Source organism: Callorhinchus milii, unplaced genomic scaffold (assembly GCF_018977255.1).
Source record: "Callorhinchus milii isolate IMCB2004 unplaced genomic scaffold, IMCB_Cmil_1.0 Scaffold2, whole genome shotgun sequence".
In the NCBI taxonomy this organism is placed as follows: Eukaryota; Metazoa; Chordata; class Chondrichthyes; order Chimaeriformes; family Callorhinchidae; genus Callorhinchus; species Callorhinchus milii.
The window spans coordinates 29,839,690-29,981,775 of NW_024704743.1; the positions used below are offsets into that span (position 1 = coordinate 29,839,690).

The following is a 142,086-nucleotide window of genomic DNA, read 5'->3' on the forward strand; positions in this document are numbered from 1 at the left end:
TCACAGGATTTGCTGTAGTGACTATGCATTCTGTAGGTGACTACAGCAGCCAAATTGCACAAGTAATGCTCCCTGTACATGAGTGCTGCTTGTACCTTGTACAGTGGATCAACAATTTTCTGTCACATAAGGAATCTCATGATGGATAATCAAAAGTCCTTTGTATGCCGATGATAGCTGGGTGATGAATAGTGGAAGTGTTTGGGAGGTGAATACATTGCATTCTTGATTGACTGATTTTTCAGAAAAGTGTATGCCAGAGTGTCGATAATTTGATGGTCTGTTGTAGATGTATTCAAGTCACCATGAGTGTTAATGCCCAGGATTTTGTGTTTTGTTTCACACTAATTTCTAATTCATAAAACGGATGAGCATGATTGATCATAATACAGACAGATTAATTTATATTTAATAATTCATCTCCCTCCCACCCCCACAAATGTGAAAAAAACCAGAAAATTATTTTGTAAAAACTGCATAGATAACACTCAAATATTTGTGCTGGAGTTTCTTCAAACAGTTAATGAATTTTAATGATTCCTATTTTTTTGCAGATACAGATTTTAGGAAGCAACCCACTTTGGATAAACTTCTGTTTTTAGTCCAAACAAATTGTTGTTAATATTTGATGACCATCTTGAAATGTACAGTCTTAATTGTGAATATGCCAGGGCTGCAGATACATAAAAGAAATGTCTGCTTATAGATTCTTTTGATATTCTTTAAAAAACAGATAATGCAGTGTATGAGAATAATTGTCTCTGCAGAATCACCTTGAAACTAAAAATGAGGAACTTATTGCAGGGGAATAAGTGTTTTAGTATTTTCCAATAACACACCATCATCACGTATACCAATGAAAAAGCTGTTGATTTATTGGAACTGCCTTGGGAGTTTTTACAATTTGTACCACTTTAGCAGATTTAAATACTGTACTCATGATGTCAGTCATGATTATTAAAATAGGAAACTTGGAAAAACTTGCAGGAGAATGTTTCTATCTAGTTGTATTAATATGCTCAGCAAAGAATTGCTCACTATGCTTTGTTTATGTGCCTTCAATCTAGTGCCTTATCGTGTCTCCGAGACATCTCAAAATACTTCACGGGATATACTGTAAAGTGGAGTGACTGTATTTTGTGAGCGAAATACTCATGCTTATTGCTGCCTTGTACTTTTTGACAAACGGGTGCCACTCTATTACCAAACCACTTTAGTTCAGATTTTCAGAATTTGTGCCCAAGTTATATAGTGCTGTGGTCAGGATGTGCCTGGACTACTACGCATAGTTATTGTCATCCCAACATAAGGAGGTGGCTCTGGCTCAAGAAGCAGTGTAGAGCAGATAATATGGATGCTTTCCAGTATTAGAGAAATTAATTATGAAAATTACTAAATAAGATCAGATTCTATAGCCTAACAAAGTGAGCGTGTGTCTGCGTGTGTGGGGGTGGTAGTAATAGTGCAGTTAACGTGTGGAATGGATTACCAAGAAGGATGGTGGGTGGGAAATTGCTTGATGCTGTAATACGAGGACAATAGGGTGGGCTTTCTTGAAGGAAAAGATCAAGTAGGTCATTGATAAGTCTTTGTGAGTCACTGAGCTGATGTCAGAAATAAGAGTGCATAAAGCAACTGCATTAAGTGGCATAAATTAGAGGTTAACCAATGTGATCTCCGGTAAACAGATCATCTCCACAGATCAGGATAGTTTATGGTCATAGATCCTTATTGGTAGGCAACAGAACTAAGAGACTGGAGAACTTAACTTTCATCTTTGAGTGGAGACTCGATGGTGTTTTTTCTGGGATGACAATGTAAAGTGAAATCTCAAATGTATATTTAGGTAGCATTTAATACAGTGACAGAAAAGAGGAACTATTTTTCTTCCATTACCCCCTATTTAAGGAAACTGCACTGCATCTTCTGGTGTCATATAAAAGCCCTAGTACTATAGAAGTCAGTGATCTGTTTTACTCTCTGTTTTAGTTCTTGCACATTATTATTTGTATTATTTGATTCTATTGCAGGATTCCCAGGTAAAGATGATAATAATCCTTGCATTTGATATAGCACCTTAGCACGCGTTTGAGACATCTCAAAGTGCTTTACAGAATATGCTGTAAAGAGAATTTAACTGTATTTTGTGGACAAATCAGATAATCCAAAATAAAACTTCTCTACATCATTTATGCAGACTTTAATTATCCTATTTGATAACATCTGCAAATGAACCTAAATGCCATTATTTTGAAAAGACAGAGACTTGGAGCTGTTTGTCGGACATTGCTGTGCGCAAATTCCAAGTTTGCCTACAAAATAGTCATTGCACTATGCAGTAAATCGCTTGAGGGGCTTTGAGACATCACCAGACATGAACACACTGTTATCAAATGTGAAGATTATTGTTGAGATTCTGCTGGCCTGGGGTTTATGTCCAGATGTAAAACACAAAAACATATCTCAAATGTTTCACGCCTTAGCAACATACGAGTTGATCTTGTCTACTTTTCTCCTAACAAATTCTTGATTAGATTTGAATTTTTTTTAAAGCACTTTTAAATGCAAGCTGTTGTTTTCATTTTGCCCATTAACTGAAATTTGGTTCATTGAAGTTAAATTATACTTTTCTCAATTTAATATTTTGTGGCGAATATGTTCTGCTTCCGATCTTTATTCCTTTTGGAAATAATTTGACTGGAAACTCTCTCTGTCCATTCAGTTCTCTGTCATGCATTTATCATTCGAATGGCTTAATTGAATAACTTAATTGTTTCATTAGATTTTAACATCGACTCCATTAAACCAACATGCCCTAAAGATTTTGTTAGTAATATAAGATCGCATTGAACTGTTAGCCTCAAATTATGTGCTAAACATTTAATTCAGGCCCAGTGCTCAGCAAAAGTGGAAGTTTCTTGTATAGAGAATGCTTTCTTTGCTCTGACTGTCTCCAAATTAATATTAAAAAACTGCAGCTCTATTGGATTAATCATTGAATTGAAAAATTAATAAAGTGTTGAAATTTTGTTGTGGGCTTGAAATATCAACTGAGGTGTTTCCCATATGTTTGTAATATTCAATGCTATAGATTTGTGGAGACAAAATATTTCTTTAATATGGAAAGTTATTCAGTCCTATGGCTTCCAAGAATGCAGTATTGCCTTTTTTGATGCACTTTTCCTTTTTTTAAAAGAAGAAAAAGTCGGCACTATTTGAAGTGGCTGAAGTGGTACCGGTTATGACGAATAACTATGAAGAAAATATTCTCAAAGGAGTACGGGAGTCAAGCTACTCCTTGGAAAGTTCCATAGAGCTGCTGCAAAAGGATGTTGTGCAGCTTCATGCACCTCGCTATCAGTCCATGCGCAGGGTAAGTAGGATGGGGCTTTCTGTTTCACTAGCACAACAAACCCACAAGTGAGCAGCAATTCACCTTCATTTTAAATTGTCGCTTGAATAGCCATTTTTTGTAGCATGCAAGAAGTTAATACTAGTTTTCTAACATTTTTTTTCATTGTTTGTGAAACTGCTGGAAGGTTCAGGGAAATGACGGCCTCCATGTGCACTAAAACAAATGGTAATATTACAGATTAAGCAAAATGTGAACGGTGTATTTACTGTAATTAATAGAGTATAAAAATCAACCCTTAATATTTAAAATGTTAACCAATCTTCAAATTTAAAATGGGCCATGAATTACTACCTTCCACCACCTCCGCGACTTCGTTTTGCTCTGCCACTACCACTCCCCTCAGTTTACCAGGAAGTCGAGGCTTATCCAAAATCTTAAAATATTCTGAACTGCAGATAAATTTTGTTTTGACAAAGCTAAATAACTTACTAATTCTCTCTTTAATGCCTTGTGAGAATGTTTGAAAATATTTTCCATTTCTCTTAGGATGTAATTGGCTGTACACAGGAGATGGACTTTATCCTTTGGCCACGAAATGATATAGAGAAGATGGTCTGTCTCCTGTTCTCCAGGTGGAAGGGAACAGATGATGAGCCTTTCAGGCCTGTTCAGGTACTGTTTTTAACAATAGGCTGAAATAAATTTAAAATGGTTTTTTTATTAATATTTTACAAGGTCCTCTGCTTACTTAGGTGAACTTTAAGTATGCTGTGGCACTACTCAAAAAGAGAAGGGAGCTTCTCCCAGTGTCCTGTCCAATAATTCCCAAAATAAAATTCCATAGATGTTTGTGCGACATTGGCTGCTACAAATACAGTCACTCCACTTCATAGTAAATTCTGTGAAGCACTTTGAGGTGGCCTCCCAATGTGAAAGGTGACATACCAAATGCAAAGAATAATATTTATTTTGAATTCTTAATTTAATAAGTTTTGTATGAATTTGTTTATATTGATCCAAGACAGCTTAAGGTATATTTTCAGAATCAGTAACAAAAAAGTTTATACAGCAACAAAACAACAGCAACAAAATGACACTTGTATAGTGCCTTTCAAGTCAGGAGGACGCCTCAAGGCGCTGGACAGACAGTTACGGATCCGAGCTGAGGGTCGGGGTGGGGGAGGGGATAGGGCAGGGAGAGAAGCAGGGAGATCGAAAGCTCGGTCGAAGAGGAGGATCTTGAGGTCGCGAGGGAGGGGGTGAGGCGGAGGGACTGCGGGATGCAGTTCCAGAGGGTGGGTGCAGGGTGACGGAAGGCCCGCCCGTCAATAGTGGGACGAGCAAGACTGGGGACGTGAAGCAGGTCAGAGCCCGCAGAGCAGAGGGAGCGAACAGCGTGGTAGGGGTTTAAGGAGGTCGGAGAGGTAGGGGGGAGCAAGACCGTGGAGGGCTTTGAAGGTGAGGACCAGGATCTTGAACTGTATCCTCTGTGTGATGGGAAGCCAGTGGAGTTGGGCAAGGATAGGGGTGATAGGGTCGCGGAGCCTAGTCCGGGAGAGGACATGGGCTGCAGAGTTCTGAATGATCTGCAGCCTGTGGAGGGAGGAGTTGGGGAGGCCGACAAGCAGTGAGTTTGCATAGTCGAGCCTCGACATAATGAAAGCATGTATGAGGGCTTCAGCAGCCTGCGGTGTGAGACAGTGTCGGAGCCAGGTGACATTGCGGAAGTGGGGGAAGGTAGAGCGGGTCATGGCCAGATGTGGGGTAGAAAGGATGGTTGAGGATCAAACAAGACCCCAAGGCTCTGAACTGGCTTAGCAAGGTGGAGTGTGCAACCATGGATGGTGATGTTAGTGCCTGAGGTGAGGAGGTGCTGATGGGAGCCAATCAGGAGAGCCTCAGTCTTGTTGATGTACAACTGAAGAAAGTTGGCTCTCATCCAGGACTTGATTCTGACAGACATTCTGTCAGGACAGCGGTGGTCCTGGAGTCAAGGGTGGAGGCAGAGAGTTAGAGTTGGATGTCATCCGCACAGATGTGGAAGTTGATCCCATGTCTGCGGATGATGTCACCAAGAGGGGGTATATAGATATTGAAGAGGAGGGAACTAAGGACAGAGCCCTGAGGAACGCCGCACACGACGGTCCGGGGCCTAAAGGAGGAGCCGTTTGAGGAGATATAGAAGATTAAGCTGATGAAATGTTTTTTGGTTGCTGGGTATCATTTTTTTTTGGTAGCTTGAGTTATATGGGTTGACTCTCAATTAGAACCTGTGTTTGAACTAAGTGGGTAACTGTTTTCAGGTCCTTATTAATTCATGTTTTTTTCAAAGTAGTTTTTTTTGTTCTTGTGCACAGGCCAAGTTTGAGTTTCATCATGGTGATTATGAAAAACAGTTTCTGCAGTTACTGAGCCGGAAGGATAAGGCAGGACTCATCATAAACAACCCGAGCCAGTCCATGTTTCTGTTCATTGATCGTCAGCACTTGCAGGTGAGTGCAGAAGAGATAAATATTACTGCTTCCTGTCTCACTCCCTCCCTATGATCATGCTGTGTAGCCTCCCAGAGCTTTTAAGATCCTGCTGTCTCCGCTGCTTTAAAGGTTCTTGCTGCCAAACACACAAGCCTTAAATCTAGCCATGATTCATACTAAAGCTTTTCGCTTGACCCCATTCCCATCTCTATCTGACCACCCAGCTTCAGCTTCTTGCCCCCTTACTAGCAGACTTTGTACACCTTTCCTTCTTCGATTGTGCAGTTCTCATCTGCAAAACTGTTATCACCTTCCTCAGGAAACCCTCTCTTCACCCTGCCATAGCTCTGCAATTGCTGACCTGGCTGTAATCTGTTTTTCCTTTCTAGTGTTCCGGAACGAGTCATTGCTTCCCAGCTTTGCTCTTTCCTAGCACTCCATGCATGAACCCCTCCAATCTATCTTTCACCCAGTTCATTGTACCAAGACTGCCCTTGGGTCAAAATCGTAAATGATAGTCTCTTGATCTGTGACCAGGGCTCTCTGCATCCTTGTTCTCCTTAATGACTCTGCTGCCTTCCATTCTGTTCTTCCCATTGCCTAGTTTCACCTATCCCAGCATCTTCACTTTCTCTTCAAATGGCTTCTCTAATTTTAAATCTATAATTTTACTAGAAACTATTGCAGTACATATTCCCCCATTAATTAAGCTCAACTATTAAATTCAGAGAAAAAAACAATTACAACATTTCAGCATCCATATGCACCCCTAAACGGGCTGTTGGAATATAGTAGTATTTGGAGCAACAGCCCTGAAATGGTACTGAACTTTGTTGGCTCAGTTATTTGACAATCCCAATCTGTGTTGAGTTGTATGCAACCAGCTTGCTGACTGCACCTGTAGTTAATATAAATTGAGCTTTCTGATAGGCAGACACAAAATGGCAGTTCTCCATGGGATTGCAAAATAAGCAGCCAGATTTTTCTTACAAATTAGAAGGCGTAAGCTGTTTTTTTGATAATTAGATTAACAAAGGAGATAAAAGTATGTTGAAAGTATGCCTCCTTACACTTCCTTTGACCATCTATTGATCAGTGTATCAGGTGAGTGCTCATTATAAGACTCATCACAGTTATTGCATTTGAACTTCTAACTTTTGCTGGTATGGTTCGGGAGTGCCATAATCTCTGCCTTAATTTGAATCTAAGTATCCTAAAAAAAGTAAAGTACTTTTTTTTTTCCTTTCTCAGACTCCAAAAACGAAGGCGGTAATTTTCAAATTGTGCAGTGTCTGCCTTTACCTGCCACAGGATCAGCTCACCCGGTGGGGAGTTGGAACCATTGAGGATCACCTCCATCCCTACATGCCAGATTAGAGCAGTAGCCAGCAGAATAGGGAAGACAATAGGATCAACAACAGTGAATTCACATTTCATCTTTATTTCTGGGTTGAAGACTATTATCCACTCATTGAAAGAACAGTCTGTTACCAATATATTCATCTTGAAGCTTAGGTTTTTCTTAAGTCTTGCATCTCTCAGAACTTTATTTTTAAATGTTATTGCCTGGCGCGGTCACTATGTTCAATAGGCTGCCTTGTGGTTAACCTGCATTGTATCAGTTCATTTGGAAAATAAGGTGAAATTTGAAAGGAATTTTTACACACTGATGCAAATATACCTGAAATGTACATAGAAGTCTTCACATTTGTGCTGGTTATGTGCCCTGACAATTAAGTTAGATGTTGAGGTGTAATGCACATTAGGGTGAGAAGTGCATGCAACTGGGATTTCAGCATCAAAAGATACAACGTATGGATGGATGTGTTGTGCAGATGAAGGGTTTTAAAACTGAATAGTACGAACATTATGTTCCTGTCAGATAAATTTGTATTGGGCACATTCTGGTCATCATTTTGTAATAGTGACAATGAGCAGCTGAAATGAGGGAAATTAATCTTGAAGTACTCATTTAAAAAATCTCTTAAATAATGTAGGCCCTGTAACCTTGTTTGGGCTACATTTGAGTTTGCTGGCATGTTCTTTTTGGATGTCGTTCCCCGAGTTGCTACATAAATGTACTAAGGAGTTTTCCTTCTATTCTAGAGGAAATTGAGCAGGTTAATAATAGGCAGACTCTGCAAATAGCAGAACTGGAGTCTCAAGTAGCTAAAGGAGCTACAAAATTAAAATCCAATGTTACTGGAATCTTAAGAAAATCAACCTTCCTATAGCAGCTTATTTAACTAAGAAAGTGAGCTTGGTACTATAGGATGAAAGTAGAAAGTGTAACCGTTATCAATGGCGCAAAATATGCTGGTTTGTGATAACGCAACTGTTTAAAGTTAATAAAACGACTAATGGAAAGTTACCAGTACTTTGTGTACAAGAAAGGAATATGTACCTAATATTACTTTAAAAAAAATCTTTGGAGTGTTTCGATTGGGTTATTAGGGGGATTGTTTGTAAGACTTGATTTTGAGCTCGTGCAATTAATGTGAGGCAGGCTGCAAAAATTAATCATTCAAGAGGAAAAAGTTTTTCTGTGAAGTTGGAACAGAGCTTTTTGGGGTTATTTATGCATGCCTGCCACTTCAGATAAGAACAGCGCAAATCAGTAGCAAATTTGTATTCGCCTTCTGTTGGAATTGGAAAAATGTCTGAAAATTAAATAAATCTTTAATCCGTATTTAAAATTGTCTATGAACTGTTCTTCAAAAAAAATGTCTGTCAGCATGTGTTATTGTGTAGCTGTTAAGTGAAAGCACCATGAAAAAGAAAATCTTAACAGCACTAATGAGGATAACGGATGAAACACTTGGTACAAAATTGCAGTATTCCTATATCCATCCAAGATCAAGGCTCAGCATTTTCAACTGACTTTGAGGGCTGCCTTTTCTTTGGACGTTGGGTGGGGGGAGAGGTGGGGGTTAAAAATCCATTTTAATGAGCCTGACACAAGGAACCAACGTGTTTAAAGCAAACTTGTTTTTTGCTGCTTAAAAAAAAAGTTATAGAGCAACTTATTACTTTTCACTTTCAAAATTCAACTTCTGTTTCCTCTTTGCAATCCATTATTCAAAGTCGGTCACAGTCGCTTTTATTATGAGCTCATTGCAATTCAGAGGAACAGGTTCAGACTCTTTAGGCAAGACTTGCTGATGATTTTAGTCATAGTAACTAAAACATTCCCCAATCCTGACGATACTGAACATTTTCATCTAGTTTTCAAGTATTGTGGTAGCTGAAACCCTGTAAAGTAATGCTGATGTACATCTTTTAATTTCCAGTGTGAAGTTACTACCTGTTACAAAAAAAATCAAGTATCTAAGTTGATTCTTTAAGCAGACTTCCTCTCTGGAAAGATGGATATTAATGGACTGACCATTTGCTTTACTTACAGCCTTCTAATACTGAGGTTAAACTGCCTGAAAACAGAAGATGACTAATATTTGTCAGAAGAGATCCTCCTAGCGATCTTAATTTTTTTATATAAAGCCTTTCATAGCGGAAGGCTGCCTCAAAGGGCTTCACAGGATTTATTGTAAGGTAGAGTGACTCTTTAATTTGTAGGAGAACGCCTATAAAATTATTTTGTAATGCATCTGCGTTGCATGTTATTTTTTCTCAAACAAGCCATGTTGGCTTAGGTTATTTTTTGCTGCAGGCCCTTCCCCAGAAGGAAATGAGGTTGAGGGCCCACTCAGCTCCGTGCAAGCCAAAGCAGTGTGGTCAAGCTGGACAAGCAGCGGGAAGCTTGCCAAACGGTCCTCATTAGAGAGCTACCGAAATCCTGGATTAACATTAAGCCAAAATGCAACAAATTGCTAAATTATGGATGTTCTAAAATGCTACACAAGTAATAATAATCCTTGCATTTGATTTAGCGCCTTTCACATCATGATGTCTCAAAGCGTTTCATGGGATATACAATAAAGTGCATTGACTGTATTTTGTGAGCGAAATGCAGCAGCCAGTTGCAGGGAGCATTGTCCCACCAACAGCATTCGAAAGAGTGACCATTTTTATTGAGGAATTGTTGGCCAGGACACCGGGAGTAACTCCATTCTCTGCCAGTAGTGCCTTGGGATCTTTAACGTCCACCTGAACAGGCAGATGGGATTTGGGTTTTAACATCACACTCCCAGTGGTGCATTGGAATGTCATCTTAGACTATATGAGTTCCAATTCCTGACATGGGGTTTGAACCCCCAACCTTCTGACTCAGAGCTGCGAGTGCTACCACTATGCCAGGGCTGGTGTAAATCTAGAGCTGGGTGGAATCACTGATCAGAAAGGCACAGGTTTGACTCCCAACTTCTTGTGTTAGTTGATCTCACCTGGAATAGTAGTTGGGGCACTAATGGTGGCTGGGACCTCCTTACGAGGAAAATCAGTTAATTCTACTCCTGATTACTATATGGTGACCCCTGCAAATTGTGTGTATGGATGTTGACGAGAATATCAGTTTAGCTGTGGTGTTTTATACAATTCAATAGCCTGAATTATCGATTTCAAGACACTCATTTTCAAATTCCTTCAATACCCTGGCACCTCTCTACCTCTCCGACCTGCTTACTCCCCAACCCACTACCAATTACTTCTGCTCGAATGCCTCCAGCCTCCTGCTTGTCCCTCATGCCATCTGTTCCACCATTAGTGTCTGCGCTTTCAGCCACTGTGCCCTGAAACTCTGGAGCATTCTCCCTCAATCCCTCCACCTTGCCCCCTCCTTCCTCCTTTTTTTGCCACAAATGGTACCTTATTAAAATACACTTTGGGGCTTGTACTCTGATTGCATTTATCCAAAAAGCAACTGGATAAGTATCTGCTTATAATCGGGATTAGCAGACATGCAGAGGGTCATCAGAATATGAATGCTTTGCACAAGTAGCTGTTGAAACCAACTTGATCAAACCAATATTTAAAAGGGAATTGGATATGACAAAAACAATTTGCATTTACAAAGCGTGCTTCGCGTAGGAAAACATCTCGGAACACTTAATGATGGGGTTGAACATCGAGCAAAGGGAAAGAGGGAAATGACCAGGTGCACAAGTTTTTAAGTAGATGGACAGAGGCAAGAGGCTAGAGGCAGGTGTTCCAGATTATATGTGTTGCAACTGGATAAACAACAACTTACATTTATATAGCGCCCTTCACACAGGGTAGAGTTCTCGGATCGCTTAACAGTGGTGGAGCCTGATGCCAAGCCACTGGAAGGGAGGAGGTGAAAAATACTTGAAGAGGAAGATTATTTAGGAAAGTCAGCAGGGAACTGGGATTAGAATGATAGGCTCTAGTGGTTGAGCTGGCTGCTGGGCTTCCCATTATTTCTATCCGGTCTGCGAAATGGGAATCAATTGTATTTAAAGTACAATCAATGTAAACTTTAAAATGAAACCTTGAAGTACATTTTTAATAAGGCATGTTGAATGCATTCAAAACATGACAGTAAAGGTTTTCTGTTGTTCACAAGTTTTTCAGCTGCCCAAAAACTTTGTGTGACGACCCTGAGCAATGAGCTTTCCTGTTGTTTTGCTTGTCAAATCGACAGTTGCAAAGCCAAGAGTCCGACCTTGCTTCAGCACCTCAGCAGATATGATAAGATCCTCTCCCACTTTAGCTGCATTCATGTACCTGAAAAGAGAGGAAAAATGGCAGGTTACACAATGGGAGCTGAAACATTTATATTTGAACTCACATATATTGACTCCAACAAAAACAGAAGTTGCTGGAAACACTTGGCAGGTCAGGCAGCATCTATGGAGAAAGGAAAGTTAGTCAACGTTTCTGGTCCACAAAACTTCGGCAGAACTAGGGAATGTTGGGAGGGAGAGGCTTTTAAGGGCTAACAGAGAGGGGAGAGGGAGGGCAAGGAAGACAAAAGAGAAAATGGGGTAAAGGACAAGGGATGATGAGTTAAAGCGATGTTAATGATGCAAAACAAAGTGGGGGATTGCAACAAAATAGGGCAAAAGAGGCATATATCAACTCCTGCCGGGTAACTGAATGTTTCTTTTTGATAGCCGGATGCCTAAGGGAATGCAAACCAAAATGAAAGTTCCATGCATAACTACGTATACATGAAAATTCCCGAGATATATATTGGAACGGCATTCGAACTTTCTCCCAGTTAGGAATTTAGCTTGTCGAGTTAACAGGAACTGAATGGGAAGAGTCCAGGCCCCAGTGACTGGTCTGCCCTTCCAAGTCCTGCCAATGAGCCAGGCTGGCTGGGCTGTCAGCATTAGTGCCCTGGAATACTGCAGACCTGCCTGGCTCAAGAACAGGACTGCTGAACCGCCACAGAGTATTGCTTTGATTTTAACATTCTGTGGCCAAACATGTCACCTTGCAGCCAGTTCAGCTCCAGGGAGACTCTGCTTATCTTCCCCCCAAATAGAACAATCACTATTTGGTCAGTTGATATCTGACATGCGCAGGTTTGAGCTCTCAGTAGGTGGATGGACGATACCCGGAATTTCCTGCGAGCTGTAAGGATAACTGAATGGTATCAGGTGAATGGCACTATACAAATATATTTTTTATCTTTCTCCCCCAAAAAGCTAGCAAATAAACTGGCCATCACCAGATTTTTTAAAAAGACAGTTTTGTTGTGAGAGAAAGGGTAAAACTAAATTTTATTCCACATTTGTTTTCCTCTTCACAAAACATCTTTCTGAGATGGAAACCTTGCAGCTCACAGACAGCATCACAACATGCACTAGTTGTAATCAGTAGTGTGTAAATAGTTGGGATTATAGTAGAATCATTGGTATTGATCATGTAGTGAATAGATGAATTAAGTAGAATGAATTAAAGAAATAAAAACTGCCATGTGGCACACACGTACACACTCACACCCACACACACACACACAGCCCTAGTAAAGAGGCGCCGAGGTAGGAGGAGTACACTGGAATGTGACCCATGGCCAGGGAAGATAAGGATAGCAGATCTAGAGAATGGATGGTAGGCCATCTGCGCTTACAAGGGCATGTGACCTACGGGCAGGAGAGATAGGAACCTGGGATAATTGGACCAGGAGAATAGATGGGATACAAACTAGCAATTAAAATTGAGAAAATGCTTAAAGTGAGCAGGTCACATGGACGGAGTTAGAAAGAAGGACTGAAACTTCAGAGATATGGAGTCACGTGGTTTGGTCAGGCTAGATAAGATGGAATAGGAGGAGTATTGTTCTCTTGCAAAAGAAACACTAGCTGGTACAAGGAGAAATGACTTGAAGATAGGGAAGAATGCCTGGGAAAAGTGCAGAGAGTGGGAAAGAAGTCATGGGAAGAAAAGTTAGAACACAGATGGCTGACGAAAAAGAGTATAAAAATCGATAGCCAAAACCTAAAGAGTTTTTTTTGGAGCCTCTGAGGAGAGGAAGGGGACAAACCTCTATGGAGAGGAAGAAGAGCGCCTTTGAGGGAAAGAGGACAAGTCTAGCTCTCGCCGGAGTGGACCGCAAAGAGGACCAGTTCAGTCTTTGCCTGAGTGGACCACCAAGAGACGTTTGCAGCTCGAAGCAAGCCAGAGACGGTGTTTAACTTTTGTGCCAGCCTTAGAACTTCGTCACAACTTTTCCTGCCTGCTTGGTAGTATCTCTCCTATTTACTAAAACACGCACCCAACATACATACAAAACAGTTAGAGATTATTTAGATACATTTCATATGTCACATAATTTTTTTATATATGTTTAGAATTTTAGTATTGAGTGTATCTTGTAAAAATAGTGCTTCAGTAGTCATTTAAGCGCGACGAGTAATGATAATGCGTTGGGTATAATGTGATGTTTATGCTTGTGTGGTTTTATAATTGCTAATAAAGCATTTTAATAATATCCTTGGTGTGGTTTCTGACAAATACTTGAACCCAATTTCACAAGTGTCATCACATTGGATACAAGCACGATTTTGCTCCGCTCTGATTGTAACTCTCCCTCTCCCTTTGTAATTCTCTTTGTAATATAACCCAGTAACATTCAGTATGATATATACTATAAAATGTCAATGTATGATATTACCTAATGGATTATTATGTGTTGCATATTATTAGATGATATTATATATAATATAACCTAATAACACTGCCCAGCCAAATAGCTATTTAATTGCAGTAATGGAGGTCAGCTGAAGCCCATGTCACATTCCTCTGGTAATTAAATCATTCTAAATGCTACAAACATCATTTCTGGATACAAAACCAATCCTACAAGCTATAATTTATGATTAGTGTGCAGAAAAACGTAGCTGATAGGAGGATAAATAAATCTGCCTGTTTTCCTGTTCTCAATCATGTCCAGTGTCTGACTATACATATATTTTCACTAGTCAAGGAAAACAGGCCATAGTCCCTACCCCCCACTCCTAATATCACGTGACCTGGTAACAAAATAATCAGCCAAATGACCATTTATTTGTAGCCCTGAAGGTCAACTGCTGTCAGTGGAGCCAATGGCTTGGGGGAAAGAGTCAGGGGGAAGGAGTGGTGGGGGAAGAAAGAGAGAGAAAGGGAGGGGGAAAAAAAACTTGCAACACTGGATCACCAACCGTTTGGCTAACAATAATAATCATTGCATTTTGATATAGCACCTTATCACGTCATAGAGAAGTATCAAAGCGTTTCACAGGATACACTATAAAGTGGATCGAATGACTGTATATCTTGTGGGCGAAACAACCAGGTTGCCCAAGTTAGACTTACGTTATATTCATGTCTACACTGACTCCTGGTGTTGCTCTTTCCGTATTCAGTAAGGCTGTTGTTGACACCACGTCGACAATAGTAGCAATCAACCCTCCATGCAGAGCACTTGATCGGTTTACATGCTCTTCCTCCACTTTCAACTCGCAAACAACTTTCCCAGGACTTGCTGAAACAACATTCATCTACAAAGTAGACAGTGAAGGAGTATCACAGTTCTTTCTGAAATTAATATACATTTTTAAAGATGTGCTCTATGTTACTACCAAATGCAAACACTATCCTTTAGAATAGTAGTGTTTGGTGTACTGTATTCCTAAATTGTATACTTACACTCCGTGTCCTAGCAGAACTCTTAAGACTTGAGGTCCAATTTGTGGTTTGGACAATAAAGCCATAAGTCGGGCCGGCTCAGTTGGTAGCACTCTCACCTCTGAGTCAGAAGGTTGGGGATTCCAGCCCCATATTGGGACTTGAACTCATATTGTCTAAGATGACATTCCAGTGCAGTGCTGGGGGTCCACTGCATTGTTAGAGATGTAGTCCTTTGGATTAGACGTTAATCCAATATCCCATCAGCCTGCTAAAGCTCTCAAATAAAATTAGTCCCCCAAATAAAATTGGTCATTTACTTCATGGCTGTTTGTGGGATACTGCTATACACAATTGGCTGCTGTGTTTGTCCTCACAGTCACTGTATTGTGAAACGCTTGAGGACGTCCCCTGATGTGAAAGGCACTATACCAAATGTAAGGATTATTATCATAAACTTGCAGGTTCTGATAAGAGATATGAGACCGACACAGAGGATTGATATGATTCCAACATTCTGTTGCCAAGCACCTCACCCTGGAGCCAATCTTCCTCTTACCCCAGGAGGATAGTCATTAGCTGACAACACAGTTTTGAGCCTCATTAGGAGGATGGCAGATACCAGGAATTCCCCTTGAGCTTCCTGGTGGGTAACACAGGTCAACATGAAATGCGTGAGAGTATTGTTTCCACCCTCTCTCTGCCAACAGCTCAGTCACACATCCCTTCCTATTGAGTAGTGGTTCCATCTGTTCCATCTGGAGGTGTAAAGTTTGAGCAGCAGCTGCTTACCTCTCTGAAAACCAATCAAGATGGATATCAAGCCCTGGATATATGAACGTGTGCTCATAAACCCAGACTCCAGGTAATCCTTCCAGCTTCAGGCCTCAGACTTTCCTCAGCTACTTGACAAATGTCTTTCTTCAGTGTGATGGGAGGACCTTTATAGAACATCTTAAGATGTGCCAGCCACCCAAGTCCAATGCTTAATCCAAGTCACTTTGACAACTAGGTGTGCCCGCCTCAAAGCTGACTGCCTCCAGGGTGCTCAGAACAGTATTCCAGAACTTGACTTAGTTGCCATTCTTCATCCGCAACCCTCGACTGCAAGTCTCTTCAGGCTATTTGACAGTGAGAAGCCTCACAGCTGAGTCTAATGCTGTTCTCGCCAAACATCCACCCATATGCACTTTCCAGCAAAGGTGACTGGGTGGCGATCAGGAGCCAGAGACCGTTTTTCCCCGGGACACATTGTAGCCCTCCTGATTCAGCATTTTATTTGGATTCAGTATTGGACTCCCAACACCTTGTTTTTAAGGCTGACAACAATCATCAGAATTCTCTCCAATGTGTTGATGCCTTACATTTGATATAGTGCCTTTCACATCAGGATGTTTCAAAGCACTTCACAGGATTTTCTATGAACTGGAGTGACTATTTGTCGGTGAATGCAGCAGCCCAATTATACATAGCCATGTCCCACAGACGACTGTTGAAGAAATGACCAATTTCTTTCACAGTTTCCTTTTTCTTTTTGAATAGTGCTGTGGGATCTTTAACATCCATTTGAATGGGCAGACAGAACCTCTGTTTAATCTGTCATGCAAAGGACGGCACCTCCAACAATGAAGCCCCCACCTCCACTCCCCCCAGCGCTGCATTGGGGTATCAGCAGGGATTACACAAGTTCCATTCCTGACTTGGGGTTTGAACCCACAATCTTCAACGGTGCCTTTGGTCACCTCCCCCCACCCCCACTGACCACCCCTTCCAATTTGGTGTCAAAACACTCCACTGTTAAGCGCTCCAAGACGCTGCCCTGCATAAAGGATGTTATATAATAATAATCCTTGCATTTGATATAGTGCCTTATCACGTGTTCTCGACATCTCAAGCAATACACAGAATATACTGTAAAGTGAATTGACTCTACGTTTTATGTATGAAACGCGACAGTCAATTGCGCATGGCAGTGTCCCACAAACAGTCATGGACTGAGTGACCACATTATTATTATTTATTTTTTATTATTTTTTGAAGGCATTATCCCCGGAAAAGCGATCCACCAATCGACTAACAACCAGGTTTCTATTTACTGCTAGGTAAAGCTAGGTAGCTCTGAGATGCTACCCTGCGTGGAGTGCAAGTTGTTGTTATTGTTACAGGTAAACAGAGGCGTGTGGAGTAAGGAAACATGCACAACGTTTAACCCTGGGAATCAAACCCAGGTCTGCTCGCTTGCGAGGCGAGCGCTCTGACCACTTCGCTACAGGACTCCACTCCATATAAATGCAAGTTGCTGTTGTTGTACACTGCATTACACAAAGTGTCAAGTAGAAACTTGTGACTATCCGGGAAGGTGAGGTGTTGTAAGTGGGGTCTCCTTAGAGGTGAGTTGACTCTACTGTGAAGTGCTTGGCAATGGAATGTCAGAATTGTCAACCCTCTGTGGCGGTCTCTGTAGTCCAGTTTCTGAGCCAAACCTGTCCACAATACTCCCGGGTACCACTGATGACAAACCAGCTAGCTTGGCACATCAGCAGGATTTGGAGGCAGACACGGGGGCAGTGTTCGGAGATTAATTAACAATTAGGGTTCTCCAAGATGGACAAGCAGCGAGAAACTTGCTAGACAATGCTCTCAATGGCAAGCTATGTGGTTAAGCTGGTTAAACTTCACAAGTACTCCTATACACAATCTAGGGTCCCCAACGCTTGGACCTCCCCAGCCTGATGAAAATGGGTAAATCTGGGCATTTTTCTCCAACATAAAAGAAATTACATATATAGTGTAATATCCTGTTAAGCCCTGACACATCCTGCTATCCCTTGTCCATGAAACATCCGCTATAGGAAATGAGTTCTTTGATTGGAGTTACATTACATGAATGATTCATGGGATCCATCAGAAAAATATTCAAGCGGAAAAGTTTGTTCAACTTGTCAGGCAAAATATAGCACCGCACTATACAGTAGTTATAATAATAATAATCCTTGCATTTGATATAGCGCTTTTTACGTCTTCTTGACGTCTCAAAGCGCTTCACGGAATATGCTGTAAAGTGAATTGACCGTATATTTGTGGGCGAAATGCGGCAGCCAATTGCGCACAGCAGTGTCCCATCGCTTAAAACTGGTGCAACTGGTGAAACTGGTGCAGAATTCACCTGCTCAGCTATTTATATTCACAGCTTTATTGGATGTCATAAATAGACAATCTGGATTTTTTGGGAGGAGTAAGTGAAATGGTGACGATTTAGACACTGAGTTCAACCACTTAACAATAACAACTTGTATTTGCATAGCGCCTTTCACAACGAGAGGACGTCCCAAGGCCCTAGACAGTCATAGGATTTTGACCTGAGCAGGGGTTGGGATCAAGTGGGTTGGACTTTGTTTCAATGCACAACAATAATAATAATAATCCTTGCATTTGATATAGCACCTTGTAATAATAATAATAATCCTTGCATTTGATATAGCGCTTTTCATGTCGGGAGGATGTCCCAAAGCGCTTCACAGAACACACTGTAAAGTGAATTGACTGTATATTTGTGGGCAAACGCTGCAGCCAATTATCATGTTATTGAGACGCCTCAAAGTACTTCACAGAATATAAAGTGGCTTGACTTTAAAAAAAAGGCTTTGTTTTTAAACAAAAACCTTGCATTACAATCCAGCGCAATTTACATTTAGGATCGGAGGTACTATGTTTCCACAAAGCTTTTCTAACGCTTTACCTTTCTTAAAACCTGATCGAAACCGCGTCCTCCTGTTATGCTTCTGATGATCTCCCTGAGAGCATTCACGGATGAAGCCATTATTTTCAACCTGATCTAGGGTGAAACACAAGAGACAAGGTGAAATATCACGCTAAGTGTATAGGAGCAGAGTTTGGGCTATTTTGTTGCGCTTGCGGAATAAGCACTGTACTTCTCATAGAGCCCGGACTTTGCCCTGCCTCTGACACACTGCTCTCTCTGTCACTCACCTTGCTTTGCCTCTAACACTCTGCTCCTCTGTCACTCAAACCGCTCTCCTTCCTGGATCTGCAGATCGATGCCGCTTTCCCCGCGACACACCCACAACCAGCATTTGGTTCCTATACCTGTGCAATACTGCACTTCAACTGGATCTGCTCGTACTTACAGAGGCTCCTCACCTTTGTGAAAAAAAGTGAATCACCTGTTCCTCCCAACTGATTCCGAGATAAAGACTAGATCATTGCTGATGAACTGCAAGACCCGCATCTAAAGCTCAGAAATCTGGAAGAAGGGGTAGGACTTTTCTTTTTTTAATCTTGCTTTCTGCAACTTCACATTTCTTTCTCCCCAGTAATAAGTTCACATGTCAATGAAAACATAATTACTGTAAATCCTGTAATCATGTTTCTTTAATTGACAAGTAATGCAATGATCAATAATCTTTGCATTTCATACAACGCCCATAAATGTGGCAGCCTTGCACAGTGGTAGCATTCTTGCCTCTGAGTCAGAAGATTGTGGGTTCAAGTTCCATGTCAGGACTTGGAATCACATAAGTCTAACTCTAAGGTGACACTCTAATACAGTGCTGGTGGTGGGAGGTGGGCTGTTACATTGGGAGGTGCTGGCCTTTGGATGAGACATTAAACCGAGATCCTGTCTGCCTATTCAGGTGGTAACTGATAGCATGGTCGAAAAGGAGGGTTCTGAGGTGGGACTTGAAAGAGGCTAAGGAGGGTGCGAGACGGAGTGAATTCCAGAGGTTGAGGGCAGAGTGGCTGAAGGCTCTCCCACCAATAGTGGGGCGGGTGGGTCGGGGGACATGGAGTAGCCCGGAGCCGGCTGAGCGGAGGGAGCGGGCGGGTTGGTACATGGTTAGGAGGTCGCAGAGGTAGGGTGGGGTGAGGCCACGGAGGGCTTTGTAGGTGAGGACCAGGCTCTTGAACTGGATCCTCTGAAGGATAGGGAGCCAATGGAGTCGGGCGAGAATGGGGAAGATGGGGTCATGGAGTTTGGTGCGGGAGAGGACAATGGCAAACTATTCAGCTTTAGCTGGTTAAACTTCAGCAATATCCCCAATGCACACTCGAGGGTCCCCAAGCCTTGGCGCTAGACACCTTGTGCCTAATATTCTCCAGGGAGGGAATGTGCATCCCATTTCAGACAATGGGAAATAATCACGTGTAGGTGGCATTCAAATATGTTGCTATTAACTGATACCTGGCTGACCTAAAAAAACAAGGAACTCTACCAAACTGGTTAGAGCACAAATTTTATTTCGTTGTCATAGGTGATCAGATTATTCGTAGGTGATCAGATTATTAATCCTATATTGAAATAGTGCCATTAGCAATTTTGACTATATAGCATTTAATCTTATCCGAGAATTTTAAAAAATCGATAGTGAATGTGTATACTATACAGGTGTGCACGATCGGGTGAACCCCAATGATTTTGGCAGGAACGCACTGTCAAATCTGCATTCTCCTTGTGCCTCTCTATGGAGAGCACAGGGACAGGGGAGACAATATAATAATAATAATAACAATCCTTACATTTTATTTAGCGCCTTATCATGACGTCTCAAAGCATTTCATAGGATTATACTGTAACGTGGAGTGACTGTTGTTTTGTGGGCGAAACCTAAGCACGAGACAAGAGCAGGCGAGTTGCCTGGTTCGACGAGTTTGCAATGTGTACATAATAAAAAGTTATTTTTGGTCAACCGGGGGTCTGACAATGCGGAAGCCCATCACCGTGCATAAGAGTCTCCAAATCAAACCGAGATTTCCACGCATCCCACCTACACGTGGAAATCCCAGACAGGGATTGTTGGAATGGAATGGGCACTCTCCCCCCGGAGGGACGCTTCCTGCTTCCCTAATTCCGGAAAGTAACGGGGTGCAGGTTGGCAAGAGCCAAGGCTGTGGGGGGGATCCCAGAGTGTGTGTCGGGTGGGGGGGGGGTAACTGCTGGAGTCTAACCCGCTAATACCGCGCGGCTTGTCATCCATTTGTGGAGTCCTGTAGCTCAGTGGTTAGAGCACTCGCTTCGCAAGCGAGAGACCTGAGTTCAATTCCAGGCAGAGGGCGAAACCTTGGGCAAGTTTCCTTACTCCACACAGAGCCTAATAATAATCCCTCCAAAAAACAAAAACAATAATAAATTGGTCATTTTCAATCTACGACTGTTTGTGGGACATTGCTGTGCACAATTGGCTGCCGCGTTCGCCCACAAATATACAGTCAATTCACTTTACAGTGTGTTCTGTGAAGCGCTTTGGGACGTCCTCTCGATGTGAAAAGCGCTATATCAAATGCAAGGATTATTATTATTATTATTATCGATGCCGCTGTTCCGGTGAGCTTTCCCACTGCTTGTCCGGCTTAAGACCGCCCGACATGTTCGGGCTTGGGCTTGCAAGGTTAGCAGGAGCTGAGGGGGATGATTCCCTGCCCTTCCAGGTCCTGCCAGTGAGCCAGGCAGGGCAGAGCAGGGCCAGGCAGAGCAGAGCAGAGCCAGGCAAGGTAGTGCCAGGCAGGGCAGGGCAGAGCCAGGCAGGGCAGAGCAGAGCCAGGCAGGGCAGAGCAGAGCAGAGCCAGGCAAGGTAGTGCCAGGCAGGGCAGGGCAGAGCCAGGCAGGGCAGAGCAGAGCCAGGCAAGGTAGTGCCAGGCAGGGCAGAGCAGAGCCAGGCAGGGCAGGGCAGAGCCGGGCAGGGCAGAGCAGAGCAGAGCCAGGCAGGGCAGTGCCAGGCAGGGCAGAGCAGAGCCAGGCAGAGCAGAGCCAGGCAGGGCAGAGCAGGGCAGGGCAGAGCCAGGCAGAGCCGGGCAAGGCAGAGCCGGGCAGAGCAGAGCCAGGCAGGGCAGTGCCAGGCAGGGCAGAGCAGAGCCAGGCAGAGCAGAGCCAGGCAGAGCAGAGCAGGGCAGGGCAGAGCCAGGCAGGGCAGAGCAGGGCAGGGCAGAGCCAGGCAGAGCCGGGCAGGGCAGAGCAGAGCCAGGCAGAGCAGAGCAGAGCCAGGCAACGCAGTGCCAGGCAGGGCAGGGCAGAGCCAGGCAGAGCAGAGCCAGGCAGGGCAGAGCCAGGCAGGGCAGGGCAGAGCTGTGATGAGCGATGCTCTGGATACTGAACCTGGTTAATCCGCAGCCAATTGGTTTGGGGGAAGAACAGGTCCCTGTGAGGAGCAGCAGCAGCAGCGGGAGGGGGAGGAGGCGGAGAGGAGGAGTTTGTGGCCATGAGTGACCTGGAGCCTGAGTGTAAGAGGCCGAGAATCACAGAGCCCGAGCTCGACCCCGGGGAGAGGCTCGAGCCGCCTCCTGCAGCCGCCCGGGGCCCGGCCCAGGAGCAGCCCGAGGCCCAGCCCCAGCCCGAGGCCCGGCCCGAGGCCCAGCCCCAGCCCCGGCCCGAGGATGAGGAGGAAGCGGAGAGGCGCCGCCGCGGCCTCTGCACTGAGTTCTCCGCGGTGTCGGGCACTGAGGAGGCCGCGGCTCAGTGCTACTTGGCGGCCAGTGGCTGGGAACTGGGGGTGGGTACAGCGCGGCTCCTTACTGATCACTCACTCTCTCACACACTCACACACTGACACACTCACTCACACACTCACTCACTCACTCACACACACACTGACACACTCACACACTCACTCACTCACACACTGACACACTCTCTTACACACTCTCTTACACTCACACACTCACACACACACTCACACTCACTCACTCACACACTCACACACTCACTCACTCACACACTGACACACTCACACACTCACTCACACACTGACACACTCACTCACTGACACACTCACTCACTCACACACTCACACTGACACACTCACACACTGACACACTCTCTTACACACTCTCTTACACACTCACTCTCTTACACACTCACTCACACACTGACACACTCTCTTACACACTCACTCTCTTACACACTCACTCACACACTGACACACTCACACACTCTTACACGCTCACACACTCACTCACACACTCACTGACACTCACTCACACACTCACCGACACACTCATTTACACACTCACTCTCTTACACACTCATTTAAACACTCACTGACACACTCACCGACATACTCATTTACACACTCACTCTCTTACACACTCATTTAAACACTCACTCTCTTACACACTCATTTACACACTCACTCTCTTACACTCATGTATACTCATTTACACAAACGCTCACTTACACATTTACACACCTGCTCACTTACACACTCATTTACACACTCACTCTTACACACATTTACACACTCACTCTCTTACACGCTCACTCTCTTACACGCTCACTCACTGACACGCTCACTCACTGACACGCTCACTCACTGACACGCTCACTCACTGACACGCTCACTCACTGACACGCTCACTCACAGACACGCTCACTCACAGACACGCTCACTCACTGACACGCTCACTCACTGACACGCTCACTCACTCAGACACACTCACTCACTGACACGCTCACTGACACACTCACTCACTGACACGCTCGCTCACTGACACGCTCGCTCACTAACACGCTCGCTCACTAACACGCTCGCTCACTGACACGCTCCCTCACTGACACGCTCCCTCACTGACAGGCTCCCTCACAGACACGCTCACTCACAGACACACTCACTCACTGACACGCTCACTCACTGACACGCTCACAGACACGCTCACTCACAGACACGCTCACTCACTGACACGCTCACTCACTGACACGCTCACTCACTGACACGCTCACTCACTGACACGCTCCCTCACAGACACACTCCCTCACAGACACGCTCCCTCACAGACACGCTCACTCACAGACACGCTCACTCACTGACACACTCACTGACACGCTCACAGACACGCTCACAGACACGCTCACAGACACGCTCACTCACAGACACGCTCACTCACAGACACGCTCACTCACTGACACGCTCACTCACTCAGACTCACTCACTGACACGCTCACTCACTGACGCCCTCACTCACTCAGACACACTCACTCACTGACACGCTCACTCACTCAGACACACTCCCTCACTGACACGCTCACTCACTCAGACACTGGCTGAGGGGCTGGTCAGCAATGTCCCACAAACAGTCGTAGATTGAAAATGACCAATTTATTATTGTTTTGGGTTTTGGAGGGATTATTATTAGGTGTGTGGAGTAAGGAAACTTGCCCAAGGTTTCGCCCTCTGCCTGGAATTGAACTCAGGTCTCTCACTTGCAAAGCGAGTGCTCTAACCACTGAGGACTCCACAGTAGCTCAGTGGTTAGAGCGCTCGCCTCGCAAGAGAGAGACCTGGCTTCGATTCCCGGCCAGGACGAAACCTTGGGCAAGTTTCCTTACTCCACACGCCTCTGTTTATCTAGCAGTAGGTAGGAACAAGGCCGTGGAGGGTTTTGAAGGCGAGGGCCAGGATCTTGAACTGTATCCTTTGAGTGATGTGGAGCTACTGGAGCCGGGCGAGGATGGAGGTGATAGGGTCGCATAGTGCGTGAGAGGTCACGGGCTGCGGGGTTCTGCATGATCTGCAGCCTGGGGAGGGAGGAGTTGGGGAGGCCGACAAGCAGGGAAGTAGTCGAGCCTGGATGTAATGAATGTGTGGAAGAGGATCTTGGCGTCCTGGGGTGAGAGACACCGGCAATGTGGCCGAGATGTTTTTATCAAACAGAGTTCCTGTTGTTGTTCGCTATACAAAGACCACTGTTGGAAGGTGCAGATGTTGGGTGAGGACAGGGTCAGGTTTGGCTTTAATGCCCTATGGTGAAATACACTAGTGATTTGTCCCGTTCATTTGCAGAGAGCACTTAATTCCTATTTTGACTCAGACGTCCAGCCATCTTCCTCAGCCATGGAAACTCCTTCGCAGTTGGATGAGGGAGCAAGCTCTCAGGTGTGGTAAGTACAATCCGCCACAATTAAATATAATGTATTTAAAGACTCGTGTGCTTTTAGTGAGGCGGACGGAGCAGAGTGTGTGGGGTCACTGATGGTTCTGAAGAGAAACGAGGATCCTAGCTTGAAAAAAAAGGAATAATACTTGCAATTTGATATTAGTACTTTTCACCTCGGAAGGATATTTCAAAGTACTTCACAGGATTTGCTGTTAAGTATAGTGACACTGTATTTAGTATGCACATGTTCATACAGATATGTGCAAACACCATCAATTGTTCTGGACAATTAAACCAATCGTGATATCTGAGCAGGGGTGCAGATCTGTACTCTTATTGTCAAGAGCATCTTTGGGCAGTTCCGAATGTTCCTGTTTTGCTAGCCTTGTGGAATGGCAAAGTAGAACAAATAAAACTGTAGAGAAGTTTCTCCTGATTTGAGTTGATCATTGCTTTGCCAAGCTACTGTTGTTTAGAGGTAGACATTATAATCAATATTTTGTATTAGTGGGGTGTACCTTTGAACTGAAACTCTTCCACAGGAATATTGCAGTCGTATGTCACGCACTCCAGAGGTTGCATGTTTAAGACCACACCTGTGCAGAGTTAGCTGATCTCAGCTGGGACAACAGGCCAGGCACTATATTCGGAGGGATTATGAGTCAAGATTCATCAATCTTGGACCATACATATGATTGATCAAAGCCCGTCACAACTGTGCCCTTCCATTTTGTAAAATATTTCAGCCGCTGGGACGAAATAAGTTGTGTGCCTGTGTTTCAAGTGTGATATATTAAGCTATATATTGATATATCTAAGATGTGGCTATTTCTAACGGAATTAATTCGTTAATAAGGAAACTGAAAATATGTGATAAGGAACTATGTCAAATGCAAGGATTGTTATACCGTATCACCCTAACCAGTGGGAACTCTGTTACCACATTATCTATTTTGGAGCAGAGTTCCTGCGGGTTGGCTATATATGCATGATCTTCGTCTGGTTACGTGAATGAGTCCAACTCGGTCTCTACATTAAGGAATCCCATTAGTAATTGTCACATATTAGTTTTTTTTACTCTTCCCATTATGATTTGTGTCATGATCTTAAGGGATCAAGGGGTCCACTTAAAGGATCTTCCTGAACCTTCTGAAGTCAATGGATGACTTCCATCCTTTTGTTAATCTTTGTCTCTATGGTTTAATTGAATGAGATGGCTGGGTGCAAGGATTTTTAGGAGACCATGGGTTTGGCATGAAACCATGACACACAACCATGCTTTATATCAGTCTCAAATACTAGCTGAGCAGGAAAACTGGCAGACAGAGAAGCTATAACAAAATTGTGTCTATGTATAATGCCAAATAACATTCATATATTTTTGTAATAAAACATTTTTTCATGCAGTATTGATCTGACAGACAAGGACAAAGTGAAAACGGACAATGTGAAAACTGACAAGGACATTTGTGAGCAGGAGCAAGTGGATGAAAGTCGCATTTCATTGCTAACCTGGAACATTGATGGACTAGACCAGAAAAACATACAAGAAAGAGCCCGAGCTGTTTGTTCCCTCATAGCGCTGTGAGTAAAGCCCTTTAAGCCATTCAGAATTGTCACAGTTAACTCTCTCAGGATAACTTGCAACAGTATTTATATTAAGACATTTTGAAGAAAAATATTTTTTTTGGTCATTTCTGTGATTGTAATCACTATATTTTCATTATATAAATTGATAATTTGTCACTCCAAGGGCTCAATGATGATTTATCCTGAGTGGCGAATTAGATATATGCATAAATAAATGAATAAATGTGGCTGGGATATTGACGGTTTGTTAATTTAAGTGGTAAGTGATGATGAGTTAAGACAGGGTTGAGTTATCAGGTGTTTACTGTATATAAAATTAAATAAATATATGAAAATGATGCTACACATTTAATTTATGTATCTATTTTTAATAAATATGTATAAAGTAAATGCGCAGCATCATTTTTCTGGTAAGTAATCTTCAGTTGTGGTCAATGATGTTATCAGACACCTCAGCTGAATTGAGTGAATATACACATTTACAGTGTCTAAACATTTGGCAGTTTGGCACATCATCCTTGAGTTCACATTTACATTGGTAAACCTCTGGCTCGTCAGTGGTGTTATCATGGTCATTTTTAATTGTTGCAAATTATAAACAATTTAAATTTTTCAACTCACAAGTGACATAGTGTTTAAATGCTTTAACGCTGATGGAGAAATATGAATAATATCTATATATCTAAATGTACAAGTTATATTTACAGTTGTTACATTCATGTTTTTTCTTGCCCACATGAAAGGTTCTTTCTGCACAGCTTCAGTTATTGGATTTGATTTTTATCTTTCTAAAATATGACTTTGCAGGAGGTTGGAGTGGTTTGGGGAATTATAGTCTGTGATAGTCTCTGTGATCCAGTGCTTTCATGTATTCAGTGGAATCAAATGAAGATTTTTACCTCACTCACTGGATGCCAGTGATTCACAGTAGCCTTCAACGTGGCTGTGTAGTTCTGATTAAGTTGTGTTTAACTTTTTTTTTAAAAGTCCTTACATTTGAAATAGAGCCTTTTACGTTGGGAGGATTCAAAGTAATCACATGATTTTGCTGTTAAGTGTAATGGCTGTGAATTTTGTAGACAAATGAGGCAGCCAGTTTGCGCACAGCGATGTCCCACAAACAGCCAAGGAGTGAGTGACCAAATTCGTTTGGGGGATGATTGGCCAGGACACCAGGAGAAACTCTTTGCTCTTTTCAAGCAGTGCCTTGGGATCTTTAACATCCACCTGAACAGGAAGGTGGGACCTTGGTTTTATGTCTCATGTGACGGACGGCACCTCTAACAGTATTGTACTGGAGTGTCAATTTAGACTGAGTTCAAAGTCCCAATGTGGGACTTGAACCCACAGCATTCTGACTAAGCAGCGAGAATACTGCCAACTCAGCCAGGCTGACATCTTCAATGACCTTTCAACCCCCTCCACCATTCCCTTTGATGATCACGACATCTTTCACAATTTTGCTAAACTTCACTTTGAATTCTACCTGCGCTCTATGGATGAAATCTTATAAATCAATCGCCAACTTATAAACTTAAAAGTGTAGGTTTCAGACGTTGTTAAAGAGCCAGCCAAGTGCTATTTGTGTTAAGAATGTCCTGTTCAACTTTCCGGGCTTGTCCCAAAGATTGAGGGACTCACATCCCTGATGCTGTGGAAGGATCATGTGGGAAACAAGCACAGTACGGTACAATTTACTGTAAGGTGATGAGTTGAAGGGTAAATACAGTACAGTTTATCCTTCAACTCACCACCACTAGATGGTGCCTAGAGAACAGCTGTAGTGCATTTACTCTGCTCAAGTCTTTGCTTGTAGTGTACATTTAGCAGTGAGATTGCTGCCCAAATCATGGTGATTTACCAGTTAAAGTCTAGTGTTAAAGCAGTGGTAGTATGCAACACCAACACACCAGCTCCAACCTCAGTCATATTGTTATAAATTACACGATGAAAATTTAAGACTCATTTTCATTAAGGTTCATTTTCATCAATGCTTTCTTTGTTTCTTTAAACTTAAGGTATACCCCAGACATAGTGTTTCTGCAAGAAGTTATTCCACCTTATTACAATTATTTGAAGAAACGAGCTGTGAGCTACACAATTATTCCAGGTACAAAACAAATTATAGGATACTTGTTCAATGTTTTAAGAAGTGCAGTATCTGTGTCTCGATAGAAACTATTCTGAGGCTATCCTACTTGGCTCCTGTCAGTGTTTTCCCACTTCCACCTCGTGTGGCCGGTACAGAGCTTTGGCGCTTTGTTTGACTCTTCCTCTGAGAGGCTGGTGGTCAGGGTCAGGCTGTGTGTGGGGGTCGCTGTGGGTAGTGGAGGGGTTGACGGATGGTGTGAAGCTGGGAATAGAAAGCCAGTGTATGATGTCCCCCCCACCCCCACAGGCCGGAGACAGAACCCTCATCACATCACAGGACCCCCAGCTCCCCCCAGGCTATCTGACTGTGACTGTCTGTCAGTGGAGTCCTGTAGCTCAGTGGTTAGAGCACTCGCTTCGCAAGCGAGAGACCTGAGTTCAATTCCAGGCAGGGCGAAACCTTGGGCAAGTTTCCTTACTCCACACAGAGCCTAATAATAATCCCTCCAAAAACAAAAACAATAATAAAATTGGTCATTTTCAATCTACGACTGTTTGTGGGACACTGCTGTGCGCAATTGGCTGCTGCGTTCGCCCACAAATATACAGTCAATTCACTTTACAGACTATTCTGTGAAGTGCTTTGGGACGTCTAGAAGACGTGAAAAACGCTATATCAAATGCAAGGATTATTATTATTATTATTCCAGGCTCTGACCAAGTCTGCTGTCCTCCATCTCTGCAACATTGCTCACCCACCTCAACCTGACAAACCCTCATCTATTTCCTTTGACTCTTCAGATTCGATTTCTCCAATCTAAATAGTGCTGCTGCAGCCTCCCTTGCCCTACCTTTCATAAGCTTCCAAACATCCAGAGCTCTGTGATGTGCCTTCCTTCCCGCAACAAGCACTTACTTCAGCAGATCAATTAAGTTAATCCTCAACATCAAATGCCTCCATAACCTTGCCTCACCTACCTCTGCAATCCTCTGTGTTCCTACTCCTTCGCTTGTCCCATCTGCTTTGTCGGGTCCTGACCCAACTGTACAGCGCCTTGGGACGTCCTCCCGACGTGAAAGGCGCACAATAAATGGAATCTTGTTGTTGTTGTTGCTTTGTCATCTCTGGTCTCCTTCATATCCCCTACCTGCTCCTCTGTACAATCGGTAGGCGAACTTTCAACCACTTTGGCCCACTCCTTGAAACTTACAAAATCCCTCTACCTTGCTCCCTCTTTCTGCTTTCAACCCCTCACCCCCCAAAAAAAATACCTACCTCTTTGAGATTGTCTTTGACCATCTTTCCCTTATCCTCTTTGCCTCCAGCTCAGGCTCCTATTCAGATTTTGTAAAGTACTATGAGATATTATCCAACATCATATGTTCCATATAAATGCAAGCCGTTGTTGTTATAATCAGTGTTGTTATTGGTGCACTACAAAATGGTCAGTGACTTTTTGTAATTTGTACTATCCATTTTCCTTACTTATAGATGATATTTTCCTTTTTAACCAGATCAATGTGAGAGGAAATTGGTTTATTGATGTAAGTCATCTGTGCTGAACTGTTAATATTTTAAGAATTTGAATGGAGAGACTGACCGACGAATGGCCTGAAATTGCTGTTATGTTTCAACAACCCAGTTGTAATCATGCTTCTAGTTGTTTCGAGAAGGCATTGCCATAAAGGTAGAGCTGAATTGTGGTAGCCACAGTATTATAAACTGACTAAACTACAGTATCAATGTATTATTGTTGCGTTGGGCAAATGGTGTAGGGAGTTTGCATTGCTAATCTACTGTTGAAAGAGTGAATGGAGGGAGAACACGGTTGGATGGAAACTGAGACCAGAGGAAAAATGTGAACTGAAGCAGTTCAGTTATTGTTTTGTTTGTTTCAATAGATAAAAGATTTGGTATTAACCATCAACTGACAACTATAACCACATGATAGTGGTGAATCATAATCTCTCTACAAATAATTTCAATAAAGGATGACGCTCACTTTTCAGATTTCTTCCTCTTTTGTTGACAAAGATTCAAAGGTTGAAACCTAACAATTATGGAACTAAATCTATTTTGAGAGGATTTAGACCCAGTATAAACATCTCCATCCCAGAAAATTCCGGAGAAAGTCCAAAAAATGTGCTGTCAATTAATACCCCCCGCACCCACCCTGGCCAATTGAATGCTTTGACTGAATCCCAAATCATCCAATGCAGATTTTTTGGGGTCAACCAGGTGTCTGACACAAATACCATCACCATGCTTAAGAGAATCCAAACCAAGTTGAGAATTCCACATGAATCACACCTTTCCCTGTGTCTGGGATGGAATGCACATTCTCTCCCTGGAGGGACGCATCCTGCTTACCTAATTGCAGAAGGTATTAGGTGCAGGTTGGCAAGAGCCAAGGCTTGGGAACTCCAGAGAGAAGATCATCATCAAATGTGCTGTGATGTTGGATATGAAATCTAACCTTGCCTAATTGATGAGAGGCCACATGGAATCGAGTATTCACATAATACGAGGAAAATCTGGAAGAGTGAGAGGCAAGACATGGGCTATTCACTTACATATTTATTTAGCAACAAAATTCTAAATGCATCTCTTGTTTTCTCTGCTTAGCGGATGAGGAGGGCTACTATACGGCAATAATGCTGAAAAAGTCCCGTGTGAAGCTGCTGAAACAAGAAATAACACCTTTCCTAAGCACCTCTATGGAAAGAAATCTCCTCATTGTGCAGGTAGGAAGGATCAAAATGGATAAGACTAATTCTTGCAGTTGTTAGAGGAACCATAATGCTGAGCATCTCACAGCACTTCAGAGATAATTGCTACGAAGTGAAGTTACCAGGTATCTGTTTTCTTGTACTGTTTCAACTTCTTAAAAATATTTTTTATTATCTTTCAATACTGCATTTTGGTAATTGTTGCTTTCTTTTTCTGTTGTCATTGTTTTATATTGCTGATCCCCAACCCACCCAATTCTTCTCGTCGTCCCCCACCCTTCCATAAATTGGTCATTCATACACTTAATGACTTGGCTATGGCATTTGCCCACCAAATACACAATCGCTAGACTCTCCAGTAAATCTAGAGAAGTACAGATGTTACAACAATGTGATAAGGTTGTTGCAATGTCACTTCCTGTGCGCTGCACAAGCACAGGGCGCAGGAAATGATGATGACTTCAGTAGCTGAAAGTTGGCCATTTTCTGCACAGGACTGGCCATTTGTGCCAGAAGCAAATCTGAGTTCTAATCAATTGCATTATGGTGGGGTTCTACTGTGTTTCCATCGAGCTGTGGTATTCTTTGTGAGGGGCAAAATTATCACAAACACCAGGAAGTATTTTTTTTAGACAAATGATATTTAATAGCTGGAACGAGTTACCAAGAAGAGGCTAGGACGCTGGCCTCATTTAAGAGTGATAATGTAATGGGAAGATAGTAGTATGGTTATTCTGGAAGGATGAGATCAAATAGGCCAATAGATCTTATTCATATGAACTTTGTTTGTTATACTGGGAGTCAGTGTTGCAGACATGTGGTAATCATGTATGTTTCTATTCCAGGTGAACATTGCAGGGAATGAGCTCTGTTTAATGACTTCGCACCTGGAGAGCACTAAGGACCATTCTAGGGAGCGGGTCCGACAACTGCAAACTGTGATGAAAAAGATGCAAGATGCAGCGGAAACTGCAACGGTGATCTTTGGAGGCGACACAAACCTAAGGGACCATGAGGTGAGTTTTGCAAAAGGTGTGAAAATCTGACTTGAGAACATAGGAACGAAAGAACCCTTGGAGCCTGTTCTGCCACGAAGTCTGGGACAGCCCCTTAATTCCATTTCCCTGCCTTTGTCCATATGAAAAATGCCACATTTCACAGCAAATCTGATCATATTGAATCTGTAAAGAAACGGAAGAAATTCAGCCAATTGACTGTTTTTCATGGCTCTGTCCTTGACTGGTTCAGATCGTTCCTCTCACACCGCCTCCACTTCATCTCCACAAAAGGCTTCTCCTCCAGTTCCCACACAGTCTCAAGCAGCATTCCTCAGGGTTCTGTCCTTGGTTCCCTCCTCTTCAATATCTATATACTGCCTCTTGGTGACATCATCCGCAGACACAGGGTCAACTTCCACATGTATGCAGATGACACCCAACTCTACTTCTCTGCCTCCACCCTTGACTCCAGGACCACTGCTGTCCTGACAGAATGTCTCTGACATCAAGTCCTGAATGAGAGCTAACTTTCTTCAGTTGAACGTCAGCAAGACTGAGACTCTCCTGATTGGCTCCTGTCAACACCTCCTCACCTCAGGCGCTGACAGCATCACCATCCATGGTTGCACACTCCACCTTGCTAAGCCAGTCTGGAATCTTGGGGTCTTGTTTGACCCTCAACTATCCTTTCTACCCCACATCTGTGCCATGGCCCACTCTGCCTTCCCCACCTCCGCAACATTGCCCGGCTCCGCCACTGTCTCACACCGCAGGCTGCTGAAGCCCTCATACATGCTTCTTCAAGTTACAGTTCAAGATCCTGGTCCTCATCTTCAAAGCCCTCCACGGACTTGCTCCCCCTATCTCTGCAACTTCCATTTTGATGCCTAACAGACACATACTCTCCCAAAACCATTCACAACTCGCTCTGATAACACACTCAGGTTCCTACCTTCCATTGTTAGGAGCTCTTATTTTACCCACCATTGCCTCGGAAGGAAAGGGTCACTTTTCTACTGTCTGGATTTAATGTGTAAGACATGAGCAAGATGAAATTCAGAACAGACAGTTCTGAGTTTCATTATGCAACAAAACAGGCAGAACTCACTGAGTATGAACGTTTGGCAGAAAGGGTCAAAGGACGGTTGTGATTCCACCAGGTTTAGTGGAGACTCATTCCTGTTTATGGCATGGACACATGGTAGAGTAGGATGGACATTAAGTAAACATTTCCCCTTGGCTGTTCCTCAACTGCAAGATAGCCACATGCGAAGCATCAGCATACATTCACAAAATCCAGTGTTTGAGTCTGAAATGCTATGACACTGTTGTGGTACAAACTGGCTTCATTCAGCCTTCAGGTTCCCACAACCCACATGACTCAAATACCCAGTCAGATGTGCAAAGCATTTTGGGGTGTTCTCTTCTCCAGATGTGAAAGGCACTGTATAATAGTAAATTGTGTTACTGCATTGTGTCTTCCACCTCCACACACAGGAAGCAGCCATCGAGGTGGGAAATTCTAGAATTCTCTATTGATATCTTAGTCTGGGAAGAGTATGTGTGTCGAGGGGAGATTCAGGATTGGCTATGATGCCTTTCACAGTCTAATGTGATGACACGCACTGTTTGAAGTGACACATGAAGAATGGCCACTTAGACCAGATACCTTGGAGCTGGTAGGAAATTCGGGGCAAACTAAAAGAAGGGTAATTATTGAAGAGCATGGTTTTATTTCTATTCTCACTACGATCTCTCCTCACAGGTGACAAAACTTGGAGGTTTAAAAGCTGGGATTTCAGATGTCTGGGAATACCTAGGAAAACCAGAATACTGTCAGTATACGTGGGATACACAAAACAACAACAATCTGGAGGCTTGTTACAAGTGCAGGCTTCGGTTTGACCGCGTGTTTTTCAGGGCTGGGACCGAGACTCAGATCATCCCACAGCAAATGGAGCTCGTAGGATTGGACAAGTTGGAATGTGGAAGGTTCCCTAGCGATCACTGGGGCATCCTGTGTGACTTTGATGTGATATTGTGAGATGGCAATTTTAAGGTGAAAAGTAAAGTCGTAAAGCCTATTGTACTTGAAAATATTGATGTAAAATTACAATTTGAGGAAATAATTCAGGGTTCGGTCTATCTCGGTGTATCAGGTTTGATGTCCCGTCAGGTTTAATAGTTTAAAAATGCTTGGGTTGATATCAAAATATTCCTTCACGCATTCTGTTCATTATTTAAGGAATGTACTAAGATATATTTTTAAATGCTCCTCATCTGACTTCTAAACAATGGGAGGTGTCCAAATCTTCCTGAGAAGCTAAGGCTGCTGCCATTTTGGCTTCCTACTTAAAAGGATGTTTTTTGAGAGCCAAAAATGGCCTTTTCGCTCTTATTCAGCAGATACTAGGCTCACTCAGATTACTGGGTGTTGGGCTCTCAGATGATTTGACTAGCTATTGAACAAACACAAATTACTGATTAGATACTGGACAAACTCAGATTACTGACTTTGGATACATTGATCATACAGATTATTCATAGGATGCTGGTCTGGGCATGGACCAACATCTCTCCAATAATTCCAAATGGCTGTTTTCAGAACTTGAAAGTGCTCCTCCCTAAGGGGATGACATGCGGGGCTTGGGCACCATCATTATTTAGAAGTCGGGTGAGGAGTATTTTAAAACACATTTAATGACAGAAGTCCCTTAAATAAGAAATGAAATGTGTTTCAGAGTAATGCAATGTTGTCTCCACCGTGCCTTTGATTGGCTCAAATCGGTAATCTCTGGCACACTGGCTCATTTTATAATAATTAACCTTGGTTTAACTCCATATCACGTCATCGAGATGTCTCAAAGAGCTGCACATGATATACTATAAAGTAGTGTGACTGGTTATTTTGTAGGCAAAAGGTTGGGGTTTAAGGTGACATTGTGGGGACAGAGTGAAGGGAGCTTTATTCCCCAGCTGTCTGCTACACCTGATCTGGGAGTGCTTGATGCTGATAATGGGTTCCTGAATTGGAAAAGATGTTTCCATTTCTCAGCATTAACATTGTTCCCGCTCAAGAATATAGAACGTTTTATAATAACACATCCTTTGGTCATTGTCTTCTACTTCTTTACCTGTGTGACTGTAGATATCTTGGAATTACGGGAAAAGCGTGGAAATATTTGTGTATTTTTTAAAACAGAATGTCCAAAGTTCCAAGACATCTGCAGTCCCAATAAAGCCCAGTTGTTGCCTTGAAAATAAGTGGGAAAATAGGATATTTTCGTTCTATCTCTTCCTCCCTAACTCCAGTGTTTCAGTACATTTAACAATAAAGCTTACAGTTGGTCTGCCTGTATATTTTAAGTAAAGTTCTATTGAGCATTGAAAATAAAGGTGATATCAATTTCCTAATAAAAAAAGATCAATTTTATTCTTTCCCAATATGAGTTGCTAACTTTTGCTGTGGAGTGTTGGTGTACTGAGGTACAAAGGCTGCAGTCCAGAAGATTATGGAATCAATTCCCCAACCCCCACCCCCCCCCACCACCCCGGCCTTGCTGCACTGATTTCCTGATCTTCGCTCTATTGCTGTGGAAAGTAGAAGTTGGAGGAGAATTTCTGTGGGCTGAAATTCCATGCGCCCAGGCAGTACGTTGGCAAGTGTAAAAGGGACAAGGTTATCACAGCCTCTTAAGAGAGCATGTTATCTCGGGTCTCTTAAGAGAAAATCCACCATCTTGAACACTGTCCAGCTAGGATCACCCTACCTATTGGGGCTTCAGCTTGCAGGATTAACAACAACAATTTACACTTGTATAGCGCCCTGCATGTTAGAAAGACGTCCCATGGCACTGGACAATTGGGTTTTGGACCCAAGCTGGGATTGGGGTCAGAAAGGTAGGGCGGTGGGGGTGGTAGACTTGCCAAAGGCATGGTGGAAGAGGAAGGTCTTCAGAGGGTTCTTGAAGGAGCCAAGAGAGTAGGTGAGGTGGAGGGATTGCGGGATAGAGTTCCAGAGCGTGGGGGCAGAGATGCTGAATGCTTGACCACCAATGGGAACTGAAACAGGCCAGTGTCTGCCAAACAGAGGAAGTGAACAGGCTGATACAAGGTTATGAGGTTGGAGAGGTGGTGGGGGGGGAGCAAGACCATGGAGGGCTTTGAAGGTAGGAATGAATGTTTCATACTGTGGAAAGGTGGAATGGGTCATGGCACAAATGTGGGGTTTGAACGATAGATGAGAGTCGAAAAAGACACTGAGGTTTCAGATTGGCTCAGTTCGGTGAAGAGTGCAGCCACGAATGGTGATAGTGTCAGCAGCTTGAGGTGAGGAGGCGCTGCCGGGAGCCAAGCAGGACTCCTTGCTATTTAACCGGAGCTGAGTGGGAAGAATCCCTGTACCCCCTGACTGGTTAGCCCTTCCAAGTCCCGCTGATGAGCCAGGATGGTTGCGCTGTCATCAGCAGTGGCCTGGAATACTGCGGACCCGCCTGGCTCAGGAGCCAGACTCCCGAGACCGCCACAGAGGCCTGGCTCGAGTCCGACATTCCATTGCCAAGCGTGACACCTCATCTTCAAAGAGACCCCACTTACCTCTCCCCCAAGGAGAATAGTCACTAGTTATTTGACAAAATTATGAAATGTTGCAAATTTCACCTTATTGTTGCAGAATGGTGCTGCCCACGTTCTCACTTATGGTCTCGTACATACATTGGGCTCCCAAACAAACCTTATAACTGAGGAATCAGATGAAGGATCAAGTCCCGTTGAACCCTGATCTCTATCCAACCCCCCACCACCCCCATTTTATTCCTGCCTTCCAAACCGTCGTATTGTCTATTTAATCCCAACTTTGGTCAACATCCTCAACCCTCCCTTCTTGGCGATCTCATACTCTCTGTGAAGCACTTTCAAGGCATTATCCTATGTGGAATTTGGCTGTGCATTTCAAACAGTTGTTGCATTTAACCAATGAAAGGGATCACTGGTGAGTCTGTCTGCTTTATATTGGATGTTTAATTGCACAGTGTGTTTTAAGGACACCGGTAAGTATAATAATAATCCTCGCATCTGATATAGCGCCTTATCACATTATCGAGACATCTCAAAGTGCTTCACGGGATTGTATTGCAAAGTGGAATGAGTGTCTGTCTGTCTGTGTCTGAGACACATATCCAGTGAGAGCGACCGAACAACATCATGTGTGGAGGCGACCAGGACTCCAGAGTGCCTTTATCTCCCCACCCAGCAGTGAGAGCAGTGTGTGTGGTGTGGGTGGGTGGGTGGGTGGTGTGGTGGGTGGGTGTGGTGTGTGTGGGTGGGTGGTGGGTGGGTGTGGTGTGTGTGGGTAGTGGTGGTGTGTGTGTGTGTGTGTGTGTGTGTTTGGAGCAGATGCAGTGAGATCACACTTATTGGACAAACAGAAATGCGCGATGCGCTCACATCCATCCCCCAGAGCCAGACTCTCCCTGTGCTCTGTGCACCAGAGGCTGATGCACACACACACACACACACACACACAGCGGCTGCTTGGCGTGGCTTGGCTTGGCGTGGCTTGGCTTGGCTTGGCGTGGCTTGGCTTGGCTTGGCTTGGCGTGGCTTGGCTTGGCTTGGCTTGGTTGCACTCGGGGCTTTCACAGATGACTGAAGACGGCAGGTGGAGGATGCACAGTGCGCGGGGAGGTGATGGGGAGGTGATGGGGAGGTGGTGGTGGGGCGAAGCGATGTCTCTGCCGATTCATTGAGAGCTGAAAGGCCGCCCCCTGTGAGAGAGGCAGAGAGAGAGAGAGAGAGGGAGAGAGAGACCGGCGAGTGTCTGTGGCTGCACAGGTAAGAGACTCGAGCCCGTCCCATCAGAGCATCCATCCACCTCCTGACTGAAGCATCCTTCACTGCTGCGGTGTTGTTTGGTTTGCACGTCGATGTATGCAATGGATGGACGCAGCTGTATGTGTGTGTGTGTGTGTGTGTGCAAGAGCTGGACTTGTTCCCTCACCAGACTCTTGCAGAGTCAGTGTCAGCCTATTTCTGCATCTCTTGTTAGATGAGCGGATTAAGTGCCAATGGTTGGGTAGGTGGCAATGGGAGCAAGTCAGGTTGGATAATGATAAATCGTGGAGAATAATAATAATAATAATAATAATAATAATCCTTGCATTTGATATAGCGCTTTCCACGTCTTCCAGACGTCCCAAAGCGCTTCGCAGAATATACGGTAAAGCGAATTGACTGTATATCTGTGGGCGAACGCGGCAGCCAATTGTCCCACAAACAGTCATGGATTGAAGATGACCAATTTATGATTGGGTTTTTTTTGTTTTGGAGGGATTATTATTAGGCGTGTGGAGTAAGGAAACTTGCCCAAGGTTTCGCCCCTCCTGGAATTGAACTCAGGTCTCTCACTTGCAAAGCGAGTGCTCTAACCATTGAGCTACAGGACTCCCGACTTGGAAAAGCCTCATCCCCAGCAAGTCAGGGCCACTGACTGAGATCTCAGCTCTCTGTGCAGGGAGCTTGTCTCACACACATTGAGTTTAATAAACAGAGAGATTGGTTCGCTTGTGCGACCTGTTGGTCAGGAGGAGCATTTCCTATTTCATGTGCGCACCAGCCACACAAAAGGGTCAGTCACTGAACCTCTGGATCACTTCCCAGTATTAAACCCAACCCAAGAGGCAGGCTGACTTGCAGTTTACTCGGATCTAACCAACACACAGCAGCCTGATTCGATGGTCTTGTATCAGCCCAGTTCATTCAACTGGAGCTAACGGGAGAAAACTCGTTCAAATGCAAAACAAAAGCCAGCAAGAGAGTGGGAGAAATGAACATAGCAGATCCAAAGACTTGAGGATTAACACAAATCAAATCACCTCTCCTGTCTCTATATCTGCGCACAGAACAATAGTTTGCAGAAGAATATTTTGACTTAATAATAATAATCCTTGTATTTCATTTGGCGCCTTATCACGTGGTTTAGAAGTCTCAAAGCGCTTCACAGGATATATTGTGAAGTGAATTGACTGTATTTTATAGGCGAAACTTTGAGTGTTTTTTTTCCGTAAGTACGGAGCTGGCTGGAATGGGAAGCGTTCTTATTATGGCAACAACAAACAACAATAAATTGCATTATTTAGTGGCTTTCACATCAGAAGGACGTCCCCCAAGGTGGGGGCTAGATTCAAGAAAGGTGGAGGGCAAGGGGTGGAGGTGGGAGGATAACTGAAGACACAGATTCGCTGCTACATCAGATTTACAAGCTGTAAAAGATTTTTAAAGGCACAACAGTGCAGCTGGGCTGTGAAAAACATGTAGCGAGAGTTTTACATAAATTTGAAACAGAACCTTTCAGACCCCTTCCCCCACCTGAGACTGTATTACATCAGAGTCTTGGGACGTCCTCTTAACATGAAAAGCGTTATTACAAATATAATTTGTTGTTGTTACAACAGGGTCAGCCAGGCTGGAAGAGAATCGAGGTAATTTAGTTTGCAGTAAATGTGGCTTGTTGGTTGATATTACAAGACTTTGTGATTCTAGATCAATGTTTCTCAACCTTCCTGATATTAGGGATCAGCTCAGTTTTATCTACAAACGTGGTGGACCATTCGTAAAAGAACCGGTCATGTCACTAAACTAAAGAGTGTTATGGTATGGACCGCCTCTGAGGTTATCATAGATTAGTTTCTGTTCTTGGACTGGCTGTTGAAGAGCCCTGTGCTCGCTGCACATAGAGGTTTTCATATGGACAGATTTAGCTACTGTTATTCCCAAAAGGTTTTGTTAGTCATACTGCAAGTAAATATGAACTGATAGAAGCCTCCTGCTTCTCCTGTGTGAATTATGGTACAATGTCTGGGAGAAGCACAGGGAACTCATCTGTGTGACTAATATATTCCAGAATTGCCAAGCAATTGCCAAGCTTACTGCTTTACCTTTCCCTTGAACTTTTTTTTATATTCTGAGGCTTCATCTGATTTTCACTTTCAACACAAGTCCAGGTACACAGAGACCAGTTGTAGTCCAACTGTGGGTTGGACTACAACTGGTTACACTACACTGTTTTCCAAGCACAAAGCAGTTGTGAAGTCTCCACCTCAGTGGTGATTTCTCTATCTTACTCGTAGGGTAAGCTGAAAAATCCCTGACATGAAAGGAGCTATACACATGAAATTTGGTATTGTATTGTGTCCCTGGCAGCAGAGGAAGCCTCAATTGGAAGAGAAGAAAAATTGTTTTGCTTCCCACCCCCCTAAAAACAATTCTCAACCCCCTAAAAACAGCCTGAAAAAACCTTCCCTGGACCCATCCCTCCTCTCCATCTCTAATCTCACATTCCTCTCCAAGGTCCTAGAATGAGTCGTCGGGTCCCAGCTCCGCTCCTTTCTTTCTCGCTATTCTTTCTTTGAACCCCTCCAATCCGGCTTCCGCGCTGCCCACAGCACGGAAACAGCCCTGGTCAAAGTCACTAATGACATTCTGAACATCTGTGATCAGGGCTTCCTTTGCCTCCTTGTCCTCCTCGACCTCTCTGCCGCCTTCGACACTGTCGACCACTCCATCCTCATACACCGCCTCTCCTCTTTACTTAATCTTCGCGGACCTGCCCTTGCCTGGTTCGATTCCTATCTTTCTCACCATCTCCACTTTGTTGCCTCTAATGGTTTATCCTCCAGCCCCCACACTGTCATGTCTGGCATCCCCCAGGGCTCTGTACTTGGCCCTCTCCTCTTTAATATCTAGATGCTCTCTCTTAGTGACATCATCCGCAGACATGGGGTCAACTTCCACGTGTATGCGGATGACACCCAACTCTATCTTTCTGCCTCCACCCTCAACTCCAGGACCACTGCTGTCCTGACAGACTGTCTGTCGGACATCAAGTCCTGGATGAGGGCAAATTTCCTACAGTTGAAAGTGAACAAGACTGAATCCCTCCTGATTGGCTCGCGCCAGCGCCTCTGCACCTCAGGCTCTGGCAGCATCAACCTCCATGGTTACACACTACAACTCACCGCCAGTCAGGACCCTTGGTGTCTTGTTTGACCTTCAACTGTCTTCTTCCCCACATTCAAGCCATGACCCGCTCTGCCTTCCCTCACCTCTGTAACATCGCCCGACTCCACCACTTCTCACCCCTCAGGCCGCTGAAACTCTTGTTCATGCCTTCATTACCTCCAGGCTCGATATGCAAATGCCCTGCTTGTCGGCCTTCCCAACTCCTCCCTCCACAGGCTGCAGATAATCCAGAACTCTGCAGCCCGTGTCCTCTCCCGCACCAAACTCCGTGACCCCATTTCCCCCACTCTCAGTCGACTCCATTGGCTACTTTTCCTTCAGAGGATCCAGTTCAAGATCCTGGTCCTCACCTACAAAGCCCTACAAAGGCTCAAAGCGCTTCACAGAATATATTGTAAAGTGGATTGACTGTGTATTTTGTGACGCAAAATAAATGGATTAAAATAAATGAAACAAAATGGAACAAAACCGTGTGAGATTTGGTGTCTCAGGTTCTCGCCCCTAGTGTTTGAGAGCAGGAGAGCCTGTCACTCTTACGGACACTGTAACCCCAACCTGCCTGCTTTAAAAGGCCATCATATTCATTTTCTATGGATTTGGACGATTCTCCTCGACTGGTTAGGTTTCCCCGATGGATTGATGTGTTCCTGATTGCTTCTTGGCTTCTCTCAGCACGCTTGCTGAACCAGAGCCTGCTTCCTGTGGCGCTGCCAAGCTGTGTTCTGAGAGGAAGTGCAGCTAATTATTTCACCACAGGATCTACAATCAGAAGGACTCTGTTGGTTGTTCTCCAACTCAGCGCTTTGGGACATTCTCCCGACGTGAAAGCTGCTCTATAAATTTAATTTTGTTGTTGTTGTTGGTGCAAACTTGCCCTAAAATGTAGTGTAGCTTCCCCTTCCCCGTCTGCACGTGCTATTTTTCATTACTTTGTTTCAAGATATATTTTATTTCGCCAACGCATGCACTATTGCAGCACAAACATCAATACAGTACAGTTTATATTTATATAACGCCTTTCATATTGGGAGGATGTCTGAAGAGTATGTCAGGTGAATAGCCTGCTCCAAGTCCTCTGCCTCTGGGAGGCTATGCACAAGAATGCTCCACGGTGACTCAGTGGTGAACTATTTGACTGCTGCTTTGAGCCTCCTCATTCTTGAGGTTTGCAAAGTCAATGTGTGGAGCCCCCACTGATGACAATGTGTGTATGACCATTTGTTGGCACAGCGCAATTAAGCTCCAATCCATTATATTGTCCTTCAGGAACATCCATTGCAAATGGGAATAGATCAGAGAAATTACAGCACAGGAGGAGGCCATTTCAGCCTACACTGGCGCTAGTTTACCCACTGGAGCTAACGACTCTGAACCAAATTCCCTTCTCTTTCCTTGTTTTCTATTATTCCTCATCAAATGTTTTATCCAATTCCCTTTTAATTGTCTTGGTCTCCGTTTGAATCGCTATTTGTGGCAAAGTGTTCCATAGAACCGTAAAACCATAGAAATTTGCAGCACAGAAATTTGCATAAAACCATAGAAATCTGATGGCCATTCGGCTAATCATGTCTGCACTGGGTACTTTAAGAGCAAACCTTACAGGAACATTTACACACCTTTTCCCCATATCTCTAAAGTTGACTCCTTTTTCGTTGATTAGTTCCCATTTGAAAGCTATTTTCAAAGGATATTTCGATAAACCTCAGTGTGGACAAGTTTATTTTAACCTACTCTTTAGCTCTTCAAACCTGTCACAGCTTTTCTCAGCATTCTCTATTTTATTGATATATTATGATTGTTGCTCTTCTAAACTTAGTGGGGTCAAGTGTATAAAGAACATAGATACCAGCTAAGTTCCTTGAAGAATAGACTCAGATTATACTGGTATAGTTAAGTAGTGGCAACAGTTAGGCATAGAGATGTCCAGTTGGCAGATAAAGAGTTCCATAGAACCATAGAAATTTGATTTTATGGCCAACTGCTGTGCGAAATTGGCTACCACATTTCGCCCACAAAATACAAGTCAATACACTTGACCATATATCCTGTAAAGTGCTTTGAGACGTCTTGAAGATGTGATAAAGCACTATATCAAATGCAAGGATTATTTATTTATATTTTAATAAGAAATATTGGGATAAGTTGAAAAATCTATTATTTGGCAAACTATCTCTGTGAATGGAATGAGGCTATGTTGTGACAGAGATCCTGTACAGAGAAAATCATTGTCAGCTTCAGTCAGAAGCACAGATATAAAATAAGTCTTCAAGTGTAACAAGAGTACTGTACCTTATAGAACTGTCTAATGAATAAATGAGTCCATATACATCAATGATATTGATCTTATTGATATGTGCATTATATTGTTGGTTGATGATATTCTCATGTGTTGTCAGAATTGCCATTGAAGCAAGAAAGAGAAAAGTGGACTAAAAGGTGCTGATGCCTGTTACTTAAAAGCTTTCCTTGGAAAAATGCCTTCCCTGCTGTGTGCCCTTGGTGTTCTGTTGGTGTGGACAGTAGCAGGTTTGTTATTAAATATATGCTTCCTTTTACTTCCTTATCAAGTTACATCTTTGTTCTTTCACTGTCTTTCTTTATCTGATGTTATTTTAAGATGAGCATCGACAGAGGCATTATATTTAGGCCAATTCTGTTCACTACATTTATCTTCCAGCTGTTAGACTCCACCATGCAGTGCAGTTAGAGAACATTGCTTGTCCACGCTGCTCTTGAATAGGGCAGAGTAAAGCTTTCCCCTGAGTGCTGATTTCATTTCTAAAACTGGAAAACTGATAGAAGGATAGAACTTTAAAGGCAATATAAGTGGGCCACTTGAGTTCTTTTTAAAGTATATTTTTTAAGGAGCTTGCTTTGCACTGGCTATGATGCACAGCCCCACTGGTGCAAGTCCATCTGTTCTAGCTGCTCTGTTGTTTGATGTCAAACTGCATCACACTTTTTTGGGGTCAGCTGGGTGTCTGACACATGCTTCCTCCCATTACCATGCTTTAGAGTATCCAAACCAAACTGAGCTTTCCATGCATCCCGCATGGAAATTCCAGAAGTAATGGAATGTGCGCTCGCTCCCTGGAGGGAAACATCCTCGTGCCTAATACCCAAGTGTGTCACAATAATCATTGCATTTGATATAGCGCCTTATTACATCATGAGAAATCTCAAAGTGCTTCACAGAATATATTGTAAAGTGAATTGAGTGTATATTTTGTGGGTGAAACCCGGCAGCCAATTGCACACAACAGTGCCTCACAAGTAGTCATTGATTGCGTGACCAAATTATTACTTTTTTTTATCTGTATAAGGTGTAGGTTGGCAAGATCCAAGGCCTGGGGACCCCTGATTGTGTGTTGGGATAATGTTGGAGTCTAACCAACTAAAACCCCATAGCTTGACATTGAGAGCAAGCTTTCCTGCTGGTTATCCAGCGAGGACCACCCTGCCCATCATCACGCTGCAGGCTTGACATCGATGTGGTGTAATAGATTCTGCTGCAAAGGTGCAATATCCTGAAACATAACTGGGACGTTAGTAATGTATTCAGGTGACCCAGTTTGCAGTCATATCTAGTTAAACAATGTTAAAATTCACCACCAGAAATTGTCATCAAACAGATATGGGGATATGGGGATAGGGCAGGTAATCAGAATTAGGTGAGAAGATCAGCCATGATCTTATTGAATGGCGGAGCAGGCACGAAGGGCCGAATGGCCTACTCCTGCTCCTAATTCTTATGTTCTTATGTTCTTATTGCCATTCTTATGGGATTGTACCTTTCGATCAGTATTTTCAGAAAAATATACACCACCAAGTTGGATATCACATTAAGGTTTACTTTGTCGGTTCACTAAGTGGACTTTTCTGGTGAAAGTTTAGAGATTGAAAGAGCATTCCGAGAGAAATCAACAACAATGAAAAGATGCTTAGACGATGCTTAGGTTGCTCATGTTTACATATTAATGATCTGTATTGGTTCATGCTGTACACTTTCAAAGAATAAACAACAGCTTGCATGTATATAACGCCTCTCACGAAGGGTAGAGTCCCAGGGCATAATACTCTATGTATTTCATATTACTGATTATCACATCATTGAAACATCTCAAAGTACTTAACGGGATTTATTGTAAAGTCCAGTGACTTTATATTTATCAATAAACGTAGCAGCCAATTTCTCCCAGCAATGTCCTACAAATAACCTTGAAGTGAATGATAAATTTGTATCTCTCTGGGATTATTGGCTAGAACACCAGGAGAAACTTCCTTCAAAAGTAGTGTCATGGGATCTTTAACATCCATCTGAACATGACATTGGTTTAACATCTTATCCAAAGGATGGCACCTCTGGCAATGCAGTACATAACCAGCACTGCGTAGAAGTGTCAGCCTAGACTATGAGCTCAAAGTCCTAATGTAGGGCTTCAATACATAATCTTCTGACTCAAAGGCAAAAAAGATGAGGTTTTCTGTGCAATTCCAAAGCTGCAATAGATCTTGAGTGAAGTAGAATCACTCTGCTTTCACTCTGTGTTTCAATTAGCCTTTAATTATAATAATAATAGTCCTTGTATTTGATATAATGCCTTATCATGTCTTTGATAGTGTCAAGGAGGCCAAAGGAGGGTCCTGTTACTCAGCAGGAGATTAGTGTCTGAGTGGAGTTCCAGCTCCAACACATCTGGATAATTCCAGGATTTATTGGCTACCAATCAATTGCTGAATCTCAGAAATTGCATTCAACAACAACAACAACTTTGATTTATATAGCGCCCTCCACGCCAGGCGGCATCTCAGAGTGCTTCACAGTAATGGATCCCGGGGGGAGGGGGAGGAAGGTGACCAAGGGCACGGTTGAAAAGAAAGGTCTTCGGCAGAGACCTGAAAATAGGAAGGGAGGGAGCGAGTGAAGGGAGTGAGGAAGGGAGTTCCAAAGCCTCGGGGCATAGTGGCTGAAGGCACGGCCGCCGAGGGTGGAGCGGAGAACGTGGGGGACGAGGAGGAGGCCAGACCCAGAGCATTCAATTGATATGCAAATTTCCCAACTCAGTAATAGGTTACTGCTGAGAAAATCCCCCCACCCCACACAACTTCATTAATATCACCAGTTTCTGACATGACCAAAACTGCAAACTCTCAATGTGGGATCTGCTGGAGAAGAACTTGTATTGTACAAGCCATTGGCACAGCAGATTGCTCCAGTGTACCCAACTACTTTGCCACCTTCAGAATGTAGATTTCTTAATGACGTACCGTAGGTAAGAGATGGTGCTGACTTTATCTGAATTTTAACTAAAATAGCTGTGCCACCGGCCTTTTCTTGTATGTTATTCATTACATTGAAGTTTAATTGCAGACTGGTTAAAACAGTGTTTAATTAGATTTGACACAACTGCACCTCTCCAAGAACATCATCAGAAGTGTTAGTGCTGTAGGCCTGGTGAGCTCCTCAGTGTTATTTTTAATTGAAATGCAAATTGCATTATTTAATTCAAGTTTGACACAAAGGTTGTTTTTTGATGAACAGTGAACATTCTGTCATTTAATAATAATAATCCTTGCATTTGATATAGAGCCTTATTACATCTTCGAGACATGTCAAAGCGCTTCACAGAATATACTGTAAAGTGAATTGACTGTATATTTTGAGGGAAAAACTTGCCCAACATTTGATCAACTGCATCTTTATGCCTTTATGCCAACTTAGTGCACAAGGCAGTATGGATGCTAAACATGAACCATTAGGATTCAGAGCCTTTATACTGGAATTATAATTTCTACTCATAGAATAAAATATTGAATGACGCAATGTTAGACTTGCATATCAGACATTTAAAACAGAGACCCAAGTTTTAGTTGCAATCACAGTTGAAATTAAAAGTAGTTCGTTGGTTGCAACCAGGAGCCGAGGAAAAGGGATGTGAAAACCTTTCTTTGTAATCCACTTGTCAATTGGTTCAGTTATCATGTCATTGGGTGTATTTTGGAGATCAAATTTACAACTCACTGTGAAACTATAGGTCAGCATGTACAAGCGTACCAGCGTGTACAAGAGTACAAGAGTACAAGAGCTGGTGGAGTTATGGACTTCCTCGAGGGTAGTTCATGAGCTTCTGCATTCAGAGGAGTATTGTGAAGAGCTTTCTCCTAAGTGAAGTGGCATTTGTAATACACCATTACTGTAATACTATTCTTGTTCAGTGTGTTAAATGTTTAATTAGTTTTGAATGTTGATTGCAGTAAGGACTATTAGTGAATGATTCCCTGCAGTAAGCTACTATCTTTAATTTGACTGCAGGGACTGACCAGAAATTGACAATTGCACTCACCATCTGCTTGCTCTGTGGATGACTAGCTCAGTTCCACAACACAAACAAAAGTTATTTCACACACCTTACCATAAGAAATTATTTACTTTTTTTTGTGTTTGCCTTTGTCATCCTGTCATACCTTCTACTAAATAGTTAATCAGGAAGGTTATTACATCGGGACTTGAACTCACATAGTCTAAGTTGACCATCTGATGTAGTGCTGGGGGGCTGTTGATTTGTCGGAGGTGCTATCTTTTGGATGCAACATTAAACTGAGGTCCTTCAGCCTGTTGAAATTGTTATTAAAGATTCCATGGCACTATTCTCAATGAGAGAGGAGTTTCTCCTATTGTCGTGAGTTTTTCTTTACGCTAATCCAGTGTAATATTAATAATAATAATCCTTGCATTTAATATAGTGCCTTATCACGCTGTTGAGACATGTCAAAGAGCTTCACAGGATAGACTGTAAGTGAATTGATTGTATATATACAGTGAGTGAGCAAATTAGTAATATTATGAATTTTTCCAAGGAATTATTACCCGTAGTTAGCGGTCTGCCAATCGACTAACTAACAGCCGATTAGCAGATCCGACCTACGGCTAGGTAAACAGAGGCGTGTGGAATAAGGAGTATTGCCTAAGGTTTCACCCTGCCTGGAAATCGAACCCAGGTTCTCTTGCTTGTGAGGCGAGTGCTCTAACCACTGAGCTACAGGACTCCACTGAGGTAGCGTTTCATTGTTGGAGTGCTCTTCTTACAATAAGATTCTATCTCAAGGCTCAAATGGATTGTAAAGATCCCATTGCACTATTTTGAAGAAATTTTCCCAATATTCTGGTCAGTATTTCTCCCTTGTGCAAATTCACACAAACTGATTCAACTGGGTCGGGCTTATCATTACTATTTGAGGGATGTTTATTGATCAGATAAGCTGCTGCATAACAACTGCAACTCATTGTGACTCAAATGTTAACTTGGCTATGCAGGCTCTGTGGTTGAGCTCTAAATCAGGACTTTAAGTTTAAAGACATGTCGACACTCCAACTCAGTGCTAGTTGGATATTAACAATCTCATGATCCCAATCTATTGCAACAGAGAAAGGATGTGTTTCCTGGGCAACAATCCTCCAGAAAAATCATCATTCTGATGAGTGACCATACTGTTTGTGGAACATTTCTGTGTGGAAATTGGCTGCTGTGCTTGCCTACAAACACACAGTCACTTTACAGAAAACTCTGTGGAGCTGCTTTCATAATGCTTTATCAAAAGTCTTATTGTGTTTGTAGCTTTGTTATATTTTAATATGATAAGGCACTATATCAAATACAAGTACCATGTCAGAATGTTTTATAACACCTTTCCAACAGGATAAATGGATGTATTTTGGGGATCTGGGAATTGGTTTCTGTGAAATATTACCAGGCATTTCCCATTATCTGTTGATGCAAGATTCCAGCAGCAAAAATACCAATTACCATTCAAAGAAATTTTGAGCATGGCTTGCTGACCTTTCTAATTTTGTTGGAATTGATGTTCAGTCCTGTGAATTATGTGTTGATGGCATGCCTGCGTCTATTCTATGACGGGATGTCTTTCAAACTTTCAAACGGCATCAGAACCTACTCACTTTGCAAATCTGCATCATATTTATTCATTACTTTGACCTCCACAATGACTGGAGTTATCCATCTGTGGAGGGCAACCTGTCACATGCAACACTGGGTCAATCTAGTGCTTCCTTAGTATTGCCCTTGGCAAGGTTGCCTGTCAATGCATTTTGCTTGCCTCAGTTGAGGAGCTGAAGTCTTGTCCTTGCTTTGAATGTGGACAATATGCTGCGCAAGTTACGTTAGAATCGATTTTCAGGGTGGAAATGTAAAAATGTGGGACAATATCCCTTTTCTGGTAGGATGATTTCCCCTCCCCTCCTTTCTCCCCCCTGACCCCAGCTCGGGTCTGAAATGCTGTACACTGTCCAGCGCCTTGGGACGTCCTCCCGATGTGAAAGGCGTTTTACAAATGTAATCTTGTTGTTGTTGTTGATGATCATTGAAATGGTTCACAAAAATGAGCACAATGAGAAATAAAATAAATGTTATGTCGTCAAATGCAGCAACTAATTTGATCAATAATATCCTACAAACAATATTGAGGTGAAAAGAAAATGTAATTGATTTTTTGGGGAGAATTTGAATGTGGAAGGAATATTAGTTACAACAACTGGAGTAATATTTCTATGAGTTGGCAATTGGATTGTTAGCTCAGTTTGTCTTGTGTACCTAGTGTATCAGTAACAACAACTTTCCTTTGAAATTAACCTACCAATCTGTCCGCTCCCTCTGCTCAGTGGGCTTCAGTCTGCTTCACCCCCACCATCGCCCGGCTCCACTGGCTTCCCATACCTCAGAAGATACAGTTCAAGATCCTGGTCCTCCCTACCTCTGTGACCTCCTAATCCCCTACCATCCTGCCCGGTCCCTCTACTCAGTGGGCTCCGGCCTGCTTCATGTCCCCCACCTTGCCTGCCTCACCATTGGCAGGCGGGCCATCAGCCTCTCTGCCCCCACCCTCTGGAACTCCATCCCACAATCCCTCAACCTTGTCCCATTGCTTTGTGTCCTTCAAAACCTGTCTCAAGACCCTCCTCTTTGCCTATGCCTTTGGTCACCCTCCTACCCTACTTTCCCCACCCTCCACCCCTCCTGATCTCAACCATCAGCTCGGGTTTGGTTCCCTGACTGTCCAGCGCCTTGGGACATCCTCCTGATGTGAAATGCGCTAGACAAATGTAATTTGTTGTTGTTAAATGAGGAATATTGATCTGGATGATAGTAGTAACATTCTCATGATAGTATAATAGCATTTGTAATATTAAATAATAATACAGTGGAATCTAGGTGTAAGGTGATTCCTTATAACTTTAAGGTGGGTTTGCTTTTAAATGGATTTGTGGATAGTTTGGCGTGCTTTGGAATGGTCTTTTCAGGCAGCTTTCAGTATGCTAAAAAATAGCCAACGTTCAGATTGTCAGGTCTCTTTGTCCCATTTTGCCCCAAATACTGGAATTCTCTCCAATAATTATTGTCCATTCATGATATTTCCAGGAAGAGTTGTGTATAGAGAGCACGCTTAGTACGCAGGAACAATAAAAGTCCATCCAGGCCACGGCACTTTTTTAAAAAAGCATTACAAATTTGGTCACTCTCAAACCACGACTGTTTGTGGGACACTGCTGTGCGCAGTTAGCTGGCATGTTTTGCCCACAAAGTAGGCTCAATTCACTTTAGAGTATATTCTGTGAAGCACTTTGAGACATCTCAACAACATGATAAAGTGCTATATCATACGCAAGGATGATTATTATTATCACAAATTTGGCAAAAAAACTTAACAGAACCCAATATAAATCTGACACTGTTTGTACTTGGATATCTATTGGACCCTCTTGTGTGCTACGAAAATACTAAGTTACTGAAGAAGCTTGAAAAGTAATTTAAATGCTGAATTCCATGTGTTCAACAAGAAGAAAGACACCTTGTGTGTGTATTGTTTTTCGTATAACAACGACAGAACTCAAAAGCAGCCTTTAGGTTGAGTGCCAAAGTATAATAATAATCCTTGCATTTGATATCGCGCTTTTCACGTCTTCTAGACGTCTCAAAGCGCTTCACAGAATATACTGTAAAGTGAATTGACTGTATATTTGTGGGTGAAATGCGGCAGCCAATTGCGCACAGCAGTGCCCCACAAACAGTCGTGGATCGAAGTGACCAATTTATTATTATTTTTCTTGAGGGTATATTATAAGGCGTGTGGAGTAGGGAAACTTGTCCAAGGGTTTGTCCTGCCGGGAATCAAACCCAGGTCTCTCGCTTGTGAGGCGAGTGCTCTAACCACTGAGCCTCAGGGCTCCAAAGTATCATTGAAAACTCCATTGTAGTGCAGTCTGGAGTCTACATTATTCACTAAAGAGCGATTCAACTTGCTGGGCAGAATGCCAAATTAAATTCCATTATGGTGGAGCATCGGTTTTGTTTCCTTTTGACTTCCAAATTGAATAGAATGGAATAGAAATGAAAGAACATAGCCCCAATGCAAAGGAGTAGTATTGGATGATTAAAGAATGAAAAACAATAAATTTTCATTCAGATTGCGTCTTTCACATCGGGGGGACGTTTCAAAACGCTTCACACAGAGCTGTGGGAGTGCAGAACTGCTTATGGTGTCTATGTGTGTGTGTGTGGGGTGTGGGGCGGGAAGTCTTGAAGGCAGGGATCAAACATCACTTTTCTCCTAAACACAAAACATTACACATGATGGGCATTGATTATACATGATATACATTGTTCATTTTGCCCACAAATGTACAGTTAATTCACTTTACAGTATATTCTGTGAAGCACTTTGAGACGTATAGAAGACGTGAAAAGCACTATATCAAATGCAAGGATTATTATTATACTTTAGGGTTCAACCTAAAGGTATAATGTTTTGTAAAATATTCTACAGACATATAAATAACAAAAGAAAAATCAAAATAGGAATAGGGCCACTAAGGGATGGACAAGATAAGCTCACAGGCCGCGACAGCGAAATGGCAGAAATATTAAATAATTACTTTGCCTCAGTATTCACCAGGGAGATGGATCAGGTGGACATGACAGTAGAAGAGATCGAAAATAATATAAATACATTTAAGATACAAAGGGGAGATATAATTGAAAAACTAACAAAACTCAGAGAGGATAAAACCCCTGGTCCAGATAGATTGCATCCGCGTATATTAAAAGAATCGAGGGAAGAGATAGCAGAGGCACCATTAAACATATATAATAATTCATTAGAAAAGGGAGTAGGGCCAGAGTACTGGAGGATAGCTAATGTTATGCATATATTTAAAAAGGGAGATAGAACAAGCCCAGGGAACTATAGATCTGTCAGTTTAACGTCGGTGGTAGGAAAGATAATGGAATCCTTACTGAAGGAGGTAATAGAAAAACATCTAGAAACGGAAAACATAATAACGAATAGTCAGTACAGATTTCAAAAAGGAGAGTCATGCTTGACCAACCTCATTGAATTCTTTGAAGGGGTAACAGAAAGAGGAGACAAGGATAATGCGGTAGATGTAATATATTTAGATTTCCAAAAGGCGTTCGATAAGGTACCACATTATAGATAAATGAATAAGGACAGAGCATGTGGAGTCAGCGAAAAAATAGCAGAATGGATAGCAAGCTGGCTACAAAACAGAGAACAGAGAGTAAGGGTAAAGGGTTGCTATTCAGACTGGTGGGCAGTGGTGTTCCACAAGGATTGGTATTGGGACCACTGTTGTTCAAAATATACATGAATGATTTGGACTTGGGAATCAACAGTACAATTTAAAAATTTGCGGACGACACCAAATTGGGGGGAGAAGTTAATACAGAGAAGGACTGCAACAAATTAGAGCAAGACATTAATAAACTTTCTGAATGGGCATTTAAATGGCAAATGCATTTCAATGTAGAAAAGTGTGAGGTGGTACATTTTGGTAGAAAGGAAGTCATATACATCCTGGAAAATAAAAACCTAAATGGGGTAGAGGAACAAAGGGATCTAGGGGTACACATACACAATTCACTAAAAGTAGCAACGCAGTTAATAATGCCATAAAAAAAAGCAAACCAGGCGTTGGGGTTCATTTCTAGAGGGATAGAAATGAAAAGCAGGGAAGTTACAGTAAACTTCTATAGCACTTAGGTTAGACCACACTTAGAATACTGTGTGCAGTTCTGGTCCCCACATTATAGAAGGGATGTAGAGGCACAGGAGAGGGTGCAAAGGAGATTCACAAGGATGATCCCAGAACTGAGAGGTTATACCTATCAGGAAAGGCTGAACATACTTGGGCTCTTTTCTCTTGAAAAGAGGAGGTTAGGGGGTGACTTGATAGAGGTCTTTAAAATGATGAAAGGATTTGATAGGGTAGACATAGGGAAGATGTTTCCACTTGTGGGGAAGACCAAAACCAGGGGCCATCAATATAAAATAGTCACAAATAGATCAAATAGGGAAGTTAGAAGAAATTTCTTCACACAGCAAGTAGTGGGAATGTGGAACATGCTACCACAAGGAGTTGTTGAGGCAAAGAGCAGAGATGTATTTAAGGGGAAGCTAGATAGGTACATGAGGGAGAAAGGAATAGAAGTTTATGCTTGAAGGCTTAGTTGAGGAAGGGCAGGAGGAGGCTCATGTGGAATATAAACACCGCTATAGACCAGTTGGGCCAAATGGCCTGTTTCTGTGCTGTATATTCCAATGTATTCTAATGTATAAAGTTTGATGTGCATTCCCATTTTGTCCCAAATACTGGAATTCTCTGCAATAATTGTACACTCCTGAGGAAATCCACCCTAATGCCTTCAAACATAGATTAATCGTGCACTAACAACAACCTGAATTGAATTTGCTTTGGAGAAAAAAGGCTCAAATCCAGATACATTTGATCTGGATTTCTCCATTTTCCTCCTTTTCTCCCCATGCTTATCTCTTGCACTCAGATGGGTGACTACCAACACCTCTCAGCTATATGTCTGAATGCAACGATTGATCACAGACACACAAAAGGTGACTCTAGCTGGACTCTCCTTGCTACCTTACAGCTCTCAGTGGTAGATTTTGAAGCAATGCTGGCAAACTGTCAAAATAGCTCAAAGGTTCTCTTTCCGCTTATAGCTGGAAGGGTTGTGAAGTTGATGAATCATATTGTTGGAGGGAAAGTGAAAGGTTCTGTAGTCCATTTGGATACCACAGAGGGTCTTAGGAATACAACCTAAAGAGAAGGAATGTTTTATTGTGTGAATCATAATGATTGTGGTGGGGACCAGGGGAAAAGGTCCAACCACCTGCAACAGTGTTTGAAGTAGGGAAGTGGATGGGTTGCTATCTTGGTCTTGGCTAAGGCTAGGGATCCAAAGAGGTAGCTTGTTTGATCACAATTACAGTAAGGGGTATCAACAGCAACATTAACATTGCATTTATATAGCACCTTTCACATCAGGAGGATGTCCCAAGGTGCTGAACAGTGAAGGGCTTGCACCCGAGCTGGGGATTGAGTCAAGAGGGACCATGGAGGGCAAACCAGGTGGGAAGATGACCGAGGAACGAGGAATTTAATGCTTGAGGCAATTTGATTCTGAGGCTGATACGAGCTCTGCCAGGAGAGACCAGGAAAGGAGTAATCTGTTAGTGGAGTCGAGAGTTATGAGACCAAACTGAAGCTTAGCTGACTGTGGATAACGCAACATAACTCTCCTTTTGAAATCAATAGGAGACAGACTGCACACCCGGGAGAGGTTTAATGCCTGCAGAAGGACAAAAATGTCTGTCCTCAGTAATTGTCCTATTGATTTCAATAAAGTAAATTTTGTTTGTCTGACCATAATAGGCTGTGAATTTTAATGTGTTTTTTTTTATTCTCAGTGATCGCTATCAAGGTTGCTAAATTAACCTCCCAAGTTAACCTCATGACACAACTGTGCAGCGCCTTGGGACGTCCTCCTGACGTGAAAGGCGCTTTATAAATGGAATCTTGTTGTTGTTGTTGTTGTTGTTGCCAAGTTGTTGTTGTTACCAGTAGAATCGCAACTCAAAAAGTCTTTCAACCACAGGATTAGCCTTAGACCTGCCGTAGTGGAATATTATAACTACTGCACGGCAAAGGATGTTTAAGAGTCATTTTAATTTCACTTTTGAAGAGTAAATGACTTTGGACACACCAGTAATTTTGGGAGTGGCCATTAAGGACTGGAATAGGTTGCCAGGAAGTGTGATTGAGGCCAGGATACTGGATTCGGGTGAAAAACAGCTTGATGCTGTGATGGGACAATCTGGAAGGATGAGATCAGATGGCCTTCAGGCCTTCTTCAGCTGAACTGATCGTGTGATCTTGTGATTGTTCCAGTAACAGTGCCTATGGCTGTGGATTAGTTGGACTGTTGGCTGCAAGCAAGATGGTGGAGTCCTGTAGCCTAGTGGTTAGAGCACTCGCTTCGCAAGCCCGAGGACCTGGGTTCGATTCCCGGCAGGGCAAAACATTTGGCAAGTTTACTTACTCCACACACCACTGTTTACTTAGCAGTAAGCAGGAACCCGGTTGTTAGTTGATTGGTTGATCGCTTCTCTGGGGGTAATAATCCTTTTTTAAAAAAATGTTGTCACTCAATCCACCACTGTTTGTGGGGCACTGCTGTGTGCAATTGGATGCCGCAATTCGTCCACCAAATATACAGTTAAAGTCAATTCACTTTACAGTGTTTTCTGTGAAGCGCTTTGAGACGTCTTGAAGACATGATAAAGTGCTATATCAAATGCAAGGATTATTATTATTATTATTATTGGCTGTTTGTGTTTGACTGAGTTAACTCATTCAACAATCACTGTGTTATTTTATGCAATTCCCTAAAAAAGTGGCTACTCACCCCAGTGCTTGTTCCAGTTCAGCTCATCAGTGGGGTCCGACTGGTAAACAAAATAATTTATTGACTGCTTTGACAATGCTGCTACTCTTAACAGAAATGCTATCAGGGCAAAAGTGGTTCCTGACAATGGACAGCAGCAATAATAGAGAGCAGATAGCAATGGGAATTCGTTCATTTTATAACAGAGAAAACAAAATAGCGGGAAATTATTATGAGGCAAAGCTGAAGAATGGGGACAGTATCAGGTATATTTTAAAAAAAATAATGAATGTTTTATTTAAAAGTACAATATTAAGGTGAGAGATAGCACTGAATCATTCATTTTTTAGTGAAGTGGTTGATCTTAAAAAAATAATAAGCATCACATTTGATATTGCGCTTTCTCATGTTGGGAGGACGTCTCAGAACACTTGTCAGGCTTTATTGTGAAGTGGAGTGACTGTTTTTTTGTGGGCAAACATCATATGGCTGTCTGTCTGCTTTGCAAACAGTAGCATACAACAACTATATTGCTTTAATAAATTAACTGTGAAACCAAGTAGCAAAATGCTGCCAAGCTCCTTGAAGGTAGGAAGAGATTTTTGTTTCTATTCAGGTTGATTAACCAGTGGAGCTGCCACTTCTGCTTATCCAAGCTTATAAAATCAGATGCTTAATTTCCGGCCATAATGTTGACTTTTGTGTCTCTCGAAATGTTGACTCTTCGGCACGGCACATAAAGGCCTCTTTATTGCAATAGAAACACCATCACAGAGTTAGGGTTGTTTGCTAAAGGGGAAATGTATGGCTCTCCTTTAAAGTTGCAGGTAACCGTGACAAACTGATTCACAAGTCACTTTTCTGTAATAAAATAACTGCTGGAATACTATGGCTTTTGGAACTTGCATACAACAACAACAACACAATTACATTTATAAAGCGCCTTTCACGTCGGGAGAACGTCACAAGATGCTGGACAGACAAAGTTTCGGACCCGAGCTGAGGGTTGGGTAGGGGAGGGCAGGGGAGGAAGCAGGGAGATCGAAAGCACGGTTGAAGAGGAGGGTCTTGAACTGTATCTGTATCCTCTGTGTGATGGGAAGCCAGTTGAGTTGGGCAAGAATGGGGGTGATAGGGTCACGGAGCTTAGTGCGGGAGAGGACACGGGCTGCAGAGTTCTGGATGATCTGCAGCCTGTGGAGGAAGGAGTTCAGCCTTCAGACAGAGAATGTTTCTTCTCTCTCCAATCTTGAAAATTTGGACGATCAGGCAAAGTGCTTGGTCAGTGAAACCGTATGGAGGTCAGGTTACCCCGAGGGATTCTGTAAACTGAAGCACACGGACAATAAAATGTCACGGCAAAAGGAATTCTTTTTATAAATTCTCGATGATTCTGCTGCCAATCAAAAGGTCTCCTTTGCAGATTGTTATGTTAATAAGTATAACCAGTGAACTTAATTTAAGTTTCAAACCCAGCAGGGACCTTCCCTTCTCCCTCTCTCTCTCTCCACGAGATAACTTTGCATTACATTTTCTATAATGATTAAACATATCAGTCAGTAAATAGACCCCTTACACTCCTTTTTCCTCTGGCATTGAGTGCAGTACTGGAGGATCCCAAGCAGTGCTGCCAGGGCAATTCACTCATCGAATAGAATGAGCTTCAATCTCTAGTTTAGAGTAACAGAGAAAGGAAGTAAGAAAGCAGATCTCTTTAGAACTGAGAACCCATGGATACTACAGTTCACTTGCCCTTGGTGTTAACTATAGTTAGCACCACATCTTGTTACTCTGGGAAATTAAATTGACTTCACCTTCTAGCCATCGCTTTTGCCTGCTATTGCCCTGATAGATTCTTCCTTAGCTTTGCAAGCCTATTGGTTTTGAATTTTGTGTAATTTTTACGGCTTTAAATTACATGATCTTGTTTCTCAACCGAATGTATTGCAGGGAAATGGAATTATACTTCTCCCTCCTTGGTTTAGCATGGCCTTATTGCATCACTGTGCTCCGTATCTGGCTTCTATCACTGACTAGCTGGCTTTCCCTTTAATATTTTCCTTTTATTACTCTGTTGCCTCCATGCCATGCTAAGTTAGATACAGGGCAGGGTAAGGTAGCTCATAGCTAATAATAATCGTTGCATTTGATATAGCGTCTTATCACTTCCTTGAGACATCTCAAAGCGCTTCACAGATTATAGCGTAAAGTGCATTGATCGTATATTTTGTGGGCGAAATGAGGCAGCCAATTCCGCACAGCAGTGTCCCACAAAGAGTCGTGGATTGATGTGTCCCACAGGCAGACACCTTCAGTGCTGGTCTAATGTCAGTGGGCAGAGGGTTGTGAAGGAGCTGCTAAGTCTGTATGCCAGTTAATCAGAGCGATTCAGACTCAAGCCCTTTGAATGGGAACATCTCTACAGCTAGAGTTCCCAGGCTTTCAAATACCCAGCTAAAAATATCACATTTGGAGATTAACATCAATCCTCCATCCCTCCAGGGAGTGACTGAGGTACATGCAGTTTGTCACACAAGATCAGTAACATTTTGGTGCTTTGTCTATCAGAAATGTTGCAGAAGCTTCAACAGCATCCATTACAAGTATTGTTGTGTAGGACTCCTGGTTGGGTGTAGAATAATTGATAATAATTCAGAAGGCAACAATTCATTTTTTGAGACACTTCAATGAAGACAGAATTTTGCAAGCAATCAGTATCTAGAATTCCTCAGTGTTAAGTTTGACCCATTGGAAACCAGGAGGTTCAGCCAGAAACTAAAGGTGTATAAAACTACCCTCACAGAGATCACAAACAAATCATAGAATGGGTCTCTGAAGACATATTTTAATACCAAAGTCCTTTACAAAGTCCTTGAAGGGGAAAACTATGGGGTAAGTTGTGCAAAATGTACCTCAGGGCATAAAGTGTGTCTCATTGGAAAGAATCACATGTACGTCACCTGACCAGCGAGCGCTCTGTTCCAGCAGAGGTAACCTTGGGTCAGAGCAGAGACAATGTGCCACACATTGAGGCCTCTGCATAAGATGCACTTTTTGTCTCACGGTGCTTTATTGGATGCTAAGTGTTGGTAACACTGCGATTTTCCTCTTCAAGTGTAAGTACTTCTTCATCCCCAATTGATTCATGTGTAATTGTGGAAGAGGGTGAAAATGAATGATGAAATATTGAATTATATAATGTGGCATCTCAAACCTGAATTTTACAATGAGCACTAATAGCCTAACACCTGTCAGGAAACACCTAATGAATATTTTGTTCTTTGCGCTTGAGGGTGAATATTTGCATGTGAAAATGTAAAGCTGATCTTCCTTTTAGTCCATGCAAAAGACACAAAGGGTAACCTTGGTGATGATGGGTAATATTCATCATTGACTGGAGTTGTGTCAACTTGGCCTTTGACCAATTAGGTAGGAGATGAAGGAAGTACGCTTGAATCCCAGTCAATTTAATACCAAATTTACATCTAATATATCAATGATTAAACCTCCGTCTGAAAGCAAGCCATGTGTTGGAGTCACATATGGGATTGTTTCTAAATGTCTCCAGTTCTTTTTTTTTAAACATTGTCTTCTATTTCAACCTACTTCTGACAAACACAGTAATACAGAAATTGAATGTGATTAAAGGAGGTAATTATCCACCATAAATGGATTTAAATTTTAAGCTGTGTGCCGCCATTTCAAAGAATAATGTTTTCTTCGGGAGGAAAACCTTATCTTTTATTCACTCTTAATCCAAATTTCCTCCCAAATTCAAATGAATTGTCTGCTTATCCTATTGTTGTTTGTGGGACCTTGCTAACTCAAGTTAGCTGGTGTATGTGCCTCATTAATCATGAAATATTGAATCCATTACAGCATTCACTTGGTTTCTAATTAATCTCATTCTGTAAAGTGGTGCAAGATCTTTCTTTTATAGGAAAGCCGCCGTATTAAATGCAAATTAAATGTAAATTACCCACATTTTACCCTTGATGCCCATTGTGCTTATTCAGTTTTCCCCAAATCTAGGACGTTTTGTAAAGAAAATATGATTGCATTTCTACAATATTATTGTTGTATAAAGTAAACCGTTATATCTTAGGTGACATGTATAATCATGGCAGACGTTTAATCTCTTGAAACCAGAGCAGTTAATCTTTCCAATTACTTTTGATTGCTTCCAATCTTTCCAATTCCAAATGGTTATCAAGGTGCTTGAGGGAGTATTCAAAGTCCCTGTGGGTGCAGTACTAGACGGGAGAATTTAATTGTGTGCAATAGCAGGGTGTGATTGGTATGTTTCATGAAGTAGAAAGTGAGGGAGCGCGAAGGAAGGTAAAGTAGCATTCATACAGAACTGTTCCTGCAAAATTGAAAAGCCCACTTTGGGGAAAAGGCAGGTAAGTGACACTAAATGGATAGTTTCCACAGACATGATCGGCCGAATGAGATCTTGCAGGAGATCTTCTCCATTAGGGAGAAGAGAATAGTCAATAATATTTATGACTAATTCCTTATGGGAACCTCAGCAAGAGGAAGCCTAGAATTCTGGGGAAAGCTCATATCTCTTATTTTGTTAGGCTCACCCACTTGCAGTCTTAACCGCTTTATAATGCTCTTTTGCCAGGTTCTCTATCAGAGCACTGCACTGAAATGGCCCAGTATTCGGATGCTATAATTTCTCCCAACTTGAAGACTACCAGAATGCTACATGTGCCCCAGGCAGTTTCAATGTCGGAATGCATAACAGCCTGCTGCAAATTGCCTGGCTGTGACTTGGCCTGGGTGTTTGAGGGCCGCTGTTACATTGTAAACTGCCAACGCAAGGATGAGTGCAAGCCAATGAAGACCAGCACCGTGGAGTCCTATTTGACCTTTGTGCAGAAGTCACTCTCTCAGAGATTGGGCTCGCAGGCAGCCCATTACAAAGAAAGAGGGCACTCCCTGGGGCTGTCCCCTGAGGACGAGAGTAGCCTAGCAGACCTGGCACTGTATGAAGATCGCAACTTTGGTGACAGAATTACAGAGGGCGACTATCTGGGGGATTACAAAGGCTCGTCTGCTGATGGAGATTCAGCCGGCCCTGGCAATAATCAGAAGAACATACATGGCCCACAAGACTGGCAGGGATGGGACACTACATATAACCTCAATCCGTCCTCAGTGAAGGCTGGCGAAAATGAGGACCTTTATTCTGCTGAGATACAAACTGGAGCCCTTTCAGAAAGCAGCCTTCCAGTCAATGGGTCCCAGCATGAAGATTGGAGCAGTGATGAAACAAAACAACAGGCAACTGGTTTTCCTAAACTGCTCCCTGTAGAGAAACCCGGGGAAGAAAATCTAGAGCACAATGTAACCAGCACCATTGTTAATGAGGTACAGTCACTGTAATACTGAAGTCCACTAAATCTGATCACATAGTTTTTAAATTGACTTTTTGTGTAAATGATTTGCTTTAATTTACAATTCATTTGGATGAACAAACTCACAAAGAGAAACGTTTTCACTTGTGAAAGATAATGACAATAACTATTGGGTACAACACTCAGTACTTCCTCTCTTTTTTCCCTGTTCTTGGTTCTGTTTGCTCTTGTAAATGTTTCTGACCTGTCACTTCAGTGGGTAGGTTTTCAAATCATTTTGCTTCTGCACTGTAGCACTCTCCATAAATCCCACTGCCTCCCACTAAGGTTTCAACACTGTCTATAAACCTACCTCTTTGCCTGCTCCTTCGATCACTACCGACCTAGCCACCCCCCAAGCCCCACCCCATCTCTCACCCTGCTCAGGGTGCCATTCTGTCTCTATGAAGCACTTTGATCTATAACAACTTGCATTTAGGTAGTGCCCTTCACATGAGGCAGGGTCCCGAAGCACTTCACAGTGGTGGTGTTGGACAACGAGCCAAGGGGAGAGGCAGTGGGGAGGTGACCATAAGCGCGATCAAAAAGGAAGGTTTTTAGGTGGGGTTTGAAGGTGGGGACGGAGGGGGCAAGGCAGAGGGATTGAGGGAGAGAACTTCATAGTTTTGGGGTAGAGTGGCTGATCCGTTTACAATGCATTTCTGAGTAGTTTGTATTTTTACAGGACTCTGTCTCTCCTTTGAATTCATCGCTCGTTGCCTCAGTGGTTACACTGGCCCTTCCAGCGAGGGACAACTCTACCCCTACACAGCAGGAGAGTTTGAGAGGCAGCCTCTATACTGTGACTCCCACCAGCAGGAGCCCACTGGCTTCACAGGCCATGGAAACCAGTGTGATCCCCACCATCAACAGGCAACAACAAGGTATGTGCTCCCAACCAAATTCAACCTTAGGCTCATTATACAACCGTTGCCAAAATAATGCCCCTTTGCCATGTTTTATAGTGGGGGAAATCTTGTCATGGGATCGAGATGAAAAGATTAGTAGACTCCAAAAGTTTTTTTTATAGAGAATTTGAGTTGCCTTTTGCTCTAGATCAGATTATTCTCCTCATATGGATGTGAGCCCACAGTGATATTTGTGAAATAGATTTTTTTTTGCATAATTTATTTTATTAAAGAGTAGCCCGGATGCCTTGTGTGCTGCACACTGTGCTGAGCTGATTTGAGCTGTGGGGTTAATGAGGTAAAACACATCTTGCAGGATATTACTCATGAGTGCAAGACTCTGTTATTAATGTAGTCATTTTAATCCATAAAATCAGACACCCCACATTATACCAGAACGCAACTGCTGCTGACATCACTTCCTGCATGCTGTGTATGTGTACTATACACTATGTGCAGGAAGTGTCGCTAACCTCATTTCTGTATCCTCCACAATGTGTTGGAAGCCACCCAGTCAGAGCTGACAACTAAAGGTGTGCCATGCTTCTGGTCTGCGTACACTTACACTGTAAACAGACCCAAGCTATACCAGGCTTTGCTTAATAATAATAATCTTTGCACATCTGAAAAAAATGCTTATTAAGCTATACCAGGTCAGAGTCCGACTGTATGACTTAGAACCTCAAATTACACTGAGTCTCAGCCATTTTACAAGGTTTCTCTCTGCAGCACTTCATCAGTACGAGCTGCAAAACACTGTCTGTTATAACTGGTTGTTTTACTGGCGTCAATATGAATTTATCCCAATGGACCAGTTAAGTAAAGCATCTGCTTTGGTTGTTTCTTCTTGTGTAAGTCAGACATATTGAAAATAAAAGCCCGGGTTGTTGCTTTGAGCTGCGGGGGATTTTGGTAGAGATAAGTTACCTTCCAATCCAGCACTGAACCAGGGGCTGCAGTTAGTGTGCTCTGTACAGCCCACGTTATAGTCCCAGGAATTGCTATGCCAAAAACATCAGCCTATCTTCCTCATTCAGATGTAGATTGAGCTGCTGTGGATGGCCAGCGTGTCCAGTTATGTATCAGTTTAATGAGCAGTTCTTGTCACCACTATCTCTGCTGTTGCATTTGATATAGCGCCTTATCACATCGAAACAGCACAAGGTGCTTCACAGGAAATTGCTATCAATACACAGTCGCTATGCATCTGTAGGTGAAACTAGTAGCCAATTTGCACACAAACAGTCATGAAGTAAATGCCCATTTTTTTTGCTCGGGAAATTAAGAATGAATTGCAGAGAAACACTCCATTGCAGGAGTAGCTTATCTAACCTACCCATTCGGTTTCCCACTAGATTCTTTGGATTAACTGTGTCTAAATTAAAGAACCCTGAATGCTTTTACTTGGCAGACAATTTCCTTCATTGAAATCCTTTGTAATTGCTTGTCAGGCCATGGTGCTGACAGTCTTAGGCACAGACCTATCAGACTTTAATGGAAACGAAGGCCCCAACACCGAATATATCAACAAGTTAGAAGTACTTGGCCAATGTTTTCATTGAAATAAATGGGTTATCTGACCCCCTCAGCAGTTCAGATACCTATCTCCTGCCTTATCTTTTCTGTTTCCTTGCCGGTTCTATCCTATTATTCCCAAGGCAATTCTCTGATCTTCGTGTTCTACACTTATCTCTTCTGGCAATCACAGACACAATGTAATTTGAAGGTGAGGTGCCTGATGCCATCTTGGTTTGAATCTGCTATCCGAATTGAAAAAAAATCTTGCTACCTGAATTGCAAAAAATATCCGAGCAATGTTTTTAAAGGCCTTTTTTCAAAATGATAATAAAACATTTATATATTTTAACATTTCATTTCTTCAGTTTAAAAAAAGAGAAAATTGACGCACTAATCTTTCACCTCTGGGATTCTGATTCAAGGTCATCCCAAACTATTTACCCCTCGTTCTCTTAGCTACAATGGTCCCATGTGAATATTGTGACAATCATTAAACTTAAAGATACAAAACAACAGATGTGACCGTTCTCTTGTGCAGAGGTCTCAGGAATTTTTGGGATCATAGTGAATGGTTTTACTTTATAAACTGTTTCCTCTGTAATTGTCCAATGACAGAGTGTAGATTTAATAACTTGGGTTTCAGAGGAAAAGTAGGTTTTCCATCTTGTGTATCTGAAAGGTGTGAAGATTGGACAGGAAAAGGATAACTGGAGTGAGATTGAAACACGAACACCCACATGAACACAAACGTACATATATAATAATAATCCTTGCATTTGACATAGCTCCTTATTCGCATCGCTGAGACATCTCAAAGTGCTTCACAAAATATAGTGTAAAGTGGATTGATTGTGTATTTTGTAGGTGATGTACACATACATACACACATGCACACACACATATATATAATAATAATCCTTGCATATTATGTAGTGCCTTATCACGTCATTGAGATATCTATATACATATAAGCACACAGCATATACGCACATATATGTACACACATATAGATAATATATATAGCAAACACCTATACCTAAACAGTTTTTTCTATAGTTCGTAAAAGAACTTAACCTGGTGGCATTTCTCCCCAATAATTCTTTGTTTCTAATTGATGGCATTCAAGCACCAGCCAATTAGTCTGTGTCAAAACTGTTTTCTGATCTTCAGTCACAGCATAGATTTCTGATTGATTTGTTGTTGATTTCCACTGAACATTAATTTTCAATACGTGTTTTTTTACTGGAACAGAAATCAAATACATTTGAGTCAGGAGTTAGTAGTCTGGTTTGGTGATCAAGGGAACAATTTCACGTGGGTTTAATACATTTTCGATCGGTATTTTGACTGGCAAGACTGTAGAAGTAGGAGCATAAATCAACCCATTTGTCAGAACTTCCAGGATAAACTGATGGCCAGATAATTTTACTACAGTATATAGGTATAGGATCAAGTGGTCTTGTAGTGTTTATTAATTTTAGCTAAATTCATCCCCCACGAGAATAACATTAAAAAGTAACTTGAACAAGAAATTGTCAAGATTATATTAGCACATTGAGATATTTAGATTACAATTGGACATTGGGATATTTAGATTACAATTGGACATTGGGATATTTAGATTAAATAGCACATTGAGATATTCAGACAACGTGATAAAGAGCTATAACAAATGTAAGGATTTAAAAAAAAAGACATCAATTTGACAAAGTGCTACACAAAAGGCTATTGCACAAGGTTAAGGCCCACGGGATTAATGGGAACATATTAGCATGGATTGAAGAGTGGCTAATGGGTAGAAAACAGAGAGTAGGGATAAACGGGTCATTCTCAAATTGGCAGGATGTGACTAGTGGAGTGCCACAAGGATCAGTGCTTGGGCCTCAGCTATTTACAGTTTACATCAATGATCTAGACGAGGACATTGAATGTAACGTATCTAAATTTGCGAATGACACTAAACTAGGTGGGAGAGTAAGCTCTGAGGATGATGCAAAAAGATTGCAACGGGATATAGATAGGCTGGGGGAGTGTGCGAGTAGGTGGCAGATGGAATTTAATGTAGGGAAGTGTGAAGTTTTTCACCTAGGTAGAAAAAATAGAAAAACAGATTATTTTCTAGAGGGGGAGAGATTAGATAGTGTTAGTGTTCAGAGGGATTTGGGTGTCCTTGTACACCAGTCTCAAAAAGTTAGTTTGCAGGTGCAGTAAGCAACTAAGAAGGCGAACGGCATGTTAGCGTTCATTGCAAAAGGTTTAGAGTACAAGAGTAGGGAAGTGTTGCTGCAACTGTATAGGGCCTTGGTGAGACCGCACCTGGAGTATTGTGTGCAGTTTTGGTCTCCTTATTTAAAAAAGGACATACTTGCCCTAGAGGGGGTGCAGCGTAGATTCACTCGGTTAGTTCCTGGGATGAGGGACTGACCTATGAGGATAGGCTGAATAAACTAGGGCTATATTCTCTAGAAGAATTAGGGGAGATCTTATTGAAACATATAAAGATTCTTAAAGGGCTGAATAAAGTAGCCACTGAGGGTCTGTTTCCCCTGGTAGGAGAATCTATAACCAGGGGTCACAGTCTTAAAATTAAGGGTCAGCCTTTTAGAACAGAGTTGAGGAAACATTTCTTCACTCAGAGAGTAGTGAATTTATGGAATTCACTACCCCAGAAGGCTGTAGATGCTCAGTCCTTGAACATCTTCAAGGCTGAGACTGATTTTTAAAAAATAAATTTTTAAAAAAGAGAGGGATTAGGGTATATGGGGATAGGGCAGGTAATTAGAGTTAGGTCTGAAGATCAGCCATGATCTATCGAATGGTGGGGGGGGCTCGAGGGGCCGAATGGCCAACTCCTGCTCCTAATTCTTATGTTCTTATGTTCTTATCAAAGGAAAATGCTGTAAGTCATGTACTGTGATTGTTGACCACTGACTGTGATATACAATCACTCGGGGTTCACTCTTGTGTTCCGTTCATGTATTTGGCTGATCATTTTTCCAGTTCAATAATTCCTTCAAAAAAAATTATAATATTTTGATCATTCAATCCACGACTGTTTGTGGGACACTGCTGCGCGCAATTGGCTGCCGCGTTTCGCCCACAAAATATACTGTGAAGCACCTTGAGATGTCTCGACAACACGATAAGGTGCTGTATAAAATGCAAGGGTAATTATTATTATTATTATGTACATAAAGTTCTAGCCAGGGATTGTAGCCAGATGTTCTGCTGCATTTTTAATTTAAAATAAAAGTTGCAACTTTTACATTCTTATGATTTTTTGGCGAAATGTACAAATGATCTGACCTAGTTGGATCCATGTATTATGGAAACAAGTCGGTCATTTGACTGGATTGTTGCGTGGAGGTGAAACACCTCACAGATTAACAACAACAACAAACAATAACAACTTGCATTTATATAGCACCCTTCACGGAGGATAGCGTCCCAGAGCGCTTGATCCCGGCTACCACAAGGTTGTTGGTGTCACTTCAATTCATAGAATATCAACCACAGATTTTTTTTCCTTCATATCTTTTCACCATTAATAAATATAACTTTGTAGCTGCAACCTGGTGTGACAGTAGCTGATTGTTGCCGTAACAACGGGAAATAATTGGACTGATCTGTCTCGCTCCTGATTAGAGTCCATGTTGCAAATGCAGCACTTTTTCTCCCTCTCCTGGTTCGAGCTATCATTCTCATAGCTCCCCACATACACACACCGCACAATCCCTTGTGCACAATTGTTCCACCCACAAGATACACAATAAATCCAATTTACAATATGTTCTGTGAAGCACTTTGAGATGTCTCAACGACGTGATAAGGTGCTCTACCAAATGCAAGGAATATTATTATTACAGAACAATACCAGCTGAACATGGTTTTCCTTTTCTCCCCTGTCTTCCCTCCTTCGTCCCAATTTAGTGACTTTCATTTTAAACATGAATTAGCATTTGTTGTTTCAAACCATCAGACTATGTATTGGAAATTGATGATTTTCTGAATAACAGTTAACATATATATAGCGCCTTTTACAACAGAAGGACGTCTCACAGAGCTTGATACAGCTGGAGCCCTGTGTTTGCTGAGCAAAAGGTACAGGAGGTCACAGAGATAGGGTGGGGTGGGCTATAGAGGGATTTACAGATTCAACGTGTTAGGAAATGTAATTTCCACCTCCATAAGCAGGTTTTATATCTCCGATTTGATTTTATCTGTTGGTAGTGCACATTGAAACTGGACTGCAGTATTTTTTAGAATGCTGCACAATTGTATCTGTGAGCAGGAGAGTTGCAGCAAGTAAGTTATAAACCTGTCATGTCACATCTGCTCATTTTAAAGAAAGGTCGTTGCCAGATTGCCTTGTCTGTCCTTCTCCAGCTCTGCACTGATCTGCCCGTCTAGACTGTGGGCTCAAATTAATAATAATACTAATCCTTGTATTTGATATAGTGTCTATAATGCCAAAAAGTCTTAAAAGTGCTTCACAGGTAATGACTCCCTGTCATGTTTAGTGTCAGACGCTTTTCCATTACTGATGCAAGTTGTCTGATCCTCATCTTGTTCATTGTAAGTATACAATTATGCATGACATTTGATTCCATTTATTTCATCTCCCAGCTGATCAAAACACAGAAAAAACCGTGTAATGAATAATAATCTGTGCAATTGATATGGCATCTTAGCACGTTTTTGAAACATTGCAAACCGCTTCGTAAATTTATAGTTGAGTGTAGTGACTCTATTTTGTAAGTGAAAATCTCAGGAACTACCACATATAAGGTGGGATGCATGGAACAGTGTGTTTGGTTTGGATGCTCTTAAGCATGGTGATGGGTTTCCATATGTATCAGACACCCGGCTGACCAAAAAAAGTAAGTGAATCTGGAAGCCTTTGACCTGCACCAACCAGGATGTATAATACTTTTACTTGATGACTTGACTAGAAACATAGTGGACCCAAAGAGTCTGCAATGTCCCACAGAGCAAGATTATTTCAATCCCACTGCTCCACATTATCCCCATAGCCTTCAAACCCGTCTCATTCATATGCCTTTTTACTTCTCTCTTGAAAGCAGCAATGCACTTTGCTTCCATCACCCTTACTGGACAGGGTGGTCTACATCCCAACTACTCTCCGGGTAAAAAAAGCTGCCCAAGTTCTTCTTTCCCCTTCTTGGGGGCCAATCTGATTTCTGGGCAATCCCCTGTGTGAAGAAATGTTCCTGATCTCACTTCTGACTCTGACTTTCAGACTATTTCTGCCTGGTTTTGGAACCCTCTGCCAAAAGCAACAGTCTAGTCCGTTTCATTATTTTGAATAATCTTGTGAATGGATGGGTAGGTGGGTATCTGTATGGGGGAGGCACAATAACAAATAACATTTGTATAGTGCCTTTCACATTGGAAGGACATTGAGAGTCATTACAAAAACACAGGAGTGGTTAACGGACTTTTTTTAAAAAAAACATTCGCTGTACGAGCACAGGCCACATGCCACCCGTTACACATACACAAACATAGACCCAGCACACACACACACACACACCACAAACTCACTCTGCACACTCACAAACCGCACATGCGCACACACACACTGCACAAATATACGCCCCGCGCACGCACACTCCACACACCCCCACACATATACACACCTCACACACATACACCACATGCACACACACACAAAGTACACACACACACATTCACACAGTGGCATAGATATGGAGTTCTGAATGACTCGTTTCTGTAATATTCTGGGTCGAGGACCACATGAGCCACAATCTCAAATCTCAACAGATATCATCACCCCACCGCCCCATCCCAATCCCAATCATTGGTTACTTACTTATATCCTCCAGAATTCATATAATCTAGGCTGACGCTCCAATGCAGTACTGAGGATGTGCTGCTTTGGTGCATTGTTGGATAGTTGTCGTCGTTCAGATGGGACATTAAACCGAAGCTCTGTCTGTTTGGGTAGACATTAAAAATCACGTGGCATTATTTGGAAAGAGAAGGGAGTTTCTAGGACACAGAGAGAAACTTCTTTCTTTTTTCAAATATGGAGGAATACAATGCAATTAGTCTGGTGGGAACAGTTGGCACCAGTTAATAGACAGCTGCAATTATCTTCACAAAACTGAGCAATAAATCATTGCATCATTTAGAGCTTGGAAATCTATAGCTCCATCCAATATCTGAGACACCTCTTGACCTTGCCTTTGGTCAACCCCTTTAAATCTCTTATTTCACCGCTTGTGTGACAGCCAGAATTAGTGTATAAATTTCTGCTGAAAGGGCTATAAAATGCTTTTGAATGTCATGCACAGCCTCAGATAGTTAGTGTGCAAGACTGATGGAATATTAGTTCATCTAATAGTGGTGCGCATTACACAAATCAAATATGTTCCAAAATCCTTTTCTCAAATTCCTGAATCAGATGTTCTACAGCACAGGTTATTTTGGAGCAAAATGTCACATTAATTGCTTTGTAATGGAGTGAACAGTGATCGCTCATTTAGAATGCGCTGTCTTATTGCAGAACATGTCAGTCTGGTGTCAGTGCCTTTATTACAACAACAACAAGATTCCATTTATTGAGCGCCTTTCAGGTCGGGAGTTAGGTTATTAGAAGTAATTGCAGGTGGCTCGTCCATCCTGGTGGACACGATGAAAAAGCTATATTGTTGGTCAGGTGTCCCTGGCTCACACTGGCTTGTTCCCAACTGTACAGCTGGCCATGGAGAGCAGAGATGTTTGCAGACATGAACTACTGTACTTGCGTTCCCTAAAAATACATCTCAAAGCCACTTGACAGATCAAGTAGTTGGGCCAAATGACCTGTTTCCATGCTGCACAGTCGCTGCAAATTGATATATAGTGAAGTAAGAAATTCACAGATGTTGGCATGTCTGAAGGAAGTTTTTGAAGGCAAGAGTGAAGTAACAAAGCAAAATGGTTTTGGAAGGGTGTCCTGAGGACAGGTGCAATCTCGGCCATCAATGTAATAATAATAATGCTTGCATTTGACATAGCGCCTTATCACTTCGTTGAGACGTCTCAAAGCACTTCACAAAATATACTGTAAAGTGAATTGACTATATATTTTGTGGGTGAAACGCGGCAGCAATTTTCACACAGCAATATTCCACAAACAGTCATGGATTGAGTGACCAAACTTTTCACAAAGAGGAAGCAGAGATATTGGAATGCAGAGCTCACTCGAGCATTTGATTACTAGACTTAGGCCAGGCTCCTGACTTGCTCAGCTGGTCATGAAGACAGCTTTCAGGTCCTCATTGTCCTTCGATAATTTAAGGCCTCGAAGAGTTCGGGGGATTGATGTCAGATGAGGACAGGTTAGTTGTCCTGAAAGACTTGATTGGTGTGTGGAGGGGATGTGTTTGTCATCCTGGTACCAGCCACCTCCGCTCCCTTAAAGCACAGGTGCGTGCTGCTGTACGCACCTGGCTTAAATCAAACTTAATGGTCCATCGGTAGATCTGGCTGGACCTGATTAAGTCCTACCACTCTGCTAAATCATCGTTCTACTCCAGGACAATCTTGGAGGCCAAGGACAATCCCAGGCTTGTTTTCTTCATCACCACCAATGTCTGTCAGAGATCAAGTCCTGGATGAGAGCTAACTTTCTTCAGTTGAATGTCAACAAGACCGAGGCCCTCCTGATTGGCTCCCATCAGCGCCTCCTCACCTCAAGCGCTCACAGCATCGCCATCCATGGATACACATTCCACCTTGCTAAGCCAGTCCGGAACATTGTCATCTTCCTTGACCCTCAGCTATCCTTTATACCCCACATCCATGCCATGACCTGCTCTTTCGATAATTTAAGGCCTAGAAGATCATCCAGAACTCACAGTCCATGTCCTCTCCCGCACCAGGCTCCATGACCCTATTACCCCCATCCTCACTCGACTCCACTGGCTTGCCATCACACAGAGGATACAGTTCAAGATTCTGGTCCTCACCTTCAAAGCCCTCCATGGCCTTGCTCCCTCCTACCTCTGCGACCTCCTAACCCTCTGTCAACTTTCCCGGTCCCTCCACTCAGTGGTCTCTGGCCTGCTTCATGTCCCCGCCTCACCTGCCCCACCATTAGCGGGTGGGCCTTCAGCTATTGTGCCCCCACCCTCTGGAACTCCATCCAGCAGTCCCTCTGCCTCGTCCCTTCCTTGGCTCCTTCAAGACCCATCTCAAGACGCTCCTCTTTGAACGTGCTTTCAATTACCCTCCTTCCTCCCCTACCCTCCACCCTCCCCAACCCCCAGCTCGGATCCGAAATCTGACTGTCCAGCACCTTAAGACATCCCCCTGACATGAAAGGCGCTATACAAAGGTAATTTTGTTGTTGTTGTTGTCTTGAGTTAAGAGTTACAATGTCTCTGCTCATTCACAGTGAAGGAGCTGGTTGTGTCAGCCGGAAACAATATTGTGGTCACTTTGCCCAAAGATGAGATGGAACTGAATATTTTCGTGGTCCCAGCACCATCTGCAGGTGAGATTTGCACTGAAGAGTGGGTTGAGCAATTTACTTACTACTGGTGTCTGACAGTTCACTGGCATCTAGTGCTGTATGGCTGGTGCATGTCTCAGTGTCACACAGTAGCATAAATGATGAATATCACATGGCTGTTGCAACAGAGGAACAAGAGCAGGGCGGATTATTGATAACAGAGCAAACCAGCATCATGAACATGGAAAACAGAAGCTGGTATTTAGCCCATCGTACTATCTATCTCCCTTTTAAACAAACCAATTGATTTTTCATTTGGTTTCTCAACCATCGAACACCCACATGAATTCCTTATATAAAGTCTACACTTATTATTATTATTATTTTATACGCCTCCTTTACGGATGAACAATCTGAGGCAAATGTGGGCTTTTCACGGTGTGTATTTTAACTTTCTTACTTCATAGATTGTTCAAAGACTGGATGGTTAATTTTACAGCATTTAGATTACTTTAAATAACCAGAAATAAGAATATGGGGTGACTTCCATTATAACACGGTGGTTACGGTCCATAATTTCAGAGTCCATATTATAACAGGGCAAGTTAAGATATGGCTGCAGTCGTCACGTCACGGCTGATGTTACTTCCTGTGTGTTGCGTGCAGGACGCAGGGAGTGATGTTAGCAGTGCGTGCAAGAAGTGATGTCAGTGGCGCTTTCTCTACCTGGAAATCTGAATCCCTTATTCTCTCAACCACTTTAAATATCCCAAGGTTATTTTCTCTTCCTGTTTTTGTTGATGAAAACCATTGATCACATTTTGCACTTTCCTCAAGACAAGATAAATATCACAGCGAGAGTTTGCAATCCAAACTGCTAAGCCATCTGGAACTCCCACAACAAATTGAACAATTGACAAAGATATCAATGTTTTGTTCTATGCAGTAATGACAATTTTGTGCATTTTGATGCATGCCCTGTATAGTTGCTGTCTCAACTGCACTACAAAGTGTGATTTTTGATGCCAAACCTATGTTGTATAGTTAGTTCAAAATAAAAATGGCAGCATTGGAAGCAGTAGGGGTGGACATTTTGGTTTTGCCAGGTCAGACAGACGTCCAGCCCCAGACAGACTATCAGATATCTGATGGATATACCACCAACTGAAGGGTGTACCAACTGTCTCCTTGCAGAGCTGCCAAGGTCCAAATGGATGTGGAGCCACTACAGAGCTCCATGTCTTTACATTTTAAATGTAAAATATTTTACAATGTTTTCATAGTAGAAAACCATAGGAACACTAGAGAATGGCAATTGGTGTACACTTTTCTATAGGCTTTCCCTGCCATTACAAACACACTGTCAAAGGGCTCAAAAATGCATACCATGTTCAATATCAAGCAGTCCCTTAGTTGCTAAGTAGTCACTGTGGTCAGTGACAGAGTTGTTCCACCTCGTGTTTACAAGTTGATCATGTACATTGTTTGGGCCTCAGTGGGAGTATGTATTAATAGATACCTTGGCTTTGTGTTTAACACTATCACTGACTCTGCAGAATCCTCCTACAAATATCAGTGGGATTTGATAAGCCATCCTGAGGACTACAAGGGAGTAATGGAAGGCAAATACACTGAAACGCTCAAACTCACTCAGGTAAGTGATGTACTTTGATCTATTACCAGCTGGATTACAAGTGTGAACTGCAAAATAATTATATTGCATTTGATATAGCACCCTATCATGTCGTCGAGACATCTTAAAATATTTTACAGGATGTAAAATGTAATGACTGCACAATTTGTAAGAAAACATGGCAGCCAACTTGCACACAAGTTCCTGCAAAAGCAGACTTTCCCATGTATAGAAGACTGCTGTTTGTCATTCTGAATTAATTCTATTTGTATTACGCAGATAGCTAATAAGGCACAGAATGTTACTCTCTTGAAATTACTGCTGAAATAACATCCATGCAAGATACCATTTAATATCCTCAAATAAGGAAACATCAATTGCCAATCCATAAATTGAAAAGAAGAATGAATAAGCTGACAAAAATATGAGTCTGACTGGTGTTTTTTATCTTCAGTTGTCTGAAGGTCTGTATGTCTTCAGAGTTGCTGTGGTTGGAGACAATGCGTATGGAGAGAGCTTTGTGAATGTGACTGTGGAGCCTGGTAAGACTGATAGCATTTTGTTGACTCAGCATCAGATGAGAAAATGATTCTGCCAGGCTCTTCCTTTACAGTGGGAGATGACTGCCTGCATTTTAGTGGAGCTGACAGAATCCATTCTCTGGCCTGACAGACTGAACTGCAGAACTGTGAGAAAGCACATGTAGGCTCCTCACTCTATCATTTACAGTGTGCTTCTAACACTCAAATCATTTACATTTTAATGACATTTCAAAGTACTAACCTGGGTTAGTCGCAAGCATTATATATTAGAATTTTAGTCACAATGCTAATCTGATTTGGCACCATGCCAAATAAATTCTGAGTTTAACAATTTAGTCCACATGCACATTGCGACTTATCTTTTCGGTGGCTTTGGAGGGGCTTTTGATACCTTAGGCTCTGAATCCTTTATATATTTGGGGATGACATCTGTTCGTAAAGATTACATACAGTGTAAATGTGAATGCTGCTTTTGAAGTGAAGTCGCTGCATTCTGCTACTTTTTTNAAAAAAGTCCTTGTTCAAAAAACGGCTCCTTTTCCAAAACAGAAAATGGCTCAGAAATGTAAAGTGCCACTGTTACAGCAAGGAGAAAATACTTCTAATATAATAATAATCCTTGCATTTGGTAATGGCACCAATAATGTCAAAATACTCCACAGGCTATTGTTATAAATAAGCCATGAAGTGAATGACCAATTTATCTGGAGGTTTATTGGCCAGGACACCAGGAGAAACTCCCTTGTCTTTCAATCAGTGTCACGGGATCTTTAACATCCATCCACCTGAACAGGCAGACAATTTAACAACTCATCTCAATTTAACAATTTATCTCAATTTAACAACTCATCTAAAGGACCGCACCTCTTACAACCCAGAGCTCCCTCAGAACTGCACTGCAGTGGCACTCGTTGACATGAACCCACAATCTCTGATCCAGAACAAGAGTCCTGCCAATTGAATCAACTTGACTTGACACCACCTTGTAATGCCACATTCAATGTAGAAGTCTGACAGAAATCTAATTGCAGTCATTTTACATAGGTGAATGGTACTGTAAGGACTTTAGTTCACTTTAGTTAGTAAAGCAGAATGTTTGTGCAGCAATATGTAGTGGGACAGTATAGTGCCTTGTGAATGATATTATTGATGTAAAATTGATGCACTGTCAATTAATATAAATATTATAATTTGATGCTGACATGATCTATTCCTTTCCCCTGTAGCTCCACGTGTCAATCAGCCACCCGTGGCCATCGCCTCACCCAAGGCACAAGACGTTTTCCTGCCGACAACATCCATCTTTATCGATGGCAGTGGTATGTAGTGCTATCAAACCAATGCATAATATGCAGCTAACTGAAGAATATGTACCGGCCTGCAGCTCGAAGGGACACCAACTCGAAAGTGTCTGGGAACCTTTTTTGTTTTGTTTGGAGAAGGGGACTTATCAGACGACACCTAAGTGATAAACCGTTTTATTGCCGTTTACCTGGCTACGCTGTGACTGAAGTAAACACACAGAAGTTTGCCGAAACTTGCTTTACCATGAGGTCGTGTTCCTTTAAGAATGTGTTTTAATTTCTGTAAGTAGACAGAAAGACAACATTGGTTTTAATCTCCAAAACCCAGACCTTTGGTTTGTGTGGTTGCTCTGAACTCCTGAAGCCTCAATAGAGTTGACAAACCTTTACACAAAAACCTTCATATCTTCACATTGCTTTCTGTTTTGCTTCTACAGCTGTTACAGGTGGTAAGTTTTGATGCTGTCAATATCCTCTTCCTTAGAAAGCACCGATGATGACAGAATAGTGGATTATCGCTGGGAGGAGATCAAGGGTCCCCTGCGAGACCAGAAGGCATCAGCGAATGTCCCCATCCTGCACATCTCTAACCTAGTCCTTGGTAACTACACACTCAGGTAAAGGCACAACTGTTTGATGTAACTTGCTTGTGTGAATGATCCAGACATTGTTCTCTGTCTTTTCTTTGCTCATTATAAATATTTCCTTCATGCCAATATCAAGGGGATTAAATAGACGTACCTGGTACAGACCATTAATGGAATTGGTAAAGTGGCTGTGCTCCCTCACAATGGGATTCAGTGATCGCACCTCAGAGCTATCAGAGAGTAGTCCCATTGGTGATCAGCAGCACAGCCCATCTACTGTAGGGCTTCACACACCCCACACCCTTCTGTCAACCACTCCTTCCACATCGGACTACAAAACGTCCGCTCCCTCTGTAACAAGGCCCTGGTCATCAACGATCTTATCCTCGATGAGAGCATTGACATCATGGCCTTAACGGAAACCTGGCTCACCCCAGGCGACACCTTCCCCCTCACGGAGGCCACACCACCCGGCTACACCTCCCACGACATCCCTCGCCCCAACTGCTGTGGCGGTGGTGTAGTCCTTATCTCAAGGACACCACTTGCCCTATCCCCCTACTCCTCTGGCTCTTTCCCCTCTTTTGAGCACCTCACCCTCTCCCACCCCTCCTTTCTCTCACCCAAAATCCTCCTCCTCTACCGGCCCTCTAAAACCTCTCCCACCTTCATCTCCGATATTTCTACCCTACTAACATCTCTCTGCCTCTGTTCTGATCGCCTCATCATCCTGGGTGACTTCAACCTGCACTTCACCCCTCCTGCTCCATCTCCTCAGACTTCTCCTCCCTGCTCTCCTCGCTCAACCTCTCCCTCCATATCAACTCCGCCACTCACAGTCACGGCCACCCACTCGACTTGGTGATCACCCGGGGCCTCAGTGTCTCGGATGTCACCATTACCGACAAGGCCGTCTCCGATCACCACTTCATCACTTCACCACCTCCAACCCCTCCCCACCTCCACCAGACCCACCACCATCTTCTACCGCCCCTGGAAGAAGTTACCCCTACAATCCCTAACCGCTGCCTTGGAGTCCTCTGAACTCCTCTCCCTCTGGTCTTCAACCCTCACTGACACCTCTTCTGCTCTCACCCTCCTCCACAACACCCTCTCCTCCACACTCGACACTCTTGCCCCCATCAACTCCCGTACTGTCTCCTACTCTCGCTCCTCCCCCTGGTTCACCACCCACCTCCGCTCACTGAAGAGCCAGGTGCGGGCCGCTGAACGCACCTGCCTCAAATCTGGCCTAACGGTCCACCGACAAATCTGGCTGGACCTCCTCAAAATCTACCGCTCCACTCTAGCCTCGGCCAAGTCGTCCTTCTACTCCAGGATAATCCTGGAGGCGAAGAACAACCCCAGGCTACTGTTCTCTACCACATCCCGACTCCTCCATCCCCCCCGCCACCCCGCGCAGGTCATCTCCTCCAACCTTCACTGCGAGGAGATGCTGGATTTCCTTGAATCCAAAATCAAGGGAATCCGCTCCGCGGTCACTTCCCCTCCAACATCCACCCACCCCCCACCCCCTCCCTCCCACACTCCGACTCCTACCCATCCTCCCCTACACACCTTCGTACCCGTTTCCCCACCCTCTGTCACCAAACTCATCCTGTCCCTGAAACCCACCACCTGCTCCCTTGACCCCATCCCCACTCCACTCCTTATCTCTCAGCTCCACCTCCTTGCCCCACATATCACAGACATCATCAACCTGTCCCTCTCCTCTGGCTCTGTTCCCATTCCCCTAAAAACTGCCACCATCACTCCCACTTTGAAAAAACCCTCCCTTGATGCGTCGCAGCTATCAAGCTACCGGCCCATCTCCAACCTCCCCTTCCTGTCCAAGGTCCTTGAAAGAGTTGTCGCCTCCCAGCTGCGCTCTTTCCTCTCCACCCATTCATTATTCGAACCCCTTCAGTCGGGTTTCCGTGCTGCCCATAGCACAGAAACTGCCCTGGTCAAGGTCACCAATGACATCCTGACCATCTGCGACCAGGGCTCCCTCTGCCTCCTCGTCCTCCTCGACCTATCGGCAGCATTCGATACGGTCGACCACGCTATCCTCCTCCACCGCTTGTCCTCCCACCTCAACCTTCAAGGCCCTGTCCTTGAGTGGTTTAGGTCGTACCTCTCCCACCGTCTTTTCCACAAACGGCTTTTCCTCCAGCACCCGCACTGTCTCGTGTGGTGTCCCTCAGGGCTCTGTCCTCGGTCCCCTCCTCTTCACCCTCTATATGCTCCCCCTTGGTGACATCATCCGCAGACATGGGGTTAACTTCCACATGTATGCGGATGACACCCAACTCTACCTTTCCTCCTCTACCCTCAACTCCACGACCACCGATGTCCTGACAGCCTGTCCGACATCGAGTCCTGGACGAGAGACAACTTTCTTCAGCTCAACGTGCGCAAAACTGAGGCCCTCCTGATTGGCTCACGTCAGCGCCTCCGCACCTCAGGCGCTGACAGCATCAGCATCCAAGGCTGCACTCTCCACCTCTCAAAGCCAGTCAGGAACCTCGGCGTTCTGTTCGACCCTGAGCTGTCCTTTCTTCCTCATATCCGCGCCACAACTGGCACCGCCTTCCATCACCTCCGGAACATCGCCAGACTACGGCACTACCTCACCCCTCACGCTGCTGAAACTCTGGTCCACGCCTTTATCACCTCAAGGCTGGACTATGGGAACTCTCTCCTCGCCGGCCTTCCCGCCACCTCCCTCCACAAGCTGCAGGTCATTCAGAACTCTGCAGCTCGTGTACTGTCCCGCACCAGGCTTCGCGACCACATCACTCCCACCCTCGCTCGCCTCCACTGGCTCCCCATCCCCCAGAGGATCGAATTCAAGATCCTCATCCTCACCTACAAGGCCATTCACGGCCTCGCTCCCTCCTACCTCTCCGACCTACTATCCCCCTACCTACCTGCCCGTACCCTCCGTTCCTCTGGCTCCGGTCTGCTCCACATCCCCCGCCCCAACCGCCCTACCATCGGTGACCGGGCCTTCAGCCTCTCAGCCCCTAGGCTCTGGAACTCCATCCCCCAGTGCCTGCGCCTTACCCCCTCCTTGCTCCCTCCCTTCCCTCCCCTCACCCTGACCATTTCCCCCCTGCTCGGGTCCTGACCCAACTGTCCAGCACCTTGGGACGTCCTCCCGACGTGAAAGGCGCTCTATAGATGAAATCTTGTTGTTGTTGTTCAGAGAAAGAGAGAGATATCCTTGAGTCAGTCAAGAGATGTTGCTGTTTTACTGCATTCCCTATCAGAGACTCAGAATGGCAACTAATAAATTTATTGTTTCAGCCCCCACTGTGTATGATTATCATACAGAGGAATGACATTAGTTCTGTGTATAGTATCGGTTGGCCACGTGGAGGTCAGTGAAGTGTGTCCCCTCTTGCTCATTCCTGTTACTGATAGGAAATCGTGCTCCTGTACCATATATATTGTACCAACATTGGGGTTGAGAACCCTGATGTAAAATTGGAGAAAAATGACACAAGTTGTAGTCAGCAGTGAGAATGATAAAACCTGTGACATATGGTAGACTTTGCTTATTCAGCAATCGGATACAGGTTTAGTACATGTTTATAGACAGGCAGACACACACACACATAGCCTGAGAGAGAACAGAGACTAAAAGCGAGTCGGAGAAAGAGACAGACAGAGCAGAGCGAGTCAGATGCAGACAGAGAGAGGGAGAGAAACTCTATGGTGGGAAAGGGATTGTGTAGGGAGATGAGGGCAAAATGCCGACTGGCACAGTGTGGTATTTAGTGACAATATAACTACTGAGAAAAGATTTTATTAATAAAACTAAGCGTTGTATTTTTTGTGATGATCCAATATACTGTTCAGGTGTACAATGGGACGATTCACAGACTCTCTACTATACTGTGACTTCAGTGAAGTTCTTTCACTTTGCCTCTGGCTTCACATGATAACCAGTGTTATGATTGCTAATTGGCAATTAAACATTTAGACTGTGGTCTTAGTTCTGCTGTCACATTCAGTCATTAATATAATCATTTTTGTTTGATGTGGAGAATTGTTCCACACGGTGATGACCTTTAGAGATGAGAACCTGTAATTAATGCCGGTGATTAAAGGTGAGCCCGTCTGCAAGATAATACAGAACCAGAAAAGGTGCCTAGAAGTTACTCAATCCCAAATAACTATTTGACTTATCCGAGTGGCTATTAACAAATAGCTGTTTGAGCCAATGCGAGTCTGGCAATAGATGCTTCAGGTCGGTCATCCAGGCTATTCTGATTGACTCCATGGTATACTTGGGCTACATCACCAACAGCAATACCAATGTTAAAATTTCCCTGTGTGTAGTAGTGACGGTGTGCAGCTAGTGCTGAACTATCAGGAGACCTCGGGGAAAAAATGACAGATTTGGAAATCCTGCCATGGAATTCCATATTCAGCCCTCAAAGATTTAAAGGTGATGATTGAGGCGTTCGTGACTAAGTTATGTGGAGATGTCATTCTCCAGTGACGAAAACCACTTTTAGCCAAGTCCAAGGGCATGTCGGGTTTATGGCTAGTGTAGTCTTGTAGACTGTTGGGACATTGAGGGAGGAGCAGGCTTCTCCAAGACCTGCTGTCCTGTGGCAATGATATGATGCGCTCACATCGCTTTAGGGTGGTTTCTGAGGGTGTGAAAGGGAGTGTACTGAGATAGAGGGCTTTACTGGCAAACTACAGAAGAGTCTGCCTTATTTCACACCACAATGCCCCTCAGATGGGCCCTTGGCAGTAGTATTTGAAGTTTGGGAGCACAAAACCACCCTTCCCTTTTTAATAATTGGAGGTGGCTCAATCAAATCTGGAATGTCTTAGCCGCCCAGATAAACCCTGTGATTTGAATGTTCAAATACTCAAATTCCCAAGAGTGCATTCAGACAGGGAGCATCTAGACCAGGTGAAGCAGTTTCTTCAGGGTCAGATATGTGCACCAGCACATCATCCACATAAAGCAAGATTCCGTGCTCAGCTCCACCTGTGTACACACTACGGATTTGGCAGAACTCCCGTCTCGTCACTGCAAGAGGTTCTGTTGCAAGGACTACCAAAGGAATATATAGAGGGCATCGAGGATGGTGTCTCTCCATGAAGAGCATAGGCAGAAGAGGAATAACTTTGGAGTGTAATGTGACTGAGGGTTGGGATTACAACACTCTGACACTTAGCAATAGGCCATTTTGTTCAAGGCTGTGAGCCGGCAATCCCACTCCATGCGATCAAAAGCCTTCTTTGTGTCCAGGGATAGCACAGCAGAGTCTTTATTACTATTATTGCAATGATGAATGCAGTGGCAGGTGATATCACAAGCTCAAAGTACTGACAGGACACAGGCCTTGAATCTGCAACTTTCTGACTCAGAAGCAGGAGTGCTACCAACTGAGCCAGGCTGACTCCTGGGATTTAGGAACTGAAAAAGGCCATAACTTCATTAACATGTCCATATTTTGATTCTCAAGACCATCACCACAACCCAACCAACTGCTCACTATTTTCCTTCTCTCTCCAGATCCTTATCTCATTGCCTCTTGATTCAATTCATACACTCCATTTCAGTGTCCTTCCCTGGTAACTTTATCACTCTTTGAGTATAAAGATTTGGGATGACCTCCCTCCTTACTCTTTAACTACCTGCTTTTTAGTTTGTGTGCCTTACATTACTGAACAGAAACTCTGACTGAGAAATCTAACCAGTCTGAGCAGCTGTGGCACAGTAATAGCAGGTAGAAAAAGCAACACGCAAATCACTGGGGATAGGTAATACAAATGTAAGAGGGTTCTTTAGGAATGTGATGAGTGTAAAATACTCAAGCTTCACTTCTGTGTGTTACGAGTTTTCTGGAATGATTTCACACTCACTGCTATTCTGTGTCACACTTTGCACAGAATTAGAACGCATGAAGTAACAGCTACGATACATTCTTCAAGTGCAATCTCGTGTGAAGTGGGTGAATAATACAGTAGGTTCTACTGTAATCCACAAGTGCAATCCACTTCAACACAATGACCCTACAACAACAACAACAAGATTGCATTTATAGAGCGCCCTTCACATCGGGAGGACATCCCAAGGCGCTGGAAGTTGGGTCGGGACCCGAGCAGGGGGGAAATGGTCAGGGTGAGGGGAGGGAAGGGAGGGAGCGAGGAGGGGAGGGAGCGAGGAGGGGGTAGAGAGTCGAGAGGGGAGCTGAAGGCACGGTTGAAGAGAAAGGTCTTGAGACCGGCCTTGAAGGAGGAAAGGGAGGAGGCAACGCGAAGGCACTGGGGGAATGGAGTTCCAGAGCCTGGGGGCTGAGAGGCTGAAAGCCCGGCCACCGATGGTAGGGCGGGGGATGTGGAGCAGACCGGAGCCAGAGGAACGGAGGGCATGGGCAGCTACCTGGGGGGATAGTAGGTCGGAGAGAATGAATTAGAGAATGAATCCCATTTTCTATATACTTGGGAAAATATCTAGTGTCAAGGTATCCTCCCGGGTGTTAACATCCTTTTTCCAGTTTCTGCAGATCCCTTCAAAATATTTTTCTCTGAACAAGGAATGCTGATGACATAAATAGGGAATTGGCTTGGTGGAGCTAATAATAAAGAGATTCTAAGCAATATCTTCTTTACAGAAGATCCAGGTGTCAGCATGGTTCAATTGGTAACACTCTTGCCTCTGTGTCAGAAGGTTGTGGGTTCAGCCTCATACCAGCATTTTGAGCTCATGGTCCAGTGAGATACTCCACTGCATTATTGGAGGTTCTGTCCTTTGGATGATACATTAAATGGATGTCTCATCCATCTGCCTGTTCAGGTGGTTATTCAATATCACATTGCACTATTCACATAGAAGGCAGTTTCTAATATCTTGGACAACAATCCTTCAGATAAAATTGGTCGTTCATTTCATGGCTTGTTGTGGACCATTGCTATGTGAAAATGTGCAGCTGCATTTGTCTGCAAATACAGTCACAACATTTTATAGAAATTGTGTGAAGTTCTTTGAGATGTTTTTGACATTATAGGTGTATCAAGTTGAAGGATTATTATTATCCACACTACCTTCTCAATGTTTCGATACATGATAAGGTGCTATATCAAATGCAAAGATCATTATGATCTTCCCATTGCAATGTCAGTTATCAGTGTCATTTCTGACAACCTGTTCGAGTCATTAATTGCTATCTGCAAAGAAATGCTTCTTGGTGTCTATCCTGACATTGCTCTTCATAAACACTGAACATGTGCTCTCTTGACCTGATGTCTTTTTGCATCTGACATTATTGTTCTGGGTTTATTGGGGCTGATGGCATGAAGCTGAACTGACGCGTAGAATTATATTGGCAGGATCACGGAGCACTCGGGGCAGTGAATGTTTGTATTTTTTATTGATGTTTCTTCAATTCTGTTTGATAGCCTCAGTTGGTCCTTCAGACCATTTACCCCATGATCTACAAGCATTCAATGGGGTCTAAATTTCAGCATTTGTTACTGAAATTCCTTAAAATCACAAAAGAATACAGAGTTCTTCCAGTAACTGGAATTACATTGTGGAATTTTCATCCTGGGATGAAGTATCCCCAATGTTTAAAAAATAAAATAATCAGAAAAATGAACATAGAAGTTGCTCGTAATTCTTTGAAATCAGTTATCATTGAGTAAATGTTTGTGTGTCAGCCTTGCTTAGTTGGTAGCACTCTCGTCTCTGAGTCAGATGGTTCAAGTGGGTCTTGGAACTCATATAATCTATGTTGACCCTCCAGTGCAGTGATGCGGGTGAACTGCATTGTCAAAGGTGCCATTTGTGGAGTCCTGTAGCTCAGTGGTTAGAGCACTCGCCTTGCAGGCAAGACATCTGGGTTCAATTCCAGGTAGGGTGAAACCATGGGCAAGTTTCCTTACTCCACACGCCTAATAATAATCCCTCCAAAACAAAACAATAATAAATTGGTCATTTCAATCCACAATTGTTTGTGGGACACTGCTGTGCGCAATTGGCTGCTGCGTTTCGCCCACAAATATACAGTCAATTCACTTTACAGTATATTCTGTGAAACGCTTTGAGACGTCTAGAAGACGTGAAAAGCGCTATATCAAATGCAAGGATTATTATTATTATCCATAGGCTGAGTTGTTAAATTGAGGTCCCATCTGCCTGTTTGGTGAATGCTAAAGATTCCATAACAGTATTTGAAAAGAAAAGGGAATTTCCTGACCAGCGATCCCCCAAATAACATTTACCATTTATTTCATGGCTGTTTGTGGAACATTGCTGAGTGCAAATTGTTTACTGGAATTGCCTACAAAATACACAGTCAATACACTATACAATGGACCTTGTGAAATGCTTTGAGATGTCTTCTCAACATGAATGTAGCTATATCAAAAGTAAGGATTATTATTCGTTTATATTTGAAGAAACAGATTATCAAGAGTGCAGGAAAGAGTTGAGAATTGAGATTAGTTTTCTCTTTAGGTTTATACTTAAAAAAGAATAACTAGTATTTGAGTTGTAAATATGGGATGAACATTGCACATTCTGTGACAGTCAGGATTTTGTTGGACCCCAGCTGGCAGTTGGGGTAAGGAGGGGTGGAGGCCAGGGGGGTGGGGGTGGGAGGGTGACCAAAGGCACGGTCGAAGAGGAAGGTCTTTAGACGGGACTTGAAGGAGGCAAGAGAGGTTTTGAGGTGGAAGGATTGCAGAATAGAGTTCCAGAGTGTGGTGGTATAGATGCTGAATGCCCGCCCGCCAGTGGTGGGACGAGAAGTGCTGGGGACCTGAAGCAGTCCACCGAGTGGAGGGAGCGGACAGGCTGATATGGGGTTAGGAGATTGGAGAGGTAGGGGGAAGCAGGACCATGAGTCATTGAAGTTCCTCATGATGATTAACACATCACCACAGTTTGCTATTATCACCCTGCAGTTTTTAGAGAACTTGTACTACAACAAACGCACAATTTGAAGTTTAACCTCTGCTGAATTGGTCATCTAGGCTCACAGTAACAGACTCGGATGGGGTTGAAAACTCAACGACCGCTACAGTGACTGTCATTAAACCCGTGGACTATCCCCCGGTTGTAAATCCTGGTCCGAATCAAGCCATAACCCTGCCCCATAACAGCATCACACTGAATGGAAACCAGAGCAGCGACGATTTCCAAATTGTGGACTACGAGTGGTTGCTCAGCCCTAATAGCAACGGCAAGGTGGTTGCAATGCAGGTTAGTGTACCACAAAGGTTGTTACTGTGCTTTACATTAGAAACAAGGTGATTGGCTTCCGATCATGAGGTGAATGGGACATCTCACAAACAGATCATTGTCACATCACACTTTTTATGAAATGATGCATATTTTCATCCATTTTTACATACTGGCTATGGAGCTGAACCCCTCCCCTTCGTCTACAGCACGGCATTTTTCAGATGGGATTTAAAGATAGACAACTAGGGGGTAAAACTGAAGGATTGAGGCAGTTCCAGTGTCTGAAGACAAAGCTGTCGATGGTGTTGTGGAAGGGTTGGAGAACACATAGGCCTGTTAACTGAGCAAAAGGGGTGGACAGAAGAATGGGATACAAGCAGGTCAGAATGATAAGAGAGATGCTAGGGCCTGAAGGCATTTATTTGTATGTGAGGGTGAGGATCTTGAAGACAAGCTGTTTAGAAACAGGGAAACAGTAGAGCCTGGTGAGGATTGAGGTTGTAGACATGCAGTTTGTTATGGGTGAGGGTATGGATGGTGGGGTTTTCTATTAGCTGGACCTTATGGATGGTTGAACTGGAGAGACCAGTGATGAGTGCATCAGGGAAATCAAGGTGGGGGTAAAAAGTGTGGAGAAAGATCTTGACAGCATTTAATGTGAGATAGGGATCGAGGTGGGCATTGTGGCGCAGTGGAGGAAAACAGTCCTGGTCAGGGATCGATGGTGGGGTAGGAAGGATAGCTGAGAATTGATCCAGTGCTGGACCAAGATTGCTGAATTCGGGACATAGATATGTGATTGCAAATTGAATAATCTAAGTAAATTGATCGAGCAATCCATGTACAATAATAAATTTGAGTCAAAAAAGACTTTTTACATATAAATATCCTATAAATAATCCAGCATACTGTCAGTTATTAAACTAATTAAATAAACCTTGCTTTTCTTAGAAGTGTATTGCTAAATCTTTATGTCCTTATGTAATTGGGAGTAATCTCAGGTGAATTCACGCCATATGGCTAAGTTTCCTGACTATAATTGCACGTGTGTTGTGTTGATCAGAAGGTGCGGACTCCTTATCTCCAGCTGTCTGCGATGCAGGAAGGAGATTACACGTTTCAGCTCACACTCACTGACTCTGCCGGACAGAAATCGTCTGCCGAGGTCACTGTTATTGTCCAGCCGGGTGAGTTCACACCAACGAGACCTCAGATCTTCAGAAGGGACGATGTCCACCTTCTCCACACAAGATGATACTTTACAACAGTGGGCTGTTAGTACCGAGGCGATTTCCTTGATAAGATAAGGAAATGGGAACTCCACTCACAAACGATTTACATTCAAAACAGAGTGAAATGAGTGACATATTGCTGGTTAGCCATGTTGTTTCCTTATTAAGGAATTCCATTAGAAACCACAGCCTTTTGTGTGTATGTTTATGTTTATGTGTGCGTGTGCACATTGTGTGTGTATGTATGTGTGGGTGTGTATATGGTATTTGTTGGAATTAGGATGCTGGGGTATAGTATCTAAGGATGCTGGTTGATCTCCAGTATATTGTCTAAGTGGCTTTCACTCATTTTGTGTTAAATGTTGTATCACTGAGCTCTTTTCCCTTGGAATGATGATATATCAGGAGTTTACTGTTCTTCAGACTAATAATGTGGAACACACTGTGCACCGCCCCCCCACCTCTCCCAGAGGGCCCCAGGAGCACAATCAATTAGGAAGATTAAAAGAGAAATAGATAGATAGTTGGAAAGTCAGGATATTGGGGAATATGGAGAAAAGGCAAAGAAATTGGATGAAAAGATTTCCCATTGTCTAATAAAATGGCAGAAGAGACAAGACAAGCAAAATAGTAATAAGCCTAGAATTTGATACAATGCCTTCTCATGTTGTTGAAACCTCTCAAAGCGCTTCATAGGATTGAATGCGTTGTATTCAGCACACTCATGATGATGTTAAAGGTTGGATTGCAATTGCAAACATTTCAGAGCCTGTTGTTTTGCATGATGGATTGTGAATGTATAATAATCCATTGTCACTCTTCTTTCTGCAGAGATTAATAGCCCCCCAGTAGCAGTTGTTGGTCCTGACAAGGAATTAATAAGGCCAGTGGAAAGTACCACTCTGAATGGGACTGGTAGTACCGATGATCAGGCTATTGTCTTGTACCATTGGGAGCAAATCAGGTAAACAGACAATGGGGCAAAGACTTGATTGCTTTAATTTCCACCAACTGGGGATACGGAGTTTAAGTCATTTTGCCGTGGAGTCCCATAATTAATTGGTTAGAGTACTTGCCTCGCAAATGAGAGGACACGGGTTTGATTCCTGGGCAGGGCGAAACCTTAGGCAAGTTTCCTTACTCCACACATCTCTGTTTACTTAGCAATAAGTAGGAACCTGGTTGTTAGTCGATTGGCGGATCGCTTTCCGGGGGCAATATTCCTTTAAATAAAAAGTGGCCACTCAATGCACGACTATTTGTGGGACACAGCTGTGCGCAATTGGTTGCTGAGTTTCACCCACAAAATATACCCAACCCTGGTGGGGCTTGAGCCCATATAGTATAGGAAACCCTGGCCTAGACGATGAGCTCAAAGACCTGATGTATGGCTTGAGTTCCGCATTTAAAAGAAATTGGATAACTAGTTGAGGAAGCATTGCCTCAAAGGATTTGGGGAAGAGCAAAGGAAAGAGATGAGTAGATAGCTCCAGTGGAGGAGCTAGCACCAGCTCAGATACATTCTATTATTCTACATTTATTGATCCTATGATTTTCCTGCCACTCTACCCCCGCACCCCCACCCCTTCTTTTGACTTGTTGTTTTTCTTCTCCTGGGCACTCTCTGATATTTTGCTCAAGTCAACATTATTTCACAGCTGTTGTGGGTGGGAGAGAGGAACTCACAGACAATCAGAGCCTATCTACCTGTGTTCATCCCAGCGAGGATCTCAGGCTAGCCATCAGGAATGCGATTCCTTGTTCATTACTGGGAATTGCTAGTTTTGGGAAAAAAAATTCAAATGATTTGGATTTTTCACAAGGTTTGACACTAATGATGTTTAAGAGAAATGGAGGTACTAATCAGGAGTTTCAGAGATTGTAATTGTAACATAATGAGATGTCCTCCAGATGTGAAAAGTGCTATAATAATAACAATAATGATAATAATCCTTGCATTTGATATTTGTGGACAAAATGCAGCAGCCAATTGCGCACAGCAGTGTCCCACAAACAGTCGTGGGTTGAAGAGACCAATTTATTAATTTTTTTTCTTGAGGGATTAGTATCAGGAATGTGGAGTAAGAAAACTTGCCCAAGGTTTCACCCTGACGGGAATTGAACCTAGGTCTCTCACTTGGGAGGTCAATGCTCTAACCACTGAGCTACAGGACTCCTATATAAATGTAAATTATATTGTAATTACATCTATTAGATGCCACCTGTGGGTAAAAGAAAAGTGATAATTGGATGTTAACAGAGGGAAGGAAGCTCGTTGTTGCAGTGAGTCCAGTAATTTCTGTTGTGAATCTATATATCTGTTGTTTATTTTCAGTGGTCCTGGTGCTACAAGGATTGAGAACAGTGACAAAGCATTGGCTACAGTGACAGGGCTCCAGGGCGGGAGGTACCAGTTCAGACTGACAGTGACGGACCAACATGGGCTCAGCAGCTCCAGCACAGTTACCGTCGCTGTCAGAGAAGGTCAGTAAATTTTGCCTTAGTTCTACTGAGATTGAGTTGCCTGTCCAACGCAATCTGGCATTCGTTTGTATTTCTTTTTCTATTTGCTGGGTAATATTGGTATTCTTCCGGTCCTTGTGAGAACTACGTCTCATCAGTCAAAATACAATCTGTAACACACAACGTTCACACTTACTGCATTGTATGTTGACCTTCGCCAGAAATGAACTACAAATTGCCTTTTCACACTTTTACAACAACAACTTGCATTTGTACAGCACCCTTCATGCCTTGGAGCGCTTAACAAAGGTGTATTTTCACGCCGAGCCAAGGAGAAAGCGGAGGTGATTATAGGCATGATCGAAACCAATATAACATCAATGTTGTTGCTTTAGTAAGTCAGTCATGATACAGAGTGAATGTGGAGAACACCGATCACAAGATCACAAGAGAGGTTTGGATGAAGGAGGCCCTTTGGCGCAATTAATCTCTTCCATCCAAAATACTCACCCTACTGTCCTCCCATCACAGCAGCAAACTCTTTATTAAATAAGTCCAGTATCCTAGCCTCGACCATCCTTCCTGGCAATCCATTTCAGTCATTAACTCACCCACTGCATAAAGAGATCTGAAGCAGAGGGATTTATTGAGCAAGAACGTATTAGTCTTCTGTAAATATAGAAACGTTTTGCACAGTTTGTGAACCAACAGGATTTTTTCAGTTTTGTTGGAAGTTCAGCTAAAGGAAGTTAAGCTCATCCAGGACACTATGTCTGATTGGTTGTCAGTCAGCACAACAATTGTCCTGGGATTGAAGGCAGGAGCAGTGAGGGAGAGCTGTCTATCATCAGGTGGAGGTGGATAGATATTTGTTAGGTAAGGCATCAAGGGATATGGGGCAAAGGCGGGTAATTGGAGTTGAGGTACAGATCAGCCATGATCTAATAGAATGGTGGAACCGGCTTGAGGGACTGTATGGTCCACTCCCGTTCTTGTGTTCCTATCAGTATTACTTGTTTAATCATTTTGTTCTATGTTTCTAAGAAACCAACAGTCCTCCGGTATCCAATGCTGGGGGGAATCACATCCTGGTGCTGCCTAACAGCTCCATTGCTCTTGATGGGTCTAAATCCACAGATGACCAGGGCATCGAGTCTTACCTTTGGACCAGAGGTGGCCTGAGTCCAGCCGCAGGGGTGAGTATTAAATTCTGTGACCCTACACCTCAATCCCACTTAGAAATGTTAATATTTGTCCTTTACATTGCTCATGAAAATTGGTCATTCACTTCAATGGCTTTCATTGTTGTGTGAAAATTGGCTGCCACATTTGTGTACAAAATACACACTGTGTCATTGTACTCTACAATAAATCCTGTGAAGTTCATTGAAATAAGAACTGTTAGAAAAATAAAATTGTGGCGGGGGTGGGGGGGACTAACATTGTGGAACATTGTGTGTAATTTTGTTGTTGTTGTTGACTAAGAGTATCTCTGAGCGAAGAGGAGTAACAGTATGAGGTAAAAGATTAACACTAAATAATGAGGAGTAATGGTGTTGGGTATGTGGGCTACAGATACACAATCAGATATGGAGTGAGAGTGGGGGTGATAGCTTCAGTGGGGAACTACTGCAGAACATATATCAAATGACTAACTTCAGTGCTGAAATTTCTTTTTTTAAACCAAGGAATGCACTTTGGAACATCTCACCCATGTATTTCCACTTCCACTCTGGTTCAGTAGCTAGGCCAGCTTTCAATTTTAATTATTTGCCATTAATGAATGCCATAAGCTTTGACCTTTAAAGTCTCTTATACGGAAGTCTTATTGAACCCTTTCCTCATAGTAGTTGACATTTTCTAACAGTTAAACAGTGCTAGTAATCATGCTGTGTCCGCTGCAGGATGTAATGTATGGATCGGACCGAGAGGCAGTGCTCCAGTTGACCAACCTTGTGGAAGGCAAATACATCTTTTACCTGAAAGTCACAGATGCGAAAGGAGAGTCGGACATAGACAGCACCACTGTGGAAGTACGGCCCGGTACGAAAGTGGACAATCTGCTGATAGATCATCGCTAAGGGCCTGTTTCTTCCTTAATTTTTGATCCCCTTCAATTTTCTTCCCTTCTCCTGTGAAGGTCTGACTCATGCTGGGGTTCCACTGGCGTGTCTTCATGTGTAAGGTTAGGCAGTGAGTATTAAATTATGGGTGACATTGTACGCCAGTCCTAGCTTCATTGTGCAGTCAACTCTCACAATGTCACACTAAATAACATAAGAAAAGCACAGATACAGGTGGCCATTCACCTAACGCACCCTTACCTTTTAATATGTATCAACCTACCTGATGTCCTTCAAAATAGCCCTCAAATAACCTAAATAGAATGCATTTGACTGTTCACCACCCCTCTCCCATTCCTCCAATATTCTTTGCAGATTATAGGCTATTTACTTTTAACTTCATGCAAACACAATCTCAAGGCATCCAACACACACAGATTTCTAAAAACATTGATTGGGAATTCCTATGTAAGACTCATTGTGAATGATCTCTGTTTCTTGTGGTCAGAGTACATGGGACCCCTTTAAACACAGGAATAAGACAAAAACAAAGTTGGCTACACAGTTGGGTTGGTTCAGCAATGTGGACAGACGTGCCTGTGATCTGAGATATGCCAATCAATGTTATCCAATATGAAAAGAAAATCAGTTTGGGAGAAATAGGCACCATTTACTCTTCCTTTCCTCTTGCTCTCCAGTTGCTAAGGTGGTCCACATGTGTACTGTAACGCCAATCATAGAGCCTTAGAAATGTACCTCACCGTAGAAGGCCATGTGATCCATTATATTAACGCTCTTCTGACGCCAGCAGCTATCCGGATCCCAATTCCCAACCCATCCTTGGCATGTGCTTGCCTCATTCCATTGGTGGATCGCTTTTCTGGGGGTAATAATTCCTTCAGAAAAAAAATCGGTCTCTCAATCCATGACTGTGGGACACTGCTGTGCGCAATATACCGTCAATTCACTTTACAGTATATTCGGTGAAGCGCTTTGAGACATCTCGAAGGTGTGATACTGCGCTATACCAAATATAAGGATTATTATTATTACTTGCTATAATGGAGCCTGTTCCAACAGCCACTACTAGCACATTATTCAATGACCCTATGCCCTTGCTTTACAGATCCCAGGGAGGAGGAGCTGGTGGAGCTGGTGCTGCAAGTTGGTATTGGCAGCCTGAGCGAGAAGCAGAAAGACACACTGGTGCGGCAGCTCGCTGTGCTACTCGGGGTCCTGGATTCAGACGTTAAGGTGCAGAAGATACAGGCACACTCTGATTCAAGGTAGCAAAGCAGAAGCCAGTCTTAACACGTAGAACTGTGACTTGTATCTGTGAGCAACACTTCTTTCATAATATTTTGTAAGGGGCGTCTTCTTGGAGCTGAGCTTGGCAACAGAATGTTGAACAGATTCCTCCTTGTGGCATTGATATTCATGTTATCTTCTCAAAAGAGCCTGCAGGCATATAACTGTACTGCAGTTCCGATACTGCCTCATTTGTAGCAGCATCAAACAAACTAATGGGATCCTCAGCGATATAGAAATCTACAGCACAGAAGGAGGCCATTTGGCCAGTCGAGCCTGCACCTGCTCACAGAGCAAGGATATCGCTTCAATCCCATGAGCTTTATCCTCATACCCCTTCAAGCCCCTCTCTTTCATATGCCTGTCTACTTCCCTCTTTAAAGCTACAATAATAATAATCCTTGCATTTGATATAGTGCATTATCATACCTTCGAGATAATAATAATAATAATAATAATCCTTGCATTTGATATAGCGCTTTTCACGTCGGAAGGACGTCTCAAAGCGCTTCACAGAATATATTGTAAAGTGAATTGACTGTATATTTTGTGGGCAAAACGCGGCAGCCAATTGCACACAGCAGTGTCCCACAAACAGTTGTGGATTGAAGTGACCAATTTATTAATTTTTTAAGGAATTATTACCCCTGGAAAAGCAATCCACCAATCGACTAACAACCAGGTTTCTACTTACTGCTAGGTAAAGAGAGGCGTGTGGAGTAAGGAAAATTGCCCAACATTTCACCCTGCCGGGAATTGGGACGTACTTTTGATATTGCTCCTTTCACATTGGGAGGACGTCTTAGCACCAGCGCGATTTATATTGTGCCCTTCATGCGGGGCAGCATCTCGAATCACTTAACAGTGGCGTAGCCTGACTCTGAGCCGGGGGAAGGGAGGAGATGACTGTAAGCATCGTCGAAGAGGAAGGTCTTCAGTTATAGTCTAAAAGAGTGGAAAGAGGGGACAAGGTGGAGGGGTTGAGGGAGAGAGTTAATTTGGTGTTCAACTCTGCCAACGTGCAGCACTCCAAGACACTATTCTGCATGAAAGGCGCTATATACATTCTTGTTGTACATCAGGAATTAGTCTGAAATCCCTTCACACCATTTGTTGGTGCAAATCCACTTCCTCAGTCTAGTAGCCTTGCACTAACAGGCAACTCTGGGGCTCATTTTCTGATCACCAAAATAGTTACAGTATAATTTACATTTATATAACATCTTTCACGTCAGGAGGACGTCTCATTTACTAACCTCAGTGGGTGAGAGGATCTGATATTGTACTGGTTGGTAAACGACTTTGCTGGTGTGATCTTATAATGAGGAAATTGTATGCCAAGTTGCCATAGTGCAGGGTTGCTAAGGTTGCAAATGCACCTACTGACAAATAAATTAGTTACGTGTGTGAAAGAGTCACTGGATTGGACACATTCGGACTCTGCTTTGGCGATACTTGAAGCATGCAGGCATTTTTATGCACATGTACAGTTGGTGGGCATTGTGAGGTCTTGAGCAAAAGCCAGAGCACCTAATAGTGAGGTTTAGTATTCAGAGATTGTCTTGCTGATCTGCCGGAACTCTGCTCTGCTAGCAATCATACTCCCAACTTCCATGAAGTTGGATTGCATCCAAAGGAGTTACCAGCAGGACATAAATTGAAATTGGAGTCTGAGACACACATCATGTACATAACAGAGTTCAGTAGAGGCACAATAAGGATGCTTACTTCAGGAGATCAAGGAACCCATGCTGGATAGGTGGTGATGCTTCTCTAAAGTTGGGGCAAAAGTGCATTGCTGAAGCCGAGTGGAGGAGGCTTCAAGCTGCAGCTGACTGCAATGACCTGGGAGAGCTTGGTGCTGAGACTGGGAGCTAAAAATATTCCAAATTTCCTGCACTGACATCCCTGACATGGGCAAGCACAAAGGTTCACTTCAAAATAAATTAATTGGGAAATTCCAAATTCCTGTGTCCTGGACACTGCAGAACAGGAACTTTATTGATGGGAGATGTTGGCATATTCGGTAGTTCCTTTGCTTCCACTGTCAGAAAACATCAATGAAGAAATACTTACACTCTGTAAACTTTATTTAATAACTGTAGTTATTAACTAAAAATGCATTCTGGGATGAAATGACTTCTTCATCCAAACTCCCTTTGTGATCCTGTGACATGTTCTTGCAGATTTAAGATCTACGTTGCACAGACTGTCCCTGGCTAATAGTTTTGTGTCCTGTGTGTCCCATAGTACAGTGTTGACATTTTACGTGCAAGGCGGTGAACCGTACAGAGTGTATAAGGGGGTGGATGTGGTCAGGAGTCTACAGAAACGACTGATGAGAGAGAAAGTGGACTTTCTACTCTTCAGACCTCTGAGAATAGACACAGTTGGTGAGTTTTAGCATTTTGATATTTTTACCTCATTGTTTTTATTTTTAATCAGCCGGGTATCAGAAACCCATCACCAGACAAGATTGTCAGTTAATTTACTGACTCCTTGACGGTCATTTATCGTAATCTCTTCTTGCTGTTGATGGAGTTTCTTATCAAGATCTCAGCCAGCGTTAAGAATTTTACTGGTGACTTGAAATTCGCTCACTTTATTTTTTCTTTTCCACTATTTTTGCCTTCAATTTCCTCCCTCCTCTCCTGAAAGTGTTTGACTGCCTTTTCCCCCCACTGTGGCGGTACACTTCTCTGCTTGTACCTTGGCAGTGTGATCTTATAATGGGAATGCAAAATGATACCTGAGGAAGGAGGGTGAATGAAAGGGAAATGTTTTAAGCTAGTTTGTGATTCTTTCCCTCAGTTCTTGTTAACTCTGCAATTCAAAGGCTCGATGGGTAGGGTGGGTCTAACTCGACAAGCAGCAGCAAGTTTGCCAGACAGTGGTCGAAATGGAAAGCTTGTTTTAGCTGGTTAAACTCCCCTAACTCATACTCTGCAGACCCCAAGCCTTGGTTCTTGCCAGCCTGCGCTAATACTGGGATTAGGTAAGCAGGGTGTGTCTCTCTAGGAAGAGAGTCCATACTCCGTTCCAGACACGGAGAAATTTCCATTCATATGTGGAAGTCTTCGTAATTTGGTTTGGATACTTTAAGTATGATGATGAGTTTCCCTGTGTATCAGGTACCTAGCTAACCAGAACAAAATATATTGATGTTACTCAGATGGCAATTTGTTTTAACAAAATACTATTGCATTTTCAATGTTTACACTGGACTTTCCAGCATATATAGTAAGCACATTTGTTATAATAAATAATAATAATCCTTATGTTTGATATAGCACCTTATCGCATTGTTGAGACATCTCATTAAGGGCTTCACAGAATATATAATAATAATCCTTATCATTTGAGATAGCGCCTTATGTCGTTGAGATGTCTCAAAGCGCTTTGCAGAATATATTGCAGAGTGGATTGACTGTGTTTTGTGGGCGAAACGTGGTGTCTAATGTGTCTGTTCTACTTCTAGTCTGTTTTCTGAAGTGCTCAGGGCATGGATACTGTGACCCCTTTAGCAAGCGCTGCATTTGTTATCCGTTCTGGATGGAAAATCTGATGCGACGCTACTTTGATAATGGAGAAAGCAATTGCGGTGAGCAGCAATGATACTTCTTGCATTTCTTTATCACTTTATCACTTTGGAAAGTCTCAAAACACTTCAATGTCATTGGAGTAAAAATGAGGTCCTTGGTTCTCAAAACAATCTTAAGAAATGAGTCAACGTTTTCGAGTAGCAATGTAGATTTTATCAAATTCTAAAATTCCTGGAAATGTTGTGCACATTGAGGAGAGAGCTTACTAACCAGGTGCCTTCCCAACACTATCAAACTTTCCATTGAACAATAAAGAAAGGATTTGTATTTTTATATGGCTTTATAACCGGGAATCATCTCAAAGCTCTTGATAGTCTTGACAGTGATTACTGTCAAGTGCAGTAAGCAATTTTATAGGCAAACTCAGCAATTATTTGGACGCAGCTAGGTCCCACAAACTGCATGACGTGAACAACTAATTTATCTAGATGTTAACCAGGATACCAATCTTTTCAAATAGTGCAATAACATCCACCTGGACAGGCAGATGGGACGTTGGTTTAATGTATTATCTGAAAGACAGGTCCTCCAACAATATGGCGCTCCCCAGCTGGAGTGGCTGCTTAGCCTATGAACCCATGTTGTTTTGTATAGAATAAGCCCGTTATAATGCGCCTCACTGCATAGCTGGATCAAATGGGTTGAAGAGCCTGCTTCACCTGAACCTCTCTGGCAGTCTTCTGGTTTACACTGAACTACAAAGGCAGTTGCCTCCCTTTTACTATCCCAGAGCATCAAAAACTTGTGTGCTTTATACCCTGCTGTTCATCTCTCTACAGAGTGGAGTGTCCTGTATGTTGTTTTGTCAGTGTTTCTAATCATCGTGACATTGGGAGGAATCTGCTGGACATGTGTTTGTTGCTGCAGAAGGTAATACTATTAATAATCCTTGCATTTGATATCTCGCTTTATCACAAAGTGCTTTATTTGTGCTTATTCACTTTATTTGTGCTTATTACAAAGCGCATCACAGAATACACTGTAAAGTGAATTGGCTGTGTATTTTGTGGGCATAATGTGGCAGCCAATTGCGCACAGCAGTGTCCTACATACAATTGCGGATTGAGTGATCACATTCTAAGGAATTTTATCCCTGGAAAAGCGATCCATCAATTGACAAACAACCGGGTTCCTACTTACTGCTAGGTAAACAAAAGCTTGTGGAGTAAGGAAACTTGTCCAGTGTTTCACCCTACCGGGAATTGAACCCAGGTCCTCTACTTGCAAGGCGAGTGCTCTAACCACGAAGCTACAGGACTCCACAATACTATTGCACATCCAGAGAATCAGCAGCAGTGGGTGGGTTACTGATCTAACAGTGTCAGACCTTTGTCTGTGTCTCATCTACAGGAAGCGAACCAAAGTGAGGAAGAAAAATAGATACACCATCCTGGATAACATGGACGATCAGGAGCGCATGGCGCTGAGACCAAAATACGGTTTGTGCTGTTCCCACAAATAAGATGAAGAGATGGGACTTTATCATTTTAAATAATATGAATCCATTGAACTCACATGTTGCTAAATTGAAGCTTTTAACACACTACTTATTGGACAATTTTGTATGTGGGTGGTCTGATTCATTTCGTTGTTGGCTGGGCCAAGAGAAAATTATGGAATTATTTGCCAAAAATTGTGGGGAAATTTGATACATTTTGCATTAGATTGTGGGGGGTTAATTGGTGTTATTGAGAGGCATATTTTACTGCTAACCTACATTTTTGTACCTACCTGATTGTTTGGGAGAGGCCAGAGGTGAGACCCTCACTCTGGGAGAGGAGTGAAAAGCCAAATGAAGTGGTGGCCGGGAACCTGTCATTTTCGTGCACTTTGCGCCCATTGTCCAGCGATGTTAAAGCAAACAAACAAAATAATGGCCCAAAATGTATCCCAAAGGCCGCCTGCAATCTACGATCACATGAAGCACTGAGCTAGCAGCCTCTCAGTTTGACAAAGGGGTAACAGTCTAGTAGTTATTTATAATTACCAAAGTTTAATGTGCTCGGTTTCAGAACAGTGGGGTTCTCATAGCCCTCTTCTGATATGGTAGGAACAGCCCACTCCTCTTTCTCACCCCCAACATCCCATTCTGAATGTCAATATCCCGAAGTATTTTTTAGCACAGGAATCAGTTGACTTGCTCCCTCCACACCAGCTCACCTCGGAATTTACGAAAGTTTAGTTTTAATTTTGTAGCTGGTTAGCAAGAGAGTGCAATCGAAGTAAATCGTTCCAGTGGAGGAGTTGACACCAGCACGCACACAATGGCCTCGTTCTATGCTGTAAACGTGTGCTTCTGGTTCTAATAGGTGCAAATTATTATTATAATTATAACGGTCCTTGCATTTGAGATAGCGCCTTATCACTTCAGAGACGTCTCAAAAGCGCTTCACAGAATATACTGTAAAGTGAATTGACTTGTATATTTTGTGGACAAAACGCGGGCAGCTAATTGCCACGACAATGTCCTACAAACAGTCATGGATTGAGTGACCACATTATTATTATTATTTATTTATTTTGTAGGGATTATTACCCCCGGAAAGCGATCTGCCAATCGACTTAACAACAGTGCTCTTACTTACTGCAAGGTAAACCGAGGCGTGTGGAGTAAGGAAATTTGCCTAAGGTTTCACCCTGCCCGGGAATCGAAACTGGGTCCTCTCGCTTGTGAGGCGAGTGCTCTAACCACTGAGCTTACAGGTTCTCATGGGTGTGACCTGTTTGTTCACTGTTGTTCTCCTCAGGTCTGAAGCACAAAAGCACAGAACACAACTCGAGTCTGATGATCTCCGAGTCTGAGTTTGACAGCGACCAAAACACCCTCTTCAGCAGAGACACTGTGGAGAAGGGGGGTCAGAAAGCTGCCAACGGCTCACTCAAAAATGGAGTCTCCTTCAGCTCTCATCCCAAAAACAGGTAGATCCCAGAGCAAATGACTACCTGCATTCCCAATGAACTTAACCTTTCAGTACAAAACTTTACCCACAATCATCCACTACTTGGTTTAGCAAAAAAAAAGCCTTTTCACAACTTTAAGAGACTTTCCGAGGCTTATAAAGAAACAGCCCAAGGAAGGGAGAGGAGCTTTGAGTTTCATGCTCAACATTGCTATCCTGGCAGCAAAAGTATCTGACATGAACTGGCTTTTGGGGCAACATATCTTCTAAATGTGCTTTCAGCTTCCTGTAGATCTAGAATGACTAGACTTTATTATTAAACTTGGTCAAAGAAGGGATAACTGGGTCACTGTTGAGAGAAGCCTGCAGCCACACAACCCAGTATATGCAGAATTTTCTGCAGGTGATTCATTGCTCTCCAAATGTGCAGGGCGGCTCAAATTGTTACACTGGACACGGCTTTACAATGTGCGACTCGGGATGTGTCTAAAAAGCTTCAGCAGAGTTTGGAGGGATATTCTGAAGTGCTTTTTAACTGTAAAGATTAAGTCAGCTGCAATAATAAACAATCATTCGAATCTCAAAAGAGAAAAATAACTGTACAGCAAGGAAAAAACACAATTATTCATGTAATAGTGTACAGGTTAGCCGCAATGTTTGTCTTTCACTGTGCTTTTAATGCAAAGATCAGTACAACGTAGAGACGTGGCTTCTTGTACGATTGGTTTGTGGAAACTTTGTTTTTCCTGTATACACTGATTAAAAACCAAGGGTTTGATGGACATGAACATCTCTTTCATTGATGCTCTTCATTTGTTTTCTTACCTGTGAACTATGAGTAATGGTTGCCATCTAGTGGTTCCTTACTGCTTGCTGCATGATTATGCAGTTTGTGATGTTTGGGTCTCTCTCGAGTGAACATAGCTTCATGTGTGCTTGGTGGTGAGGGTTATGCAGCACGAATCGCACTTCTTAATATCGGAACCTGAATTGTCAGGGTACAAAGTCAATTATGTTAAGGCAGGTGCAATCACTTTCAGTCTTATAAAGTGAGTTTTTTTTTTAATTGTTCTGTCGAAATGGAACAACCCTGCTTTTGGTATCTGTGACATAGCGATCGCTTCGGACCTGATTCATCAATACTCTTTGTGCCAAATAGTGGGGTTATTTTGAGCTGTGATCCAGTCCTCATCAGTAATTAGTTGGACACCACCATAGCTCTTTGATTGGCAGTGGAAAGAGAATGCTTTATCTCAACGATGTTGAGCAACATTCAGAACCAGTTCCAGAAGTGAGAGGACAGACAGCACATTAACCCACTGGAATTTACACTCTTGAGATTCCAGTTTGGACTGAAACCTGATTGTAGTTTAAAAAGCTAATGTTATATCAATACCTCGTCAAGAGGAAACCAAGCTTTATATTACCAAACAATCCCAGCCTACGATTTCTATTGGTAGGACAGTGACAAGTTATATCATTCTATTTAAACAATAATACTTGCATTTGATACAGAGCCTTATCACGTCTTTGAGACGTGTTTCAAAGCACTTCACAGGAATATATTGTAAAGTGGAGTGACTGTATTTTGTGGGCAAAACACAGCCACAATTTAGGTGATTGAAGTTGAGGAATCTACTATTTGTCATTTTTATGGGTTATCTCAATGAGGAGGAAGAGGAGGGTCAAGGCTAATAGAAACTGAATTGTATCTATTCAAAGCAAACCAGTGTTGGAATGAAAAACATTCAGAGATGTGTCTGAACACAATGTGTACAACCAGCTTTTAAGTTTCTTCAAAATTTATTCTTTAACATTATAATCAGGGTCAAAATTTACACACACAATTTACAAACTAACCACTGTTATTACAATAAACTAGGTGAATTTCATACTTGTACATAATGGGTCAATCAGGGAGTTAATAGTAAACATGTTTTCAATTCATTTGAATTACCAAAATAAACAACTAATAGTTACAAATCCTATTTAACTTTAGTTATACCTTGGCATATGAAGAGATGAGGTGTAAAGTTTTGATGACTACAAAACAATGGAATCTTATTGCCTGGTGGGTTAGCAACCCTTATGGAAAAATATGTGGGTCATGCTAACCATGTGGGAATTACAAGGAATAGTTAACCAGAATTAACCATTGAACATTTAATTACCCATTGAAAGAGATTCCAAGTGATGTGGAAATCTTTTACATTGTTCGTTGAACATAACTAAGAGCACCTTTGCACATGGTTAACACACCCAGCAAATTTTACACATGAGTAATTAACCCAACCTGCAATTTGTACACATCGATTGTTAACCCAACTCACAAATTAGGTTAAACAAGCATGGAAACAGTTAACATTGAGTAAGTGGCACCTTTATGATTGCACACGGCTAATATACTCTGATAAAAAATAAGTTAGTATTTTTGACAGGCAAGACGTTGTTTTAAGCTCCAGAGATAAGCATTGGATTGCTCTCAACCAACATTGCAGAAATTATATCAGAATAGCACAGCAGCATTTCAAAATATTTTGTTTCACAAAATATTACAGAAAAATCAATTGTTAAAGATAATAAAAGTACAAGACGATCTTCTATTTAGTAGTAAGTAAAGCAAGTACTAAGGATGGACCAGGAACAAAATTGTGCTTTTCTTTAATAGATTTAATTTAATTTTAAATTAAAGTATAATTCCCTCCTTCATTAAAAGGCAAACATCATAGTAAGGATGTACATGATCAGTCCATGTTAAAACAGCCGCACTAAGTATAAATACAGTGCGATGTCAAGGATCATTGCTTCATTACAGATGAGACAAAAATGCATGTTATTCACATTAAGGTAATGCTAACATAATTTTTAGTACGGAGTTCTGATACAGGACGGTTAACAAAATAACCTTAATAAGTGTTCATGTGCTTTTATTACTCCAGCTCGCCCTTCACAAACCTCCAAAGCACACATACTTTATTTCCAAATACTCCTCAATGCCGTACTTGGAGCCTTCTCGTCCAAGGCCGGATTGTTTAACTCCACCAAAGGGGGCCTCGACGGTCGAGAGGAGAGCCTCATTAACCCCAACTATTCCCACTTCCAGACGCTCAGCAACCCGCCAGATTTGGGCAGGATCTCTGGAGTAAAAGTAGCCTGTAACAGCAACAAAAGATAATGGAATTCTTTGAAACAGATAAGCAAAAGTATGTCTTATTAAATGGTATGTTTTATTATGTTACAATGCTATTCAGTTTTAAGAACCTGTATTTAAGAACATAAGAATTTGCTAGGCAAAAGAAGATCAAGGTCCATCCATTTCGCCTTTCAACATGCACATGTCATGTCCCAAACTATATACTATATCCCGAGATATTATTTAAGGTTTTTGATAGCACCATATATATACATATCCAAAACTCTCAAGCTATTTTACAGTAATTACTGTTAAGAGCAGTATTTAGGGCAAATGGGCATCAAGTTTGCACGCAGCTGAATCCGACAAACAGTCATGAGGGGAATGAATGGTTAATCTGGAGGATTGTTGGTACTGGGAGAAACACTAGGACGACTGGAAGAAACTCCCTTCTTTTTTCAAATAGTGGCAGGCGATCTTATAAAGTCTACCTCAAGGACATGATCAGTAGAAACACAGTACTCCCCCAGTACTGCCCTAGAGCATCATCTTAGACCAGGGGTCTCCAACTTGTCGATGGCAGCTAGGTGGCGATTTGCACATGTCAATGAAAACGAGGAACAATATTTACTTCAGTTTAAATATTAAAGTTTATATTTTTATTTTGAGATGCATGAAATACTTTGTGCATCTGGCTTTGTTTTCAATTGGACTCAATAACTTGGCAGTCCTATCACTCCCTCCTCTGGCCTTTCTGATCATGAGCGAGAGCGCCGCCTAGAGGCGATTGACCTGTTGGAGACCTGTCTTAGACTATGAGCTCAAGTCCTGATGTAGATCTTGACCCACGACCAACTGAGTCAGGGGGAAAATTCTACCAGTTGAGCTAAGATGACATCTTTACAAACCGGCCAACGCATTTCATCAAATGCAACCCGTTTGTGGGCCAATAAGATTAAAGACTTGGTGGTTCATTTGGTCAAAATCAAAAGTAGAGCAGTTTTTCTTGCTTCTAGTTAGAATCCAAAATGGACATTTCAGTTTGTCCAGCGCACCTTTTAATATCGATCAGTGCCATACTCTTTCATAAACATACTTACCAGCCAAGCCCACGTCGCAAGCATTTGCTATGGCAAGTGCCTCCTCTTCAGTCTCAAACCTGCAAGCATGAAAAATTGTGTGGCTGGTAAGAATCTCATTAGCCATGTGAGAATGAGCTGTATGTTGATAATATTATAAACAATAAACCTTTGCACACACCCTGAAATCATTTTTTTTTAAAACATTTCTAAAGCAACAGAATTGTAAAGGGGTGAACAACATTTCACCTCCGTTTTGATCATTGTTAATAACATAATAATAATCCTAAAGTTTAGATGTATTTCAGATCTAGGTTAATTTGTAGGTGTGTGTTTGTGGTGGGGGTGGTGGGGTTGGCCGTCACAAAACTGCTTTTGGCATGTCTCATTTTATGGTTGGCTCCTAGCGCAAGAGTATGCTATGAAAAAGGGTAATTCAGGCCCATTCCCTCCACAGCCAACATTAATCTCTCATGAACTTGACCCAAATTCCTCGACCATCTAAGGGAGGTAACCGACCACTAGCAATTATTTGAGAAAGGCAATCAAACTGAACTGCAGAGAGGCACTGCCTCAAATACTGAGCACGCAGATGTGGACCAGCCTTAACTGGAAGGTGCACCAGCTTCTGGTACAGCTTCCTGTGCTACCATATGGCTGACTTTTGGGATGTAACTTCTTGCTTTCACTCTCCCCCTCTTCCCACCTTTCTCTCTCTACCCTTTGTCTCTCTCTCTCTCTTCCCTTGTATGTGTATTAAAATCCTTCTCTAACGTTTGCTCCCAATAAATTGCATTCTCAGGAAAAATAATAAATACTGCATATGCTCAAAAATCAAACACCACCACTAGTTTTTCTCTTACTTGATAACTGGTGCCAAAGGACCAAATGTCTCCTCTCTGGAACACAGCATGTCGGGGGTGACATTGGAGAGAAGAGTGGGCTCAAAGAACGTTCCTCCGAGACTATGCCGTTTCCCCCCGGTCACAACACAGGCACCATGAGACACCGCGTCACTTATGTGACTCTCTACCTAGGGCACAAAGTAACACAAGACTTTTTTTATTTAAAAATAGTTTTGAGTTACACTGAGGTTTTAGAAAACGACAAGTTACAAATCTGGATGTATTCCATAGTCATTGCAGCACAGGAGAAGGGACTGCTATTCAACCAAAACCTACTGGTGCCAATTCCTCCACTGGAGCTATTTACTCTATTCCAAATATCCTTCTTTTTCCCCTGTAACCTTTTATATTTGTCCTCTTGAAATAATTAAGCCAGCTCCCTTATGAATGTGCTTATAGTCTGAGCCTCAATGGCTTCTTGTTCCATTTCCTAATAAACCTCTGTGTGAAAACGTTTCTTCCAACACTCTCCTTTAACTCTTCCAGTCTGATGACTGATTTAATCACCAACAACAACAACAAAATTACATTTATAGAGCGCCTTTTACATCAGGAGGACGTCCCAAGGTGCTGGACAGTCAGGGGTCAGGACCCGAGCTTGGGAGAGGGGTGGGGTAGGGGTGAGGGAAGGCAGAGAGGTGGGAGGTTGACCAAAGACACGATCGATGAGGAGGGTCTTGAAAACTGTTCTTGAAAACTGTTCTCATCAAGTGAGAACAGTTTTCATTAACTTGTGTTAATCTTAATTGGAATTCAGAGAAGAAATCAAGTTAGTGTACAAAACAAATTGGTTGCTATGTATGTTGATCTACAAATGGAGTCACTCTAGAGTAAAATCGTCTGAACCGCTTTGGGGCGACCTCCTGATGTGAAAGGAGCTATAACAAATGCCAGGTTTATTATTATTATAAATCTGTAACGTGAACATGAATAGACATTTCAGATTTAATTACTTTACACAGCGAATGGGGAAATACATGGGAAAGACTACGCAGGGAGGTGGTGAGAATCAGATTGTGCCAACAAATTCAACAGCAAATTGGACAACTCAGTCATTTATTTGGCAAATAAGTTTTAAAAGTACCGATGGTGTGGAACAGGGTTTTTAATTTTGCTTTAAAAAAAATGGTGCCTCATGGCCAAAATCATATTCCAAAAAGGAAGAAAATAAAGATCAGCTTAGATCAAAAATCTGAAACTTCTTGCCATGACTTAGCAAACCACTGTGCGCTTTTTATTACCTTTTTCACCGCTCTTTCATTGATAAGAGGACCCTGTGTTGTTTCCTTCTCAAATCCACTTCCCACACGCAGGTCTCTCTCCATCGCCTTGGCGAGCTTCTCCACAAAGACATCATGGATTCCTTTCTGAACCATGAAACGATTTGCGCAGACGCACGTCTATTTTCAACAAAGAATCAAAAAGGTAGCATCAGTGTTCAAACAAACAGTTTTCTTCACAGCCCTGGCAATACTGAGTGATGCAAAAGGACAAGACGCCCAATATTTCACCTAGACTTAACCTGTAAGAACCATTCTATTTTACGTTCTTTTCAAAAAGGAGAATGGACGTTTCTTCCACTGTCCTGACTGGCAGACCCCCAAATAAAAATGGTCATTCACCTCATAATAATAATAATAATCCTTGCATTTGATATAGCGCTTTTCATGTCGGGAGGACGTCCCAAAGCGCTTCACAGCAGGACTCATGGCTATTTGTAACAACATAACTTGAATTTATATAGCGCCTCCCAGAGTGTTCATAATAATAATCCTTGCATTTGATATAGCGCTTTTCACGTCTTCTAGACGTCCCAAAGCGCTTCACAGAATATACTGCAAAGTGAATTGACTGTATATTTGTGGGTGAACGCGGCAGCCAATTGCGCACAGCAATGTCCCACAAACAGTCATGGATTGAAAATGACCAATTTATTATTGTTTTTGTTTTTTAGAAGGATTATTATTAGGCGTGTGGAGTAAGGAAACTTGCCAAGGTTTCGCCCTGCCTGGAATTGAACTCAGGTCTCTCGCTTGCAAAGCGAGTGCTCTAACCACTGAGCTACAGGACTGTTTGGAGGACATTGATGTTTAGGTTTTGTAGGAGATTGATGTGCGCAAATTGATTGCTGTGTTTGCCCACAATACACACAGTCACGTCACTTTACAAAATATCCTGTGCAGCGATCTGAGCATTCTCCCTGAGTGAAAGATGCAATATCAAATGTAAGGATTGTAATAACATTTAAAATTGTGTAGAATTACAGAAAATTATGTCTCAATTTTGAAGACGATTTCCTCACTTCTTAGAGATATGACTTCCAAATTAAGATTGAATGTAAAAATTTTCCACAATGCTTGTACGATCTAAAACTTATGGTCTTGCAAAATATGCTAAATGGAATTTCAGAACTGGGAATTCCAGTCTGCTCATCGGCAGGACTTAAGAGTGGAGGGGCAGACTGGAAACTTACCAGTTTAGGCTCTCGGTGGCAAGCTATGCGGTTTTAGCTGGTTAAAATCTAACAGTACCCCATTGCACACTTTGGGGTCTCCAACAATTGGCTGTCACCCACCTCCGCCTAATACCCTTCAGATTTAGGTAAGAAGGATGCACAGTTCCAAGGTCTGGACACAGAGAAATTTCTACGTGTAGGTGACATGCATATGTGGATTTTCCAGTCTGGTTTGAGTACTCAAGTATTGTGATGAATGTGTCTGACACTCGGCTGACCAAAAACCTCACTGTAAAGCGCTTCGAGATATCTAACTAAGATGCTATGTAAGTGCATGTTGTTGTTACGCCTCTTCCGATGGTTCTCCTGATTCGTTCATGAATTAATGTGTTGTTAATATTAAACTTCACCCTGACCGGATGAGAGAGTTTCACCCTTTGACCTGGGAGGACACTGCACCTCTCTAGTAAAGCTTTATTTCAGCAATGGGTATACAAAACAAAGGACATTCAGCAATGATTGTCCAAACCCCTCAGTTACAGGTTGAGATGGAGATTAATAGTTCTCTGAAGCTGAGGATAGATGAAAACCTGAAGCTATCCTTTTCCATCTCTTCAATCCTGGCAGTTTTACTGTATTGAATGGGAAACATTATTTATACTTCTTGTTCTCTATCACTTGGGGCCCAAAAACTGAAATACCTAAGGCTGGAAAACCTACAAGGTTTTAGCCATAAAACTATTAGAAATTATGATTGTGCAGAATTTTCAAGTCTGCACTTCTGATTTTCTGCACTTGTGGACCTGGGCAATTGGTTCATTGACCACATTCTGATTGTTTATACTGGAAAATAATAATAATAATCCTTGCATTTGATATAGCATCTTATCACATCTTTGAGACGTCTCAAAGGGCTTCACAGAATATACTGTAAAGTGATTTGACTGTATATTTTGTGGGCGAAATGCAGAAACCAATTGTGCACAGCAGTGTCCAAAAAACTGTTGTGAATTGAGTGACCATTTTTTTAAAAAAAGGAATTATTACTCCTCAGAAAATCTGCCAATCAACTGACAACCAGGGTCCTAGGTAAACAGAGGTGTTTGCAGTAAGGAAACTTGGCCAACGTTTCGTCCTGCCCAGGAATCAAACCCAGGTCTCTCGCTTGCAAGGCGAGTGTTCTTACCACTAAGCTACAGGTCTCGACAAGTTAGCAAAGAGCAGTTAGCAAGCCAGGAACAATCTGTGTAAATTGGGGAGAGGGTTAAAAAAAGAATGGAGGGAGCAGAGAGAGTGGCAGATTGTGTAACAGGGCAACTGATTCTGTTTGTAGGCAAGATTTCATGGGTGAGAGACCACTGGAGATGAGTAACTGACACTATATCTTTCCATAGCAGCAAATACAATATACTGAACAGCAATTCCCAGCAGCAATCTTTCTGTGTGCATGAACAGCGAAAAGTGGACATTACATACGCGGGGCAAAGTCCCCAAATTGCTTGACTTTATTATTATTAATTATTATTGGAAATATTCTTCACAAAATAGATAAAAACGATTCTTCCTTTTTACATCTATTTTTTCAAAAATAAACACAAGGATACTTCAAACCCTTAGCAGAGAGTAAAACGTTCACAAGCAAAATGCTTCAGCACAATGGCTACAGATATTATTTTTAAATTTCTGGCAAAGTTGGGACACATTAGTCCAGGGTAACAGGAAGGTCATTTACAGTGTAATGTCAACATAAAGTGGAATTCAACTCACTGTCAAGATCAAATTATTCGGAAACAGTGGGGTCTAACACTGACGACGAACAAAAGAATATCTTTCTCTAACTCTTTGAAATGGAATTCCAATTGTAAGACAAGAAAAAAATCACCAGTTGTAGCGATCAGCGTAAATGAGACAGACAGAGAGAGAAATTCTACCTGGGTCTAGCTTTACTTGATTTACTTAGCATTTTAGAATACCAAGAATTTGATTTGGAAGCCAGTTTTCTGTAGTACTTAAAAGAAAATTACACAAAGCATCGTAAGAAAAATTACATGTTGAAGATCACATGACATTGTTTGAAAAGGGAGTTTCTCCCAGTGTCCTGGCCAACAATTCCCCCAAATAAATAAAAGGTCATTTACTCCATGGCTATTTGTGGGACACTGATGTGAGCAAACTGACTGCTGTGTTTTGGTCACAAAATGCACAGTCAAAACCACTTCACAGTATATCCTGTGAAGAACTTTGAGACGTCTGCACGATGTGATAAGGCGCTATATCAAATTCAAGGATTATTATTATTATTATGTACCACAAATTTCAAAGGTTTCCTTCAAAACATGATCAGGGTTTTGGCTCAATCCCGCCTTCTCACCTGCCCCGTATTTCGGAATTTGCAGGCCAGAGCTCCAACAACAGCCAGATCCACATCAGCACTGTCAAACACGATGAACGGAGCGAGTCCTCCTAACTCCATAGAGGCCTTCTTCACGGTGTTGGTGGTATGGCCCAGCAGGATCTGAAAGGTGCAGATGCAGCTGGTTAACCTTATGAAACCACACGAGCAGTAACAGCTCACAGCAGACAGTCCAAAATACTGTATTAGAAAGATTCTGCTTCTTAAAAGCAACCCTATGGAGGAGCAGAAGATGGGCAGTCAAATCAGTAGTGCTGCGATTTTATGCCAATAATCAAATCAACATTCTAGCAACCTGTGAGTTCACATTCACAAATCTTTGAATGCTCAGGACAAGTTAATAAAGCTATTAAAAAAATCGTATGGGATCCTTGGCTTTATAAATAAAGGCATAGAGTACAAAAGCTAAACCTTTATAAAATACTGGTTAGGCCTCAGCTGTCCAATTCTGGGCACCATACTTTGGGAAGGTTATCAAGGCCTTGGAGAGGGTGCAAAGGAGATTTACCAGAATGGTACCAATGATGAGGGACTTCCAATTATGTGGAGAGACTAGAGAAGATGGGATTTTTCTCCTTAGAGCAGAGAAGGTTAAGGCAGAGATTTAATAGAGGTGTTCAAAATTCTAAAGGGTTTTGATAGAGTAACTAAGTAGAAACTGTTTCCACTGGCGGGTGGGTCAGTAACCAGGGGTCATGGATTCAAGATAATTCGCAAGAAAACCAGAGGGGCGATGAGGAGAATTTTTTTTATGCAGCGAGTTGTTAATCTCTGGAATGCAAAGAATAGTGAACATAGATTCGATAGATTTCAAAAGGAAATTGGATATGTACTTGAAAAGAAAAAATGTACAAGATTACAGGAAGGAGTGGGGGAGTGGGACTAATTGGGTTGCTTTTTCAAAGAGGCGGCACAGGCATGATGGGCCAATTGGCCTCCTTCTGAGCTGTAGGATTCTATGAATCCCGTTCTCTTTTTCCCCATAAATCATATTAATATTCCTGGGATTTTACCAATAGCGCCCAGCTCTCCCTAGACGTACTCAACAGTTGAGTGGCAGAAAATCACTTCTGTCTCAGACTCTTTGAAATGCAATCAAAAGGTCGCAGAAGTATCTATCCTTAAAAAATGGTCTCATCAGAAAATAAAACCCCATTTTCCCCACTCTACAAGTCCAGATTTCAGCTTGTCTGTTAAATCTTTAATCAAAGTTAACAGCCCACATAACTAGAGGGTGGACGGCACATTACTTGGCAATACCTAACCAACCTTTCCGGTGGCTGTGGAACCAGTGAACGAGACGATGGCAACCAGTGGGTCTGTGCAAAGAACTTCTCCCACGGCAGGTGTGTTGGCTCTGGAGGCGGGGACCACATTGAACACCCCTGCAGGAATCCCAGCCTGGCTGGCCAGCTGTGAAACAAGATTAAATCATGCATTAGCCATTCCAAACCAGGCATAGTTTTGCATTTTGCAAATGATTCTACTCTAAAAATGCTCTTACATGACAAATATTAACGTTCAGTTTAACATGACCTTGATCATCTGCTTTTCTTTCCTGTCAACACATGTGATTTGTTCTGAGTGATCTATTTAACTCCAAAGGTCATTTTGAGTTTCCTTAAAAAGGTGTTTGTGAAATTAAAATTTCCTTGTCAGCAAAACCCACTGTGACAGCCAAACAGAAGCCATAGTGAGACAAGTTAGTTTTATCCTCCTGATGTTGCATTAGAAATTCCAACCCAAACACTGAAATGGGCACGTGCCTGTGGACAACACTGCTGTCAACACTCTGTGGACCGTTTACTAACATGTTGTTGCTTAACTCAACTTTTTGCTTTGTAAATCTTTAGCCATAAACTTGAGACTAATATTTTAGACTCTGCTGGCTCTAGCGTGATGCTTAGACCCTCCATGACATTTAGAGCTGAGGTCAGGAAGCAAATGCAAGGATTATTATTGTTGTTTCTTCACACAATGGGCTATGAAGACGCAGAATGCTCTGCCCCAAAAAGCTGTGGAGGCAAGATCTATAGGTATGTCTAAAAAAGAGACAGACAGATACCTTGGTCATACAGGGATTATAAGAGTATGGGGAAAGAGTGGGTCATTGGGATTCAAAAAATCTGACAAGATCTAATAAACTGGCTCAATTACCTCTTTTTATTACTTTAATGGAGTCCTTTGGTTGTCATCTTAAAATCTGAGTAATGGACAATAAAAAAGAGTTTACTGCAGTCTCTCTCACAGAGATTCCTTGAATTCCTCTGTGTTAAGGATTGTTCGGAATCTTGGTTACTGTAGTCACCTTCACCAAACACTGTTTAAATGCTACCCGGATTCCTAGAGCATCTGGATTTATTTTCTGGATGACGTTTGGAGCTTACCTCTGCCAATGCCAGAGCAGAGAGAGGTGTATCTTCAGCTGGTTTCACCACCACCGTGCTGCCTGTTGCCAATGCTGCCCCAACCTTGCGTGTGATCATAGCACTGGGGAAGTTCCACTGCAGAGAGAGAGAGAGAAATGGATTAGGATGTCTCTAAAGTAAAGGGAAAAACAAAATTAATGTGGGTCATTTATTAGATGTTTAGGATAGTATCTTAAGAAAGACAGCACTTGAAACACACTGCAGTCAAGCAGGAAGAGAATGGAATGGCTCAGATTGAGATATGTTATAATCTTTGCTTTACATCACAATATATTCGTATAATGAACACAAAACACCTAGAGAAAGAAAGAACCCTGAATGACTCTAGGTTGTGGAATCTCTAGAGGTCAAGTATTGAACTTTTATTTCGGGGTCAGCTGGCTCAATTGGTAGTACTCTTGCCTCCAAGTTACCAAATTGTGGGTTCAAGCCTCATAGTCCAGGTTCATAATCCAGAGAGTGCTGCATTATCGGAGCTGCTGTCTTTCGAATGAAGCATAAAACTAAAGTCCCTTCTGTCTGTTGAGACGGGCTTTAAAGATTCCATAACACTATTCCCAAAGAGAAGGGAGTTTCTCCCATGGTCCTGGCCAACAATCCTCCAGACAAATTGATCAGAGCTGATTGCAGAATATTGCTTGGTACAAATTAGTTGTCACTTTTGCCTAAAAATACAGTCACTATACTTTACACAGAAACACTCTTGTAAACTTGAAGATGTAATAGATACTATAATAAATGTAAAGATTATTATTTTTATAAAGGGTGTGGATAACACCACCAGCATAGGGGGCCTTTGAGATGTCCTCATGACATGAAAGATAATACTGTATGTAAATGTAAATTGTTCTGTGTTGTCTGGAGATAACAGACCTGGTTTGGAGTAAGTCTGGGCGCTTCTTGGCCAAATGAAAAGATGAAGCACTTTTGGTGGTTAATATTCATTTCAGGCAAATGAGACAGTGAGAGGAAAAGATTAAATGGGCTAACCCTTCCATCCTGAAAGTGGGCACCTTAGACTGATAGTAGGCAGCATTATTTACCCCAGTGTATCTCAGACTATCCCACCTCACTGAAGACAGATTTGAAAGTTACTTTTTAATGTCATTTCTTCCTATAACTGGGGCAGTTAAATCCCTGCCCCCACTTCCTGCAAGGCTTGGAGGCAAAACGGCAGAAACACATAGCAATGTACTGGTACTCACGGGAGTTATAATGGAGGCCACTCCTATTGGTTGCTTGAGGATTAGGATGCGACGGTCTGGAGAAGGGGAAGGGACAACATCTCCGTACACTCTCCGGGCTTCTTCTGCAAACCATTCGAGAAAGGAGGCAGCGTACACCACTTCGGCAGAGGCCTCGTGGAGAGGCTTCCCCTGAATAGCCAGAATCAGTGTCAATACCAGAGAGGGACAAAAACAGCAATAACGTATTCACAAACTTCTCCTGCTCCACACTAGGCCACACAACCAGTCGCTCCTGTGTTGTTCTGATAGGAACTGCTCATCCAATTATTCCCGAACTTTTCCTTTATCTAAAATAAACCAAACACTAATTTGAAATAGATGCACTACTCACCAGAACACTGGAAGTCTCACCTCGAGCTTAAACTTTCTAACGCTCTCTTCTCTAGTTCCAACTCACCCATCCCAAATTCTGCAGCCAGCCAATGTTCTCTTCCTACATACACCAGGCTCCGCATATCCATTACCCTCAGCTTCACTGGGATCAACAAGCATACCCCAGCGTATCGACTTGATCTTCTGGCTGAACTTTAAACCGTTTCACAATCTTGCCCCTCCATACCTATACCATGTCTTCTAGCCCTATTTGCCCTCTATGCCTTCTGCTACCTTCTCTTTCATCACTTCACTTCATTCCCTTGCACCTCCCTATTAATCCGACCAGCTTACCCCAAATTCACCACTGCCTCCGTTCGGCTGTCTCCGGCCTCCTAATTGTCCCTTCTGCCCTCCTCTCCACCTTTGGTGGCTGTGCCTTCAGCCACTACTCCGCGAAACTCTGGAACTCTCTCCCTCGATCCCTCCGCTTTGCCCCATCCCTCCCCACCTTCAAATCCTGCCTAAAGACCTTCGTTTTTGATAGTGCTTACAGTCACCTCCCCCTCCCTCTCCCCTTGGCACATTGTCAGACTCCACTACTGTGAGGCATTCCGGGACGCTACCCCGCGTGACTGGCGATATATAAATGCATGTTGTTGTTGTTCTCATCTATTGTTTGTTTTTCGCCCACTCTGATCCACCAATGGTGGTCAGGCCTTTCGTCACTATGACCCTGTTCACTGAGACTCCCTAAATCCCTTCACCTTAAGCCTGTATCGCTCTTTAAATTCCCCTCTTTGTTTGGATGTTTTATAACATACAACAGCCTTCCCCAACAATGTTCCCTTCTAATACAATTAATTATTCTAAACACAGTATTTGCTTTCAACGTTTTGCAATTTTTTTTCAATCCAATTATATTATTGCAACCTAAACACATTTTTGCTGCATTATAATAATAATAATCCTTGCATTTAATATAGTGCTTTTCACATCTTCTAGATGTCTCAAAGCGCTTCACAGAATATACTGTAAAGTGAATTGACTGTATGTTTGTGAGTGAAATGCACACAGCAGTGTCCCAAAAACAGTCGTGGATTGAAGTGACCAATTTATTGTTTTTTTTCTTGAGGGATTATTATTAGGCATGTGGAGTAAGGAAACTTGCCCAAGATTTCGCCCTACTGGGAATTGAACCCAGGTCTCTCGCTTGCGAGGCGAGTGCTCTAATCACTGAGCTACAGGACTCCACAATGACTTCCTTTAGCTTGCAGAAATTACTAACAATCCTGAGGAAAGCCTACATGCACAGTGTGTTTAAAACAAGGTGCTGGTGTTTTACTTGCATTTTCTGAAGTAATCAACCTCGCGAGCTCATCTTTGTTTTTCATCATCAACTCGTACCATTTCCTTAATAAAATGCTTCGCTCCTAAGAACAGGCAGAAACATCAGAAAGGGTAAAGCTTAAACAGTGACAGAGTTGAACAGACCTTCAAACATATTCAGAAAATCTAAAAGATGTTCAGAAATCTAAAAATGAGTAATCTGCAGGGATATGGGGGTCGGGGGTGGGGTTGGGGGGGGGAGGAGAAATAAGGCAGTTAAATATGGATTGATCTTTTGAAGTGTAACACAACCACGATGAGCCGAATGACTTTCTTCTGTCCTGTAAAGTACTAGTCAATCTGTAGCCCAATGCAGTGGGGCTGATCTGCCACTTCTCTCCACCGCACAAATGGAAAAGCTATGAAAAGCAACATGCAACATGAGTTAAGAGTCAGGGTCGCTGGGAGATAATTAACTGCACTTTCAGTATATAGTTCTACTTTCTCAGCTCTCGTGGAATTTATATCTCTAGCAATTGATTTCATTCAAAAAACACTTATTTACACTTTTTTTTCTTTGTTATCACCAGGATTTTTTTTCCAAGTTCTTGGTGCAATACTAACAATACAGAACTAAGCTAACAGTGCACCTCCCTGTCTGCTTTCTAGCACAGTAATACAGTAATAATACTGAGGCTCTCACATTGGGAGGACACCTCAAAGGCCTTTTCAGGTTTTACTGCAAAATAAATCTAAGTGACTGTGTTTTTGTGGGCAAACATGGCAGTCAATGTGTGCACAGTAATGCCCCACAAACAGCCATGAAGTGATTGACCAATATTATTGGGGAATTGTTGACCGGGACATCAGGCTTCCAAATCCCATTGCTCTCATGTCTCCCTCTGTTCCTCTCCCTTCCTCCATCCCTACGCCCCACCCCCTCCCCCCCTCTCGCTCTCCCTCTCTCGCACCTGACTCAATCTGTTCCAGGTAAACTCACAACTTAGCTCCAGTAAAACGTGCACAAGTTGAATCAGTCGGGATCACGGCATTTCATACAAGTGCAAGTTACAGGCAAACTTGCGTCGAGTCGCATCAAGTCCGATTTCATCAGTAACCCACCCCCCGCGCGGGCTTATTTCAATGAAGCCAGTGAGCGCGCGTGTGGCAACGGGTCGAGACTTGATTTCCCGCGCTTGTCTAATCAATGATCGCCGCGCAGGTACGGTAGCGATACTACGAGTTTGGGAGATGGTTTGCTTTGTGGAAAATACGACGAGTGCGAAGAAATCTTCCAGTGCTTTTTTTGGTAGGAAACGTGAATGGGACTCGGGTGCCTGTATCAGCCCTGGACGATGATACGATCGATAAAGACTTCAGCACATTTTACTGTGTTGTCGGAGAGGAACGAGAAGTAATGAAAGATGTGAACAATCCCTGTCCCTCACTGTCCTGTTTACAGCTCCCGTCCCTCTCCCCCCGTCCCGTCCCGCGCCCACCCCTCCCTGTCCCCCTCTCCCACCCTCCGCCAATTCCTCTCCCCCTGTCCCCCTCTCCCCGTCCCCCCCCTCCCTGTCCCTCTCCCCTGTCCCTCCCCGTCCCCCCCTTCCGTCCCTCTCCCCTGTCCCCCCTCCCTTCCCTCCCTCTCCCCGTCCCTGTCCCCCTCCCCTGTCCCCACCTCCCCCCCCTCTCCCCGTCCCTGTCCCCCTGTCCCTCCCCTCTCCCCCGTCCCGCGCCCCCCTCCCTGTCCCCTCCCCCCTCCGGCAATTCCTCTCCCCTGTCCCCCCTCCCGTCCCTCTCCCCTGTCCCCCCCTCCCTGTCCCTCTCCCCTCCCTGTCCCCCTCCCCCCCCCCAATTCCTCTCCCCCTGTCCCCCACCCCGTCCCCCCCTCCCTGTCCTCTCCCCTCCCCCCACTGTCCCCCCCTCCCTGTCCCCTCCCCCTCCCCCCCTGTCCCCCCTCCCCCCGTCCCTCCCCCCTCCCTCCCCCTCCCCCTCCGCCATTCCTCTCCCCCTGTCCCCCCTCCCTGTCCCCTCCCCCTGTCCCCCCTCCCTGTCCTCTCCCCCTCCGCCCCCCCGCTATCCCTCTCCCCCTGTCCCCCCCTCCCTGACCCACTCCCCCCTCCCCTCTCCCTGTCCCTCTCCCCCCTCCCCTCTCCCTGTCCCCCCCTCCCTGTCCCCCCTCCCTGTCCCCCTCCCTCCCCCCTCCCCCCTCTCCCCTGTCCCCCCTCCCTGTCCCTCTCCCCCTGTCCCCCCTCCCTGTCCTCTCCCCCTGTCCCTCCCCTGTCCCTCTCCCCCTGTCCCTCTCCCCCTGTCCCTCCCCCGTCCTCTCCCCTGTCCCCCCTCCTGACCCTCTCCCCCTGTCCCCCCTCCCCTGTCCCCCCTCCCCTGTCCCCCTGTCCCCCCTCCCCTCTCCCCCCTCCCCTGTCCCCCCCTCCCCTGTCCCCCCCTCCCTTTGTCCCCCCTCCCCTCTCCCCCTGTCCCCCCCTCCCCTGTCCCCCCCTCCCCTCTCCCCCTGTCCCCCCTCCCCTTGTCCCCCCTCCCCTCTCCCCCTGTCCCCCCTCCCCTTGTCCCCCCCTCTCCCTCTCTCTCCCCCCTCCCCTCTCCCCCTGTCCCCCTCCCCCCCTCTCCCTGCCCCCCCCCCCCCCCCATACCTTGCAGGTGGTGTGTCTCCAGGTGTGGAAGGCGCTGTGAGCCGCCCTCACGGCCTCCCGGGCCTCCCGCTGGCCGCAGTCCTGTACCGAGCCCAGCTCCCTGCCGCTGGCCGGCTCCAGCACCGGGAACCTGGCGCCGCCCCCCGGGGCCCAGCGCCCCCCGATGTAAGCCTCGGTGCGGAGTAAACCCGAGCCCGAGCCCGAGCAGCCCCGAGCGGCCGCGTCTGTCACCGCAATCAGCCGAGACCCGCGGCTCCACCCCACCGGCCCCCGCCACATGGCAACTGCTCACAGGGGGACACACACAGGGACACACACACACACACACACAGGGACACACACACACACACACACCTACACAGACAGGGACACACACACACACACCTACACCTACACACAGGGACACACGCACACACACCCACACAGACAGGGACACACACACACACACAGGGACACACACCCCCACACACACAGGGACACACACACACACACCTACACCTACACACAGGGACACACACACACACACACAGGGACACACACACACACACCTACACAGACAGGGACACACACACACACACAGGGACACACACCCCCACACACACAGGGACACACACACACACACCTACACCTACACACAGGGACACACACACACACACACAGGGACACTACCCCACACACAGGGACACTACCCCACACACACAGGGACACACACACACACACCCACACCTACACACAGGGACACACACACACACACACACACACACACACACCTACACACAGGGACACACACACACACACACACAGGGACACACACACACACACCTACACCTACACACAGGGACACACACACACACACACACACACCCACCCCCACACAGACACACACACACACACCTACACACACACACACCTACACACAGGGACACACACACACACCTACACCTACACACAGGGACACACCCCCCCACCCCCAGGGATACACACACACACACCTACACACAGGGACACACCCCCACACACAGACAGGGACACAGACACACACACACACAGACAGGGACACACACACACAGGGACCCCCCCCCACACACAGACACACCTACACACACAGGGACACACACACACAGGGACCCCCCCCACACACAGACACACCTACACACACAGGGACACACACACACAGGGACCCCCCCCACACACAGACACACCTACACACACAGGGACACACACACACAGGGACCCCCCCCCCCAAACACACACAGATACACCTACACCTACACACAGGGACACACACACAGGGACACCCCCCCCCACACACACACACACAGGGACACACACCCACACACACACAGGGACACACAGAGCTGATCAGAGTGACCAGACTACACACAGACACAGGGCCAGAGAGAGCCCCCTCCCTGACTGCACACACACACACACACACACACACAGAGAGAGAAGCTGCTCCTGACTGGAAAGGCAAGAGAGCCCACTGCAAAGGAGGTTGCAGGGAGGGCACTGACAGTTGGGTACCACCCACTCACCCCGGGGGCATCGTGTGCAAATACACGGCCGATAACCCAAACAGGAATAAAAAGAAGCGTCCGCTGAAACATATCTTTGTTGGTCAGCGGCTAGCCGGCTGTCCGACACACGCACGACAAACCCATCACCGCGCTTCAAAGAGTCCCCAAACCCGAGCTGAGAATTCCACGCATCCTTCCTACCTCCACGTGGAAATCCCAGAGAGGCGTTGTCGGAATGGAAAGCACGCTCGTCTCCCTTGGAGGGGGACGGACGCCTCCTGCTTGCCTAGTTCTGGAAAGCGATAGGCGCAGGCCGGCAAGAGCCCGGGCTCAGCGCTGTCCGGCAAGCTTTCCCGCTTGCTTGTCCCAACTCGGCCACCCTACCCGTTCAGGCTTTGCTGCGCAGGGTTAACAAGAGCAGAGTAGGAAAAATCCCTGCCGCCAGCGCCAGGAGCGAGATTATTGAGCCAGGATGACACCTGTGAAGCGCTTTGAGACATAGACAAATCCCATGAAGCACTTTTAGATGTCTTGATGACTTCACAAGGCACAATAAATATTAAATTTAAGGATCACCATGATTTTGCAAAAAAACTTACATCTTAACGGCCCATCGGAAGTTTGTTTCTGTAAGGCCTGCTACACTAACTGTAAAATCTATACAAGATTTGTTTTGGAAAAAAAAGCTTTTATTCTTTGTAATACCTTTCAATATCTGGGTACAAACAACATTGCACATTGAACTCAATGGAAATTATTTGCCACACAATTTGGGGTCAAAAGTTACCTTCTCCTTAAGATTCTCCACCTAACGTTAAGATTGTATGGAATTTTGGAAAATGATTTTAATTTGAAAGCCAACTTTCTGTAGCTCCTTTTGAGCACTACAGAAAAAAAAAATCCAAATTAGGCCTGAATTAAAAAATTTAAAACAATCTTAAATTTTATAATGATCTGAAGCTTAAGGACGTGAGAAATTTCAGGCAACTTGTTAGTGAGTCCATAAAGCTTATGGTGTAGTTATTGAAAAATCAGCGGAGACCAAATCAAATGTACAATCAGCTGATCTATATTGGTCAATTAGCTGGTCAAACTCACGAATAACTTGAGCGGGAAAGGAAAATTTCTGTTACAATTCACCAGACCTACTTTGTGGGACAATAACTATGAGTATCCTTGTACTTGTCATACTTGCAAAACTGAAAGTATATGCCCCAAACTGCAATTTGTAGCAAAAAGTAGAAGAAACAAAATTTATGTAACAGGGCCTTATGATAACATAATGCTACACTTCAAATTGTTTTTTTTATTGATTCAATGCAGTTTCCACAGCAAAGAGACTTTACAATCAATGACTGCCACATAGATAAAATTTTGACTTTCGAGTCATCCCTCCAACCACCTGTGAGAAGTGGTTAAATAATAATAATAATAATAATCCTTGCATTTGATATAGCGCTTTTCACGTCGGGAGGACGTCCCAAAGAGCTTCAGAGAACACACACACTGTAAAGTGAATTGACTGTATATTTGTGGGCGAACGCGGCAGCCAATTGCGCACAGCAATGTCCCACAAACAGTCGTAGATTGAAAATGACCAATTTATTATTGTTTTTGTTTTTTGGAGGGATTATTATTAGGCGTGTGGAGTAAGGAAACTTGCCCAAGGTTTCGCCCTCTGCCTGGAATTGATCTCAGGTCTCTCGCTTGCAAAGCGAGTGCTCTAACCACTGAGCTACAGGACTGCAGACTTGATTGGTATAGCTGCAGTACAGCTCCTGACAGACTTCAACCAACATCAAGCCTGCTTTTACATTTAGAAATGCTCCTGTGTGGTCCACTTAATAATTTCAATGTTCCTAGTGAGCCAGTTTCAGTCACAGGGCATTTGTTGCTTGTTAGAAGACCTCTGGCTCTGCGTAGACCCTCCCTCCCCTTTATCTGGATCCTTCTCTAGGCAAGACCTTGTAGTTTACCAGCTCTCAATTGCTTCATTACACTCACTGTATTGAATTAGTGCCTGTAATGTGTAAGAGCAAGGAATAATGGAAAGGAATGTCTAGTCCAGCGGAAAATTATCTTTTAACATCCCCAATGTCTTTCAAGCCACCCGCTACCATATTTTATAGGGTGACAGATTAGATTGTGGGAAAGAGGTTTTAAAAGCTCATTAGCAAAGATTACTGGTTTCTTTCACAAAGGGAGCATACTTGTACACCGTTTGATCACTTTGGTCAAGGTTTTTCTGAATTGCCTTGTTCATTTGTCGTTTCAACGGTTGCTGTTACTGAATTCAACTTCCCCCTGCTGGGAATCTCTCGTCACTGCCACTCTCCCCCTGCTGGGAATGCTCTAACCACTTAGCTACGGGACTCCACTAGATGTTTAGAATTGACAATTTTAATGCTTATTTCACCCCGTCTCCAAAACAAACCTCAACAGATTGAACAGCACACGTTTTATACACATTTGTTAAGAACCGTTAAGAGTAACCATAATTTTTAAAGATTGATCCTCATCTTTGTGGAGTCCTGTAGCTCAGTGGTTAGAACACTCGCCCTGCAAGCGAGAGACCTGGGTTTGATTCCTGGGAGGGCTAAACCTTGGGCAACTTTCCTTACTTCACGTGCCTAATAATAATCCCTCAAGAAAAAAAACAAAAACAAAAAAAATTAGTCACTTCAATCCATGACTGTTCGTGGGACACTGCTGTGCGCACTTGGCTGCTGCCATTACAGTAGACCTCCCTCCCTTTTATCTGGATCCTTCTCTAGGCAAGACCTTGTAGTTTACTAGCTCTCAATTGCTTCATTACACACACTGTAAATAAACATAGTCAATTCACTTTACAGTATTTTCTGTGAAGCGCTTTGAGACATCTAGACATGAAAAGCGCTATATCAAATGCAAGGATTATTATTATTATATAATCTGAGTGAAAAGATGGGCGTTTTGCATTTTTGATTACTTGCTTCCAATAATAAAAGGTGAACTATTTCAAGAATTTATGAAAATAACTATTTTTAAATCCAAAAATATATTATAACTATGTAGAATCTTAAAGTGATCTTTTAAGTCACATTTGAAGTACTTCTAAAACTTTTTGGTATTTATTAATTTGCCTACGCATTACTAACATACTATATCCCATATACCAACTCCTTTAACAACTGTGCATAAAATCCGATATTTTGATTAATAATTCAGTTAGTGTTGGCCAAACCACAATAAACATGAAAGGAATGTAAACCACATACCTTTTTGCATTTTTCCCCACAGTACAGTAAGGTAGCAAATAAACATTGCAGATGTAAAGCAACTGGTTTACCATAACAGTTCATCAGTACATCCACAACACACAACTTAAAGATAAAGATACAATGATGGACTCTGGCGTGAAGTTAAATTACACAAAAGTAAGGATTGGGTTAACATGGAAGGGCTTTGTCATGACGAGACTCCTGGAAGAAATCCAGGAGCTTTGCCTGGAGCTGTCATCTCAATATGCTTTCTATATGCACACATTTACTCCTTTACCTTAGCTGCAGAATTTTACGCTATTGTGAGTAACCTGTCACCACAAATCACATAAATATTCATTTTTACATAAAACATGGTTACAATTTGGCTCAGAAACTGTACACTAGTCATTTCATGTAAAAGTAGCAAATGTCATTGAACCAGTGGCTCTGGACTTGACCCTTTTCATTAGTTAGAAATCTCCCCAAATTAGAACTGAAAAAACTGGCTACATGCATTACAGTGGTAACTCAGACAGGCAACTCTGGAGTAAACTTGTCATGTTAAAGCAGCATAAGAATGTACTGATAAAAAAGGAGGGGATTGAACCAAATGGTCAGAAAAGGGCCAACTACTTATCAGTCCACTTCTGCATCTCTCTTAGCAGCTAGTTCTTGTGTGACACAACACAATATTACATATACATTATATATATGTATGTATAACCTTTCATATCAGGAAGACATCTCAGAGTGCTTGACACTCCTTGCTGGACACCTGAGCTGGGAATGGGAGCCAAAGGGGCTGAGGAGGGGAAAGAGGTCAGAAAGTGCAGTCAAAGAGATTGGCTTTGAACGAGGGGAAGGAGTGAGTGAATCTGAAGGTCACCCACGTGGGCCTCTCAAGCAATGAATGGCGAGGGGCAAAATTACTTGGATGCCTTCTAGGTCTGCTTTTCTTCATCTCTCCATCCCCAAGAGAGGAAATTCTACATTCCTAAGGCACTTTGATGGTGCAGTAACTAACATTAGCACATAAAGTATGCACTTCGTAATTCATTGTAACATTTTGGCCAGAGAAATATGAAGCACTTAAAACACATCCCAGTGTGCTTACCACCTGTGAGATAGAACATAGGCCTGCGTTAGCTCCCTTTTTGTAACATTTTGTGACTCCTGACTTGACAGCACAAGCTTCTGAATGCAGTGAGATCACACTAATTGTGGATTTATAACAGCTCTCAGAAAAGGATAGAATAGAATCTTTCCGGTCCAGTCAAAAGACATTGGAAGTATCAGGTGAGAGTTATACTTCCAGTTGTACATTGCCAGATGTAACACTTGATCATGCTTGTACAGATTTGGTAGATATGAATGGATTTCCAACAGAGCTGGGAACATATGCTTTGGATCAGTGTCCCAGGTCGTTTGTTCCACCACTTGGCTGTGGCCTTTTCGGAATAGAAAGCATCTAGAGTAACACAAAACAGATGAAGTGGGTAAGCAATTAAGCTATGATAATAATAATAATCCTTGCATTTCACAAAGAGCTTTTAAAGTTTGCTGGAATTCAATAAAAATTAGTTCTCAACAGCTAATTGGCACAAAATCAATGAAAGACTAAGACGTGCATTAATACATACAGGTGGTGGAGGGTCAAGGTGTCTGCCCAGGAAAGAGAGCAGACGTCGCCACATTAGGCCACTCCCCAGAAACATAATGCCTGTTACCAACCAAAAGATCCTGGGGTCCTATAAAAAACAAATGTAGAAAAGCATATTCAAGCGTCTTCAACTGGTGACATTTAGTACAACTGACTACAATGTTCATTTTATTAAATTCCTGTAGTAATAAAAAAATGAGGCTACGTTTTCCTTTTTCAGATAAGCTCTAGTTATTTTGCTGCCCGTCTTCAATAATCAATGTTACAGTTTTATAGTGTACAATAAATCTAACTTTTAACAGTCTATCCGAGTTTATTCAACATTGGCTCCTATTTCCTGGTTTGAGTTGAAGCTGCAATGTTCAGTCTTGCATTGGGCTGGTTAATTGAACTACAAAGCTGGTTTCTAACCAATAGAATATCCCTCCCAAAAATAAGCACTGCTACTCCTAAATTTAAAATAAATAGCATAACAAGAATAATCATCCCTACATTTGGCAAAGCGCAGTTCATGTCAGGAGGCTGTTTCAAAGCCCTTCACAGAATATACTGTAAAGTAGACTGACTGTATTTTGTGGGTTAAATGCGCTAGCCAGTTTGCGCACAACAATGTCCCACGAACAGTCATGGATTTAAATGACCAATTTTATTTGAGGGATTGTTGGCCAGGACACAGAGAGAAACTCCTTTCCTTTTTCAAATAGTGCCATGGGACCTTTAATATCTACAGGGCTTTGGTTTAATGTCTCACCCGAAGAACGGCACTTCCAAAAATGCAACACTTCCCCAGCACTGCTTTGGAGTCAGCTTAAGACTATTTGAGTTCCAAGTCCCAACATGGGGCGTGAACCCACAACGTTCCGACTCAGAAAAGAGACTGCTACCAACTGAGCCAGGTTCATAAGATGCATTACAGAAAGAAAACAGAAAGGCTATTGAACAGAGAGTATAGGGTACAGAAAATTGGAGGAAACAAAGTTAACCCGACAAACACAGAAATATTTTAAAAGGTCTACTTAAATTATTTAGTACTTAATAATAATAATGCTTGCATTTGATATAGCGCCTTATCACATTGTTCAGACGTCTCAAAGCACTTCACAGGAAATATTGTAAAGTGAATTAACTGTGTATTTTATGGGCTGTAACATTACACTAAAATATTCCAGTAGCTTCAGGAGTCCCACAGTGTAATGGTTAGTGCGCTCGCCGCACAAGCGAGAGGATCCAAGTTCGATTCCTGGGCAGGGTGAAACCTTACACAAGTTTCCTTACTCTATATACCTGTTTACCTAGCAGAAAGCAGGAACCCAGTTGTTAGTTGACTGGCGGATCACTTTCCGGGGGTAATAATCTCTTAAAAAATTGAAAAAAATCAGTCACTCAACCCATGACAGTTTATGGACATAGCTGTGCACAATTGGCTGCCGCGTCTCGCCCACAAAATACAGTCAATCCACTTTACAATGTATTATGTGAAACGCTTTGAGATGTCTCAATGACGTGAAAAGGTGCTATATCAAATGCAAGGATTATTGATTATTATTTATTACTGTCCTGTACGGTTCATATGTTTGCTTCAGCTTTGGTGCTTGAACTCAATAATTGCAAATAAAAGTTGCGTACATTTGACAGCAATTACTTGTGGAAAAGTTGACATGCCGAGGTGCTATGGCGATTCTCTTACCTCTTCAAAGGAGGATTCCAAATTCATACCAAATGCAACACCGACGATTCCAAACAGGGAAACTGAAAACGTTCCCATTGTTAACTGGAGGTTCAACCGCATCATCACATTACGGTGGCTGCAGGAAATATTAATGAACACACACACACTGACTCCTGAACCTAGATGAACACATTTTTATACAGTAAAACACTGAAGAACACTAATCTAGTAGCACAGGTTTTTTTAAATAACATCTGAGGTTGTCCATATGTGCATTTTGATAAAAGTAAAATGACTTCAATTTGAACCCACGCAAAATTATCAATATTTTCTCTAAGAAGACAAAAATAAACTGCATGTAATGCTCAGATGTGTTCCTAGAAAGTTTACAACACAGGAAACTAAAACGCATTCTGAAGGGAGGAAGAAAATCAGAGACAAGTGCCACCAGTTCTTTTCAATGTTGTACATTACAAGAGCTTCATGTGACAAGTTTCTCATTATGGGTTGTCACAGTGATCATTTTAAAGGAGTGGGGGTAAGCATGCAGTTTAAAATGAGACATTATAATATTTACATTTGATATAGTGTCTTTCATGTCGGGAGGCTTGTCTCAAACCACTTCACAGAATATACTGTAAGGTGGAGTGTTTTGTGCGCAAACATTTATATAGATTAGGAAAGTTCTCAGATGTGCCACAGCGCATTCTCCTGACACTGCTCTGAACTGCAATAGTTGTCAAGCCACAATTACAGAATAGTACAGACCAGCTAGAACACCCCATGGTGTGCTCAACCAGCTTCATCTTCAACCCACCTGTCCAAGTTAATAAAAATGATACTTTCTGAGTCATTTATTAACACTTTCAGCTCCCGTGCTGTGTTAGCCAGATCCTCAGCCTGTCGGTAATAATTTTCAAGTAGCAATTCCATCTCCTCAGCAGGATCAATACCTTTACTGCTCTTCTCACTGCGAGCAGAAACAAAGGCAACAGTTTCTGTTAGTGCAGCATTGACAAAGATTTAAGCTAAGCTTTGAAAAGCAATGACAAATCAACATTGTCAATATTATTCTACAACTCAAGAGATTTGCAGAAAGCTTCAATAAGTTTAATGCCAAAACAAATCAATTGTATGGCCGATTGCTCTTATGTTCTTGATTCCACACTGCAACAATCCCTTAATATTAATAATCATATTCAAGGACTTTTGTTTCTTGCAGATATACTACAGAAGGAATAAAGCATCAGCCCCAAGCTAACTGCTTCTCAGAGCATCAGAGATTGGAAGTTAGAAGCAGACTGGTGCAAAGTAAAACAGTAAAGTTGTACATACAAAACTTGTGTCTCACTCCACTTGGTGACACAGAGCTCTTCAATCAGTTTCTCTTCATCTAGTATCTTCAGCAATGCCTCTTTGAAGACCTTCACATCCGTCTCCAGCTCACTCAGGCTGTGGTGGGGGGGGGGGGGGGGGAGGAGCAGAGTAAGTTGAACTGATGAAAATCCACCTCAGGCTATACAACAAGAATGTCAACAACAACTTACATTTATATTGCGCCCCTTTCACGCAGGACAGCTTCCTGGAGCATTTGAACATCCCAGAGCCTTGGGAAGTCCTCCCGACGTGAAAGGTGCTTTAAAAATGTAATTTGTTATTATTGTTTGTTGTCACAATGTGAGGACTTGGAGGATTTGTGTATAACAACACGCAAAACACAGCATAATATTCTGCATTATTTTTCCCCAACTTCGGGCGTGAAAGATGGACAGAAAATGGGTTATGAATAATCCAATGCACCTTTTCAATTCGGATAAAATGTAGATATTTCCAATAATAGTAACAAACTATACACTGCATTGAATACTTTTTTTCATACAAAATGATCAATTCCACTGTATCCTTAATGTGTTTCAGAATGCTTTGAAACATCTGTTGTGTGTCAGTGGGGTTGAGAAAGCACTTACTTTCCTCCTCAGGAAAAATCATAGGGATTTTTTTAATGCAATTCTGTCACCCTCCTCTTATAACAAAACCCAACATGCATGCGAATTGTACTTGTGAATAAATACAATGAAATATATGTTAAGAGATTCAATCCAACAACAACTTGCATTTACATAGTGCCCCTCACACAGGGCAGCATCCCAGGCCACTACTCATCGACGTAAGGAGTGTGGTACAGCCAGATCTGGTGATGGACCATCAGACCAGATTTGAGTCACGTACATTCAGTAACAGGCATTGGTCATCAGGCAGCAGAGTTGACCGTGTGCTGGGGTCACACGTGGGGGTAAAAAGCAGTTTGGGATGTGAGAGAAGCAAAGAGTGTTGAGGATTGCAGTGAGTGAGCTGCTCAAGCAAGGGACACATTGGGAATCGCTACTTGAGCCAAGTTTGTTGGCAGAACTCAATTTTAAGCAAAGCTCAAGTTGTATTCTTACTTCTTGCTGTTCTGAAGAAGGACGTGTAGTTTGCTTCTATCGAGTGACAGGAGTTTCGGGTCCACTAGAGCATCTAAGGTCTCCAGTACCTGAGGGTGTATTTCATTTAGCCTTGCTTGTAGAGTATTCATCTAGAAATGTAAAGTACATTTTCCCAAATGAGCCTTTTAGATTTATTTAACAGTTAATAGCAAAAGCCTTGCTAACACTTGAATGGAGATAAATGTTAAATGTGTATGTGCAGGGGAGTACAGTAAATGTGTTCCTATCAACCTACACTGCTGATTAGTCCTGGATTGTAGGGCACATGAGTCAACGTGGACTGCTGGACATGCAGGCCAACCGAGACTGCTGCTCAGACAAATCTAAAGATCTTTCTCAAAACTGTGTGGACACGGTCATTGCAGCTCCTAATGAGCACTGGTCCAAAAATGATCTCTACTGGCAGTCTTGCTCACAGTAGCCAGCGATTGGTTAATGCGTGAAATGGAAATATCCCCCCAATGCAGTTGGGAGTGATCTTCTGAAGTCCAGGATGAAGCTAAAGGATGCTGTACTAAAATCTGACTTGCTTGATCCCGACAGAGTGTGGGAAAGTGTTGCGTTTTTCCCTGCACTGATTGATATCTTTTATTTTGATAAAATGGATCACAAAGGGATGCAACTGTGGCACTTGGCAAAGCCCAATGCTACAAAAAAGTCTTTCACTCGTGTTCATCTGAAAAGGTTCTTTGTCACTCTTTTCGGGGGGTGGGGGGGGAAGAGGGAATAGAGGAACAAGAATTTATGATGACCCAATTAGTTGTCGGCCATTGTCGGCCAATGTACATGAAGAAGTTAAGAAGTTTCAATTTCAGCCGTGTTACAACACTACAATTATAAAAGCTTCTGAGCAACCACAAAGAATGACTTAATTGTCTCGAAATGATTCAGAGACTCATTCAAATAAAAGTGAGAGTTGTTTCGTTTGGGGTGAACACCAACTGAAGGTTTGGGTGAACACCAACTAAACTTGTGTAAAATACCAACAATTTTTGTTTTTCCAACCAGAAATCAATCAAATTTGTCCCGTGTTCACCTTTGCTGTTTTCAGGTCAGAAACAATCCCAATCTCACTAACCCTGTGTTGGAGTATTGCTTCTATAGCACGGAATTCAAACGGCAAAGAGTACATGACCAGTTGTCCATCTCCCGCTAGTTGTGAGGCCAGTTCATTTAAAAGCCAACACTCCAGATTTGGTTGGCGGTAATCCAGTATAAGGAGGTATTTCGGAGTAATCACAGCCTTTAGAATCTGGCAAAACAAAATAAAATTCCTGTGAAACTTTCAGTGATCTTTTGAATCAAAAACAACACCAGCCATGTACTGTTGGACCCCACTATGTTTTCTGGTACAGCAGATTTATTTACAATAATTTCCTATATAGTGCCTTGTAGATCATTGAGACATTTTTTTTTGTGGGTGAACATGGCAGCCAATTTGCGCTCAACCGTGTTTCACCCACAAAATACTCAATCAATCCATTTTACAATATATTCTGTGAAGCGCTGTGAGATGTCTAAACAACGTGATAAGGTACTATATCAAATGCAAGGATTATTATTACAACAAGGTCAGAATATCTAGGATGAGGGAGGCAAGATAGATAATCGCTTCACTTTTAACCAAATAAATACAACACCAGCGGCTGAACACATAACCATCATCACAATCCGGTTCAACTTTGAAACACAAGGTCTTGTAAACTAGCACCAGGCTCTCAAAATAAAATCATTAATTTCATGAGGAAGGACTTATTTGGTAGCAGCTTCACTCAGAAAAGAAACTTCTAACCCAGTTGACACTGACATTGATGATTACAACATGAACTGGCTTCTCATCAAAATGGCAAATTGTACATTTAGAATGACCATCATCTCCTCCCCTGTAGGGCCTCTCTTGAATGACATTTAAGAGCAATTTCATGCAGTGGCAACTTTTATTCTCAACTGGCCAGGAATAATATTGAATTGTATAACGTAGATAGAGAATAATGGGACCTGGATTGATTACAAGGCAGTAATCTCATCAAGGTGAAGAGTAAACATCAGAAATAACAAGAACAAATTACATTTGTATAGCACCTTCACATCGGGAGGACATCCCAAGGTGCTGGGAATAAATAACTAGAGGATAGTCTCACAATTTTATAATGGGTGAACGGAGGCAGCATACCACAACCTGAAAATTTATGTAGATTTGTTTTTTAAATAAATGTGCTTTATTTTGACGTAGATTGTGTGCCTTCATTTGTTTCAGTGAAGTACAATGGGGAAGCACAGCGAATGATTAGTCATTGTACTGCCGTTAGTGCAAGTTTATCAGGAAATAATGATTGATATACATCTTGCATTGAATCAAATGTAAAGTTATTCACAAAACTCTACCTCGGTACAAAAAGGTGCTGCTGTATTATTAATTGAATGGAATATTTGATTAACTTATCTGTCACATAAACAATAAAGACAGAACCCACATGTTTATATCACCATTTCAAAATGATTTAAGATAAAATTTAAATGTTATTCTGTAATTCTCAACAATTACAAGCAATTTCGACAACTTGCTACACAAATTGCGAAGAATAAAAATGTTCCTAATAGATTGTCCCTCTGGCACTTTCAGTTCTGATCTGAGGCATGAACCGTGACAACTTACAAACATTTAAAGAACATAACAATGGTACAGGACAACAACAACAACAAGATTCCATTTATAAAGCGCCTTTCACGTCAGGAGGACGTCCCAAGGCGCTGCACAGTTGGGTCATGACCCGAGCAGGGGGGAAATGGTCAGGGTGAGGGGAGGGAAGGGAGGGAGCGAGGAGGGGGAAGAGAGTCGAGAGGGGAGCTGAAGGCTTTATAATGGATCGCCTGCGTACAATACCTCCGTAACTGCATTATAAGCAAAGCGTGAAAAATGGTCGGTTTGTGAAGTCATCAATTACATCACTTCCTTAGCAGAGGACGCTTTTTAGTCTGACAAAAAGACAGCTAATCAGCTTCAGAAGTCGAGTGTATTGTGTTTCTGCTTAGCACAGATCCACAAGATCATCATTATTCCAAGGTGTGCTATAATTGCTGACAAAATGTTCCTGGATGCTTCTGATCATACTCAAAATCAAAAATCACAAGCAAACACAGATCATTTCTATAAAGCGTTGAATCAATCCACATCTCCAGAAAATGTTTGGATTGAAGATTCATCTTACCTCCATCCTTAAGATAATGCAATTATTCTTGGCATTAATGCTCGTCAGATGCTGGAACCGTAAATCTCGTGCTTGAAGTCCAAGCTCCTGGAACAATTCTGTCTTCTTCCTTTCTACAGTGAAGTGACACAGAGCAACAATGTACATTTACTAAAATGTAAGGGTTATTATTGGAACATTTAAGAAAAAAAATCATATGTAAGGAACCGTTCAATTTGATTAGGAACTCGTTCTCTTCTCCAGCTTTCTTCCAGCAAAAAAAAATCTATAGTCAATTCACTTTACAGCATATTCTGTGAAGCACTTTGAGATGTCTCGAAGACGTGATAAGGCGCCACATCAAAAAAAATCAAAATGCAAGGATTATTATTTCCCATTTAAAGACAATTTTACTCCCCCCTACTGCTTTGAGACGCCTCTACAATAATAAAGTGCTGCATCAAACGCATGGATTTTTCTTTTTATATTTTATTATTATTATAAGACGTTGTATCAAATACAAGAATTATTATTATCATCACGTCTTCGAGATGTCTCAAAGCGCTTCACAGACTATATTGTAAAGTGAATTGACGGTATATTTTGTGGGAGAAACGCGATTGTCAATTGTGCACAGCAGTGTCCCACAAAACAGCGAGTGTTTTTGAGTGACCAAATTTTAAAAAATATATATTTTTAAGGAATTATTACATCCAGAAAAGCGATCCGCTAAACGACTAACAACCGGGTTCCTACTTACAGCTAGGTAAACAGAGACGTGTGGAGTAAGGAAACTTGCCCAACGTTTCACCCTGCCCGGAATCAAACCCATGTCCTCTCGCTTGCGAGGAGCGTGCTCTCACCTCTAAGCTACAGGACTCCACCTTATGATGCATCCTGAAGTATTGATCTGAGTTTACTTTCCAATCCTGTTTAAAATGCTATACACCTCTATGAGATGACCCCTCTGAGTCGTCTTCTCTCACGATTGAAGATTCCTAATTTGTCTAATTGTTGCTCATAGCTCATTCTCCTAACACTGGGGAATATTCTCATTGCTCTCCTCTGTACCATCTGTAGGCCTGGAAACCCCCATTATGTCACAGTGTCCAGAACTGAATGCTGTATTCAAGGTCCAGTCTGACCAGAGCACAGTACAGCCTGAGTATGATGTCTGGGGATCTAAACTCAACTGATTTAGCAATATAGCCCAGCATCCTGTTTGCTTTGCTTATTGCTGCCTCACATTGTATTGACATAGTGAGCAACAAGTCAACTAATACCCCTAGATCTCTTTCAGCTTCAATATGTGTTTTAGTGATACTGAATGGAACACATTGCACAATTAACTGGACTAAGATACATTTTTCCAAGAAAATAAACTTGGTCCCCGTTTCGAGACACACAAGTGAATACTTGTTACATGATGAGAATGACACTTCAAAAGTAAGTTTGAAAACAAGATAACATTTACAGAAAAAGATAAAACAATGGAAGCAGAATTAAATGGGCATCACCATCTTCTTTAAATGTTCTCAGCACAAGGTTTTTACTCGAAACAAGAAATGTTATGACTTAAAAAATAAAACTTACCAAAAGAGCTGACATTTCCAGCCTCGTCAAATTTCATCTGCAAGAAGAAAATGACGCCCATTAACATTGACATTCATGTGGCGTTTTAAAAAACCGAGTATTTAGGTGACACTTACCACTGAAAACATTGGAACCACAGAGGCCAGAGTAGACTGCAATGGTTCTGTACTGTAGTATCGGCTTCCTTTTACTAAGAGAATTCAAAAGGTAAAGATTATCAACAGGTATTTATATACAGATCTAACTTGCAGTATTTCTTAAACAAGATTCCTTAATAGGGTTCATAATTACAACCCCTCCTATTAATCGGTCCTCCTAATACATCACTATGATTCACAGGAGCCAATTGCAGACCAGAGATTGACAGGAATTCTTATTAAGGAATCCAGAGCATTTTTTTNGTCAGCCGGGTGTCTAACACATGCAAAAATGCATCACCATGCTTAAGGGTATTCAAAATCAAATAGAGTTCCATGCACCCCACCTATAGCAATTCCAGAGATGTTTATTGGAATAGAATGTGCTCTCCCCCCTGAAGGGACGCATCCTGTTTACCTAAGACTGATAAGTATTAGGTGCAGGTTGGCGAGAGCCATGACTTAGGGTCTTCAGAGTGTGTGTTAGGGTACTGCTGGAATCTAACCAGCTAAAATTACATAGCATGCTTTTGAGAGCACTGCCTGGCAGGCTTTTCTGCCACTTGTCCAGTAGGACCCTACCCATTAGGGCTTTGGCTTGCAGGAATAGCGGCAGCTGACTGCAGAAAAGTCCCTGACCCAGCGACTGGTCTGCCCTTTAAGGTCCTGCCGATGAGCCAGCCTGGCTGTGCTGTCATCAGCTGTGCCCTGGAATAGAGGACCTGCCTGCCTCAGGAACTGGACAACCGAGACCGCCACAGAGGATGAGTTTGGTTCCAACATTCTGTTGTCAAATTTATCACCTTGGAGACAGATCAGCTTAGCTCCCCAAAACCCCTGCCCGCCCGCCCCCTCCCAGCCCCCTCAAAGATGACAGTAGAATCCAGAGTAACCTGTATGTAGTATGCACATAATTTGGGAGTAGTGCTCAATACTTAAACTTGAGGGAGGTTGCAGAAAGGGAAGGTTTTGTTATTAACCGTAATAACTTTAACAATGTATAATTCACCAAACTACAATGAACAGAAAGAACCTCTTGCTCCAGATGTTAAAATAGGACAAATTTCCATTTCCCACAGCAGACAAGACATCCTTCACTGTGAACAAGCAGCATTGTCACTGAAATTTCAGTAAAGCACAATGATTGAGCATCATCAAGGTGTCAGTCTGGTTCAGTCGGTAACTCCACGTCAGGACCTTGAGATAACAGTATAGGTCGACATTCCCATTACAGTACTAGGGGAGCACTGCATTGTTGGAGGTGCCGCCCTTCAGATGAGATGTTAAACCTGAGGCCCCTCTGCCTGTTCAGGTAGATGTTATGGATCCCACTATTCAAAAAGAGAAATGAGTTCCTCCCAGTGTCCTGGCCAATAATCCACTATATAAAATTGCTCATTCATTTCATGGTTCTTTGTGAAATATTGCTGAGAGCAATTCGCTGCTGCATTTATTTGCACCCAAAAATCCGGTCACTACATTTTACAGTAAACCTTGTGAAGCGCTTTAAAATGTCCTTCTGATATGAAAGGTGCTTTATCAAAAGTAAGAATGATTATCATATGGAACATATGCAGTCACTGCATACAAGAGACTCCAAAAAAATGACATTAAATGTTCAGTATGATTTATTCTCAAGTTCGAATGGCTGTACCTATATCGGAAAAATGGAACTGACCCATCTTAAAAACATTCATCCAGAGCAATCGGGTCAGATTTTTCTTTTAAAGTCTACAACACAGTTCCTTCCACAGGTTAATGTTCATAAATAATCTTTGTGCCAAGTATTACCAGTAAAGTATGAAAATTTCAAATATTTGTCATATTATTTGCAGAAAATAAGCATATTTTGCAACTTAAGCTTGAAAATGATCCCCAATTGTCTGACTGTAACGTAATGGTCCCATGGTCAGTCCCAATGTAAGCATCCTTTGGCACTATAACTATAAATAATGTAATAACCCTTGCATTTAATATAGCGCTTTTCATGTCTTCCAGACGTCTCACAGTAAAGTGAATTGACTGTATATTTGTGGGCGAAACGCGGCAGCCAATTGCGCACAGCAGAGTCCCACAAGTAGTTGTGGCTCGAAGTGACCAATTTATTATTGTTTTTTTTTCTTGAGGGATCATTATCAGGCGTGTGGAGTAAGGAAACTTGCCCAAGGCGTCGCCCTGCCGGGAATCAAACCCAGGTCTCTCTAACCAATGAGCTACAGGTCTCCACTGATAATTAACTGATAACTAATCAGCTGCATTAAATTAAGCAGAACATTGAAACTGTTAACTTTATCGTGTCATTGCACGTGTCCTAAAAAAAAAAGCAGCAGGCATCGCAAATCATGAAATAATTGCAATATCGAATATTGCTGTATTTGGAAGACAAATTACCTGAGGACAATGCTACATTAAATGCGTTGGTGTGACAGAAATACCGATTCATTCGGGACGCAAACAGTTGTTGCTGCGGCTGGATTCCCGCAGGTGCACAAACTGCAGAGAGGTTTCTTTCGTACGCGCGCACGCCTTTTGACCTTCTTCGGCTGGTGCAAGCTCTGGAGCATAACCGAAGTGAACCCTCTTGAAGAGTGGCCGCAGCTTGCTCTTTAAATACGCGCAGCCAAGTCCTGGTCAGCACAGCAGCCTCCATCCACGAGATTCTTCCGCTTGCAGTCTCAAAATTCATTCAACTCACAAAACCGACCGTCAATCAGACAGTCAAACAAACAGCAGCAAAGCTGGTTCTGGTTCTGGTTTTAGCCCCAGTGAGGGGTGTCAACGTTAGGATGTTCTCTGGGGGGAATGAGGGCAGAGGGGTGGGGGGTGGGGGTGAGGGTGGGGGGTGATTCAGGCCCAGCGTTATGTGGCCCGGAAAGGAAACAGTAGCAGTGATGGAGGTGGCTGATGGCATCAAGTGTGACAACCTGAGAGACAGCAAATACTGGACGCACTTTCAACAACTTCCTAAACTACAAATGAAGTTGGACTCAGTCACTCAGTCACTCAGACTCTCTCCCTCTGCCGCTGACCGACACTTAGAACGCCCGGGGAGTAGAATTCCATCCACCGATTGTTCCCTTTGTTGACATCACAAGCGGGTTCCGGAAGGTTATACCTCCCGAGGTTCTATCCCAGCCTGCCCCGGGGGGGGGGGGGGGCGGGTTGTTGTGGAGCTGTCTTGCGCACGCGCGGTTCTCGCCGTGTGGTTAATGGGAGAAGGGGGGGGGGGAGAGAAGGGGACGTCATGCGCATGCGCGTCACTGGCTCGGTGGTGATGTGAGACGTCGTGCGCAGGCGCGGTCCCTCTGATTCCTGGCAGCTGCACCTGTTCCATCCTCCTGGAGGCGACAGTGAGCCCATGGCGGGGGGGGGGGGGGGTCTGGCCATGTTTTGTAAACCAAAGCCGGGGACGCATGTGCGCAAGCAATTGAACTCCCTTCCCGCACCGGGCTCCGAGGCCCTATCCTCCTCACCCTCGCCCGGCTCCGCTGGGTGCCCATCGTGGAGTCCTGTAGCTCAGTGGTTAGAGCACTCGCTTTGCAAGTGAGAGACCTGAGTTCAATTCCAGGCAGAGGGCGAAACCTTGGGCAAGTTTCCTTACTCCACACAGAGCCTAATAATAATCCCTCCAAAAACCAAAACAATAATAAATTGGTCATTTTCAATCTACGACTGTTTGTGGGACATTGCTGTGCGCAATTGGCTGCCGCGTTCGCCCACAAATATACAGTCAATTCACTTTACAGTATATTCTGTGAAGCGCTTTGGGACGTCCTCCCGACGTGAAAAGCGCTATATCAAATGCAAGGATTATTATTATTATTATTATTATTATTATTATCCCCAGAGGATAAGGATAAGAGTTCAAAGTCCTCGTCCTCGCCTTCAAAGTCCTCTACGGCCCCTTCCTACCTCTGTGACCTGCTAACCCCATATCAACCTGCCCTCTCCCGCCGCTCAGGCCTTCAGCCTCTCTGCACCCCAGCCTTTGGAACTCCATCCCACAGTCCCTTCCCGACTGCCCCCTGACTTGCCTGGTTTAAGGCCTGACTCAACTCCTTCCTCTTCGACTGTGCCTTTAGTCACGTTTCTATCCCCACCCGTCCTGCCCTCCACCCCTCCTAATCCTAATCCCCAGCTCGGGTGCGCATCCTTGACTGTCCAGTGCTTTGGGACGTCCTCCCGACATGAAAGGAGCTATACAAATGTAATTTGTTATGACCACAATACCTGATGCTGGTAGTACTGGAGAAGCTTGTTGGGTTAATGGGCGTATTTCTCTGATGAGTATATCTGTTTTAGAATGGTAGTGTTCTTGCTCAGTTTGTGGCTGAGCTCAAGAAAGGGCAAATTTGGCCAGGGACACAATACCTCCTGACGGAAATTGGGGATGTATGATCACTCTAACCTAGCAGAGCTCTACCCATTTGGAGTTCTTATTTGTTTAGGATTTAAATATGTAACATTTTTTATTTGTTGTGCAACAAAGAGAAAGTATTGCTCTTGGCAACAATTTACAACAACATGAATTTGCGTTTATAAAGCGACCACGCTGGATGGCATCTGGGTTGATACACTATCACTTTAGGAGAATATTTCAAAGTACAGCACTTCGCAAAGATATGAGTGGGAGCCCCATCTGGGAGAGAGATCGACAGTGGGTGGGTGAAGGGAGGTTGTCGAAAGCACAGTTGAAGGACTTCAGGTGGGATTTGAAAGCAGAAAAAGAAGGAATGTTACAAAGGGAGTGGCAAAATGGCTAAAAGCTTGTCTGCTGATGGGGCAGATTAGGGTTGTCTTGGTGCTATGGTCAAGGCAAATGCCAAATTAGAATGACTTATACAGGGAATGGTGAGAAAGGAACAAACAGAGCTGGAAAGTGACAACTTGTTCCAGCATTTTGGAGACGAAGGGCAGGTTGGGGGATTTGGGGGCTCTGACTAGAGCAGTAGTGGCCAACCCATGGCCCGCAGGCCAAAAATGACCCTCAGGAGCATCAAAAAGTGGCCTGCTAAACATTCACACTAGTCTTGGTAACTCTGTTAAATCAATATTTTGTTTCCAGTAGCGCCTCCTCACCTCAGGCACTGACAGCATCACCATCCATGGTTGCACACTCCACCTTGCTAAGGCAGTCCAGAACCTTGCCGACTTGTTTGACCCTCAGCTATCCTTTCTACCTCACATCTGCGCCATGACCCGTTCTGCCTTCCCCCACCTCTGCAACATCGCCCAGCTCCGCCCACTGTCTCACACCGCAGGCCGTCGAAACCCTCATACTCTTTCATTACATCGAGGCTTGACGATCAAACTCATTGCTTGTCGGCCTCCCCAACTCCTCCCTCCATAGGTTGAAGATCATCCAGAACTCTGCAGCCCCCGTCCAACTCCCGCACTTGGCTCCGCGACCCGATCACCCCCATCCTCGCCCAGCTCCACTAGCTTCCCATCACTCAGAGGATACAGTTCAAGATCCTGGTCCTCCCATTCAAAGCCCTCCATTGTCTTGCTCCTCCCTACCTCTGCGATCTCCTAACCCCCTACCATCCTGTTCGCTCCCTCCACTCAGCGGGCTCTGGCCTGCTTCACGCCCCCCGCTTCACTTGCCCCACTATTCGGGAGTGGGACTTCTGCCATTCTACCCCCACCCTCTGGAACTCCATCTCGCAGTCCCTCTGCCTCGCCCCTTCCCTTGCCTCCTTCAAGACACATCTCAAGACTCTCCTCTTTGACTGTGCTTTCGATCTCCCTGCTTCCCCCCCTTGCCCTCTACCCTCCCCGACCCCCAGCTCTGGTCTAAAACTCTGTCCAGTACCTTGGGACGCCCTCCCGACGTAGAAATGTAATTTTGTTGTTGTTGTACTAGTGGTGTTAATTATGGTATGGCCATAAATCAAGAAATACGACAACAACAACAAAATTACATTTATAGAGCGCCTTTCACATTGAGAAAATGTCCCAAAGCGCTGAACAGTCAGATGTCAGAGCCCAAGCATGGGGGAGAGGTGGTGTAGGGGTGAGGGAAGGCAGAGAGGTGGAAGGGAGACCAAAGGCACGGTCGAAGACCTTTATAAATGGAATCTTGTTGTTGTTGTTGTTGTTGAAGAGAAGGGTCTTGAGACCAGCCTTGAAAGAGGCAAGGGAGGAAGCGAGGCAAAGGGACCATGGGATGGAGTTCCAGAGTGTGGGGGCAGAAAGGCTGAAAGTTCGGCCACCGATGGTAGGGCGGGTCGGGCGGGAGACATGGAGCAGGCCGGAGCCCGCTGAACAGGGAGCGGGCAGGTTGGTAGGGAGTCAGCAGGTCAGAGAGGTAGGAGGGGCTGTGAGGGTGAGGGAGGGGCTGGGAGGGAGGGAGGGAGGGTGTGAGGGTGAGGGAGGGGCTGGGAGTGTGAGGGAGGGCTGGGAGGGAGGGAGGGAGGGTGTGAGGGTGAGGAGAGGGCTGGGAGTGTGAGGGAGGGGCTGGGAGGGAGGGAGGGCTGGGAGGGTGAGGGAGGGGCTGGAGGGAGGGAGGGTGTGAGTGTGTGAGGGAGGGGCTGAGAGTGTGAGGGAGGGGCTGTGAGTGTGAGGGAGGGGCTGTGAGGGTGAGGGAGGGGGTGAGGGAGGGGCTGTTGAGGGTGAGGGAGGGGCTGGGAGGGTGAGGGAGGGGCTGGGAGGGTGAGGGAGGGCTGGGAGGGTGAGGGAGGGGCTGGAGGGTGAGGGAGGGCTGGGAGGGTGAGGAGGGGCTGGGAGGGTGTGAGTGTGTGAGGGAGGGGCTGAGAGTGTGAGGGAGGGGCTGTGAGTGTGAGGGAGGGGCTGTGAGGGTGAGGGAGGTGTGAGGGAGGGGCTGTGAGGTGAGGAGGGGCTGGAGGGTGAGGGAGGGGCTGTGAGGGTGAGGGAGGGTGTGAGTGTGAGGGAGGGTGTGAGTGTGAGGGAGGGGCTGAGAGTGTGAGGGAGGGCTGGGAGGGAGGGAGGGAGGGCTGGGAGGGAGGGTGTGAGGGTGAGGGAGGGGCTGGGAGTGTGAGGGAGGGGCTGGGAGGGTGAGGGAGGGGCTGTGAGGGTGAGGGAGGGGGTGAGTGGGTGAGGGAGGGCTGTGAGGGTGAGGGAGGGTGTGAGTGTGAGGGAGGGTGTGAGTCAGTGTGAGGGAGGGGCTGTGAGTGTGAGGGAGGGGCTGTGAGGGTGAGGGAGGGGCTGTGAGGGTGAGGGAGGGGCTGGGAGTGGTGAGGGAGGGGCTGGGAGGGAGGAGGGAGGGGCTGTGAGGGTGAGGGAGGCTGGGAGGGTGAGGAGGGGCTGGGAGGGAGGGCTGGGAGGGTGAGGGAGGGGCTGGGAGGGAGGAGGGAGGGTGTGAGGTGAGGGAGGGGCTGTGAGTGTGTGAGGGAGGGTCTGAGAGTGTGAGGGAGGGCTGTGAGTGTGAGGGAGGGGCTGTGAGTGTGAGGGAGGGGCTGTGAGGGTGAGGGAGGGGCTGTGAGGGTGAGGGAGGGGCTGTGAGTGTGAGGGAGGGGCTGTGAGGGTGGGGGAGGGCTGTGAGGGTGAGGGAGGGCTGTGAGGGTGAGGGAGGGGCTGTGAGTGTGAGGGAGGGGCTGTGAGGGTGAGGGAAGGTGTGAGTGTGTGAGGGAGGGGCTGGGAGAGTGAGGGAGGGGCTGGGAGGGTGAGGGGAGGGAGGCTGTGAGGGTGAGGGAGGGTGTGAGTGTGAGGGAGGGGCTGTGAGGGTGAGGGAGGAGCTGTGAGTGTGAGGGAGGGTGTGAGTGTGAGGGAGGGTGTGAGTGTGAGGGAGGGGCTGAGAGTGTGAGGGAGGGTGTGAGTGTGTGAGGGAGGGGCTGAGAGTGTGAGGGAGGGGCTGTGAGTGTGAGGGAGGGTGTGAGTGTGTGAGGGAGGGGCTGTGAGTGTGAGGGAGGGGCTGAGGGTGAGGGAGGGGCTGAGAGTGTGAGGGAGGGTGTGAGTGTGAGGGAGGGGCTGTGAGGGTGAGGGAGAGTGTGAGTGTGTGAGGGAGGGGCTGTGAGTGTGAGGGAGGGGCTGTGAGTCAGTGTGAGGGAGGGGCTGAGCGTGAGGGAGGGTGTGAGGGAGGGGTTGAGAGTGAGGGAGGGTGTGAGGGAGGGGTTGAGAGTGAGGGAGGGTGTGAGGGAGGGTTGAGAGTGAGGGAGGGTGTGAGGGAGGGGCTGAGAGTGAGGGAAGGGGTGTGAGTCAGTGTGAGGGAGGGTGTGAGTGTGAGGGAGGGGCTGAGAGTGAGGGAGGGGCTGGGAGGGAGGGTGTGAGTGTGAGGGAAGATGTGAGTGTGAGGGAGGGGCTGTGAGTGTGAGGGAGGGGCTGTGACTGAGGGTGAGGGAGGGGGGATGAGTGTGAGGGAGGGGCTGTGAGTGTGAGGGAGGGGCAGTGAGTGTGCGGGAGGGGCAGTGAGTGTGAGGGAGGGGCTGTGAGTGTGAGGGATGGGCTGTGAGTGTGAGGGATGGGCTGTGAGTGAGGGTGAGGGAGGGGGGGTGAGTGTGAGGGAGGGGCTGTGAGTGAGTGTGAGTGTGTGAGGGAGGGTGTGAGGGGCTGTGTGAGTGTGAGGGGCTGTGAGTGTGCGAGGGGCTGTGTGAGTGAGGGGCTGTGAATGTGTGAGGGAGGGGCTGTGTGAGTGTGAGGGGCTGTGAGTGTGTGAGTGTGAGGGGCTGTGTGAGTGTGAGGGGCTGTGAGTGTGTGAGGGGCTGTGAGTGTGTGAGGGAGGGGCTGTGTGAGTGTGAGGGGCTGTGAGTGTGTGAGGGGCTGTGAGTGTGTGAGGGAGGGGCTGTGTGAGTGTGAGGGGCTGTGTGAGTGAGGGGCTGTGAGTGTGTGAGTGTGAGGGGCTGTGTGAGTGTGAGGGGCTGTGAGTGTGTGAGGGAGGAGGGAGGGAGGGAGGGAGTTGCACACCGCAGTATCCAACATCATTATTATTTGTTTATTATTACATATTGTAATCCGCAATAATGTATCTACTTAAATTCAACTGTAAAGCCAAGTGCAACACTGCTTATTTATAAATACACCTGTTATTTGTTGATACACTGTATCTGGAACTAATAAATATACTTATTTATTTGTGAATACATTCACTTTAAAAATGTCAACTTACTCTACTTCGGTCTTTTAAGATTTGTTGAAAGAAACGCTTGTTACATTGGCTTTTTTCTCGTTGCCTCCCATATAATTATTAGTCTACGCTCATGGCGGGCGGAAGACAAAACAAGTCTATAGACTGACCTAAAGAGTGATTTCAAGCGGTCCGATGCATAGGTACTCAAGTACTTGAGTACTAAGCATTTTTTTTTAAACCTTTAACAAATTCTAGATGTAATAATAAAAATAATAATCCTTGCATTTGATATCGCGCCTTATCATGTTGAGACGTCTCAAAGCACTTCACAGACTATATTATAAAGTGAATTGACTGTGTATTTTGTGGGCAAAACTAATTGCGCGCAGCAGTGTCCCTCCCACAAACAGTCCTGGGATTAAATGAAAAAGAAATTCGCTGAAAAGGTTGCTGGTAGAAGCTTTTGTGAATTATTTCTATGAAATCACAAACATGTAT

At 43.5% G+C, this 142,086-nt stretch overlaps 7 protein-coding genes across 12 annotated transcripts in view; 4 read left to right on the forward strand and 3 right to left on the reverse strand.

Annotated features, from left to right (window-relative positions):
• cunh6orf62 (chromosome unknown C6orf62 homolog) overlaps window positions 1-8,518 on the forward strand; it is a 13,036-nt gene extending 4,518 nt beyond the window's left edge. Inside the window, exons 2-5 of one of the 2 annotated variants that reach the window (XM_007903176.2) lie at window positions 3,197-3,373; window positions 3,902-4,027; window positions 5,713-5,847; window positions 7,081-8,518. In XM_007903176.2, coding sequence (XP_007901367.1) covers window positions 3,197-3,373; window positions 3,902-4,027; window positions 5,713-5,847; window positions 7,081-7,206 — 564 coding nt within the window. In that variant the 3' untranslated portion in view covers window positions 7,207-8,518. The remainder of the gene's footprint in view (window positions 1-3,196; window positions 3,374-3,901; window positions 4,028-5,712; window positions 5,848-7,080) is intronic. The other variant, XM_042331932.1, reaches the window with a different exon arrangement.
• A 2,711-nt stretch (window positions 8,519-11,229) lies between these two features.
• On the reverse strand, window positions 11,230-22,114 carry acot13 (acyl-CoA thioesterase 13). Of its 4 annotated transcripts, none has more exons than XM_042345788.1 (4): window positions 21,971-22,114; window positions 18,599-18,694; window positions 14,548-14,732; window positions 11,230-11,469 (listed from the first exon to the last, which is right to left on the reverse strand). In XM_042345788.1, exons 1-4 carry the CDS (start codon window positions 22,073-22,075, stop codon window positions 11,313-11,315), a joined length of 543 nt encoding a protein of 180 aa, XP_042201722.1. In that variant the 5' UTR covers window positions 22,076-22,114; the 3' UTR covers window positions 11,230-11,312.
• On the forward strand, window positions 22,074-35,586 carry tdp2b (tyrosyl-DNA phosphodiesterase 2b). Its single transcript, XM_042346328.1, has 7 exons — window positions 22,074-22,364; window positions 24,651-24,748; window positions 26,152-26,328; window positions 28,353-28,444; window positions 31,052-31,170; window positions 32,001-32,171; window positions 33,919-35,586. The coding sequence occupies exons 1-7, from the start codon at window positions 22,074-22,076 to the stop codon at window positions 34,195-34,197; spliced, it is 1,227 nt and encodes a 408-aa protein (XP_042202262.1). The 3' UTR covers window positions 34,198-35,586.
• A 25,066-nt stretch (window positions 35,587-60,652) lies between these two features.
• On the forward strand, window positions 60,653-62,156 carry LOC103184925 (dyslexia-associated protein KIAA0319 homolog). Its single transcript, XM_007903184.1, has 3 exons — window positions 60,653-61,324; window positions 62,036-62,086; window positions 62,139-62,156. Exons 1-3 carry the CDS (start codon window positions 60,653-60,655, stop codon window positions 62,154-62,156), a joined length of 741 nt encoding a protein of 246 aa, XP_007901375.1.
• A 28-nt stretch (window positions 62,157-62,184) lies between these two features.
• On the forward strand, window positions 62,185-99,897 carry LOC103184918 (dyslexia-associated protein KIAA0319-like). Its single transcript, XM_007903175.2, has 18 exons — window positions 62,185-62,234; window positions 72,202-72,300; window positions 73,815-73,912; window positions 74,346-74,433; window positions 75,660-75,752; window positions 76,222-76,354; window positions 85,337-85,565; window positions 86,611-86,734; window positions 87,611-87,743; window positions 89,115-89,263; window positions 90,287-90,438; window positions 91,147-91,285; window positions 92,432-92,591; window positions 94,864-95,006; window positions 96,092-96,214; window positions 96,995-97,085; window positions 97,566-97,654; window positions 98,963-99,897. The coding sequence occupies exons 1-18, from the start codon at window positions 62,192-62,194 to the stop codon at window positions 99,136-99,138; spliced, it is 2,262 nt and encodes a 753-aa protein (XP_007901366.2). The 5' UTR covers window positions 62,185-62,191; the 3' UTR covers window positions 99,139-99,897.
• Window positions 99,898-100,899: 1,002 nt separating this feature from the next.
• Window positions 100,900-118,017, reverse strand: aldh5a1 (aldehyde dehydrogenase 5 family, member A1 (succinate-semialdehyde dehydrogenase)). 2 transcript variants are annotated; one of them, XM_042332087.1, is made up of 11 exons: window positions 117,991-118,017; window positions 117,069-117,364; window positions 114,438-114,521; window positions 112,735-112,905; window positions 111,488-111,604; window positions 110,370-110,513; window positions 109,059-109,202; window positions 105,474-105,632; window positions 104,191-104,360; window positions 103,349-103,407; window positions 100,900-102,268 (listed from the first exon to the last, which is right to left on the reverse strand). In XM_042332087.1, the coding sequence occupies exons 2-11, from the start codon at window positions 117,345-117,347 to the stop codon at window positions 102,063-102,065; spliced, it is 1,533 nt and encodes a 510-aa protein (XP_042188021.1). In that variant the 5' UTR covers window positions 117,348-117,364; window positions 117,991-118,017; the 3' UTR covers window positions 100,900-102,062. The 2 variants fall into 2 exon arrangements, with proteins under 2 accessions (XP_042188021.1, XP_042188020.1); XM_042332086.1 differs by lacking the exon at window positions 117,991-118,017 and having other exon boundaries at window positions 117,069-117,392.
• Window positions 118,018-122,655: 4,638 nt separating this feature from the next.
• Window positions 122,656-135,369, reverse strand: mrs2 (magnesium transporter MRS2). The gene is made up of 11 exons (XM_007903173.2): window positions 134,955-135,369; window positions 132,543-132,616; window positions 132,427-132,463; window positions 130,855-130,967; window positions 128,724-128,897; window positions 127,604-127,734; window positions 126,495-126,611; window positions 125,977-126,129; window positions 125,178-125,295; window positions 123,471-123,578; window positions 122,656-123,298 (listed from the first exon to the last, which is right to left on the reverse strand). The coding sequence occupies exons 1-11, from the start codon at window positions 135,247-135,249 to the stop codon at window positions 123,239-123,241; spliced, it is 1,380 nt and encodes a 459-aa protein (XP_007901364.2). The 5' UTR covers window positions 135,250-135,369; the 3' UTR covers window positions 122,656-123,238.
• Window positions 135,370-142,086: the final 6,717 nt, after the last annotated feature.

Coding starts and splice junctions, on each gene's coding strand:
- tdp2b (XM_042346328.1), top strand. CDS start 22,074: ATGAGTGACCTGGAGCCTGAGTGTAAGAGGCCGAGAATCACAGAGCCC. Junction 22,365..24,650: donor CCAGTGGCTGGGAACTGGGG/GTGGGTACAGCG, acceptor GTTCATTTGCAG/AGAGCACTTAATTCCTATTT. Junction 26,329..28,352: donor GTTTGTTCCCTCATAGCGCT/GTGAGTAAAGCC, acceptor TTTAAACTTAAG/GTATACCCCAGACATAGTGT.
- acot13 (XM_042345788.1), bottom strand. CDS start 22,075: ATGGCCACAAACTCCTCCTCTCCGCCTCCTCCCCCTCCCGCTGCTGCT. Junction 18,695..21,970: donor ATTGGCTGCGGATTAACCAG/GTTCAGTATCCA, acceptor GTTTCACCCTAG/ATCAGGTTGAAAATAATGGC. Junction 14,733..18,598: donor TCGATCAGGTTTTAAGAAAG/GTAAAGCGTTAG, acceptor TCTACTTTGTAG/ATGAATGTTGTTTCAGCAAG.
- LOC103184925 (XM_007903184.1), top strand. CDS start 60,653: ATGCTACATGTGCCCCAGGCAGTTTCAATGTCGGAATGCATAACAGCC. Junction 61,325..62,035: donor CCAGCACCATTGTTAATGAG/GTACAGTCACTG, acceptor GTATTTTTACAG/GACTCTGTCTCTCCTTTGAA.
- LOC103184918 (XM_007903175.2), top strand. CDS start 62,192: ATGGAAACCAGTGTGATCCCCACCATCAACAGGCAACAACAAG. Junction 76,355..85,336: donor CTTGGTAACTACACACTCAG/GTAAAGGCACAA, acceptor TTGGTCATCTAG/GCTCACAGTAACAGACTCGG. Junction 91,286..92,431: donor CACTGTGGAAGTACGGCCCG/GTACGAAAGTGG, acceptor CTTGCTTTACAG/ATCCCAGGGAGGAGGAGCTG.
- aldh5a1 (XM_042332087.1), bottom strand. CDS start 117,347: ATGTGGCGGGGGCCGGTGGGGTGGAGCCGCGGGTCTCGGCTGATTGCG. Junction 105,633..109,058: donor AATTCCGAAATACGGGGCAG/GTGAGAAGGCGG, acceptor TGTTGAAAATAG/ACGTGCGTCTGCGCAAATCG. Junction 104,361..105,473: donor ATGAAAGAGCGGTGAAAAAG/GTAATAAAAAGC, acceptor TTTGTGCCCTAG/GTAGAGAGTCACATAAGTGA.
- mrs2 (XM_007903173.2), bottom strand. CDS start 135,249: ATGAATTTTGAGACTGCAAGCGGAAGAATCTCGTGGATGGAGGCTGCT. Junction 132,617..134,954: donor TAATGTAGCATTGTCCTCAG/GTAATTTGTCTT, acceptor GAATTCTCTTAG/TAAAAGGAAGCCGATACTAC. Junction 126,612..127,603: donor CTTCTTCAGAACAGCAAGAA/GTAAGAATACAA, acceptor CCCCCACCACAG/CCTGAGTGAGCTGGAGACGG.